Genomic DNA, 144,179 nt, shown 5'->3' with positions numbered 1-144,179 from the left:
TGGAATCAGTAGGAAAGAAAGTCCTTTTGAGCTTCACTCTAGTCTAACACACTGAAGCATCATCAGAAACCAACTTGAGAGTGCTGAGTTTAAGAGAGCTAAAGAGAATTAAGAGAGTTTAAGAGAGAACATCCATTTTGAGATACCTGAAACACAGCAGGAGATGTGAAACTGGAAGTCAGCACAGGAATTGGGGGCCTGATAGTTAGATTTAAGAATCATCATCATTAAAATATTAATTAATTAATTAAATCCCTGAGTATTGATGATCATCAACTGACATAATATGGAAGGGAGAAGAGAATACTCAAGAGGAAGAGATCAAATATGTAATCTAAATGATGATTCAGCAAAAGAGACTGAAAAAAAAATCTGATATGTAGAAAAAGAACCAGGAAGAGTAGTTTACTGAAAATCTAGAGGTAGAAAGAACATGTATCAATTCTTTATCCCTTGAATCTATACCTCTCTTAAAGAAGGTTAGGAATATATTAGCCTTTTTTGGCTGCCATATCATACTTCTGAGTCATATTGAACTTATGTTTAATGAGAGCTTACAAATATTTTTCATATAAATTTCTTAATCATATTGCCCAATTTTGAACTTACTAGGAACTTTAGTAGATATTTCCCTCCCCCAACCCTTGTAGGAAAAGATTTCATTGTCAGCAGTTCAGTCATCAGGCTGCTTGTGTTGGGCCAAAGGGATTAATTCAACCAGATTTGAGCTTTCCAGGGAAAAAATATATTTACTTTTATTCTCATTGCTCTTCATGTAGAATACGAGTGATTTTCAGCAGATTCAATTCCAAGAAATCTCAACATGAAATAAGTTTGTTTATTGAATTTTGCTTCTAACCCTAGTTACCTTGGTATGTGTTGTTTCTCCCCAGAGTGAACAAGAATCAAAGACTACTTGTTTTATTATAACCATATAAACAACACATGAATATGCATAACACCATTAAATCAAAGTATGTCTTTTTTTGCTAACCTCAATTATTAAAATTTTGGTCCACTTCCCAATCTCAGGGGCCCAGTTTAAGAATCTCCCCATTCCCAAGTTCCTTCAAATACCTTTAATATATTCTTGTGCATAGTTTTGTAATAAATAAGCAATCCTTCTAAAAGATGATTTAGAAATATTTTATAAATGGCCAGGGTCATACTTAAGAATGGGTGAAGCAAGGATGATGTCTATTTAGTATAGTTTGAACTCTTGTCCCCCTAACTGATCTGTCTAGTTATATTTTTTCCTGTCATTAGTCACTGGGTTTAGCCTCTAAAGATGCTGTTAAATGTAAATGTTATCATCCATTATCTCCTTACCTTAAATGAGTTTAACTGTCCTCTAGTAGATAATAGCACTCAGAAGAGCTGAGATACAGCATAGTAAATTTTATGGGGAAGGGGGAGGAATATGGCACAGTTCTTATTCCTGTTTGGGAACAGGAGACTGCATAAGGGCCCTGAGTGCCTGGGGGAAAGAAGAGCTAAAAAGAAAGACAAGGTTTGAAAGGCTAGAAAGAAATGATATATTTTACTTGGAGATGGTCCTCTTATTACATCCAATTCATTTAGAAAGGAACAGTAATATTGTAAGCCATGAATATCACACAGATTTAATTCAAACAAAAATGTTTCTGTGATACCCCCCCAACATATATTTTTTTTTTGCTAACAGATTAGTTCAAAACCAGTTAATAGAACATTCAAAGTTAGAGCATGTTCCTGTGTGGAAAGTTATATTTCTAAAATGGAGTGGTTATGAATACCAATTACCTCTGATGAGGAATGCTTTATAAATATTTAGATATGGAGATAGAATTTAAGTATACATTATTGGTACAATAGTTTTTTATGCTTGGATAAAAAAATAACTTGGGGAGAATTCATTAAGAATATTGGAGAAGAGATGATGAAGACGACTCACAATGATAAAAAGGAAACAAACTTTCTTCTTTCAAGAGATTAAAATGTTGATAGATTTTAAAGTATCAAATAGTCACATAATTTCAGATCAAGCATTCTCAATCTGAGGTCCACAGAATTTGTGGATAGATTTCAGAGGGGAAACTGTGAACTTAATTGAATAAAATGTTTCCACTAGCTTCTAACTAAAAATTTAGCATTTTTCATTGATTAGGATTAAAAGAAACATTCTGAGAAGAGGCATCATAGAGTTTACCAGGCTGCCAAGTCAATTAAATCCAGAAGCATTTATTAAGTGCTTATTGTGTGCCAGACACTATGGTAAACTGAACCCCCCAAAAGCTATGAATTCTTCTTTTTCTTTTTTTTTAAGTCCTTGCCTTCTGTCTTAGAATCAATACTGTATATTATTTCCAAAGCAGAAGAGTAGTAAGGGCTAGGCAATGGGAGTTAAGTGATTTGCCCAGGGTCACACAGCTAAGAAGTGTCTGACATCAGATTTGAACCCAGGACCTTCTGTCTCTAGGCTGGCTCCAGGTTCTAAGTCACCTAGATGCCCTCAGCTAAGAATTCTTAATTAGATAGTTTTATGAGTTTCCTCACCACTGAGATCCCTTTTAGCTCTAATAGTCTATATTCTTATGATCTCATTGGTGTGGGCACTTCCTGCATCAAAGTAAATTGTAACTTTACATCTTCTTATTTAGTATAATTATTATCCACATCTTTTCCAGTGCCAATGGGAGAGAGAAATTTCTTCTTGCAGCACATATTCTGGAAGAGGCAGGAGAAGAGTTATATTCTCTCAGGATATAGATTCTCTTTATATTACTCTCTGTCTTCTCAATTGCTAAATATAACTATCAGTGATTTTCTAAGGCCATAAGTGACATAGCTGATATTATAGTTAGCCAATTTCCCAGATCCATATAATTTTATCAGTTTTAGACTGAGGAATTTCTTCAGACCTTCTAACTTTCCTTTATACTGCTCCATCAAGTTCAAAAAGGAACAGACTATTTATAAGATAGGAATTGGAGGACATTGAGTTTGCAATATTCATATTCTATGAATGGGTCACTGGAGCCACTCAAGGTTTCATGTCATTTACAAGATGGGAATGCAACCACTCTGAGTTTAATAGATGCAAAACCTTAACACCTCATTGTTTTTTCTATCTATCCCTGTGGATTTCATCAAGTGAATTGGGGAGAATCAATTCATCAGTAAACTCCTCTGTTGAAGTAGTAACTACACTGACAAACTGATTGATTCAGTAAAGGAGGCCAAGTAGTGAAAAACCTTGAAGATATACCATATGAAACCTGGTGAAGGAACTAGGGATATTTATTTTGGAGGGAAAAGAATTTGATGGAGGGAGAACTTGATAGCTATTGTTAAATATCTGAAGGACTGTGATAAGGAAAAAGGCAAACAGAGACCACTTTTGACATAACAGTAATGCAAAGTTAAGAACCTGCTGTGGTTCTTTAAAAATGATCTGAGGGCCTTATTCAGGTCAGTCACAGAAAGCAAAATGAGGGAAAGTAGTTGGAGGTTGCAGAGACTACCCTCTGGATTTAGTAGTTATCATCTCCATATAGGTCCAGTCTTGGTTGCCCCTGATGTTCAACTCCACATACTCTCTCCATTTTGGACATTTTCACCTTCATGTACAGGAGGAAATTCACCATGTGGAAAACATAGCTCATTATCTTTCCTTTGAAAAACCCATCCTGGACATCTGGGTAAGCATGGCGGCAGTCTCCCAGTACTCACTGATATAGACTGCCTCAAAAGACCAAAATAAACCATTCTCATGAGTAAGGAGGGACTCTACAGTAGAGCACAGCTTGGAAGGTACATGGGATTTGGGCATTTCCATACTATAAGGGGGTGAAAAAGTTCCCACCCAAATGTGAGTTGATCTGCCCTCCCCCACCCCACCTATGGAGCCAGAGTCAGAGCCAGCATGCATCAGAATCAGCGAGTGAACGAGGGGCACCTCTAGGTCCTTGGGAGCTAACTAAGACCACCAAACAAAGACCTATGCCTGAGAGCAGAAACACCTGAAACCTTGGCAGGCAGGGGAGCGCAAACCTTGGGTACTCAGAGACAGCTTGTGCCAGAATCAGCGAGTGAGCAAGGGCCACCTCTAGAGCAAGCAAGAGACACTTCTATGTCCTTGGGACCTAACTAGGACCACCAAAGACCTACCTTTGAGAGCAGCTACACCTGAAATCTCAGCAGATGGGGGAGCACAGACCATGAGCACTCCTGAGCAGAGAAGAGCTACAGTAGTGGCTGTGGAGATTCGAGAGCTTGCCTCAGGCAAAATCCTTCCTCCTTAACTCCATACACAGAGAATCAGCCTAGCTCACTCAGATTTCTAACTAAAAAGGGAAGAAAAATCTTCCACAGTGATGGCAAATTCCGCCCAGGGGCAAACATCCTCCAAGAAACACACAAAAAAAGTCAGTGACCCTCGAAAATTTTTACAGAGGAAAAACCCAGGCTACAGAGGAAATACAGGAAGAAATTCAAATAAACCCAAAACCTTCCGCCCAAAATTGAAATTGTCCACAAGCTCTGGAAGAATTTAAATTGGAGCTTATCAAAAAGATGGAAGCCTTCTGGCAAGAGAAGCATGAAATGGTTCAAAGAGAAAACCAAAATATTATAGCAGAAAACCAAAAATTAAAGGAGAAAACCAAAAGATTATAATAGAAAACCAGGCCTTAAGGACAAAAATTGAGCAACTAAAAACCAATGAAAAACTGTGGGAGTAAAAACACCAAAGAAAAGCAACTGCTTGATTACATGGATCTAGGGGGATATGATTGGGGATGTAGATGCTAAATGAACATCCTAGTGCAAACATCAACAACATGGAAAAGGGTTCTGATCAAGGACACATGTAATACCCAGTGGAATTGCGCATTGATTATGGGAGGGGTAGAGAGAGGGCTGGAAAGAATAAAAATGATTTTTGTAACCAAGAATAATGTTTGAAATTCACCACATAAAAATGTCAAAAAAAAGTAAAAAAAGAAAAAAGAAAAACCCATCCCTAGAATAAATTTCTCTATTCTTTTTAAGATATCACAAGCCATTCAGTTACCAAGATTCACTACCTTTGTGTCTTTCTTAACTCCTTACTCTTTTCTCATGTCACATATATAATCTGTTGCCAAAGTTTTGTTGATTCTACCTCAAGAAAATGCCTTGCATCTGACCCCATCCTAACTCAAGCCCTAAATACCTTTTGCCTAGCCTACTGAAAAACCTAGTCTCCCTATCTTAAGCCTCTCTCTTTAAGCTATGATCTACATAGTTCCAAAGTGATATTCCTATAGCAAAGTTCTGACCTTTTCATTCTCCTGCTCAATAAACCCCAGTAGCTTCATATTACCTCTAAGTTAGGATAATAAACCCCTCTGTTTGCCATTTAAATGCTTTTACAACCTGACTCCAACATTTCTAGCATTACGATACAAGATATGCCAAAAATTTTAGTTGTCTTAAGCTTTAATTGCTTAAAATTGCACCAACTTTTGCATATTACTCATCTTAATACATGCTCTTTTCCTGCTAAAACTTCTCTTTAATTTTGCACAGGCTGTCCCCATTTCTGTAACAGGATCATTTCTTACTTTTACCTGTTAGAATCCCTAAATTCTTTCAGAGCTCAGTACATGTCAACTTCTACCTGTTTCCTGACTACTACCAGCTATTTCTCTCACTAAAGAAAAATTAAAACTATATATTTATTTTGCTTATACTTTATTCCTCCCCTCCCAAAGAATGTAAGCTATTGTTATGAGTAGTCTTACTTTTTCTTGAGCTCTTACTCATGGTGTAGAAAAAGGAAATGGTTATTGTTTTATCAGCTTTGCCCAAACAGATCAAGGAAAGAAAATAAAGAATGAAGACACCTCTCATCACTGCAGTTGGCAGCAGAGAGGAAAAGAATCCACTACTGATCAAGCCTTTTCTTCAATTGAGCTGTCATAGTCTTATCTGCCTGCTGAGAAAAATGATGGCCACCCCAGGAAGATTTTCATTGTTTTCCACTCGATTACAATTTGTCCCCAGCTTCTTGGCTATATTCTGCTTTTCAACTAAGCTTACTCTTCCCTCTCCATTCAAATGGCAAACATGCTTGATAACCAGATCCCTTTCCCCAAAGAACTATCTCAGTAGTCTATGGAAGCTTGTAGGAGGGGTTCACTAAAAAGCCATCACATACTAATTTTCTGATGCTGTTCTACCTTTCATGAGGGGAGTAAAGGATGGTTGTTTTATATTTTTGTCAGTTTCTTCTTCATTGTGTGGTACACACCTTCTGACATTGAACCCCTCTATGCCTAGCAAGACTGGTCCTTGTCCTTGTCCAGCAAGGTTCTACTTGGAACCTTCCCTATTTGATAAAAAGTAGCTGACATCATGAACTCAAAGGCTTCACCTTGAAGAACTAAAAGTCTTTGAGGACAATCTTTGAAAACCTATCCTGAGGAGGAGGATTGATATATTTCTGACATAAATCAAATTACAGTCTACAAAGTATTTTACTCACTCTGAAAATATTATTTCTGTTTAATTGATGAATAAATTGATGCTCAGAGAGATAAAATTACTTTACCCATAAATATAAGCTACTAAGTCATTCATCAATTGATCAAAACACTTAGAAAACATGTATTATATGTCAAGCATAAATGAAATACACAATGAGGAAACAAAGACTACTATGAGATAGGTTCTGACTTGGAGGAGCTTACATTCTATCATGAAAGTAGTGAGCAAGAGAAAAACCATATTCAGTGATCTATTCACTATGCTATACTGCTTCTCAGTAAAAGGCAAAATAACATAGTGAATAGAGAGCTGAACTTGCATTCAGGAAGATCTAGCATCCAAGCCCAGTTCAGATACTTACCAGATGTAGGCTTTTGTCACCTAATAGCTATGAGCCTCAGTTTCTCTATCTGTAAAGAGTTGATGATATGGCTATGAGTTTGTATTTCTTCTTCTGAAACTTTCCTATTCAAATCCTTTGCTTCTGAGGCAGTAAGGAGATGTGAACCTGGAATGAGGAAGACTCATTTTTTTTTATATTCTTCTTTTTTTTTTTAAAATATATTTTATTTGATCATTTCCAAGCATTATTCGTTAAAGACATAGATCATTTTCTTTTCCTGCCCCCCACCCCCCATAGCCGACGCGTGAGTCCACTGGGCATTAGATGTTTTCTTGATTTGAACCCATTGCTTTGTTGATAGTATTTGCATTAGAGTGTTCATTTAGAGTCTATCCTCTGTCATGTCCCCTCAACCTCTGTATTCAGGCAGTTGCTTTTCCTCGGTGTTTCCACTCCCATAGTTTATCCTTTGCTTATGAATGGTGTTTTTTTCTCCTGGATCCCTGCAAGTTGTTCAGGGACATTACACCGCCACTAATGGAGAAGTCCATTACGTTCGATTATACCACAGTGTATTAGTCTCTGTGTACAATGTTCTCCTGGTTCTGCTCCTCTCGCTCTGCATCACTTCCTGGAGGTTGTTCCAGTCTCCATGGAACTTCTCCACTTTATTATTCCTTTTAGCACAATAGTACTCCATCACCAACATATACCACAGTTTGTTCAGCCATTCCCCAATTGATGGGCATCCCCTCGTTTTCCAGTTTTTGGCCACCACAAAGAGCGCAGCTATGAATATTTTTGTACAAGTCTTTGTGTCCATTATCTCTTTGGGGTACAGACCCAGCAGTGCTATGGCTGGGTCAAAGGGTAGATATTCTTTTGTTTTTTTTTTTATATTCTTCTTCTTTTTTTTTTAAATATATTTTATTTGATCATTTCCAAGCATTATTCGTTAAAGACATAGATCATTTTCTGGAAGACTCATTTTTTAAAATTCTAATCTTATTTCAGCCACTAGCTATAGCCCTGTCTGTCTCAGTTTCCTCATCTGTAAAATAAACTAAAGAAGGAAATTACAAAGTACTCCTAAATGGTAACACAATGCATTGGAAATAATTTTTAAAATAACTGAACAACTACAAAAATCCTTTGCTTGACTATATTTGTTGTAATAAGTTGTGCTTTTTTTCTGCCTCAGAGGGGAAAGTAGAAAGAGAGAAAGAAGGGAAAGAATGTGAACCTGAATATAAAATAAAATTTAATTTAAAAATATAAAGAGTAGTTGTTATCATGAATTTGGCAGGTGTGTTAGAATCAAATGAGATAACATGTAAAAAAAACTTTGCAAATATGGTATTATATAAATGTGAACCACTGTTAAATATTATCTAAGCAGGACTTTAAGTGAGGTATTCAGTTGTTTTCAATCATGTCCAACTCGTCATGACTCCATTTGCAGTTTTCTTGGCAAAAATAGTAGAGTAGTCTTATCATTTCCTTCTTTAGGTCATTTTTTTAAAATGAGGAACCTTAAGGCAAACAGGATAAAGTGACTTTCCCAGGGTCACATATCTAATAAATGTCCGAGGACAGATTAGAACTCAAAAAGATGAGTCTTCCTGATCCCAGGATTAACACTCTGCCCACTATGTCACTTAGTTGTTTCTAAGAATAGGTGAAAATATTAAAAATCCCAATGAACAAAATTCAATAATGAAACAATTTATCCTACAAAAGTGAAACTAGATCAAAAGCAGTCTTCAAAGAAGCTCAGAATTACATGGTTTTGGCAATTTCTAATGATATAATGGCTGCTAACACAGTGAGTCTCATTTTATTATTAGTCTTGCTTCAGAGATTTGATAGAACATTAATGCCACTTGGATTTACTGCTGTTATGTAATGGAGTGTTTGAGCACACTTTGTGTCAACATGATACATATCTATGAATGGGAGCATCAACAAAGCAGATTTGTTAGAAACTGTGAAAGGACTAAACAATGACCTTTGGACATTTTTAAATATGTAAAATATACAGGTTCAAGAGCACACTAATATCTTGCTGATGCTCATGTTAAGTAAGATATACAAAAATAATCATTGACAAAGAAAGCTTAATCTTAATAGCAAAATAGTGAGCAAGGCCATAGTTATCATTCTTATGATTGAATATTAAATATGTGAAAATTAACATAATGTGATTAGCAGAAGTGTTAGAAATTAATAACAATTGTCATATGTAATTAACTGCAGTTTTAAATAGTTAGATTTATTTTTTTCAATTCTCCAAAATGCATTTTTCTAGACATTAATAATAGTGAGAAAAATGAAAAAGTTATGGCAATTTTGTTTTTTTAATACCAACTTAGAATCCTCAACTTTGTCTCCAGGTAGAGCGTCATTTCACAAACAAATGACACCATACTAAGTAATCAGATATTCCTCTTGGACTTGAAAAGAAGCTTGGCAGTCTTCTGGGTGCAGGGATTCACTGCTTCTCTATTCCATAGTCTTCTTTCTGTCTAAGACTGTGACTAGTTGGAGGGGAGACTAATTATCACTGCAAATGTATTTTTAAAAAAACTTAGCTAAAGATATCATTTAGAATGAAAATCAACTTATAGTATGGAAGAGCTTGCTGAATAGCCAGGTGCCTGAATCACCATCATGTCCTACAGGCTATGAGCTACTAATAGTTATAAGTCCTCCTAGGACTGGGGTTTCTTTCAGAATTATTTGACATGGAAAATTGGTGGATATAATACTTCTATAGATTGACATTTCATCCATGTAGAAAGAAAATCTTTTTTTTTCTTTCCATATATAAAGATGTAAAAGACCCTTATACAAGAACCCCAAAGGTATTGGACTAGATATCTATGATGTTGAAGTTAATGGAGGTGATCAGAGCTTTATTCAAAATAGAAGCATATTTTTTTTGTTTCCCCAGCTTCAAGTCATAAAAATTCCATTCGATTTTTGCTACTCATTGAGACAACAGTAAGTAGGGTTAATGTCACACTTAACATGGTGCTTTGCACATGATAAGTGCTCAATAAATTTTTGTTTAATGAATCAATGAAGCAAATATTCTTTGCCAGCATCTCCTGCTTTAAATTTCACATCTTATGATCACCTTAGTCAACATCTGGAAATGTGATAATGTTTCATGGATCTGATGTCATGAGAGAATGAAATATTCTGAATAATTAAATTTGTCATACAAGTAAAATTTTCTATTTTAGTCATAATTTTAAATATTCTTAATGAATTTTTTCTCAAAATGTGAACACAAACCCCAATATTTAAGGGATATTTGTTTTTTGTTTTTATTTTTCAAGACAGGTAGTCAGCCCATGAATCCAAATCACAGCCAATCCCATAGCTGTAGTATATAGTCTTCTTCAACTGCTATAGTTGAAAAATTAATGGTGGATAATCAAGTCATTTTGGTTTTCTCTGATTTGGATAGATGGTTTCTTAGTTGACTGCTATGTAGTCATTTGCCATTACTAAAAGACTTTTCATTTTCATGGGAACTTGAAGATGATACCAGAATGTTCTGAATTGGTATATTTAGCTTTCAATGACCCTGTATAAGAAGTTCGTCAAGATAAAGCACTGGAAGAAGATTTGAGAGAGTCCTTTAAACATAATATATTTGTAGCAGTTTTACCATTTCCTTTACTGACACCCACTGCTACTGCTATATAATTTTGGCAACAATTTTCAAAGAGAGTTGAAGTGGACAAAACAATCTTTCACCCCATGGCTAACCTGGTGATGTCTATTGAAAATTAGCCAAGTGAAGTGAGAGGAGGCAGAGCCAAGATGGTGGCATAGTAGCAGGAAGCTTCTGAATCTCCTTCCAACCTAACTTTACAAAGCTTTTCAAAAGGACAGAAATCAAAAGTAAAGGGGCAAGGAAAGGGGATCTCTTACTGGACACAGAGTAAAATGAAGGAAGTGAATGGTAATTCCCACACTATGGGGGTGGAGGGAATTACACTAATCAAAGCTCAAGCTGACCACCTCTGCCCCACACCACCTACAATGCCAGTTAAAGTAAGGTACAGTCCAATCTCCAAATTTTTGAGGGCTGGATGAAAGCACCACAGATTATGCCTGAGGGCAGTGCAAGGTCTTGGCAGTGAGACTCAAGGCTAAAAAACACAGAGCATAGGCAGAAATGTGGTTGGCCACAGTCTAAGCTGCAAAGGATTGGAACATAGCCTCAGGGAAAAACACACAGTGCAGCTATGTCCAAGAAGCAGAAGCTGAGAAATCTAGCTGCAGGGCAAAACAATTTAAAGCACACTACACAAAGAACATCACAGATCTACATGCCCCTCACTCAGATTTCTGACAGGGAAGGAAAGATAGTACCAAGGCAAAGCCCTTCAAGACAGAAGCTAAGAAAGCAATGACCACCAACATGCCAGAATCCCAATACACTAGTGGCCAAAGGAATAAACAATAGTACAAAAAGCTCTTGACCCTGTAAAATTTCTATGGAGGAAAAGAGAAAACTACAGAAGCAACAGCAGAAAGGGATAAACAACAAACACAACCAAATGTTCCCCCCAAAATAGAAATTGGTCACAAGCTCTCAAGAAACTCACAAAGGACTTCAAGGACCAAGTAAGAAAGAGAGATGAAAAATGGAAAGAAAAGTAGGAAAAAGAAATGAAAGTAATAAAAAGAAAATAACAGCTTAAAAGAGAAAATTGTCCAAATGGAAAAAGAGGCACAGAAATAAAGTAAAGTAATAAGTAAATTGGAAACCAGAATTGACCTGCTGGAAGCCATGAAAACTAGGATAGCCCAAACCTAAAAGGATAATCAAAAGATCATAGATGAATCAATTTTTAAAGATTAGAATTGTACAAGTAGAAGTGAATGGTCTCATGAGACAGCAAGAATTAATAAAGTAAAATCAAAAGAATGAAAAAATAGAAGGAAAGATGAAATATCTCATTGGAAAGACAATTGACATGGAAAACAGGTCTAAGGGAGACAATCTGAGAATTATTGGACTACCTGAAAACCTAGAACAACAAAAAAAGTCTTGAAATCATATTGTTTGTAAGAAATTATGCAAGAAAATTACCCTGATATTCTTGAACAAGAGGGAAAAATAGACATTGAAAGAATCCATAGATTCCCTTCTACATTAAATCCCCAAAATACAACCTCAAGGAATGTTATAGTCAAAGAGCTTCCAGGTCAAGGAGAAAATACTGAAAATGTCCAGAAAGAGACAATTCAGGTATCAAGGTGCCCCAGTCAGAATTACACAGGATCAGGCAATTTCCAGTTTAAAGGTACTCAAGGCTTGGAATGTGATATTCAAAAAGGCAAGAGAATTGGGTCTACAACCAAGGATCACCTACCCATCAAAACTGACTATATACTTCCATGAGAAATTAAAGGCATTTAATAAAATAGAAGATTTCCAAGTATTCCTAAAGAAAAGACCAGAATTAAATGGAAAATTTGATGTCCAAATACAAAATTCAAGAGAACCATGAAAAGGTAAATGAGAAAGAGGGGAAAAAATTAAGGGCTTCAATGAAGTCAAATTGGTTATATTCCTATATGGAAAAATGATATATGTAACTCTTAAAAATTGTTTTCATTATCATAGTAGTTAGAAGACATATCCACAGGCAGAGGTTGTAGTACTAAGCTGTTTTAAGATGATATGTAAAAAAAAAAAAACAACTGGGGGTTGGGACAAAAAAAAAGATGATCATACTAAGAGAAACTCAAAGGAAGAAATAAAATAAGATAAATTATACCAATAAATAGGCACATGGGCCTGGGCCAAGGAGGTGGGGTTTTAGTGGGAAGGGGAGAGTGAAGAATTCTATTGTAAGAAGGAAAGAGAATGTCAATCTGTAATACTTAAACCTTACTCTCAGTGGAATTAGTTCTGAGAGGGAAGAACAACTGGATCAATTGGGATAGATTCTATCTTTCCCTACAGAGAAGTTGAAAGGGAATAAGGAAGTGGGGGTGTGGGGTGAAAAGTATTAAAAGGGAGATAATGGTTGGGGGGGTGATTAATAGATCTTAAAGGGAAATAGGGGGGAATAAGAAGGGAGGGGTGAGAAGGAAACTAAAATATGCATGGAGAAAAGGGATGATTAAAAGGAAAACATTGGTGTAGAAGGAAATAGTAAAAGAAGAAAGGGCAGGACTAAAATAGGAAATAAAAATGATGGGGAATACACAGATGATAATCATAACTCTGAATATGAATGGGATGAACTTCCCCATAAAATGGAAACAGATAGCAGAGTGGATTAAAAACTAAAATCCTATCATATATTGTCTCCAAGAAACACACATGAGGTAGGGAGACACACATAGGGTATAGGTCAGAGGCTGGAGCAGATTTTATTGGGCATCAACTGAGAAAAAGAAGGCAGGAGTCACAATCATGATATCTGACAAAGCCAAAGTAAAAAATACATCCAATTAAAAGAGATAAGGAAGATAATTATACTCTGATAAAAGGCAGCATAGATAATAAGGAAATATCAGTACTCAACATGTATGCACCAAATGATATAGCATCCAGATTTTTAAATGAAAAACTATTGGAGCTTAAGGAGAAAATAGATAGTAAAACTATACTAGTGAGAGAGTTCAAATTCCTCTAACAGATTTAGATAAAGCCAACCAAAAAATAAACAAGAAAGAAGTGAGAGATGTGAATGAAATCTTGGAAAAATAAGAGTTAATATATATATGGAGAAAGGTAAATAGGGATAAAAGGGAATATACCTTCTTTTCAGCAGCATATGGTACTTTTACAAAGATTGACCATGTGCTAGGACATAAAAGCATTGCAAACAAATACAGAAGAGGAGAAATAACAAGTGCAAGTTTTTTACATCATAATGTAGTATGAATTATAATTAATAATGGAACATGGAAAGGCAAATTAAAATTAATTGAAACTTAAATAATTGTATTCTCCCAAAGTGGTGGGTTAAAGAACAAATCATAGAAACAATTACTGATTTCATTGAAGAGAATGAACATGAAGAAATATATCAAAATTCATAAGATTTAGCTAAATTTCCCAGGGGAAATTTTATATCCCTGATTATACATATTAACAAAAAAAGAGAAAGAGGACTTTAACAAATTGGGCATGCAACTAAAAAAGAAAAAACTAGAAAAAAGAACAAATTAAAAATCCTCACATAAAGGCCAAATTGGAAATCCAAAAATCAAAGAAGAAATTAGTAAAATTGAAAGTAAAAGAATTATTTAACTAATAAATAAGACTAGGGGTTGGTATTTTGAAAAAAAAAAGAAAATAAAATAGATAAAGTATTGTTTAGTCTAATTAACAAAAAGAAAGAAGAATAAAAAGGATGATCTCACCTCTAATGAAGAGGAAATTAAGGCAATTATTAAGATCTATTCCACCCAATTATATGACAATAAATATGACAATCTAGGTGAAATTGATGAATATTTACCAAATTAGCCAAGCTGATCTTAGACAAGCAACATACAAAATTGGGACATTCAGGATCATATCTGGCTTGGAGGAACCTGGCAGAGCTAAGGTTCTTCTGTCTCCTCTAACTACTGATTATCATCTTAATAACATAGTGAATGTCAGAGTAGGGCAGATAAATAATATAATATAAAAAATATCCAATTTAACTGAGTTTTTATTAATGATGCAGAGCCAGTGTTATGTTGCATGTAGGGAGCTAGCCACAGAGCCAAGAAGGCCTGGGTTCATGTCTTTGTACTGGTGCTCCTTGAACTCTATGCAGCCTTTGAAATTGTTGATCATTCCTGATTGTCAAACTTTCCTCTCTAGGTTTTTGGGATACCACTCTCTCCTGGTTTTATTCCTACCTATGACTGCTCCTTTGCTGTCTTTACTGAATTCTCTTCAAGAACAGATCCTTTAACCTTTCCTTCAGAGTTTTGTCATGGACAATTTTCTTTTTCTCCCTTTATACTTTTTCACTAGGTCATCTCATCCTCATCAGTATCCATAGATTTAATTGTCTCTTTGCTGATGATTCTCAAATCTATCTGAAAGCTCTCTATCCTACGTTAAATTCTCTAATAACCTCCAATTTTGCATCTCCAACTACTTTTTAGACATCTCAATTTAGGTATTCAATATATATCTTAAGTTAATATATAAAAACAGAAATAATAATATTTCCTATTAAATCCACCCTAAGCCCCATGCCTCCTATTTTATCTGTTTCTGAAAAAGGCAATACCATCCTCTTAGTCCCTCAGGTTCACAACCTAGTAATCATCCTGGATTTCTAACTGTTTCTCATCTCCCATATCTGAGCTATTGCCAAGGTTGTAAACTTCACCTTTGCAGCATCTCTCTAATAAACCTCCTTTTCCCATCTGATAAGTGTTACCTATTTAATGCATATTCTTATCACTTTATTCCTGAATTATTGCAACAGCTTGCTTTTGGTCTGCTTGCCTTAAGTCTCTCCCTTCTCTAATCCATTCTCCACAAAGACACTAAAGTAATTTTCCTAAAATGTAGGTTTAATCATGACACCCCTCTATTTAAAACAAAATAAACTAACAACAACAAACCCTCCAGTAACTCCCTATTGTTTGTAGGTACAAATACAAAATTCTCTGTTTGGTATTCTAAGTCCTTTTTTTTTTTTTCAGTTCTTATACCTTGTGTGAAGATTGGATTTGGCTCTCCCCTGATTGTAACAATGAAGGTACTTAGCTCTTCCTTGATTGTGAAGATTAAATTGTAATCTGTCTATTTGTAGATTTTAATTCCAAAAAATGTAAGCACAGTACTTAAAGTTGAGTTTGGCAATCTACCCATTTTGGATTTTAACCACAAAAAGGTATGAACATCCATTTTATACACTGAGTGGGAGGTCTGTGACGCATGTATGAAAGAGTGGGCAGTCCTGGAATGGAGCATCAGTTGTGATTGGTAGACATAAAATTTTAGGGGAAATGACACAAGAGAAAAAGGTCTTTAAAAGTGGAAACAATGACACACACAGACAGACTTGGAGTGAAGAGAGACACTCAGAGTGGAGAGGGAAACTTGGAGTGGAGAAAGATACTTGGAGTAGAGACTCACACTTGGAGTGGAATCTCCTGTAAGAAGCAGTTACACTGGTGTTAAGATTGATAAAGAATCTGCTGATTGAACTGACACATGGTGAGTGTAAAGCTTTATCAGCCTCCAGAAAGTCCCATCATCTTGAGACTTCTTTCCCCTGGCTGGGGCCTTCGAATTCCTACTTGGCTCAGAGGAAGTTAGAGCTCTCTTTTTCTCTCTCTCTCTCCTTTTCTTCTCTCTCTCTTCCTTAATATCTTCTCTATATTGTAAAATAAACTACCATAAATTCCATTTTTACTTTAGTAATTCATTTTGGGGGTCTAGTAACAAAAATATATTCAGTCCAACCATAAATTTAACATTTGTTTTTCAATATTACTTTTTGATCTAATAAGACTGCCCTCCTGACTGTTGAACAAATATGATATTCCATCTCTATTCTCTGGATATTCTCTTGCTTTTATTTTTTTTCCAGAATGAGCTCCTTTCATGCTACTGATATTCCTTGCTTTCTTTAAATCCTAACTAAAACTATACTAACTATAGGAAGCCTTCCCCAAGTTCTCTTAATTTTCTGTTATTTATTTCCTTGTTATCGATAGTAGATAGCTTCTTTTGTATAAATTTGTTTGCTTTTTGTTTCCTCCATTAGGATATAAGCTCTTTGAGGATAGGGCTGCTTTCCCTCTCTTATATATATATTTTTTTCATCTTCCATGCTTAGCACAATGCCCTGAACAAATGTTTATTAATTAATTTGTTGATTGACACATACTGTGTGATCCTGGGTTAATTATTTAGAACTCAGTGTCTTAGGCAAATCACTAATACAAGTTTCATGAAAGGTGCTGATCCCTATTGTTAAAGAAAGTTTTCTAATGAAGAGTCACTATGTTAATGAAGCAATAGTTTGAGGCTCTCTCCATTCATACCCACTCTAACCAGGCTCAGGATCTTCATTAGAAACAATTATTAAATTAGTCACCAATATAGAGTTGCCAGTATAAGCTATTGAATCATATCAATCTTTGAGCCCTATATTATGTGGTTTCAGAGTACTAGATTTTGACATTTTCTTCTTTCCTTCCTTCCTTCCTTCCTTCCTTCCTTCCTTCCTTCCTTCCTTCCTTCCTTCCTTCTTTCCTTCTTTCCTTCCTTCCTTCCTTCCTTCCTTCCTTCCTTCCTTCCTTCCTTCCTTCCTTCCTTCCTTCCTTCCTTCCTTCCTTCCTTCCTTCTTTCCTTCCTTCCTTCCTTCCTTCCTTCCTCCCTTCCTTCCTTCCTTCCTTCCTTCTTTTATTCCCTTTCTTTCTTTTAAATACTTTTAAAAATCATATTTCTTCTCTCTCCCACATTTTCCCATTTAAAAAATAAACAAAATACTTATAAAATGCACCCAGTGAATCTGGATTATTTTTTTATATTCCTTATTTTATGTCTATAAATACATACTACATACATGAGAATTAGAGCTTTCCATTTGGAAATAAAAAAATGAATTGCTTATTTTGTTATTCATCTGAATTTACAAATAATTCTAAAGCAAGAAACTTTGAATGAATGCCTGAAGGTAGCTCTACAGGTTTGTAACTGTAGAATAAAATGAATGGGTTTTGTGAGAGCTTTATTAAGTTCAAGTACTACCTCTGACACAAACTCCCTCTGTGGTTTGATCTTGGAAAAGTCAATGAGCCTCAGGTTGTTCTTTTCTGAGACTCCTTCCAACTTTCTTTCTTTGATCTTATGAAACCACCATTAACCAATAAGAGTGGCTACTATTTATAAAGTACTTTGAGAGTTACAAAGCTCTTTGAATGAAACAACTTTGGCAAATAGTCACTGTAAGTATATCATTCCCATCTTACAAATAAAAAAACTGAAATTTCATGGAGATATGATGACATGCTAAGACTGAATCTCAACTATAGGATTCAAAGTGAGATCTTCCTTTACTCCACTGCATTCTCAAATACCTCTATGGTTATTGAGATAAATGGAAAAATAGTCTTGGATGCTACCTTTATGTGTTAAGATTTAGATTGTATAAAATCATAAATGAAATATAAAAAATCCTATAGATACACCCATTATAAAATGTTCCTCATAATGTGTTATGTACTCCAAGAATTATAATACAGAAATTAAATATGTATTCTTTGACATCTTAATGCTTAGAAATATATCCAAACAGCTTAAAAAACAAAGTATGCTTAGATGTTTGTAAAGAAAGCCAAGAAAGCATTTTGACCATCTGGAATAAAAGGTGTTAGTTAAAAACTAAATACTCCAGAGTGATAGAATGAGCTATCATTATTATTTTCACAGTTTCTATTGCTAATATTCAAGCTTCCTCAAATTTCATTGGTTTGTATAAATGGAGAATGAACTGACATGGTCTCAGCAGTTTGTTTCAAAAAGAGGAAAAAAATGTGCCCAATTTGGTGTTCCCCAAGTGTGCATTAGTCAGGCAGAGTTAATGGAGCTATCTATCACTCCCTGCTCTCCTCTGTGAGCAGGGAGCAATAGATGACCCAGCTGACTCAGCCTAGCTAGTTTGTTATTCATGGGATGACTGCAGTGCTATTATGATGGTCTCCTCCTGGAGATCTAAGGCTCAGTTGGGCAAAAGGGTCTGAACTGCCATTTCAACTAGAGAGGTGATCCTTGCAGATTAGGACTAAGGACAGGGCAGAGTGGGAAATTGTTTGCTATTGTTCATTCAACACTTGCTGAGACAAAATGAAATTCTTGGAGCTGATGTTCAATACAGTTTACTATGCCTATTTCACTGTTGCTTTGGGTTTTAAAAAGAGAAATGCCCATAAGTCCCATTGCATCTCTTGTAGTGATAACTAAGTTAGTACAGCAGAAAGATAACCAGAAGAATATAATCAGGAATGACTGAAGATCTCTTGAGTATAGAATACAGAAAAAGAAACCACACAAATCAAGATGAATTCATATATTATTTAAGTTTAAAATTTAAACCTATATCCATGTTTGTCATTAAATAAGAAAATAATTTTCCTGTATCATAACTGAATGTTGCCTTTTCAGTCAAATGCTAAATATTTGTTGTTTTCTTTCCTGGACCCTATTATTTTCATTCATTATCCCTTCTTGAGTTTGAGAGATATAATGGATGCAATTTAAGGATTCAGAGCAAAATTGTGCCGCTTTAAGAAAATACTTGTCCCCTCCCTTTTATTTTTACCTTGAAGTATTTAATTTTTGAATGTAGGACTTTCTGTCATTTCTTTTCCTCTCCCTGGCTTCCTTTATTTTTGAATAATGTAGAGATCCAGGCATGTACCATCTTTGACAAGTCAGAATGATTATTTCTAGAGAACTGTCAGGTTAGATCAGCTCTCATTCCTATGTTAAAGCTTGAACTAGAGTATTTAATTCGAGCACTGCCTTTCTGAATTTGACAGTGTGACACTAAGGATCTACGGATATATATGAGAAGTACACCTAGAATTTGAATGATTCATTGAATGTTGGTAATGTGATTCCAAGTGGTGAGTAACGCCTTGATGCTCTGCATGTTTAGCAAAAACTTAATTATTTGTGGCTCAGACTTGGTGATCTTGAGGATCTCATCAAAGTGGCATATATTTAGTGTGTTTGAGACACTTGTCAGGGTGCCCAATTTCTCTTACAGCACACACAAATGCCTTGCTATTATTCTAATAAGCATCTTTGTAAAGAGTGTGAAACTTTTGTCATAGAACAGGTAAATTCAGATTCCTTTAATTGCCATTTTAACTTTTATTCAAATTAATTTTTAAAACCTTAGTGTTCCTTTTCCTTATTTTGTTCTATACCCCATAGAGCTAATGATCTAAAGCAGCAGTTAATGTTGACTGCAAAGAAAACTGAAAACAGAGCTAGAGAAAGAAAAATGGTTTGGTATAATAGCTAACGTTAATTTATTTTATTTTTTTAAACCCTTACCTTCCATCTTAGAATCAATACTGTGTATTGGTTCCAAGGCAGAAGAGTGGTAAGTGCTAGGCAATGGGGGTGAGGTGACTTGCTTGGGGTCCCACAGGTAAGAAGTATTTGAGACCAAATTTGAACCCAGGACCTCCTGTCTGTAAGCCCTCTCTCAGTCCACTGAGCCACCCAACTGCCTCCAATAGTTAACATTTATAAAGCTTATAAATCATTTTAGATATTTCAAGTAAAGTCAATAAGTACTTATTATAAGCACCTACTATGTGACAAGCACTGCAGTAAGTGCTGAGGATTCAAACAAAGTCAGAATAATCACTCACATTAAAGAGTTCACAGTTCAATATGGGAGACAAAATACCAAAAATTATGTGCAAAAAAATCAATATTCATAACAAATTGGAATTAATCCCAGAGAGATGGATTTTGAATTTACTCTTTCTATGACAAAATGTTCATACTTTTTAAAAGATTTTTATTAGAGTAATAGCAATGTATTTGTGTGTACTATAAGAGCATTAATGAGGCCTGGGAAAGTCTTCTTGCAGAGGTGATCTTTTAGCGAAGACTAGAAAGGAATCAGAAGGTGAGGCCAAGGAGGAAGAGAATTCCAGGCTCAGGAGACAGAGTTAGATGCCAAGAACATGAAGGAGGCCAGTATCACTTGATTGTAGCTCAGAGGGAAGGCCATAAGGTATAACAAGACTGGAAAAATGTATGAAGAGTATGTTATAAAGGGCTTTAAAAGCTGAATAGGATTTTATATTTGATCCTGAATGTAATAGAGATCCACTAGAGTTTTTTTCAGTAGGAGGATAACAAGGTCTGACCTGCTTTAAGAAAATCACATTGATTACAGAGTAAAGGAGGGACTGGAGTGGGGAGAAACTTAAGGCTGGTTTTTATTGCAATAGTTCAGGAATAAGATAATTAAGGTCCTCACCTGGGTGATAGCAGTGTCAGATAAAAGAAGGGAGTCAATGAAATGTGAACGTAAAATTGACAGGAGTTGGTAACAGATTGCATATGAGGGTGAGATAAAATGTGAAGTCAAGGATGACATCTAAGTAGTGAGTTGAACCTAGATGACTGAGAAGACGGTGGTACAAATAAGAGGGAGGCCAAGGCTAACTTAAGGAATTTTTAGGAAGGAAATTGTGAGCTCAGTTTTGGACATATTACTATAGTAATCCATTTCCAGATATCCAAGAGGGAGTTGGAAATGTGGGATTTGAAATCAGAAAAGACTTTACAAATAGATCTGAGAACACTATACTCAGAGCTGAAAATTAAATTTATGAGAATTGAAGAGTACAGAAAAAAATCAAAATAGTATAGAGGAAGAAGAGAGACGCAGTACAGAAACTTGGGGGACATACTGAATTAGAGGGCACAAACAGAATAACAATCCAGCAAGGGAGACTGAGAAGAAATGGTCAGACTGGGAGAACCAGAATGAAAATTTAGAGCCAAGGCTATCAAGAAGGTAGTTAAAGGTAGCAGCTTTTACAAATGAGGAAATGCAGGCTGAGGCCCCTAAAATGACTTACCTAGAATCACATAAAAATTAAGGGTTTTTGTCTGAGGCACCATTCAAATCCAAGTCTTCCTGATTTTTAAAATGTACTTTTAGAAATACTCTGCCTACCATGTCAGGTTGAGTTGCTCAATATTTTTCTTCAGTACAAATAATGAAAATTGGAAAAGATATAGTTATCTCTGTTCTAGTGAAGAATGTAAACATGAGTGATTTGGCAAGACTAAAAAACAAAGCATTAAAAACAAAACAACAACAACAAAAATATTCATACTCACCAGATGAAAGCAAAGCTAGAATTGCTAAGAGATATTTTGTTTGGTTGAAATCATGAAATGTAAGCTTCCAAAGATTTAATGATGACTATACAGTTGTAAAGATATCTAAGCAAGGTGAAAGTAAATCCTTCTGCAAGAGATTATGAAATTTAATTATATATTTTTTCCTGTCTATTGATTAGTCAAACTTTGCTTCCACTAAGGTCCTGCTCTGCTGAATCATCATGACATGGAGGTGATCTGCATTTTGGATAGCCATGTAAACAGAGCACAGGTTCCGGATAGCTTCGACTAAGTAGCAAATACTTTATGAATGAGGCGCAATGATTGACCCTGTAGTTTTTTCCTGTGACAACCACAGTTAAGTTGGAGAGGACTATTTTAACAACAGATAAAGAGAAATATTTTATATTTGTTGTTGTTTTTTGAACATTTAATTCTTTATACTATAGAATAAGTTAGAGAAGTTAATGAATTGAAGCAAGATTTCAGGATAAGATTATGATATTACCAGGAGTACATAATTTCAAATCTTAGTTATAACATTTTGGAGCACCTAAGGAAAAGTCACAGCCTCTTTAAGACTCGTTTGTTTATATGAGAGTTTGCACATTTTAAAGTATTCTATACATGCCAATTATCATAAGCAGAGGTAATGATTTTGTTAGTTTTTTAAAAATTTACTTTTAATATAGTCCAATTGTCCCCCTTTTTCACTCCCTCCTTCCTTCCTTCTTCCTTCTTCCTTTCTTTCTTTCTTTCTTTCTCTCTCTTTCCTTCCTCCTAACTTCCTTCCATTCTTCCTTCCTTCCTTCCCACCTTTCTTCCTTTCACCTCTTCTTTCCTTCCTTCCCTTCTTCTTTACATCTCTCCTAACTTCCCTCCTTCTATGCTTCCATACTTCCTTTATTCCTTCCTTCCCTCCTTTCTTCCTTACCCTCCTTCCATCCTTCCTTCCTTCCCTCATTTCTTCCTTACCCTACTTCCATCTTTCCTTCCCTCCTTCCTTTCATCTTTCTTTAATTCCTTCCTTCCCTCCATCCTTCTTTCCCTCCTTCCATCCTTTCTTTGTTCCTTTCTTCTTTCCCTCCAACTTTCCTTCTTTCCTTCCCTCCTTCCTTCCATCCTTCTTTAATTCCTTCCTTCCCTCCTTTCTTCCTTACCATCCTTCCATCTTTCTTATTTGTTTCTTCCCTTCTTCCTTCAATCTTCCCCTACTTCCTTCAATCCTTCCCTCCTTCTGTTCCTCTTTCTCTTTTCCCTTCCTTTCTTCCTTCCATCCTTCCCTTCTTCTTTCCATCCTTCCCTTCTTCCTTCCTTCTTTCCTTCCCTCATCCTTCCATCTTTCCCTTCTTCCATTCTTCCCTCCTTTCTTTCTTACCCTCCTTCCATTCTTCCTTCTTTCCTTCCCTTCTTCCTTCCTTCCTTTCTTCCTTCCCTCCTTCCTTCCATCCCTCCTTTCTTCCTTACCCTCTTCCTTCCTTTTTTCCATCTTTCCCTTCTTCCCTCCTTCCTTCCATCCTTCCTTTCTTCCTTCCTTCCATCCTTCCCTTCTTCCTTCCATATTTCCCTTCTTCCTTCCCTCCTTCCATCTTTCCCTTTTTCCCTCCTTCCTTCCATCCTTCCTTTCTTCCTTCCTTCCTTCCATCCTTCCCTTCTTCCTTCCATCTTTCCCTTCTTCCTTCCCACCTTCCTTTCATCCTTCTTTAATTCCTTCCTTCCCTCCTTTCTTCCTTACCCTCTTCCTTCCCTCCTTCTTCCATCCTTCTTTAATTCCTTCCTTCCCTCCTTTCTTCCTTACCCTCCTTCCTTCCTTCCATTCTTCCCTTCTTCCTTCCTTTTATCCTTCCATCCTTCCTTCCTTCCTCCTTGCCTTCTTTCTTCCTTCCCTTCATATTTTCCTTCTTCCTTCCTTCCTTCCTTTCATTCTTCCATCCTTCCATCCTTTCTTTGTTCCTTCCTTCTTTCCTTCTCTCCTTCCTTTCCTCCTTTCTTCCTTGCTATCCTTCCATCTGCCCTTCCTTCCCTTCTTCCTTCCTTCCTTCCTTCCTTCCTTCCTTCCTTCCTTCCTTCCTTCCTTCCTTCCTTCCTTCCTTCCTTTCTTTCTTTCTTAGCAGAGGAGGCCAAGAGTCTTGAATAGCCTGTGCCATTCTCTGAAGTGCACTTTATTTGTTATTCTAGAAGGCTCATGATGAAATATGTGTCCTACTTTCAGACAGAAAGATGAGGGACTAAATGTTTAGAAAGAAATGAATTTTTTTTCAAAAATTTTTTACCAATATGAGTTTGTTTTTCTTGAATATGCATATTTCTTATAAGTTTTTTCTTTTAAAAAAGAAAAATTTGAAAATGCTTTACTTATTAAATTAATACTGAAGTCCTATTTTTGTTAAGAAATTCTGTATTATATTATATAATACTGTATTATAGTCAAATATAGTGATGAATTTTCTCTATGCTAAATTACAAATTCCATAAGCGTAGTGATCATATTTTATATAAACTTATCTGCTCATTGCCAAGTATAGTATTCTGCACAAAGTAGGGACTTTATAAATATTTGATGATGTTATTAGGTTGGGGCTAACCATAGATTTGGGTATAATCTGATCAGAACCAGAATTTAATGAGAAGTTCTCTTTCTTTCTCCCTAATCCATTATACAATAAACTTTTCTAGTTACAATTTCTAAAAATTAAATCAATGGCAGAAAGACATTTTGAGCAAAATAAAGGCTATTTTGTTACTTCTATTATGGAGTATTTGTGAGTGTAAGTGGAGCTAATGAACATGCCCTCTAGTAACTACCTTATCTTTAATCTGTTCTCTAAGGAAGTTGTATTTACCTATTATGAAGCTATCTGCCACCTGATTTGGGGGAACTACACATTAATTTAAATGGCAAATGACCAATTAATTTTCAACATAAATAATAAATAAAGGTATTCAATGTATACTTTAAAGTGCTGAATTCATTTCAAGGTAATTGCATCTCTTCGGGGTGTTCCTAAGCACAGCTAATTACTATTTGTAGAGTGTGGAGTTTCTTATTCCACTGCATACAAAATGAGAGTTCAAAATCTCCTTTTGGATTTTTTTTCTCCTTTCAGCCATCATCAGGTATTTAAACATTTAGTAATGACATGCATCTTTTAAGAGGCTTACAAGTTGAGGCAAAAATCACTAAACCTTTAAATTGTCATTTTTACCCTTTCCAATCAGTGCTCTTCACCCTGCCCCCTTTAGGCCTGTCATTATCTTTTTCAGGACCTTCACACTTCTTGAAATAAGGCCACTGCCTTTCTAGTGGTTCCTTTGTCAAGCTATATTTATTTCTAATCAAGATTTCATTTTGAAAGAGATTAGAACAAGGAGAAAACTTCACTTCCCCTTAACATTTATTTTTCATTTAACAGCTATTCTATTTGGTTAATAATCAAGAATTTATTAAACAGTTACTATGTGCCAGGTACTGTGCTTATTTTGAGGGCTTTGTCTATAGGCATGAATGAAATCAGAATTCAAGTAAATATCTGTTTCAATTTAATCCACTTTTACCTCAGTGATATGCCTATTTTGGGAAATATTTCTATTCTTTCTCACTTATTCCTTCTTCTCTCTTCCTCTTTTCCTTTCTTCCTTAATTAATTTGTGTGAAAAAGATTTTATAATTAAGACCATATACATATAGTTCTTGGATTTGTCATTATGAGTGGATTCCCAAATATTTTATATTATGTGTAGTTATTTTAAATTAAATTTATCTTTCTGCTTCCTGCTTTTGACTTTATTGGCAGTATAGGGAAATGCTGATGATTTATATGAGTTTATTTTATATCCTACATTTTTCCTAAAGTTGTTAATTATTTCAATAATTTTGGGAGTTGATATTCTAGAATCCTCTAAGTATTTCATCATAGTATCTATGAAGAATGATAGTTTTAATTTCTGATTGCCTATTCTAATTCCTTAAATTTCCACTTTTATTGCTATAGCTAATGTTTCTATTACAATATTGACTAATAGTTGTGATAATAGCCATCCTTGTTTCACCCCTGATTACATTGGTGTAATATTTGCAGAGAAAGATGAGTGGGATTGAAGAACAGGGGATAGGGAAGGTTTGTAGCAGGGAATGAAGGAGTTGAAGGGAGGGAGGAAATATGGCTGGTGGTGAGGCAAAAGGAGAGAGATGCCCCCTGCCAAGAGCCTATTCTTGAACAAATTGGAGTGTCTAAGAAATGGGCCACTTATGAGAGCATGCAGGGATGTCTTCTCTATGGATTGATGCTGAAGATGCCCCATAGCAGGAATACACAGATCCTCCTGAGGGACAAGCCTTTCCCTACAAGGGTTATATAAGGAATGTCTGTCCTGAGATTCAGCTCCCTCTATACCCCAGAAAAGATAGTCCATTTATCTGACTGCAATATTAAAATAAGATAAATTTTAATAACCAGTTCGGATTGGAGAGGTATCAGAGAAAAGGGAGTAAATAAGGTTGGAGTCTTTCTCAGCTTTGGAGCTGAGGTCAGGCCCCACAGGCTGGTGGAGGGTTTCTCTTATTCCTGTCTATGCTATATCTGTGCTAATTTTCTTAATTTCAAAATCTTATCAGTAGACAGCAAGCGACAAGAAAATTTCTGACATTAAGAGCTGGTTGGGCCTGTCTCTTCGGGCTGAAGAAAATAGAGGCATTCTATCCAGAGACTGGGAAGCCAAAGCTCCTCCCACTTTCCATGCCAGGAAAGAAGTGCTAGTCACAAGTCTTGTAAATGTAATGGGGAAAATTTTAGCTTTTAGGATTGATTGTAATATTGAACAATGGCCGCCAAGGAATTTACTTATGAAATTCCTAAAATGAAACACTCAAGTCAGAATGGAGTTTATGGAGGTTTAATCACACTGGGAGTAGGGAAAGGAGAGGGAGAGAAGGAGAGAAGAGGAAAGGGAAAGGGGCTACTCAACCTCTGACCAAGGCAGAGTGAGTTCTAGGCCCAAAGGGCCAAGGTGGAAAGAATCAGTCCTTAACTCACGTGAGTGATCTGAAGGAAAGCTGTCTGCAGGCGTCCTCCCTGTCCAAGCTCCTAACACCCACTGGCGTCTAGCTCTCTCCACAGGAAGTGAGCGAATTCCAGAGGCTGTTCCCTACCTCACTTCCTGTGTCTCACAAATGCCAATGGTTGGCTCTAGCTTGGCTTAGGACAGCCCAGGTGGGCAGTTAGTTATTTCTGATTTGTCATTGACTAGCACATGCCCGTGTAGTGTGGGTGTGCACAATTTTTTGGGTGCTAGACCAAGATGGAGACTTTTAAAATTCACATCAATTTCTTCTCTCTCTAATATTCCCACTGTTGCTTGTTCCAACACAGTGGCAGAAAATCCAGAACTTGTTTTAGTTTCCTTTCCACACAGGGAATGCTTCTAGCTTATCCCTATTTCAGATATTTGTTAATAGTTTTAGATAGATTCTATTTTAGTATCTTTGGTATGGAGGGCTTGTTGTGCCCTCCTAGGGCAGCTCTCCAGCCTCTGACCCCCACCTGACACCCAGCTCTCACTTGTGGCTCCCAGTAGCTGCTAGCATGCGGCAGCAGCCACACCCCAGACAACGGCTTTGACAGGCCGGCTAAACCTTGTGAGGGTAGCCATTGGATCGTAGACCCCTGGTGAACCAGGGCCTTGCTCACCCAGCATGTGAAGACTGTTTTGGCGAAACAAGTGGAAGAAACCAACAAGAAGGTTCAACGGCTGAGATGGCGACACAGCAAAGCACTGTGGAGTGCTCAGGGTGTGTTGGAGCACAAAGGACAACCCGGCCATCCAATGCATCCAAAAGTAACGACTTTTCGTGCCAATGGACCCAGGCTTCCAATGCTGAGAGAGTGGGAGTGTTTCTGTGCATCGACTTTTCCACTTAAATCTCCTTTACGCACAAGTGTCTTTGTGCACACTCACCTATACACCATAGATGAAAACGCACAAAGACAATCGTCATCCTCAGTTACCGAGAGACTACTACTATTTATCATCTTAAGGAATGTTCCATTCATTCTAATGTTCTCTAGTGTTGTTTGTTTGTTTTTTGCTGTTGTTGGGAGTGTTGTTTAATATGAATGATTCTTGAATTTTGTCAAAAGATTTTACCTGCTTCTTTGAGATAATAATTTTGTTTCTATTGGTTTTGTTACTGATAATGGTCAATTATGCTTATCGTTTTCCTAAAATTGAATTATCTTTGCATTCCTGGTATGAAACCCATTTAGTAATAGTGTATGAACTTTTTGATATATTGTTTAGCTTCTTGCTTTATTTTAGTTTATTATTTATTATTTTATATTTATATATATATATGTATATATGTTTATATATAATTATAGTATTATATTATTCTAGTTTAGTTTATTTAAAACGTTTGCCACAATATTCTTTAAGGAGATTGATCTATAGCTTTCCTTCTCTGTTTTTTTTTCTCTCTCCCTGGTTTAGGTTTCAGTGGCATATTTGAGACATGAGATGAATCTGGTAGAGTTCTTTCCTCAGTTATTTTTCCAAATAGATTATATTATTTAGCAAAGTATAAACAGAGGGGAGAATAGACTGACTCATAGTGGATAAAAATGAAATCTGTTTGGGTATATAGAATAGGACTAAATAATAAATAATAAATCAAGTTACTGTAGTTAATACTACCTTTTATATCATCATAATTTATATAATTTTATTTGCTTTTTTGAATTCCATATTGAGTCAGATAGATTATAAGCTTATTAAACTGGGAATTAGGTGGTCTACCCTTGTGATACTTAGCAAGTCATTTAATGGTTTTGAACTTTAATTTTCTATTCTTTATACTAGTCTTGATCTAATAGTTATGAATTTTAAATATACCCTGTCTCTGTTCTTGAATCCAGAACCCCATTTTCTCCCCATCATTGCTCACTTTTTGAATGAGGAAAGGCTCTGTGCAGTTACTGTACAAAATTCTATGAAGCAAAATATGTATTTTATAGAGTGCCTAATGTTTTCTTCACCCTGTTTTAATTTGTACCTATTATTTGAATAACTTACTGACTTTTTTTCTACAAGTAGGATGCAGAGAAAGAATTTTTCTTTGAGGTAAAGGTGAGTTGAAGTGAGAACTCATTCTTTCCTTTCCAAACCTCCCTCTACCAGTTGAATTCTGGAAGAAAGTTAAGAGGAATTTCAAGTTCAAAAGGACAACCACCTTTGGCAAGACATTCTAAGACCCTGCCCTGGTATTTGGAATTCTGAATAATATGCATTTTACAAATTTATCTGAATACCACATCCCCTGCCTTTTCCATGCCATAGTGAGAGAGATATATTGCCTCCATCTCCTACACTTCCTTTCCAACTCTGGCTCAGAAAACAGTAATCAAATCAACATTATACTTTTACTGAGTTACTGTGCTTTTATAAGTGATGTCTTCCCTTATTGTAAAATGAGCTACCTGACGGCACAGACTGTCTTGGATTATTGTATTTGTATTTCCAGTGCTTATCTCAGTGACTAACATATTCTAAGTTTTTAATAAATATATATTATTTAAATTTACTCCTTCACTTCACTTCAATGATCTAGTCATTCAATAATTAGGAATCCCTCTCCTAGTCTCTAAAACTCAATTGGTAAAGCACATGAAATCATAATCATATTTAAAGATTTGCTCTTAGGTAGCTGAAAATTTTGGATCTGTAATCTCATCAGAAATATGGGAGTGGAGAGTGAGGATCATGAATTTAATTAGTTCTTTCCCTGATCAGCACCGTTGTCCATTCCCTCCATCTTTAGGTATAAGATTATTGGTTTAGATGACTGTTGAGTTCCTCTTCAACTTTAAATTTATCATCCCATAAGCTTCATGGTCAGGTGGAAGCCAACAATGTGAGAATCTAGAGATAAGAAATGCAGGAAAAAATAGGTAAATTGAGGGTTAAGTGATTCAAGGACCAGGATCTGGGAAGTCCCTGAAAATTTTGTAGAACCATCTAGAATAGGAACACAAAAATGAGCTATTTTATATTTAGCATTTTTTAGACTTAATTTGGGGATGTTGGAGGACCTAAGTTATTTAATATATGCAGAAGAGAACTGAATACAAGTAGCATCATGAAGGTAGAGAGGGTTTGCCTTGGAATCAGGAAAATCCAGATTCAAATATTGCCTCTGATACATATTATCTGTGTGATATGATCAAATCACTTATGCTCTAAGTAATGTGGACAATTCTCTAAGATATGGTTTCTTTCAGCATTCCTATGAAGCCCTCTCTGAACCTTTTCATGAATTGCTTCTCAGAATATTGTTTTAGAATTCATAAAGAAAATACCATTAAAAGGAAAACAAAGTATATTAAAAGGTAGCTATCAAAACATGTATTTTAAAAGTCATAAACTGCTAGTTAAGATCCCATGTTATGATATTAAGTTATAGCTGTGTTGTTGGTCTTCATCAATAAAGGGCATTTTCTACCCTGGAAAAACCTCACACAGATGACACCACAGCTTTGATCTTCACTGTCCCTTATCAACACCCATCCATCTCTCTCCACTCTCCCACCCTATACTGACCAAACATGTCTAGGAGGATAGCAGTTATAATTATCCTTTGGAACTATTTAAGGGGTAGTAAGGCTAAAGTGAAAAGGCATTTTTCCCCTACAAAAGTTGCCTGTTGCTTCTTTCTCTACAGGTTGAATTCATTTTAGTCTTACAACTTTTCTGCTGAGTTTTCACTTTCACTTTAAAAAATGATCCTTGAGGTTCTTCCCTGAAGCATTTCTATAACTGAAATATTTATATGTCAAAACCTTACTAGTTAGTCTCTTAGGTTTGGGGACCCAGTTTAATATAGTTGCTCTAGAAAGTTCCCACAAAAGGCTTGTATCACAAAATATGCTTACCATTATTTAGTTCAACATTTTGATTGCTTTTTAATCTACAGTACTATTTGGTGGCTCAAGACCAGGTTTTTAGTTCTTCATGTCTTTGAATATTTTTCTTGCATATTTGCACTAAACCAGTTCTTTTTCAAATTGTTTTTCTATACTTATTTTTCTCCCCTTCCCTAGTTGTATCACCCTGATATTTTCTTACAGAATTTTATTCTGCTTAATTTATTTAGGATATATATTTAATTATGATTTTTTTCTGTTCTGATAATCATTTATCCTGTTTTTCTCTGTCTTTAATATTTCTACCAGGTTACTAAAAATAATAAGCTCTAGTCTTAAGATTAACTTCTTTGAAATAATACTTTTATGGTCTTTTATATGAATATTGACTCATCAATAACTAGATACCTCTTCAGCGACTCATTTGGCAATATAGTATAATGAACTGGCATACCCACATTAACCATGCCTCCACCACCTTTGAAGATGAGCGACATTGATGTCTTGTCGCTGCACATGAACACTGACACCAGGCCACAACCGCACCTCCCATAACAACGGGTGTCCCATGCCCCATGTGCCACAAACTTTGCGCCTCAGTCTTTGGACTTCAAAGCCATATGTGGGTACATCAATAGATGATAATTCACAAAGACAATCATCATTCTCCGTCACCAAGAGACTGCCACTACTCTCTATCTATCCAGTCCTAGCTTTCATCTATCTGGTTACTGTGGGCGAATATTTGACAAAAGAGTTAATGGAGTTGTCTGGTAATGTTGCCCAGAGGAACAAGAAAGCCTGGATCACCCCCTCAACATATCCAGTTAGCCCTTCAAGAAGACAAAGAACTTCATGAATTCTTAGCTACCGCAATGATCCTAATGGTGGGGCGATGCCCTACATTCATTTAAAATTGCTTTCCTGGAAGTCTCCTTAAGATCTACCAGATGTGAGATCCTCTTCCATCTGAGAGACTTAGCTCCCTTCCAGAGAAAAAGGAAAAAAGTTTTGGAATTTTTATCTGTAAACATGTATTGCTTGCTCAAAGCAGATTCCGTTTGCTTGCAATTACTGTGTAGCTGATAATTTTGGTTTTAATTATTTAATGAGTCATATTTTAGCAATGCACACTACAATAAAGATTTTGCTGCTTTAAATTGATCTATAGAATTCCTATTGAAGCTAAGACATCCTGGAGATTTTGAATAAACATCAACCTAGGATTCTGGTTACTCTGTGTATATTTAAAGGGTAGGAAAAAAAAAAAGAAATAGTTCCACCTACCAATGCTTTACTAATAATCTATTCATTTTCATTCCATATGATTCTTGCCCACAACCTTTCAAAGATCTTCCAGAGAAGCACTTTCTCAATGTTCTGGAAACTCTTTACTAGTGCTTTTAGCCTTACATGGTTCCTAGTACAGAGCAGGATGGTTATTTTTTTCTGACTGATCCACCTTCCTGTCTACTCATAAATAACCTTGTTGATGAAGTTTTTTTTTTATAACTCTTCTCTCATGAAATCAGCACTGACCATATGCTGCATCCTATTTATACCCACCATATATATTTCCATTGCCCTCTGAGTCACCTGTAATTATGATTTTTTTCAACTATAAGTACTTTATGTAAAGCAGTTTAATTGAGAGAATACAGGTGAAAGAACTGCAAGGTATATAAAATGAAATACAGGTCTCCTCCTTTTATTCATCTCTATATTCTACTCAAACTGGCTAAAAAGCTGTTACTTAGTACTGAAATTATATTTTTATTTTTTTATGTTTTGGAAAATTTAATTTAATTAACTTAATATATTTTTCCATGGTTACAATATTCTTGTTCTTTCCCTCCTGTAAAAATGGAGATTTGAACCCCAGACTTCAATCCCCAGAATTCCCTATAATCTCACCTGAGATCCCCACCTGGGTAAGATCACAATTTGTATTTAAACTGGCTATAACACCTACTTCCTACTCTTCCTCTACTCAGAGATTGCAACAAGATGTAAGTGAATTGTGAATGGGCTAATCAGTCCTAGGCACGCGCTTTTCTTATTTTGTATTTTCTTAGTTCCTTGATTTCTAATAATCTTACTAAACCTCATAAAATATAATATTTTTATCAGTAGAGACTAAATTTAACTTTTGCAGTCTGGCAACCATTAGATTGGATGAGAACTTCTCAAATTAAAAAAAAAAAAAGATAGCCTAGATAGATTTTTTTAAAGCCACATTTCTTAGAAGCTTTTCAGAAAAGCCTCTTGATCGGCTGATGCCTGCCTGCTTCTGCAATCCTGCAATCCAGACCCAGATTGTTCTCCCATTCCTGACCCTCCCAGCTCCAGACCCAGCCCCAGCAAATCTGGCCTCCAAGCCAGATCGAAGATCTCCCCAGGCTGCTGGTAGCAGATGCAATTTTTTCAGGATCAAAAACCAGCTGGTAAAAACAGGGGTGTTCTTTCTTTAGGCTACAATTAGCCTCCATATGGACTGTGGGCAGGGATCACAGAGGGGGAGAAAGAGGAGAAGGAAGAGACTTTTCCAAACAGGAAGTTGATTACAAGCATGGGGTATTTCAAAGGATATCTTTTGAATGCACTGATTCTGTTATTTCAGGCATCCCCTCATTTTCCAATTTTTGGCCACCACAAAGAGCGCAGCTATGAATATTCTTGTACAAGTCTTTTTTCTTATTATCTCTATGGGGTACAAACCCAGCAGTGCTATGGATGGATCAAAGGGCAGACAGTCTTTTATCGCCCTTTGGACATAGTTCCAAATTGCCCTCCAGAATGGTTGGATCAATTCACAACTCCACCAGCAATGCATTAATGTCCCTACTTTGCCACACCCCCTCCAGCATTCATTACTTTCCTTTGCTGTTATGTTGAACAATGTGCTAGGTGTGAGGTGATAACTCAGAGTTGTTTTGATTTGCATCTATGATTATAAGAGATCTAGAACACTTTTTCACGTGCTTATTAATAGTCTTGATTTCTTTAGCTGAAAATTGCCTATTCATGTCCCTTCCCCATTTTTCAATTGGAGAATGGCTTGATTTTTTGTACAACTGGTTTAGCTTTTTATAGATTTGAGTAATTAGACCTTTGTCAGAGGTTTTTGTTATGAAGATCATTTCCCAATTTGTTGTTTTCCTTCTAATTTTAGTTACATTGGTTTTGTTTGTACAAAAATTTTTTATTTGATGTAGTCAAAATTATTTATTTTGCATTTTGTGACTCTATCTAAGTCTTGCTTGGTTTTAAAATCTTTCCTTTCCCAAAGGTCTGACATGTATACTATTCTGTGTTCACCTAATTTACTTATAGTTTCCTTCTTTACATTCAAGTCATTCGCCCATTCTGAGTTTATCTTGGTGTAGGGTGTGAGGTGTTGATCCAAACCTAATCTCTCCCACACTATCTTCCAATTCTCTCAGCAGTTTTTACCAAATACTGGATTTTTCTCCCAAAAGCTGGGGTCTTTGGGTTTGTCAAAAACTGTCTTACTGAGGTAATTTACCCCAAGTCCATTCCACTGATCCTCCTTTCTGTCTCTTAGCCAGTACCAAATTGTTGTGATGACCGCTGCTTTGTAATATAGTTTGAGATCTGGGACTGCAAGGCCACCTTCCTTTGTATTTTTTTTTCATAATTTCCCTGGATATCCTTGATCCTGTATTCTTCCAAATGAACTTTGTTATCATTTTCTCTAATTCAGTAAAATACTTTTTTTGATATTTCAATGGGTATGGCACTAAATAGATATATAATTTTGGGAAGGATGGTCATTTTTATTATGTTAGCTCGTCCCACCCATGAGCAATCAATGTTTTTCCAATTGTTTAGATCTAGTTTTAATTGTGTGGAGAGTGTTTTGTAGTTGTGTTCATATAGTTCCTGTGTTTGTCTTGGCAGATAGATTCCTAAGCATTTTATATTGTCTTGGGAGACTTTAAATGGAATTTCTCTTTCTAATTCTTGCTGCTGAACTGGGTTGGAGATATATAGAAATGCTGATGACTTATGTGGTTTTATTTTGTATCCTGCAACTTTGCTAAACTTGTTGATTATTTTGATTACCTTTTTGGTTGATTCCCTAGGATTCTTTAAGTAAATCATCATATCATCAGCAAAGAGTGACAGCTTGGTCTCCTCATTGCCAATTTTAATACCTTCAATTTCTTTTTCTTCTCTAATTGCTACTGCTAGTGTTTCTAGTAAAATATTAAATAATAAAGGTGATAATGGGCATCCTTGTTTCACTTCTGATCTTAATGGGAATGGATTTAGTTTATCCCCATTGCAGATGATATTAGTTGATGGTTTTAGATATATACTGTTTATTATTTTTAGGAACGACCCTTCTATTCCTATGCTTTCTAGTGTTTTTAGTAGGAATGGGTGTTGTATTTTATCAAAGGATTTTTCTGCATCTATTGAGATAATCATGTGGTTCTTGTTGGTTTGCTTATTGATGTGGTCAATTATGTGGATGGTTTTCCTAATATTGAACCATCCTTGCATTCCTGGTATGAATCCCACCTGATCGTAGTGGATAACACTTGTGATGACTTGCTGGAGTCTTTTTGCTAGTATCCTATTTAAGATTTTTGTATCTATATTCATTAGAGAGATTGGTCTATAGTTTTCTTTCTCTGTTTTTAACCTGCCTGGCTTTGGGATCAGTACCATGTTTGTGTCATAAAAAGAATTTGGTAGAACCCCTTCTTGGCTTATTCTGTCAAATAGTTTGTATAGTACTGGTGTTAGCTGTTCTTTGAATGTTTCATAGAATTCATTTGTGAATCCGTCTAGACCTATGGATTTTTTCTTAGGAAGTTCTTTGATGACTTGTTCAATTTCTTTTTCTGATATGGGATTATTTAAGAAATCTATTTCTTCTTCTTTTAGTCTAGGCAATTTATATTTTTTTAAGTATTCATCCATATCACTTAGATTGCCATATTTTGCCATATAATTGGGCATAGTAGTTTTTAATGATTGCCTTGATTTCCTCTTCATTAGAGGTGAGGTCTCCCTTTTCATCTTGGATACTGTCAATTTGGTTTTTTTTCTTTCCTTTTTTAAATTAGACTGACTAGTACTTTGTCTATTTTATTTGTTTTTTCAAAGTATCAGCTTCTAGTCTTATTTATTAAATCAATAGTTCTTTGACTTTCAATTTTATTAATTTCTCCTTTGATTTTTAGGATCTCTAATTTAGTCTTCATCTGAGGGCTTTTAATTTGTTCACTTTCTAGTTTTTTAATTTGCATGCCCAATTCATTGACCCCTGCCCTTCTTCATTTGTTTATATATGAATTCAAGGATATAAATTTCCTCCTGAGTACTGCTTTGCTGCATCCCATAGGTTTTGAAAGGATGTCTCACCTTTGTCATTTTCTTCAATGAAGTTATTAATTGTTTCTATGATTTTTCTTTAACTAGATGGTTTTGGAGAATTATATTGTTTAATTTCCAATTAATTTTTGATTTATTTATCCATGTACCATTACTAATTATTATTTTTATTGTACTGTGGTCTGAGAAGGTTGCATTTATTATTTCTGCCCTTTTGCACTTGTTTGCAATGATTTTGTGCCCTAGTACATGGTCAATTTTTGTGAATGCACCATGGACTGCTGAAAGGAAGGTGTATTCCTTTTTGTCCCTATTTATTTTTCTCCATATGTCTACTAACTCTAATTTTTCCAAGATTTCATTTGCTTCTCTCACCTCTTTCTTATTTATTTTTTGGTTTGGTTTATCTAGTTCAAATAGGGGAAGGTTCAGATCTCCCACTCGTATAGTTTTTCTATCAATTTCATCCTTGAGCTCCTCTAGTTTCTCCTTTAAAAATTTGGATGCTCTGCCATTTGGTGCATACATATTGAGTACAGATATTTCCTCTTTGTCTATACTGCCTTTTATCAGGATGTAATTACCTTCCCTATCTCTTTTAACTAGATTTATTTTTACTTTGGCTTTGTCTGATATCATGATTGCTACTCCTGCCTTCTTTTTATCATTTGATGCCCAATAGATTTGGCTCCATCCTCTTACTTTCACCCTATTCGTATCTACCTTCCTCATGTGTGTTTCTTGCAGACAGTATATGGTAGGGTTTTGGGTTCTAATCCACTCTGCTATTCGCTTGCGTTTTATGGGTGGGTTCATTCCATTCACATTCAGAGTTATGATTACTAGCTGTGTATTTCCCAGCCTTTTGATTTCTACTCCTGATCCTGCCTTTTCTTCTTTCACTATTTCCTTCTATACCAATGTTTGTTTATAGTCAGTCCCCCCCAGTTCTCCCCCTTATTTTACTTCCCTTTCTACTCTCCTCCCTTCTTATTCCCTCCCTTATTTTCCCCTGTAGTGTTTTTACAATTTCCCCCCACTCTCTCCCTCCCTTGTACTGCTTCCCTTCCCACTAGTCTGTTTTTTAACCTTCTGCTCCCCTATAGGGCGCAAATCTATTCTTTACCTCAATGGCTTGGATTGTTCTTCCCTCTTTGGGTCAGTTTCAAAGTACGTAAGAGTTGAGTATTTCCTATCTCCAACCTCTTTACCCTTCCAATGTATCGATGTTCTTCCCCCTCCCGCCATGAGCTTCTTTGTGACATATAAATTTACCCCCATTTGTTTCTTTTCCCATTTATTTTAGTCATAACCTCTTTTTTAGCTTTAGTCATGTATATATATATATATATATATATATATATGTATGCACATGTATATGTATTTATGCATGCATATATCTATATACCTATTGATGTCTTGTCCTTTCATCCTATACAGTTTGTCACTGTTCCTTCCAAGTGTAATTCTTCTAGCTGCTCAGGTGATAGCTACAGTTTTAAGAGTTACCAATGACCTCTTTTCTTATAGGGATACATATCATTTTAACTTATTGAGTCTCTTAAAATTTTTGTTGTTGTTGTTGTTTTCCCCTCTTTTTTAATTACCTTTTGATGATTCTCTTGAGTTCTGTGGTTGGACTTCAAATTTTCTGTTCAGGTCTAGTCTTTTATTTATGAATGCTTGGAACTCTTCTGTTGTGTTAAATGACCATACTTTCCCCTGTAAGAAAATAGTCAGTTTTGATGGGCATTTTATTATTGGCTAGAGACCTAGTTCCCTTGCTTTCCAGAATATCATATTCCATTCCTTTCGGTCCTTCAGTGTGGATGCAGACAGATCCTGTGTTATCCTCACCATGTATCCATGGAATCTGAATGGCTTCTTCTTGGCAGCTTGTAATATCTGTTCTTTCATCTGATTGTTTTTGAATTTGACTATAACATTTCTTGGTGTTGTCAGTTGGGGGTTAAATACAGGGGGTGATCTGTGGATTCTTTCAATCTCCACTTTCCCCTCTTGTTCTAGGATCTCAGGACAGTTTTCCTGGATAATTTCCTCTAGTATTATGTCCAGGCTTTTTCTTTTGTCATGGTCTTCTGGTCGTCCAATTATTCTTAAATTGTCTCTTCTTGAACAATTTTCTAAATCGCCTGTTTTGTGAATGAGATGCTTCACATTTTCCTCAATTTTTTCATTCTTTTTGTTTTGTTTTATAGTGTCCTGCTGCCTTGTGAGGTCACTTGATTCTAGTTGTTTTATTCTGGTTCTTAAAGATTGGATTTTTCTCTGGCTTTTTGGTCGTCTTTTTCCTTCGAGTCTGATTTTCTTTGAAGATCGTCTTACATCCTCTTTACCTCATCTTTCATCTCCTTTGCCTCATCTTTCATCTCCTTTGCCTCATTTTCCAGCTGGATGATTTTAGCTTTCAGGACACTATTTTCTTGTTTTAGTTCAAGTGCCTCTGTTTCCAGAATACTTATTGTAATTTTTAAGTTCTTTTCCCAATTGTCTTCAGCCTCTCTTAGTTGTGTTTTGAGTTCTTCCACAGCCTGTATCCAATTCTCTGGGATTTCTGGTTTATCGTTTGCTGATCTCTCCCCCTCTGTTCTATTTGCTGAGTAGTAGCTGTCTATTGTAGTTTCTTTCTTCTTTTTCCTTTGTTCATTCAAATTCACCCCTTCTTTACTCCCTGTATTTGTCTGTGCTCTTGTTCCTCTCATTTTTTTTTTGTGGACTTCTATTGGTCTTCCCTCTTGGAGCTTTAACAGAAGATCTCTTGGTGTAATCTCTGGGGGAAGGTTGTTGGGGGTTTGAGCTTTCCTGTCCTTTGGAGGATTTTGATTGGCTTAAATTCCAGCAGTCAATGAGGATGGGTGGGGAGCCTGGGCTTCCCCATGTTCTGGAGACTTTTGATGGGATTGAGTTCAGCTTATTTGGGCTGGGTTTACTCTGAGTTTTAAACTTCCTGGACGGCTGGAGCAAATATGGAGGATCTCCAAATCTCTGGCCAGGCTGCCATGTCTATGCTCCTTCTAGGCTGCCATCTTGACTCTGCCTCTAGGTTTCTGTTTTTTCAGAAGACAGTGCTCTCTAAGGGGGAAGGTGTGTGGCCTCCCTGGGCTCTGAGGGCTCGTGATGGGATTAGGTTCACCTGGTTTGGGCCAAATAAGCCCTGAAGCAAAAAACCTCCTCCTCCACAATCTGTGTTGACTGCCTGGAGACTGGCCCAGGTTGTTTTCAAGGTAAGCCCTTCCCAGGCCCTGAGGTTTTTGTTCTTTCAGAAGCTCTGAGGGCTCCTGATGGGATTAGGTTCAGGTGGTGTGGGCCTAATGATCCCCGAGCCAAAAAAAAAAAAGAAAAAAAAAACAACCTCCTCCTCCACAGTCTGTGTTGAATGCCCGGAGACTGGCCCAGGTTACTTTCAAGGTAAGGTCTTCGGAGCAACCCCTTTGCCGGCCCTGAGTTTTCTGTCCTTTCAGTAGCTCTGAGGGCTTCTGATGGGATTGGGTTCAGCTGGTGCCCTAAAGCTGGGACCTCCCTTGAGACTCAGTTGGGAGGACCCAGCCAGGGGGCTACAGGCTTCCCCCTTCTCTCTATGTTTCCCTGCCGTCTGTGTTTGGCGCCTCTGAGACTGGCTCAGGTTGCTTTCAAGGTGAGTCCTCAGAGCCCTGAGGTTCCCTCTGCTGCCTTGGGCTCAGCACTTTGGGTTGGGGGGGATGGGTCCTGGGACCTTCTTTCTGCCTACACCTTAGATCCGAGTGATCTAGGGTTCAGGCTTTTGGGGTGCGGTACCTTTTGATTCAGGTCCAGGAGGTGGGTTCCCCAAGTCTATCCTGTTGTTCAGCTTGAATTTCAGTGTCCTAGGAGCACTCCGTTTGAAATCGGTAAGGAAGGGTTTCCGAGGTCTGAACTTTCGCTGCTTCTATGCCGCCATCTTGACCGGAAGTCCTCACTACTGTTCTTTATTTAAAAAAAACAAAACTATTACTTTGTAAAGTTCATTTACTTGTACTCACAGTGGATCATGGCCAGATATGAAGATGAAATGGATCTCATTTTTGGTGAGAAAATGTTGTATTCTATATTTTCTTAGCTGACATAGGGTGTCAATGATTTTTCTTGCATGTGCAATATATTATTTCAGTCTTTTATTTTTTTCTCTCCTTTTTTATATTTGAAGCACATGTCACCAGTATTGAGATTTTCTTTAACTTTTTGATTTATTAGTAATATAAGTTTAAAGTACATTTGCTATAATGTCAATGCATGTCCCAAAAACTTGACACTATAAAAATGATGACACTAATTGTTTAAAAAAATATATGGGACTTTGCTTAATGATTCCATCTGATTCCAGGACAATATAATACAAAAAGAACCATTGCCCATGGCCAAAGAAGCACAAAGCTAAACCTGAATTGTGCCAAGAGAGCACAGGCTAAAAAAAAAAAGAAGAAGAAGAAACCAATCCAGGAAGGATTGATGAAAATTCTAAGCCAATACAAAGGACTTGTACCTAGTGTGAAGACTCAAGGTTGAGAAATTTAACATATGTTAAGACGTAGGCCTTCCGTGTATCTACATTCTTTGTGAAAATACTTACAAATATCCCTAATTTGGCTCCTACCTGGGTCCTATAATCTAATCCCTTTACTGTCTTTCATAATGTGTCAACTTTCTGTATTCCTGGCTACTGACTGGGTAAATGATTACTTGATGATATCATTTTAATTAGACCCTGATTCAAGGACCTGTTATAGATTTATTTTTCCTTTATGTGAATTGTTGCACACAAGACTTTGATAGCCTATATTTCATCCAGAAATTATCTTTTTTTATTTTTTATTTGGATTTTTCTGATGTCTTTAATTTCTCTTGCCAATTGATTCATATACCTCATAACTCAGCCATGTATCCCTAAATGACCCCTGTGTTTTTCAATCACCCTCTTCAAGGGGGGGAATGTAAAAATATTATTTTAAATTGCAAAGTTTAAATCCCTTTTGAGAAGAATTTTAGGTTAAGAAACATGCTGCCTCTCTGAATCCAGAAACTGAAATATTTGGAGAAGACATCATGAAGATGCCTCCAGACCACAAGTTACACGAGTAGATCAAGAATGAACTTTGGGTGTTGTTGATTGAACATTTATTTTTATGTATACTTTTATGCCAAAGGGGACTGCCCCCAAGCTGTTTTTTTTTTGTCAATGCATCTAGCAATTATTGGTTTTATTCTTTTTTTTCCCTTTTATCCTCAAATTATTGTCATCTTTAAGTTGATTATGTTTTCATGATCCTTTTGGGGAAACTGGTTTCCCAATATTGATCAAAGGGAGGGATGTAAAAATGGAGATTTGAACCCCAGACTTCAATCCCCAGAAGTCCTTGGTACTTCCCAGAATTCCCTATAATCTCACCTGAGATCCACACCTGGGCAAGATCACAATTTGTATTTAAACTTGTTGTAATGCCTACTTCTTCCTCTTCCTCTACTCAGAGATTGCAACAAGATGTAAGTGAATTGTGAATGGGCTAAACAGCCCTAGGCACGTGCTTTTCTTATTTTGTATTTTCTTAGTTCCTTGATTTCTAATAATCTTACTAAACCTCATAAAATATGATATTTTTTATCAGTAGAGACTAAATTTAACTTTTACAGTCCCCTATCCCCACCTCTCTTCCATAGCTGACTCACAATTCCACTGGGTTTTACATGTGTCATTGATCAAAAACGATTTCCATATTATTGATATATGCACTAGTGTGATCATTTAGAATTGACATCCCCAATCATATCCCCATCAACCCATGTGATCAAGGAGTGGTTTTTCTTCTGTGTTTCTATTCCCACAATTCTTCCTCTGAATGTGGATGGTGTTCTTTCTCATAGGTCTCTCATAATTGCTGTAATAGATACCTCTCTTAGGAGATTTATGGTAATAGAAGAGGGACACCAGGAAGCAAGCTAGAGGAAAGACTGGATCTTAAACTCCTCCCACACACACACCACTTCCTGTTCTCCTCTCAACTGATTTGAGTGCTCTTCTCAGGAATGGTTGAAGTTTTCTTTTAATAACTAACTCTCACCCTCAAATCTTTAACTAAGAGGTTTTATTCTTTTAAATAGAGGAGATAAGGAGAGGGAGTAGGGGGGGAGGGAGAGAGGAAAATAGGTTTCCCTAATTTCCTATATTTTCCTATTGATTAGAGATCTCAAATCAGGAATAAAGTTATTTTTCCCTAAGGGAAGATGTTGATAGCAAATGATTGGCAGAGTTTCCTCTGAGCTAAGCTTCAAAAGTCTCCTCAGTACTCAGTAAGATAAATAATAATTGACCAAGAGAGAGTCTGGCTTCCTCCCCACAGTCAGAGAAGAAGTAAGTCTCAAAAAAGCTCAAGCTGCCCAACTACTTCCTTCAAAATTCCATGGAACTGTAACTCCATCTCAGTTGATTGGCACTTGCCAAAGTTTCAAGCCTCTTGCTTTTCTGCAGATTCATTTTGTTTTTCCATTTCCTCTGTTAAATTGTCCTGGATCATTGCACTGCTGTTAGTGAAGAAGTCCATTACATTCAATTGTACCACAAAGTATCAGTCTCTGGGTAGAATGTTCTCCTGGTTCTGCTCCTTTCACTCTGCATCAATTCCTGGAGTTCTTTCCAGTTCACATAGAATTCCTCCACTTTACTATTCCTTTTAGCACAATCATATTCCATCACCAACATGTACAACAATTTGTTCAGCCATTCCTCAATTGAAGAACATTCGCTCATTTTTCATTTTTAGCTACCACAAAGAGCACAGCTATGAATATTCTTGTACAAATCTTCTTTATTATCTCTTTGGGGAACAAACTCCGCAGTGCTATGGCTAGATCAAAGGGTAGATAGTCTCTTAGCACCCTTTGGGCATAGTTCCAAATTGCCATCTATAATGGTTGGATCAATTCACAACACCAACAGCAATGTATTAATGTCCCTATTTTGCCACATCCCTTACAGCATTCATTACTTTCCTTTGCTGCCATGTTATCCAATCTGCTAGGTGTGAGGTGACACCTCAGAGTTTGTTTGTGTTAATTCCTTTACTTCTCTATCTCTCTCACCTGGGACCTGGCCTTGGGCCAGGTACTTTCTTTTCCAGTGCTAATACCTAGCTCTTTCTAATTCATTCCATTGCCTGCACCCTATTCTCTCAGCTGTAAGGTTCGGGCTTGGCAAATAGTCTGAAGAACCTAGGCTGATCTCTCAGCTAGCTATATCATTTCTCCTGACCTGTTTGGTATTAATTTTGGATGACTGGATGGATTATGCCTTTGTGTTGTCCAGAGAGATGGGAGTTCTGCTGTGGCTCCATTGTAATTAACACGGCCTGGTTTCTGACTCATTTCTACCATCTCATACCTAGCCCCTTCACACCCCCCGCGGAATCCAATATACTATCTTCTCTCTTTCTCTCCTTGAGGCATTCGCAGAGACTACCTCAGAGGACTTTGCAGCGCAGCCGCCCAAGTGCCTGGCTGGCCTTTTGGATCCTGGCATTAATCTCATGGTCTAGGGACCCATCATTGGCGATGGTGCTGCCCAGGTACTTGAAAGTGTTGACGTTAGAAGCTGCGTGCCATCAATTATAATGCACAGCTGTTTAGTTGGCCTCCCTGGTGCAGGTTGGAATAGCACCTCTGTTTTGCTGAGGCTAATAGTCAGGCCAAACAGTTTTGTTGTGGTGAAGAAACTGTCCACAATGGTTTGAAGATGATTTTCTTGGTGGGACATAAGAGCACAGTCATCTGCAAAGAGAGTTTCCAGGATGAGTCTCTCTGTTGTCTTTGTTTTTGCAGTCCGGAGGTGAATGTTGAATAGTGAGCCATCCAGTTGGTATTTGATGTAGACGCCCAGGTCTAGATCCATCACAGCATGTTGCAATACTTGGGTGAAGTATAGGTTGAATAGCACCGGAGCAAGGACACAGCCTTGTTTCACGCCATTGGAGATGTTGAAGTGGTCGAAAGTCTCTCCACCAGATAGGACTTCCCCTGTCATGTCAACATGAAAGAGCTAGATCAGTTTGATGAATTTTGCTGGGCAACCGAGCTTGCTGAGGATCACCCACAATGCATCCCTGTTCACTGTGTCAAACACCTTTGTCAGGTCTATGAAGACAATGTAGAGATTTAGGTTCAGCTCAAGGCATTTTTCCTGCATTTGCCTCACCATGAAGACCATGTCGATGGTGCTGCAATCTGGTCGGAAGCCACATTGTGTTTCAGGCAGGTTCTGCTCTGAAACAAATGACAGGAGTCTGTTGAGTATAACACGGGCGAGGATCTTTCTGGCAGTGGAGAGTAGTGAGATGCCTCTGTAGTTGTCACAGGCTGTTCATGAGCCTTTGTTCTTGTATAGGGCTAAGATGGAGGCATCTCTGAGTTCATGCATTTTACAATGTGAGTCGTCTTAGAGATCCATCTTATTTGCAAACATTCCAGTCCTGCCTGGATGATAAGCTATCTGCCAAGGGACCACTCACTGGAAGCTCAACCGAGAAATGGAACCAGTTCAGAGATGCAGTGAAGGAAACATCAAAGGCAGTCCTAGGCCCCAAACAACACAATCACCAGGACTGGTTGGACGAGAACAACAATGCCACAATCATCAGCACATATGCCCCTAAACTGACCAGCACAGAGGAGACCATCAAGCAATTCTACTCTGACCTGAGTGCCATCCTGCACTCAGTGCCCACAAATGACACAGCTGATACTACTGGGAGACTTCAATGCCCGCGTTGGACAGGACCATGAAAGATGGAAAGGAGTACTCGGCAAACACGGCGTGGGCAAAATGAACAACAACAGCCTACTGCTACTCAGCAAATGCTCAGAGTTCGAACTCACCATCACGAACACTGTGTTCAGAATGGCGAACAAATAAAAACCAACATGAATGCACCCAAGATCAAAACAGTGGCATCTCATTGACTACATCATTGTACACCGGCGAGACATCTAGGATGTAAAGATCACCAGAGCCATGAGAGGAGCTGAATGCTGGACAGACCACCGATTGGTTAGAGTGACTCTTCAAATGCGCATTGCGCCTCGCCATCCAAAACAGTCCCAGACAGTTCACGCATTTTACAACGAGTCGTCTTAGAGATCCATCTTATTTGCAAACATTCCAGTCCTGCCTGGACGACAAGCTGTCTGCCAAGGGACCACTCACTGGAAGCTCAACTGAGAAATGGAACCAGTTCAGAGACTCAGTGAAGGAAACATCAAAGGCAGTCCTAGGCCCCAAACAACGCAACCACCAGGACTGGTTCGACGAGAACAACACTGCTATTGAAGACCTATTGAGAAAGAAGAACAAAGCCTTTATGGAGTGGCAAAATAACCCAAACTCTGCTCCTAAAAAGGACAGATTCAAGTCTCTTCAAGCCATGGCACAGTGTGAGATCAGGAAGATGCAAGACCAATGGTGGGAAAAAAAGGCAGAAGAAATCCAGTGGTTTGCTGATGTGAAAAACTACAAACAATTTTTCAGTGCCCTCAAGACTGTCTATGGGCCATTAAAACCCACCACCACTCCCTTGCTATCCTCTGACAGTGACACTCTCATAAAAGATAAAAAAAAAGGCATCAGCAACAGGTGGAAAGAACACTTCAGTCAGCTTCTCAACCAACCCTCTTCAGTTGACCAAAGCGCCCTTGACTAGATCCCCCAAAAGTGCACCATTGAACAACTTGGCATCCCTCCTTCAATAGAGGAAGTCCAAAAAGCCATTAAACAAATGAGTACAGGCAAGGCACCCGGTAAAGACGGGATCCCAACCGAGGTGTACAAGGCCTTAAATGGAAAGGTGCTCCAGGCATTCCACATAGTGCTGACCAGCATATGGGTAGAGGAAAACATGCCCCCTGAACTCAAAGGTCTTACTATGAAGATTTGCTATACTATAGAGAATTTTCTATAATGGACTGTGTTAAATTTTATTGGTTGGACTTAATATATTATTGGTGGTTGCCAGGGATTTAATTTCTAAATCCCAAAATGAATTACTTAAGTAAATGGAACTATGGTACTTTATTTTACAATAGAGGAAAATATTAAAGAAGTGAGAAAAGGGGAGAGAGAGAGAGAGAGAAAGCTCCAGCTTCCTCTGAACCAGTTAGAAATTCTAAGGCACCAGTCAGGGAAAAGGAGTCTCAAGACAATGGGCCTTTCTCGGAGGTTCACACCTCCAGAAAGGGCAAGGAAACTAAGTCATCTATTACACTCATGAAGGTGACCTTCTAAAAAGAAAGCAGTCTGAAGTCTACTGCACATGCTCCTCCAAGGGTCCAGTTCCACAGCGAAGTGTGTACACTCCAAATCTGAATGTATGTCTTCCAGTCTTTCTTCAAGTGTCTGTCTTCACTCAAGTCCCAAGTGACTGTGTTTCACTCCAACTCTGAGTGACTGAATCATCTTCACTAGAAGCCCAAGTGACTGATTTATTTCTGTGTGTCTCTGTTTCCACTAGTTAAACACCTTTTCCTCTTGTGTTAACATCCCTAAAATTTACATCTACCAATCACAGCTGACACTCCACACCAGGACTGCCCACTCTTTCACACATAGTTCACAGACCTCCCACTCAATGTAAGAAATGGGTATTCATACTTTTTTGTGCTTAGTTCACACCTTTTGTAATTAGTTCATACCTTTTTGTGGTTAAAATGGGTAGACCTAATTTAAATACTGGGCTTACACCTTGAGGATTAGAATCTAAAAATAGACAGGTAATTACAATTTAATCTTCACAATAAAGGAAGAGCTAAGTACCTTCCTTATTACAATCAATCTTCATACATCTCTAAATATTTGTATAAGAATAGTACATTTGATGAAAACCTGAGAATCATATAGACAGTTGTGAAGATTGGATTTAGCTATCTCCTAATTGTAACAAGGAAGGTACTTAGCTCTTCCTTTATTGTGAAGATTAAACTGTAATCCCCAGTCTATTTTTAGATTTTAATCCCCAAAATGTTTACTCAGTATTGAAAGTAGATCTACCCATTTTAAGTACAAAAAAGTGCTAACTAACCAAAAAAGGTGTTAACTAAATACAAAGGTGTTAACTAACCACAAAAAGTGTTAACTAACTACAAAAGATGTAACACCCATTTCATACATTGAGTGGACAGTCCTGGAGAGGAGCATCTGCTGTGATTGATAGAGGTAAAAATTTAGGGGAGGTGACACAAGAGAAAAAGCTCTTTAAATAGAGGAAACAGAAGCACACAAGGAAGGAATCAAGAATGAAGAAGAGTCACTTGGAGGAGGAGAGACTGGAAGACAGACACTCAGACTTCGAATGAAGACACTTGGCTATGGAACTAGACACCTGGAGGAGCATGTGCAGGAGACCTCAAATTGCTTTCTTTTTAGAAGGTCGCCATGGTGAGTATAATGGCTGACTTAGTTTCCTTGCCCTTTCTGTAGGTATGAACCTCTGAGAAAGACCCATTGTCTTGAGACTCCTTTCCCCTGGGTGGGGCCTGAGAATTTCTGCCTGACTCAGAGGAAGCCAGAGCTCTCTCTCCCTCTCTCTCTCTCTCTCTCTCTCTCTACTCTTCTCTCTTCCTTAATATCTTCCCTCTATTGTAAATGAACTACCATAAATTCCATTAACTTGAGTAATTCATTTTGGGATTTATAAATTAAATCCCTGGTGACCACCAATTAATATATTAAGTCCAACCAACCATAAATTTAAGAGATGATAAAAAATACACGAGTTTAAAGTGTCTATTTTATTATTAGTGAAGTTTAAAAAATCAATAAGATAATTTTCATTCTTTTAGAATCTTCAGTTTTTTGAAAGATATGGAAACTCTATCTCCAGATGCCTTTCATATTGTGTCTATTATCTTAAGCATTAAATTCTGTATCCTCACTGTAACATATATTAATTCCTAATTACAAATTTTTTAAGTGCCACATAGGAGACGGGGTACTGAGAAGATGAAGCCTAACTACGGTAGTTCCTTTATCCTACATTGCTACAGAACTATCTATAACCATAAATTGCTATCAAGATTCTGGAAGACTACTGGTTTTTACTTCTACTTGTTCTTATAGTTCAAGCTGTAAATGATCCCAATATGATTCACTTTGTTAGAAATAATACTAGGTTTCCAATTGGGCTGTTTTTCTCTCCACTGCTGTTCAGTATTTTGTGAAGCTCTTACCACTTGCAATCTTTAATACTACTTTAACTCTAATTCTGTCACATCTTTTTATGTAAAAATTTGCCAAAGACTTTATCAATTAAACATGTTTTATCCATGGAAACCATGCTACTTTGCTTAGCAAGAAAACCAAGTATTTAATGACTTCATTGCTTTCTGGGCTATTTAGCATCTTTGTTGAGGCAATATTTTGAATTAATTAACTTTTTCCAGGAAAGGATATAGAGAATATATATTTTTTTACCTTTTTATAAAGCTAAGAGGTTGTCCAAATAGGCTAGATTTGATATATTAAGTATTATATATGATGTATTTTTTGCTGCGAGGTTGTCTGATCTTTCATAATAGCAGGTAGGGGTCTTCAGAAGAGAGAAAAAGCAAAACCAATGGGAAATGCCCTATCAGAAGAGAGATTTGCTCTAGATCTACAGCTACTTCTCTGGGATAAGAGTATGAACTTAAGGCTATGGATCTGCACAAGAGTTAGTTTATAAGATGACTTGTGAGGTAGAAAGAATTTTGGCATATCTGGGAAGAGAAAAAATAAATGACTATAAGAGGAAGTGTCTTAAACAAGATAACCATTAGTTACCCTTAAAGAGTAGCCAGAGATCAAATGATTTGTCTAGGTTATGGAGTTCCCAAGCATATTCTTGTAACCCTCTTAGATGCTATGAATGAAGACACTAAGGAAATAAATAGAAAAGGTTTTGTGGATATTTGCTAAATCCTTTAGACCCATGACTCACTCCTTTCTGACAGTCTCTTAGATTTATCTACTCCTTCAGGGAGTTACTATTGTTTTTGCTGTGTTTCTGCCTTGATTTTTCTTTTCTTTCATTACTGCTGCCTCTATCAGGCTTCTTATAATTTGGAGTTTGACCAATAATAGTCCCAAAATCATTTAACTGGTGAAAGGTCCTTTGTAAATGACCTTACTATTGAGAGGTAGAGTGTGGTAGGGACACTATTCTATGATATGTACCTATTGTAAAAATTAAATGATATCTAGTAATAAAAATATTATGTTTTATGAGGTTTATTAAGGATTATTAGGAATCAAGGAATAAAGAAGATACAAAATAATAATCATGTGCCCATGGCTGATTAGCCAATTCAGAATCCCCACACTTAGCTTACTTACTACATCATTGCAATGGAATGGAAGAGAGAGAGGGAGACATTACTGTCAGTTAAATACTAATTGTGATCTCACCCAGGTGGAGACTCAGGTGATATTATAGGGAATTCTGGGAAATACCAAGGACTTCTGGGGATTAAATTCTAAGGTTCAAAATCTCCATTTTTACATCCCCCCAAATGGTTTTGCTGTCTCTCTTTCTTCTATTTCCCCCTTGTCTCTAACTATTGTATTTTTCCTCTTACAAGGCAAAATTTTGTATACACCTGCAGTTAGAAATTTTTGGGGTGCAGGACGCTTATGTTTAGTGATCAATTGAGGTGATTAGTACCCCAATCATCATCAGGGGGGATTGTAATTTTTAGATTTTACCCATCTTGCTTAGTCTAGCACCCAGGGATGTGCACACCCACACTACAATGGCATGTACTAGGAAATGACAAATCAGAAATGACTGACTGTCCCCTGGGCTGTCCTAAGCAAAGCTTGAGCCACCATTGGTACATGTGAGACACAGGAAGTGATGTAGAGAATTGCCTTTGAAGTTCTTGTCACTTCCTGTGGAGAGGGCTAGGCATTAGTTCAATCCTGGAACTCGAGATTGAAGGAGCTCCCACAGACACCTTCCTTCAATTGGTCACATGAGTGAAAAGGACTGACTCCCCTTTCCCTTGGCTCTCAAGGGAAGGCCGCCCTCCACCAAGGCCTTGAACTCCTGCCTGGCTCAGCCTGAGCCAGAGCAGTTTGAGTTAACTCTCTTTCTCTCTCTCTCTTTCTCTCTCTCTCTTTCTTAATTTCTTCCTCCTATTGTAACTAAATCACCATAAAATTCCATTCTGACTTGAGTGTTTCATTTAGGATTGAAGAAATTAAATCCTTGGTGACCAATAATTATTATATTCAGGTGCAACCATAAATTTACCCTTTTCACTATTTAAGTTAGACTTGTTTTTTCCATAAGCCTTAGTTGGTTCAGGAGTCTAAAGATTAAAAATGTTGATAAAACTTTCTGATTTCCCAATTATAAAGAAACTATAAAAAGCTATAGAAATTCTCTGATGAATAACTGGTTGAAATCAGTGGCCACCTCATTGAAAGGAGCTTTGCTCAACTTAACTTGAGAGGTCTTCCGTGTTTATTCTTCATGAATAATTTACTGCCATGGTTAAGTAAATCTTTTTATTAAATGTTGAATTATCTACAATTGTCTTAGTCCCAGTATCATTTTTAAGCTACCACAGGATTGACCTGAGTCAGGACTGATCCAGAACAAGAATGTATATCTTTGATCAAGATCAAAATTTAGTAGAAGGATAAGAATAGTCTAGATTGCATTTCAGAAATTGTATGATACTCTCAATGGCAAAAATCATAAAGGTTAAGAAAGAGAAAAACTAATTTTATTAGCCTCTCCTTAGTCTTTATGTGAATAACATATTGGGCCTATTGAGCATGAAAGGAAATGTTCTCATTTTTACAGTTTCCTCAAATTTCACAATGACTTTGGTCTTTGTTCCAGCTTTTTCAAGCTTTATAATGATTTGATTACACCTAGACAAATGGTTGAAATCATTTTCCATAATGGTAAATAGTCTTTTCTTAATTCTTTGTATATAATCTGTAGGATTTAAATTAATATCCAATACTCCAAGAATCATATTTTATAGAGATTATTAATAATCACTTGAAGTAAAGGAATAAAAAAGAAATAGAAGTAAATAAACCTAATTATATAACAAAATTAAATCCATGTGAGTAAGTTCTGCTGCCTCTCACTTCACCTCACCTCCACAGCCCACTATCACTAAAAGAGAGAGAGCAAGAGGTTGGGCTTCACCAAACTTATATACTCCCTACATCAGCACGTAATGTGAGAAGTAACATAGGATCCTGGGAACTGGAGTTCTAGGGCACAGAAATTAATTACACAAATTCATTCATCTATTTTTTGCTATGACATTTGCCAAATTCAATGCTTTCTATGCTTCTTCTTGAAGAAAGTTTTGAAGATCTCTAACCATAAAATTTACAAGTTATCTGCCATTTTCTCAATCAATTAGCATTTATTAAACATCTATAGTGTAGCAGGCACTGAGTTCAGTGCTAGGGATACTAGTTCAACAAATCACAACTTTCAATGAACTTATATTCTAATGGAGCTATGCATGAAGCAATACATGTAAAATATATAACAAATGTAAAGTTAACAAATATATGCACATACAAAGTATTGAAACAAAGGTTTTTTGGGAGGGAGGACTCTAAAGGTTGGAGAATCAGAAAAGTTTTCATATAGTTTTCATTCATATTTCATACAAATATATCTTATAAGAAGAGAAGGACTTGATAAGGCAGAGGTGAGAAGGACCTGCATTCCAAGCACAGGGAACAAATGTATTAGTTAAGCAGTTGTGTATATACTGAGAATTCAATTGCTAGAAGAACTGTGGTGTCTTCAATAGAAATATGAAAACTGAGAAGCAGGAAGAATTTTTCAGTTCCAAATCTCGAAAAAAAATTTTTCTTAAAACCTTTTTTGATATTCTCCTCAATCTCCACATTTTCAATGAAAATATGGGCATATTTGAATTATTGCTTAAGTTGAACCCAAGGAGCACCTCAGGAAAATTTACTTCATTGATCCCAATTCCCATTAAAAGAATGATGCAGCAAGATCCTTTTATCTAGGACAGATCTAAGAAACCAAAACAAAATGTAACTAGAAACTTTAAAGTTTCAGTGTTGAGTATTATACAGTAAAAACTTATTGAGTTAAATTTTATTCTACATATAAGATATTATGATAAAAAAATCAAACTTGTAAGGTTTGAATTATTCATAAAGTTGCATTGGTTATCCTTATGAACTTATCTGGTATTATTTTTTGAAAGGTAAAAACTCAAGTTAACAGAGCTACAGTTTTCAGCTCATGAAGATTTTGCTTTCTTTTCATTTTCATTTTTTACTAATATCAGGAGCATTTGACAGAACTGTATCTCAATTTGCAGAAAAGGGATTACCTCGCAATTATTTTTCTTTTTTTGAGAATACATAAATGGATTTCGATTGTATTGAAGCTTGTCCATGCTAACATTTAATTATAAATGAACAAGAGCATAGGAATTTTTTTACCTACTTACTAACATAGAAGTTAGTCTGAAACTATCTTCTTTAGTAGCTCACTGTTAAAAAAAAATCTATTGCTCATTATTTCTTTCTGAATCCAACTTATACTACCTAAGATTTGTTGCTGGGCTTCTGGTATATTCAAGAACTATGAATCTGTTTAATTTAATAATAAAACTCAAAACAAAAAAAATGGGAAAATTGAGGCTAGACAGTGTGGGAAGCTTCCCCCACCCCATCATCCACATGTACATTTTCATATAATAAAAAATATCTCATATGTTTTTTTTCAAATCCCAGATAGTTACCATGTGATATCAAACAAAATAAGCAGAAGATAAATTATCCCCACATATAAATGCCTCCTTCAAATCATCCTTTGTTCTTCTATAAGACTACTGATTAATGAAACTACTTATTCTGAGCATCTGGTTCAGTACTTTGATAAGATGAAAGGATAATTTGACCTTGCACCTAAAACAGTTTTCCAAAGCACTAATGGGAATACAATTGGTACCTGAATCTCCTGTCTCAAAAGTCAGGCTTTCAAAGACAAAGATCATTCTGTAGTCATATAATAATCTTGACAACCCAGTTAAAAAGTGACTAGGTCCTGGTTGTGTCATTTCAAATGAAATTGTTTCCCAATATGCTTGTTAAAATTCCCACAGTTTGGAAACACACACATATCTTGTATTTGTATGATATAGACAAAAGCAATCATTCATTTCATCATTCATCCAATAATAATCAAGTAAGTTACTATTACATGAAATTTAGTAAACATCAGAGAAGAGGTAAAAATAAGTAAGTGACAAAGCATTCTGAAGGTTCTGAAGACAGTATCTAATTATTTTTTCACTTCCCTCGATATTGTATATGTCAACTACCAAGTCATTGATCTTGTCAATCATAGTAAATCATTAGGTAACTCCAGGAAATGAGTGGCGGAGTTCTGAATGAGAGGATGTGCACTGAGTAAGAATATACTCTAAGTGCTCTAAAAGCAATATGCATACTTACAAATATTATCAATCTGAGAAGTCATTGTTTAAATGTTTCTGAAAGTTCCAGTTAGTAAGGGAATGTAGACTGATTTTGCTAAAACTGGTAGATCTGAAAATAAAGAACTTGTGGCTTCTTTTCTTTTCTAATGAATGTAAAGAAACATCCTCTGTCTAAAGGTTAACAATTTTTCTGCCCTTGATCTCTGCCAAAATGCCTTCATAAGGGCATTTCTTTCTCATTCCAGAGTTCTTTCTTTCTCATTCCAGAGTTCAATTATCTTTCTCTTTCCAGAGTTCAATTATCACTTGTTCCTTGTCTTTCCTAGCTAGAGGGAGATAAGCAATATTTCCCTTGATTCACTGAAGAGATGGTTACTATTAAAATATGTGCTCATTTACATACACACAAACATATACATGCACAAACAACAAAAACTAAAAGTAACATTTAAAAAAGAGTTTTCTAAAAATTGAGCTTTTTGTTTGCGATAGAGATGTTTTTCAGTTTGACATCATGTTAGCCTTGCCCTAGTTTTCAAGAACCAGTTCTGTGGTCAAGACACCTAACTTTTCTAAAAATCTCTCATTCTTTTGGATGAATCTTGATTTCTTCATATCTGTTTTTTCTTAGCAGGTGCAGTTGTTCTATGATCAGCTGTGACCTTTTTTTTAAGGAAATAGTTTTTTCTTATTGTAGCAACAACATTCTACAATCGATCCAATACTAACCTATGAGTAGGAACATTCTTACTAACTATTAACTAGCTGTACAACCCTAGACGTGTCTCTAAATCTCTATAAGTCTAAGTTTGCCCATCCGTAAAATGGCGATGACAATGCATTTATCTCAGAGGGGCTGTTCTGAGGATCAAATGAGATAATATATGTAGAATACTTTGTAAACTTTAAAATGGCTATAGAAATGTGAGCTATTCCTATTTCTTGTAGGAATATATGCCCAAGACCTTGAGGATATGTAAAATATGATGTCCATACACAAAAAACTGAGCCTCTTCTGCAAGACTATTTCAAACATACCATAAGTTATAACAAGAATTTTGGGTTCCTTTTTTTTTTTTGCTTATTTACTGAGAAAGCCAAATGCATTGCAAGCATATTGGTATAAAGGAAGTATCTAAATGAAGGAGGATAATGAGTTCATGAATCTGACCTAGAGAAATTAGGCCCTGAGCTGAAATTTTTAGGTACATCTAACCATTTCAACAGTAAAAAAGAAAGAAAATGGATGATTAGAATCTAAATCCTAAAAACTTTCTTGAGAATCTGGAAAAATGAACAAAGCAAAGGTCACGGAAGTGTCTGTATAGGTTTTAGTTACTTTTATTTGCCCTTTCTTATGATGTGACATTTACAAACTTACATGGAACTAATCATTTCTAAAAACAAAACCAATCATAGCCTTAGGAAGAAAAAGAGGAGTCCAAACATTTCATAGTTCTTTCCATAAGTCCTTAATGAAATCCTTCCAAAAAAGTATTTTAAAATATGATAAAATATTTGTGTCACAAATATAAAATATGAAATTTTCCATAGAACTATTAGATTAGCTTTTCTCTTGGAAGTGGTTCATATAATTCTCCATGATCTCATTATATTGAATATTCCATTAGCTTTGCAAATGTGCATTTTTAGTAAATTTGATTTAATATTTGTATTCCCAATGAAGTATCAAGTCGCTATAGAAGTTTCAGTGAATCAAAACTATATTTTTTCAGTAATATTTCCATAGACTCTTAGTTTTTGTCTGGACTATTGCAAATCCGTGTTTCTGTAGATAAGCTAATATATTCTTTAAGAATGGAATTTTAAAATGAGATTGGAAGGATTCTCTGGGATTATATACATCCCAAAAATAATTTGGCAGAAAGTGATCTTTGAGTGGATTTAAATGAATAACCACAGAAAGACAGGATTTTAATGTTTCTACATATCTAGTTATAACTGAATTCTTACTTGAATGCAACATTAGCAGAATACTTATGTAGTTAGGTGGCACAGGGCAGAAAGCAGTAGGCTTAGAATTGGGAACATTCATTTTTATGAGTTCAAATCTTGCCTCAGATACATAGTAGATATATAACCATGGGCACATCACTTAAACTTGCTTCAGTTCCTCATCTATAAAATGATCTGGAAAAAGAAGGAAATGGCAAACTACTACAAGAAAAACCCAAATGAAGTCAAAGAGAGTAAGACACAACTAAAATGACTTGGTAAAATGCTTCTAAGCTGCCTTACTAAGTTTGATTGTGTAACATAGACTTTTCTTCTGATGAACTAGAGATCTTATTATCAAACATAAATAACCTTAATAGAGCATATGATCATTACTGGGCATTGGAAAGGACCTCAGTAATTACATGCACATGGAGTTATTTTCTCATATTTATAAAATATTTATAATAACAATATGTAAATTTACACAAGGCAACCATCACCAAAATATGAGAAAAAGGAAGAATTTTATTAATATAATTCTATAGCACACCACTTTTTTCAAAATCACAAAAACATAATTGAAAGGTATAGAGAATATAAGGCCTTATTCTTTTTATTTTATTTTTTGTAAAGAATTTAAACACACATATCCACACACTTGATTTTAAAAAGCAGTCACACACAGAGTCACACAGGATTCATTCAGTAGGATGTTTCTTGTGAATATGTTAAGATCATACATTAATCTTGAAAGATGCAACTTTCATTAATGATATAGTATTCTGATTATTAATTAAATGACATCTAAAATAAGGAGACATATGTTTTCCAAAAGAATTTCTGCCACTGTCAAGGAAGATACCTAGTGCAAATGCACATGGCAAAGAGATGTAACAAATCACATAGCATCTTCCAGATGCTCCTGTTTATCAATAACATTGTGGTAATTGTTTCAAGACTGGTAATGTTATAGAGAATACTTAAGTGAGATTCATAATCATTCAAAAGAATTTGGCTTAACTACTATATCTGTACAAGATAAATGAGGTGGATAAAGAATGCCTAATGTCCAAAGTATAATAAAATATCGTATTAATTGCCCATTAAACTGGACCATCAATACATATAACTTGGACAGACCCTGCATATGGACAATGAGCTGATCCCAGAATTGAACAGTAGGAAGAAAATGAGCAGGATTAGGCATGGAAAAAATGTGCAATGCTTTAAATGTTTTCTTTCTGAAACAACCTCAATTGTTTAAACTTTTTATAGCATTTAATTTTTTAATAAATATATAAATATTTATTGATTGATTGGAAATCATATAACAGTCAAAGATCAACATGGGTGGATCATTTTTTACTTGGAAGACTCTATACCAAGGAAATCACAGATTAGGGCAAGAAAACAAAAGTACTAATTATATAACACTTTAAGGTTTGCAAAGTAATTTATATCAGTTGTCTCCTTTTATCCTAAAAGAACCCTGTGACAGTGGCACAATTATTATCCCCATTTTACAGATGAGCAAATTAAGTCTCTAATATGAATTCTGTTTTTAAAAAATTTATTGCATTAGTCAATTTAGAACATTATTCCTTGGTTACAAGAATCACATTCTTTCCCTCCCCTTCTCCCTTTCCTTCCCATAGCCAACACGCAATTCCACTGGGTTTTACATGTGTACTTGATCAGAAACTATTTCCATGTTGTTGATGTTTGCACTAGGATGATCATTTAGAGTCTACATCCCCAATCATATTCCCATCAACCCATGTAATCAAGCAATTGTTTTTCTTCTGTTTCACAGTTTTTCTTCTGAATGAGGATAGTGTTCTTTCTCATGAATCCCTCTGATTATTCAGGATCACTTCATTGTCACTAATGGAGAAGTACATTACATTCAATTGTACCACAGTGTATCAATCTCTGTATACAAAGTTCTCCTGGTTCTGCTCCTCTCACTCCGCATCAATTCCTGAAGGTCATTCCCATTCACATGGAATTCCTCCAGTTCATTATTTCTTTGAGCACAATAGTATCCCATCACCAACATATACCACAATTTGTTCAAACATTCCCCAATTGAAGGACATCCCCTCATTTTCCAATTTTTTGCCACCACAAAGAGCGCAGCTATGAATATTCTTGTACAAGTCTTTTTCCTTATTATCTCTTTGGGGTATGGCTGGATCAAAGGGCAGGTTTTTAGTGCCCTTTGGGCATAGTTCCAAATAGCCCTCCACAATGATTGGATCAATTCACAACTCCACCAGCAATGCATTAATGTCCCAACTTTACCACATCCCCTCCAGCATTTATTACTTTCCATTGCTGTTATGTTAGCCAATTTTCTAGGTGTGAGGTGATACCTCAGAGATGTTTTGATTTGCATTTCTCTGATTATAAGAGATTTAGAACACTTTTTCATGTGCTTATTAATAGTTTTGATTTCTTTATCTGAGAACTGCCTATTCACGTCCCTTGCCCATTTGTCAATTGGAGAATGGCTTGATTTTTTTGTACAATTGATTTAGCTCTTTATAAATTTGAGTAATTAGACCTTTGTCAAAGGCTTTTGATATGAAGATTGTTTCCCAATTTATTGTGTGTTTTATTTGTACAAAAATATTTTAATTTAATGTAATAAAAATTATTTATTTTACATTTTGTGATTTTTTTCTAACTCTTGATTGGTCTTAAAATCTTCCCTTTCCCAAAGTTCTGACATGTGTACTATTCTGTGTTCACTTAATTTACTTATAGTTTCCTTCTTTATATTCAAGTTATTGACCCATTCGAAGTTTATCTTGGTGTATGGTGTGAGATGTTGATCCAAACCGAATCTTTCCCATACTGTTTTCCAATTTTTCCCAGCAGTTTTTGTCAAATAGTAGGGTTTTGTTCCAAAAGCTGGGATCTTTCAGCTTATCAGAGACTGTCTTGCTAAGGCCACATACCTCAAGTCTATTCCATTGATCCTCCTTTCTGTCACTTAGCCAGTACCATATTGTTTTGATAATCACTACTTTATCATATAGTTTGAGATCTGGTCCTGCAAAGCCACCTTCCTTCCCATTTTTTTTTCCTTTGGATATTTATTTCCCTGGATATCCTTGATCTTTTGTTCTTCCAAATGAACTTTGTTATGTTTTTTTCTAACAAAGTAAAAAAGTTTTTTGGTAGTTCAATGCGTATAGCACTAAATAAGTAAATTAGTTTGGGTGGGATTGCCTTTTATATTATGTTAGCTCATACTACCCATGAGCAGTTAGTGTTTTTCCAGTTGTTTAGATCTAGTTTTAATTGTGAGGAACGTGTTTTCTAATTAAGATCATATAGTTCTTATGTTTATCTCAGCAGATAGATTTCTAAGTATTTTATATTTCTAGGGTGATTTAAAATGGAATTTCTCTTTCTAGTTCTTGCTGCTGAGATGTGTTGGAGATATATAGAAATTCTGATGACTTATGTGGGTTTATTTTGTATCCTCTAACTTTGCTAAGGTTGTTGATTATTTCTACTAGTTTTTAGTTGATTCTCTAGGAATCTCCTTTTCATCTTTGATACTATAGATTTGGTTTGTTTCTTTCTTTCCTTTTTTAAATTAGATTGACCAGTACTTTGTCTATTGTATTTGTTTTTTCAAAGAACCAGCTTCTAGTCTAATTTATTAAGTCAATAGTTCTTTGACTTTCAATTTTATTAATTTCTCCTTTGATTTTTAGGATCTCTAATTTAGTCTTCATCTGAGGATTTTTAATTTGTTCATTTTCTAGTTTTTAAATTTTCATGCCCAATTCATTGACCTCTGCCCTCTCTAATTTCTTAATATATGAACTCAAGGATATGAATTTCCCCCTGAGTACTGCTTTGGTGACATCCCATAGATTTTGAAAAGATGTCTCATCATTGTCATTTTCTTCAATGAAGTTATTAATTACTTCTATGATTTGTTCTTTAATTGATTTTGGATAATCGTATTGTTTAATTTCCAATTAATTTTTTGTTTACCTCTCCATGTACACTTACTAATTATTATTTTCATTGCATTGTGGTCTGAAAAGGTACATTTATTATTTCTGCACTTTTGCACTTGTTTGCAATGTTTTTATGTCCTAGTGCATGGTTAGTCTTTGTGAATGTACCATGTGCTGCTGAAAAGAAGATATATTCCTTTTTGTCTCTATTTATTTTTCTCCACATATCTACAAACTCTAATTTTTCTAAGATTTCATTCACTTCTCTTACCTCTTTCTTATTTATTTTTTTGTTCAATTTATCTAGTTCTGATAGAGGAAGGTTCAGGTCTCCCACTAGTATGGTTTTTCTATCTATTTCATCCTTTAGTTCCACTAGTTTCTCCTTTAGAAATTTGGATGCTATGCCATTTGGTGCATACATGTTGAGTACTGATATTCCCTCATTGTCTATACTGCATTTTATCAGGATGTAATTACCTTCCCTGTCCCCTTTGACTAGATCTATTTTTACTTTGGCTTTGTCAGATATCATGATTGAGACTCCTGCCTTCTTTTTCTCAGTTGATGCCCAATATATTTGACTCCATCCTCTTACTTTTGCCCTATATGTGTATACCTTCATGTGTGTTTCTTGTAGACAACATATGATAGAATTATGGTTTCTAATCCACTCTGCTATTTGCTTGAGTTTAATGGGTGAGTTCATTCCATTTACATTCAGAGTTACAATTACCAGCTGTGTATTTCCCAACATTATGATTCCCACTACTAGTCCTGCCCTTTCTTCTTTCACTGTTGCCTTCTATACCAGTGTTTACATTTTAATCAGCCGCCCTTATTTTACTTCCCTTTCTATCCTCCTCCCTTCTTATTGTGAATTTCGAAACTACTCTACCCTATTCAGACCATTCTTTAGAAGATGGGATTTAGCTATTTCCTGATCAATAACAATAGAGATACTTGGAATAACAGAATCAGGTCTTGGAAACTACATTCTGCACCCTACTCAGTGTAACAAGATTAGGAAGTGCTACAGCAAACTCAAGATTTAATTATTTGAGAATTCAAAAGAAATGTGCAAAAAATGATAGACCTCTGCGTGGTCCTAAGTCAAGCTAGAGCCACCATTGGTACATATGAGATGCAGGAAGTGAGGTAGAGAACAGCCTCTAGAGTTCTCGGGACTTCCTCTGAGAAGGGCTAGAGTTCAGTTCAAGTCTGGTGTTGAGGTTGGAGGAGTCTCACAGACTGCTTTCATTCAGATTGATCACGTGAGTGATAAGGACTGATCCCTTTCTCTGCCTTGGCTATCCAAGGCCTTAATGCCCACTTTGGCTCAACCTGGGCCGGAGTGGTTCTGAGTTAAACATCTTTCCTTCTCTCCCTCTTTCCTTCTCTCCCTTTTTCCTTCTCTCCCTCTTTCCTTCTCTCCCTTTTTCCTTCTCTCTGTCTCTCTGTCTCTGTCTCTCTCTCTCTCATATTTTCTTCCTCCTCTTTTAATTAAAACACCATAAAATTTTGGCAGCTGACTTGAGTGTTTCATTTAGGAATTACATAAGTGAATTCCTTGGCGACCTTAAATTAATATATATCAGTCTTTTAAAGTGATTTCAAAATCACAATATTCCCCTCTTATTTTATTTATGGTCTTTTAAAACTACCCCCCCACCCTGTCCCTCCCTTGTACTGCTTCCCTCCCCACCAGTCTGTATGTTACCCTTCTAATCTCTATAGGGCAAAAATCACTTCTCTGCTCCAGTGGATTTGATTGTTCTTCCCTCTCTGAGTCAATTTGAATGCATGTTAGAATTGAGTATTTCCTATCTCCAACCTCTTTACCCTTCCAGTGTATTGGTATTCTCCCCCACTCCTGCCATGTGCTTCTTTATGACATATAAATATACCCCATTTTGTTTCTTTTCCCATTTCACTTAGTATTACCCTGTTTTTAACCTCTAGTTATATATATATATATATATATATATATATATATATATATATATACACACACATATATATTTGCATATATATTTATGCATACATATATCTATATGCATATTTATGTCTTTGCATTTCATCCTATGGAGTTTGTCACTGTTCCCTCTAAGTATAATTCTTCTAGCAATCCAAGTGATAATAACAATTTTTAGGAGTTACTATTATCCTCTTTTCTTATAGAGATGCATATCATTTTAACTTATTAGGTCCCTTAAAAAAAGTTTTTATTTGTTTAGTTAGTTTTTTCCCCTTTCTTAGTTATCTTTTAATGATTCTCTTAAGTTCTGTGTTTGGGCATCAAGTTTTCTGTTCAAGTCTGGTCTTTTCTTTATGAATGGTTGGAAGTCTTTTATTTTATTAAATGACCATACTTTCCCCTGTAAGAATATAATCAGTTTTGCTGGGTAGTTGTTTCTAGGTTGTAGACCTAGTTCTCTTGCTTTCTAGAATATCATATTCCATGCCTTTTGGTCCTTCAGAGTAGATTCAGCCAGATCCTGTGTTATCCTCACTGTAGTTACATGGTATCTGAATAACTTCTTTTTAGCAGCTTGTAATACTTTTTCCTTGGTCTGGTAGTTCTTGAATTTGATTATAACATTCCTGGGTGTTGTCAGTTGGAGGTTAAGTATAGGAGGTGATCAGTGGATTCTTTCAATCTTCACTTTTCCCTCTTGCTCTAGAATTCCGGGACAGTTTTCTTGGATAATTTCCTGTAGTATGATGTCCAGGCTTTTTGTTTTGCCATGATCTTCTGCTTAAATTGTCTCTCCTAGACTTGTTTTCTAAATCTTCTGTTTTGTGGTTGAGGTCTTTCATATTTTCCTCAATTTTTTCATTCTTTTGGTTTTGTTTTATAGTTTCCTGCTGTCTTATTAAGTTGTTTGCTTCTAATTATTATATTCTAGTTTTTAAAGACTGAATTTCATCCCTGGCTTTTTGATCATCATTCTCCTTATGGTCAGATTTTCTTTGGAGGTCATCTTTCATCTCCTTTGCCTCATTTTCAATCTGGTTAATTTTGGCTTTCAAGACACTATTTTCTCATTTTAATTCAAGTTCCTCTGTTTCCAGATGACTAATCTTGCTTTTTAAATTCTTTATCCAGTTGTCTTCAGGCTTCCTTAATTGTTTTTTGAATTGTATTTTGAGTTCTTCCAAAGCCTATGTTCAATTCACTGGAGTTTCTGTGTTTTGCTTGGTGTTCCTTAATCTTCCTCTGTTGCATTTGCTCTTTGTTCATTGCTTGGATAGAAACTGTCAATTGTAATTTCTTTTTTCTTTTTCTGTTGTTTGCTCATATTTCCCCCTTCTTCCTCCCTATAGTTGCCTGAAATCTTGTTCCTCTCATTATGTGCTGGATCTGTGGTTTGGGGTATTCTGTCCTGAAGGGGCTTCTTCTCTTCTCTGCTGATTGGTCAGGGTGATCCCTGATGCCAGATCTTCCCCAGCTGTCAGCAGAAGCTAAAAAGGAGCTGGGCTTCCCATCTTATTATTAAGGTGTTCTATAGTAGTTGGAGCCTTCACTCTTGGAGTTTAGTCAGCAGGTTCTCAGTGGAGTTAGTGGGGGAGGGATGTTGGAGCTTGCTTCCCTGTCCTCTGAAGTTTTCTTATCTGCCCTATTGATAAGATTAAGTCAGAGTGAAGTTGATCTTGCAGGGCTGGATGTGCCCTGAGGCCAAAACCTGGGGGGGGGCAATATGAAGTGTCTGCAATTGGGCTGCCTTCTATGAGCTTCTCTCCAGCTGCCTCTCAGCAGCCTGTGTTCAAAGCCCTGAGACAGGCACAGCTGTGCCCAGAAGGTACTCCCTCTGGAATAGCACCTTTGCAGGCCCGGAGATTTCAGCCACTGCTGGAGGCTCAGTACTGTATTTGGGGGAGGAGTCCTGGGATCTTCCTTCTTCCATCCCCTTAAACCCAAGTGTTCTAGAATTCAGGCTTTTGGGGTGTGTACCTTTTTAGTTGAGTCCAGTAGGAGGATTCCCTAGCTCTGTTCTGTTAGTTTTGGTTTTCAGTTCCCTAGAAGCATTTTGTTTTTAATCAGTGAGGAAGGGTTTTAAGAGGTCTGAACTTTCTCTGCCTCTACATCACCATCTTTACTCTGCCTCTCTCACATTTAATTTATTTAATTAATAAACATTTATTTATTTTCCTTCCACTTCTACTGAAAATAGAGAGAGGGAGGAAAGAATAAGGGAGAGAGGGAAAGAAGGAAGAGAATCTAGAAAAGAAGGAAGGAGGGAAAGAAAAAAGAAATAAAATAAAATTGCTTGTATGAAATATGTAGTTAGGCAAAAGAAATTCCCAAATTGTACATGTCCAAAGATATGTCTCATTTGGCATATTTAGTCCATCATCTTTCATTTCACCTCATTTCATCCCATCTCATCTCATCTCATTTCATCACTTCTCTCATCTCAGGTAATGGGCAGCAATCTTCATCATGGATCCTTTGGGATCATGCAAGCTTATATTTTTAACAACATTTTTCCTTGGATGCTGTGATAGGAGCCTGGAAGCCTATGGGAAGGGGCAGTTGACCCTGCCCTATGGGACTGCCTATGGGGCCTTCCTTTGATGAGGATGAGCTACTTTGCCCCTTTGTTCTGCTCCTCCTCCTCACCCCAATTTACACACTCAGCTGCTTTAAGTACAAAGGGCTTAGCCTGGAGGGAAAAAAGCTGAATGAAGATTACTGCTGAGCTTTCACTGCCTACTGAATGCTAAACTGGTTGGTTGCCTTAGGACTGCTGAGGTCTGATTGCCCTCAAGACATTCTCCTAGGCTCTGATAGGCTACTGATTATAGAGTCAGAGGAGTAAAGAGTTTATATACTCTTTTCTTACTAATTATTGAAGTGTTTCAAATTGCATTTTATTGTCCATAATGTCCTACTGCATTTTAAAACCTTGAACCAGAGTATTTAGTCCAAACCGAATTCAGGCTTTAAATTATAATGGTTGCTATATGACTAAGAACTTCCAAGAGACCAAATTTGCAAAGGGCAATGGAAAGATGCATGGTGCAAATAAAAAGTCTTCAATATATTTCCAATGAGTATTTGTATACTGTTACAAAAATATTATAAAAAATCATGAGAATGAAAAGACAGACTAAACAAGAGAATTTAATAATACTATCATTTATATAGTGCTTATGTGCTAAGCATTCTGCTAAGTGCTTTACAATTATTATCTCCTCTGATCCTCATAACAAACATAGAAAGTAGATGCTCTTATGATCCCCATTTTGTAGATGAGGAAACTGAGGCAAACTGATATTAAGTAACTTGCTCAGCATTGCACAGCTACTATGAATTTTCCTGAGTCCAAGCATAGTGTTCTATCCGCTGTTCCACCCATCTGTGTGACAATCAATTATTATGCACCTAATATGTGCCAATCACTGTGCTAGGTTGGTTATGTAATGACAGTTTAGTATAAGGGAGGAACATTTTTTGTTTCATATTACAGTGTGTGCGGTTTTAAGACAGTATCCATGAATAAGTCATACAAGATGAGAAGCTTGGATGGATTACAATGTGTACCAGGGTAGAGGATACATATATCAATGAAACCACAGATGCGTTGAAATATTGAAATACCCACATGGTCTAACTGTACGTTCAGGAGGATTATTCCCTCAGTCCTTACCAATTCATTCTAAAATATACCAGGAATGTTTTAGGACTAGCTGTGGTTTTGTTCTATATTTTGTTTTGTTGTTTATGACTCTCTCATTTTACAGATGAGCAAACAAAACCTCCAAACTTAAACTTAAAGCAAGAATCATGTCTATTGACACTGGATTCATCATCTTTTCCTCTATACTAGAGTAACCTTCTAGAAGCTCTCCATTCTCTTCTATCATTAAATTCTATTATCCTGCTCAAACACCTCTACCATGGTACCCCTACAAGGAATGGATAATACCCTACAACTTTTCCTCTATACCATTCCACCTCTATCAAATATACATGTTCCTTGTTCTTTTTCTTTAATATAATACCCAGGGGGAGGGGGGGACATGAGTGGTTTGGGGTTATTAATTCATGTGAAATAATCAAAAAGGATAAGATAAATTTAACTTATGTTTTATCTCCTACCCTACTCCAGTAATAGTACTTTTTTACTCAGTCAAATGTGTGCATATGCATATGTATAAATATATATAATATTTATTTTACTATATTTACTATATGTTTATATAACATATAAACAGATGTGTATATAGATATATATGCATGCATATGTTTGTGTTGAGAGGGCTGAAAAGAAAAACTATCTGACTTTCTGATCTTTTTTTAAAACTTTATTCAAAGGGGAAAAAAAAAAACCCTGGAGTTCCCTAGCTGAAATTAACTAAAGCCCCATCTACTCTGAATTTTCTCACATTCAAAGGTCCCTCCCAGGTGTGGGATTGGTCCTTAAATAGACCAATTCCATGACTGGAAGTAGGTGAGGGGGCTGGCCCTTCTCTAGCATGGGATTGATCCATTTCAGGACCAATCTCACACCAGGAAGTAGAGGGGAATGGCCCCTGGGGCATGCTGAGAGAGGTAGTTCCCAGATGTGCACAATCTTTTAAAACCCACATTGATCTTCACATCCACAGGGGGTTGGGTGGTCCAAGAATGTGTGAGAGAAATTTTGGGGGCATGTTTACATTGTTGTATCCAAATGAAATTAACTCATGTAGAAGGGCCATATCTTTTTATACTTCTAACTCTTCTGATCAATACTCTAAATACTTAGGTGACTTTTCAGTTGGTTACCAGTGCACATATTTTGAATTATTCATGTTTCTGTAGGCATTTTATAATGAGTGTTATTTAAATATTTAAATAAAACCTTAAAAAGGGAAGAGAAAACAAATAATTAGAAACTATATTTGTAAGGATTGAATGTAGAATATAATTTTATTTTCAGGTATCACATTAGTCTACTAAGCTAATCATGTGTTTTCCTTGTCACTTTACTTTTGATATCACTATTTTCTTTGCATATTGCATATTTGTGCTTCATATTACAGGATTGTGTACTTTTTATATTATTTGGATATATCTCAGTGAATCCTTTCCCTTCTGAGGTTCCTTTAAAATTGTCCTTCTGGAGGAAAAATGTGATAAAATGAACTTTTTTGTTTTGAAGCTTAAAGAAATCTAGATATAAAGAGGAGCCTGAAAGGAAAAGAACCAAATGCAAATTCCTTAATTCCTAGTCAAAAAGGTTATTTGAATGATTTTCTTGATTATTCCTTTTAAAAAGGTACAAGTTATCTGGTAATTGCTCTTTTATCTACTGACACAATTAAAACCTAATGCATAAGAAATATAATTTATGGTTTTATTTGGCATGTACTTACCCATCTGCATAGCAATTATAGATGTGACATTTTTGTCTTTGCTATAAAATATTACCAGTCCTCCTTTTTTATCCTTTTAAAATGGGAGAGGGAAGGTTCTCACCTTTGGGAACATCTGCCCTAATCTCAGGTGACACAATGAAAACATGATTGCCTTCTTGACACCAAATGATATATCTCCATTCTAGCTTTCCAAATCATTGATGTAACTATCATTTCTCTATAGGAAATTGTTTTACTATTTCTAACATACAAAAGTTTCCTTTCCTTCTCTCACCTCAATTTATATGGCTATTGAGCATTATATGAGGATATTTCCTGTGAAATATGGAGAATAACATTTCCTTCTATAATAATGGTTAGTGTATTTATTTGGTTCAAAGGGTGAGTGACTATCCAAACTCTAAAAGGAAATGAAGCCATTTCAGTTTTTTTTTTCTTCTTTCTTTTGGAACAAGTAGTTAAAACCTCTCCTGGGTGAATTCTTTCTTTAACTTTTTCTATTTACAATGAATAGGAAACACAAATAGCCAATAACTGTCACTGCCTTGAAAGTTAAAATGAAATTCTAGTTTGTATGGTCCCTCTAGATTTGTCATGCCAAAGGTTGAGATTTCTCTAAGGTTCTTGTTATACCCAATAACCTCAGCTGCTTTTGGATGAAACTCAGAGCTGTTATCTGATTGTCCTTCTTATAGCAGAGAATTCAGCTTATTGGAATTTTGTGACATTCCCTTGCCCTCAGTCGACAATCAATAAATTCAATGACACTTCAGTATCTTTGCTTCCTTTTGCATTTTGTATTTTTTAATTTGCGTGGCTAAAGAGGAAAAACATTCACAGAAATGTTTTCATCATGTTCTTAAAGGATCTTCCTTTTCCCCTTTTTATAGCATAGTTTCAGAACGAACCATAGTTAATACCTTATTTACGCAAACTGAAGACTTTTATATCTGCGTTTGGCGACCTTGAAAACTGTATTGTGCTCAGTGCCCTTTTTATAACCTTAATTACTGGGGAATACAGAGCTTTAAAGAAAGACTAACATTTCACTTTAACATCCACAATAATCTATTATAAAGCCAGCTAAGCCAGTCCCCAAATACAGAGAAATGTTATTACATGCTCAGCTAGCTGTCAAGGGGCCATGAGTCAGTGGCTTACAGTTATCAAAAGTAACAAGGTTGTTGAGAATTTCTTCCAACAAAGCCCGCCAGCTTATGGAAGGATTAAGCTCTCTTTGATTAGAACAACTGGAACATGTCCTACCCCTTTAATTAGCATTCCTTTTTGCTTGGTGGAGGCTGGTAATTTGATACTCATATTAGCCATTTCAAGGAAAAGATTTGGTATTTTGTGCCACTCATGAGTATTAGAACCATGGCATATAATTCGGCATCAACTAAAATTGGAGCTGTCTAAGGATTCATGCTCAAAATCCTGTAAAATCCTAAAGGTACTATGTGTCTAATAGACAAAATGTAATAATACTCCAATATAATATGTGGCAGGAGACTCGGATAGCCTTTGGGCATAGTATATTGCCCTAAGGCCATATTCTTTTTGCTTTCTATCTTAGGGAACAAAAAAAAAATTATGTCAGCTTTATTGATATTTTACAGGTTTATATTTTAATTCATATCTTAAGGCAATTCAGCTAGAGAAGACCTCTATTTATGCTGCTGAATAACATGGTGAGTCAACATCTTTTACTTAGAGTCCACTGTAGGCAGAGTTTTGCAAAGATCTTAGAAAACAAAGGAAGTATATAGAATTGTCCCTGTCCTTATGAAGATTATAATGTAATGCAAAAGAATAGGAAGGAGAGAATTCAGAAAAAAACATATACATTGCATTTTTTTCACCTAATTATCTTAGTTTTTGTTTCTAAAACCAAACCAGTATATTTCCTTTCTTTCTCCTTTCTTTTTCACTCTTAACTTTACTTCCTTCTTAAAAACAAGGAAAAAATGTTCCTGGGGATGTTTTTCCTCTTTTCCTTTTCTTAGACTAGGGATAAACTTCTCAGGGTTTTGGCTTCCTCATTTGTTAAAAAAGAGGGTTGAATTAAATGACTCATACAGTGCATTCTAGCTCAAACAATTTGACAACAAATTTGACTTCTTTTTACAGCGGCGATAGTACAGATGAAGAGACTTCTATATATATTCTTAGACGTAAGAAGAATTATCAGTTTAGTTACCTTAGGAGTGAATTCTCAAAAAAACTCACAAAAATGTGGGGAAAAATAAAGAAATCATCCCAGCTGTGCCAAGTGATGAAGATTTGTATTGAATCATTGAACTTTAGGAAAACTCAAGATTTTTCCAATTTCAGATGGTTATTTTCATGAAGTACCCTGACTGAACTATCTAATACATATTGTTTTTGTCTTATTCTTCCTTCTTTAAGTATGCTGTTCCATTAGTTTAAAAAAGCTTAAACTGCGAGGAAGTCCTAATCTTGTCTGCCCTAAATCACTCTAAGCCTAATTTTCATGTTCTTTTCCAACTAATTCAGTTTCCTCTATGTATGTGTGTGTGTGTGTTTAGAATTCATGGCCCTTTATAGTAATGGATGACATGAAAATGGAAACTTGAATTCTCTCTTAGCTTTCTGTTCTTATACCTAGAAAGAATGAATCTCTAGACTTAGCTAGTTTCTATATTCATGGGATAGCTAACTGAATTTTTTTTTACCCAAAGTTTGGTAGACTTGACAAGATAGATAGATTTAGAATTGAGGGCCTAATTTGATACCTAAATAGCTTATACCATATCCTATACCACTTTGTTAAGCAGCCTGTATGACTTTAAGGAAGTTATTTGCTCTCTGGATACCCATTTCTTATTGAAAAATTACTAAATGATCTATAAGCTCTCATCAAGCTCTAACTTCTTTGACTTATATTTTGAGGACAGATTTCCATCATCCATGTAATTAATTTCTTTTAAAAATGAAATGCTTAGCCAGAGTAGACCAGAGCATATCATAGAATCAAGAAGAAAAAGAAGATATTAAAATAACTTGATTGTGTGAATCATTCAATGGAAAATTAAATATGATATTTTCATGTAACATTATTCCATAGAAACCAGGAAACAGAATCATGGTGAATAATCCTTGCCATCTGAAGTAAAGGTCTTGTACTTGAATTTGAGTTTTAAGGAAAGAACAAATAATGTCTTGATTACGATGGTATAAAAGTGTGTCTTCATTCTAATTTTAAGAAGAGATGAATTATTTACTAAATAGTGGAAGGGCATTAAGAGATACCAAGAGATGGTGGTTTTGAAATACATATACCTGTGTGTTTTATTTTATTTGGTAAATACTTATCTAGAGGAAGATAACTAATTACATATACTTTATATTCACTCAAAAATAGTTCCATTTAGATCTTCAAGAAAAGTTCAAGTAGTTGTTAAAAAATCAGATTATACAAATATACAAGAGAAGGGTAAATAAAATAATCTAATTTGTAAAGTTACTGAAATTTATTAATTATTGCTATTAGAAATTTTCTATTATCATAAATTTTCAATGATTCAGGTTGCTTTTAACTGAACACTTGATTCTAAAAACCATGAGCCCTATTATCTATGAGGATCAATTCATTGACTTCATAATAAAGAAAATTTTAGCTTCATTTTCAACTAGGTTGTTTTCCCGTCCCCATCTCCTCTCCTTCTTTAATATTTTAAAGGATCCATTTCATTAGAAATGTTACTTATGCCACTGATGTAATTCATAAACCCTTAAAGATTTCATGAGTTATTGTGACCAAAATATGTATTACTTACTAACTATCCTTGGGTTGGTTTGTCTCTGTGTGTTTGCTGTGTTGGGTAATCTATTTCTAAGGAAAAGGGAAATAGACACACATATGTATTAGTTTATGCATATATTATCTAATGTATAATATATGTAATACAATCCTGTGTGTATGAACATAGATATGTGTGCATGTGTGTATGTATGTATATTCTATGCAATATCCTATTTCTTTGGTTATTTTTGTCTTTTCTTCATTTTTACCCTGGGAGAAAGAGAGTAAAGGAATTTAACTCATTAATGATTATGTACAAATATGGACCAAACTCCTACAAGCTTAACATGTGATCAGAAAGTTTCCTGAGTTGATAAGAATGACAATGTCCAAAACTGGACCAAAGTATATTCCAGATTGTGTTGGTGTTCTTCAGCAGGGGAAAATCAGCAGGGGTATTCTGTGGTAGAACAGTACATTTTCTATTGGGGTCATGAACCAAAATAGGCAGGAACAATTTTAATGAAAATTAGAAGGTTTATGAACCATGTAGTCCAAAATTAGTAGGTTTTAAAAAATGTACATATTTATTTCTAAATTTAATTATCTTCTGTGCTCATTTAACCCCCCCACTCAGAAAAACTTATCATTGTGATCTGGAATTTGTGTGAAATGGTTACAAAATTGAGAGATACATCTGGACCAAGGACTAAGGAATCTCATGGCATTGGCAGTGACAGACTATTTATATACTGACATTTATGTACTAAATTCTTTAAAGTTTGTAAAACACTTTGCATACATTATCTCTTTTGCTGGAGAAGAAGCAATTAAGGATCAGGTCAGCAGAGTTCTGAACTTAAGGAACCTGGCAGGCTCAAGGACCAAGGAAGGTTAGGAGATATAGTGCCTGTACTTGGATGTGAGTTAGAAAGTTGAGGTTTTTTTAAAGTTTTTTTATTTTTTCAAGATTATATGACAATGCAATTTTCAATTAGCATTTTCTGACATTTTGTAATCCATGTTCTCTTTCTTCTTCCCAGCATTCCTCTTTCTCCAAGACAGTAGGTAATATTATATAAGTTGTACATCTTTTTAAAAATATATAATATATATTTCTATGTTCCTCATGTTGTGAAAGTAGACACATATTGCTTTCACTAAAAAAAAAATCCATGAAGAAAATAAAGTGAAGAATGGCATACTTCAATCCAAATTCAGACCTTATCATTTCCTCAAATTAAGGAATAAAAGCTGAAGGTCCTGAGGCCAAAACCAAAAAAAAAATGTGTTTTCTGATTTTTTTTTATGTTCAATAAGGAGATACAGATGAGTTTATTTTCCTGGTTGATACTGATTAGGATAATGCTTTTTTTAAATGTCCAATTTCTTTAGATAATATGGAGAAGTCATCTTTTAGTCTATTTTGCAAAATTGGAAGCAATGGAGTTAGAGACAAAGGACACAGGTTCAATTTCTACCTTTGTTCCTTACTGTCTTTATGACCTGTGCAATTCACTTAAACTCTCTGGACCTCAGTTTCTTAATTTGTAAAATTAGTGGGTTGGACTAGATGGTCTCTATGGTCCTTAACCCTTTTAAATCTGTAATCCTATGATTTTTCCTTCATAATATTGCTCTTTCAATATCCTGTTTTGTAGCAATTGCATGTAATTTTGTCAATGTTTGGTTAGAACAGTGGCCTCAGATAAGCATTCCAAATTGAAATAGGGCACATTAGAAGAAAAATGCTTTGCCTAATAATCAAGACATATGGGAATAGTACAAGGCATCCCTCATGCATGACATTCATGATAAGTTGAGTCAAAGATTATTGTTTAGTTCTTCTACTTTGTTGTAAGGATTAGATACAAACCAGGAGCAGGAGATCCTATAGGACTGAAGCAGGGCAAAGATTCCTGAGCTGTGAAGAAGACAGTTTCTGGAAGACAGTTGCTTCTCTGGAGGAGACAGAGGAGTTGGTGAAGTTGCTCTCTGGTAAAGGAGACTGTTAAGCTGCCAGGAGACTGGGACTTTCCTTCATCTTCTGAAAGTCATAGAGAGAGTGGTTAACACTCCACACGGGTAGACTGTGTGAGTGAAACTATTTCTCCCCTTCCTGGATCCTGTGTGCTACTGCTGATTTTCTACTGGGACTTCTGCCAGACCCAAGAGGACATCAGTCTGTGAGACTTCCTTTAGCTCTTATTCCTGTACCTACAACTCCTTCCCTAATTTTAATATAGTAATTAAGGATTAATTAGTATAGTTTAGAAAGTAGACTTACATGTAGAGAAATTATTGGTTAGTGGGGTTTAGTACTCTAACTTTGGGGTTAAGATCAGATCTTCCCAATTCCCTTCCTTCCCTTAGCTTAAATAAATAGTTATATTTATTATTTATCTTTGTGCTTATTATTCTATATATTATTTCAACATGCAGCCTCTAAAACTCTTCTTCCTACTAACCTGTGTCAATATCATCTTGACAAAGAATCCTAATAAAATTGAGGTCTTTTAAACAATCATTTATAGTGGAAAATTGCCATGTTCACTGGGTACCACCTGGTTGGGAGTCCCCAGGGGTAAGAATACAGGTGGACTCAGGAAGGCTTGTGGGGATCAAGTGGCCAATGACAATTTTATTGAGAGAGGGGAAATGATATTTACATGGAAAAATGACATATGTAAGAGAATTAGGTAATCTTTATACAGGACAATGATAGGTAATGATTCACAGGGTAAGGAAAATGAACAAAAGTTATTTCAGTGATTAAAGACAAAAGTTTTCTATGTATGATCAATCAATATGTCAATATAGGATTACATAGCTGGATTTGGTAGTTTAGTGCCTAGCAAGGCTCCTGTTGAAGTTCTTGCCCTTGTGGTTTTTTGACAGGACATCTGATAACTTAAAGAGAAGAATAGGTTGGGTTCAAGCTAAGGGGAAAGACTACACGGCTTACTATCTCTAAGTTAATGGCTTCCCCAGAAGCCTTGCATTCTGGGGTACAATCTCACTAGCGGGGGCTAGAGAAAATTCTATCTTGTTTTTAAATACTTTTTAAAAAATACTCCTAGTCCTCTTTAATATTGTGATTGACTGAATGATTTCAGAAAGAAGTTAAAAGACCTAAATGAATTTCCGTCAAATGAAATAAACAGAACCAGCAAAACATTACTCACAGTAACAGCAATATTGTGGAATGATCAACTGTGATAGACTTAGCTATTATTGGCAAACCAATGATCCAGGACAATTCTGAAGGACTTATGACAAAGAATGCTATCAACTTCCAGAGAAAGAACTACTGGAGACAGAATGCAGATGAAAACATATGATTTTTCAATTGTTTATTAGGGTTATAACATGCAATTGGTAATAAATAAATATATAAACAAAAATAAATAAATTATGACTAGCCATCCTGACATACTGAAGATGATTGGGATGGTGAAGACCCCTATTCTTGGATGAATGAGTAGCTGAAAACAGTCCTTTTCTCCTTCTTGGATTGGTAGCTTTAATTCCTATTTGCAGAACATTTTGTTTATAGTTTTGCTCTTAAACTTCTGGTCTTCCTGAGGATTCAGTTTAGAAATCTCTACTCTGTTCCTGAGTGCTTCATGCTGGTCTACTCTGTTGCTGATGTTGTTTCCTGGCAGTTCACATTATGTTGCATTGTTTGGAGCTGTTTTTTTTTTCATCATTATGACATTTTTTTTCCCTTCAAGTCTCTGCACTCACATTTGCTCCCCTTCCAACTTGAACATTTTTTTTTCTATTCTCCCCTTCACTCAGGCTTCAGACCCCCTGCCCAGCAGTATTCCTTGTAATGACAACTTCACAAGGTTCAAAGATATTCCTCTGGGAGAAGAGCAGAAGTGTCTGCTATGACAGAATTATTCATGTAACACATGGTAGTTGAGGAAGGCTTCTTTATTAAACAGAGACCATGCTAGGAGTGGGTATTCTGCTTTGTGAGGGTAATACTGAAGCCTTGCTCCTGAGAGAGTCACAACAAGACCTCAATGGGGTACTAAGAGGCAGTACATACAGAAAAGGAGCAGAATGATTGTGAAGTATTATAGTGACAAAAGATGAGAGAGAAGAATTGAGGAGAAGGGATGGGGTCAAGTATGTGGGCTCAGGCTTTGATGAGCAGAGAGTATTAAGTACAACAACTTTGAGAGGGCAAAGCTATTGATGTTGAGGTCCTGACTCTGAAAGGCTTACTATAAGGACCATTTAAATTTGAGGTCACTGGAATGTATTCATTAGTCTTCTTTTTTTATGTTGTCCATTTAAAAATATTAAATATCTCTTTTTCAGGTAGTTAATTGGTATTAGTCATCTTGGCTATCTAGAGACTATATCTGGAGAAGGTTAAGATTCTTGCATGGGAGCTTGGGCCTAGTAAGTAGAAAATATCACTTAATGGATAACCTGGAACCTTCATGTTATTAGAAGTGTGATTGTAGGGCTACAATACATTTACACATTTGTTACTTCTATTCTACTTTCTGGCTTTGGTCAGACCTTGGTCCATCATTCAATTGATAAACTAGCATTTATTAAGTGCCAGCCATGTAATAGTGTAAAAGTTAAAATTAATCTCAACAATAAAAATATTATATTTTAAGAGGCTTATTAAAGATCATTAGAAATAAAGGAATAAAAAGGATACAAAATAAAAACCACATGTCCATGGATAATCAGCCTGTTCAAAACCCCGACACTTATCATCCTTGCCAGGAAACCAAAGAGAGAGGCAAAGGCAGGACCTCCCACTGAATTTATCCCCTGTCTATAGGAAGTATGTAATGACAGGAAGTCAGTGGGCTCCTGGGAAATGTAGTTCTTTTTTTAGAGTAACAGATTTTTAATTATACAATAGGCATTTTGATAAGTGCTGGGATACAAAGAAAAGTATAGAAGACAGCTTCTGCTCTCATAGTCTAATGGGGGGAACAATATTCAAACAATAGTGTACAGATACAGACAGGATGAATTGCAGGTAATTAAAGAAGGAAGGCATCAAAAGCAAAAGGCTTCTTGAATAAGGTGAAAATAGGTGAGACTTTAAAGAAGCTAGAAGAATTAGAAGGTAGAGAAGAGGAGGGAGAATATTCCAGGCATGAAGGCACAAAGTCACTGAAAACTGGAAGATGATGTGTCATGTGCAGGGAAGGACAAGGAGGTTCATGTCCCTGGAGCACAGACCAAATAAAAGTGAGTGAAATATAAGAAAACTGAATAGTTGGAAGGGTCTGGGTTATAAAAGTTTTTTATTTTTTAATTTGGAAATTTTTATTTAATTAATTAATTTAGAATGTTTTTCCATGGTAACAAGATTCAGGTCCTTTCCCTCCCCTTCCCCCATCCCCTCCTGTAGCCAACATGCAATTCCATTGGGTTTTTTACATGTGTCATTTTTAATTTTTTTAATTTGGAAACTTTTATTTAATTAATTAATTATAAAGGGTTTTGAAAATCCAACAGATTTTTATATTTGATACTTGAGGTAATATGGAGTCACTACATTTTAATAAATATATTTTAATAAAATATAGGATCAGACCTATATTTTAAAATCAGTTTGGCAACTGAATGGAGAATGGATTGAAGTAGTAAGAGACTCAAGGTCAGAACTCCAACTAACAATCAAGGTAGAGTAAAAATCAAGGCACAAGGTAATGAGCACCTGTATTGAAGGAGTTATAGTTACAAAGAAGAAAGGTAGTTTATATTATAGATGTTATAAAGAGACAACATGACAAATAGAGAAATATGTATAACATGATGATATATGCACAACCTACTACCTGCCTTCTTGAAGAGGGAGGTGGTAGGAAGGGAGGGAATACAGATTGCAAAATATCAGAAAATACATATTAAAATTTTTATCAATATTTTATCTAGAAAAAAATTTTTAAAAATCTTAAGTTTACTGGCCTTCAAGTGTAAGTTATTTCTCAAAGTTCCACTGAATTTTAATCCCTCAGATATTTTATACCTGAAAACTAATGAAACTGGTTAACTGAAGGAAAAAAAGAAACAACAGGACGTGACCACTGATTAGATATAAGAGACAGCGAAGGGTCAAAGATGAACCCAAGTTGCAAACCTGTGTAAGGTATGCTCAACAATGACAGGAAGTTAGGAAGAAGGATAATTTGGGTGGAGGGGAAGACAAAGAATTAAGTTTTATTCATGTGGAGTTTAAGACATTTATGGGACATCCAGTTTGAGAGGTCCAAAAGGGAAGTAGAGGTATAAGACTGAAGTTCAGCAGAGAGCCTTCTCTAGGACTTTAGTATAAAAGGAAACAGAGATATATGTTAATAATCAGTAGGATGAATAAACACATCAGGTAAGGTATGCTTTATTGTTTTTGTTTTGCTTTTTTAGGATCAGGGACACATGTAAGTTTGTAGACAGGAAGCTACTGAAGATCAGTGAGGGAAGAGGAATGCTAAAGACAACACCTGCTGGAGCAGATAGGATACAGTGGGGTCATTTGTATATGGATAGGGGTCATCCTTGGCAAGGAGAAAGGCCACTTCTTCATGGGAAACACAGGCAAAGAAAGAAATAGTGACAGTGAGGGATAGGAGCTCATGAATAGGGGGAAAGGGGGCTTTCTTATTGAATATATTCTCATTTTTTTTCAGGGAATTATGAGGTTAATTTCTCAGCTCAGAAGGTGGAGAAGTATGGAGCTGTGGTTGACATTATGACTTATTTTCATATAGTTTGAGAGGATTTTCACATTCACGAGATTCTAGAAGTCAATTCAGAGATGATTTCCCCTCTCAGCCCCATCACTTGTGCTGGTATAGTCTATTACTATTTTAAGAAAAAAAAATAAAGTCATCAAAATAATTTAGGAGTCTTAAAAAATAATTTCTTCTATTATCAAATCTAAATTTTGTCTTCAGGAACAAAACATGGACTGTTTTTGTTTGTTTTATAATTACTCCTTGGCAAAGCAATAATACTGTTACTATTCCATGTTGAATAAATTTTACAGTTCTAAATGAAAGCAAAAATAAATAAATATCAATCTTTAATAATAAAAAATACCCAGTATAATACATTTGATTCTATATGTATACCTATATTTTATGTAAGCTTCTTGAGAGGAAATATTTTCATTTTTGTCTTTATATCTCCAGAGATTTTACACAGTACCTGGAATATAGTAAACATTTTAATAAATGTTTGGTAATTAATTGATTGATGGATGGATGAGCTAAGAACCTTGAACTATAGTTCAATGGTTCTTGATATGGCTGACTTGTTTTTTGTTATCAAGTTGGAGATTGTGTTTTTTTTTTTTCCCTGAGCTTTCTTTTACTAATGTCTCTCTGCTTTGAGTTCCATTAGGTTTTTCTTATGGAAACTAATCTGCTTCATGGTTTACCTCACAGATTGCTTGAAAATGAAAACATGAAAAGCTTGTGCTTCATCAATATTCATGTCTAATTTCCTCAATCATGTACCAGACTGAGAAGACTTGAATACACACATGTGAGTGTATATATATATATGTATATATATATATATAAAACATCATGTAAAAGGCTGAGATTATATATCTAGATGATTTCACACAGCTAAACATCCATAATCAAGAACATATCTAAACTAATTAATTACTGAATAAAATCTTATGTGTAGTCCTTTTGTGAAAGATAATCATTGGCTAAGTCAAGCTTTATGTCATCATGAGAAAATGCCCAGTGAAGGGAGGCCCTTGGGAGAAAATGCAACACTACCATTTACATATACACTTCTGAAATCTAAACTCTTATTGACAGGCAGTTATAGCTGTAATAAACTAGAGGCATTAATTAGTGCAATCAGATATTATAACTAACAGAAAGGGGGGTGATAGAAGAGTAAAGGCATTGGACTTGGAGTCAAAAGCCTTGGATATAAGGAGAGAATCCATGATGTGTTATTTGTAAAACCTTAGACAGATTGCCCAATGTTCTTTATCTGTGAAATGGGGATAATGATCACTTTAATAATAACTTCATATTACTGCGGTGATAAGGAGCAGTCAGTCATGTGCTGAAAGGAAAAGAACACTGGACGTGGCATCTAAGTTTTAACTTTTGACTCAAAGAATCACAAATTAGCCATTAGTAAGTACAGTGAATAGAGAACTAGCCTTCAAAACAGTAAGATGAGTTCCAACCCTCCCTAAAACACTAGTTACAAATCCCTGGGCAAGTCAAGTAATCCCTCTCCAATTCCCTCCTCTATAAAATCTGTGTAATAAAAACCATTTGTTGTTGTGATAATTAAATGAGAATAACATATGCAAAATGCTCTAAAAATCATAAAGTATTACATAAATGCTATTTAATATAATGCTGAAAAAAAGCTATCTAGCTTAATCTCTTCATTTTACAGATAAGATAATTGAGGTACAGAAAGGTTATATCACTTTCCTAAGTACACAAAGCCAGTAAGTGTCAGAGGTAGGACTTTAATTTAAGTTCTCTAGAGCCAACCATGCAACCTTGTCCATCTCTAGCTGTGTGATCTTGAGTGAGTCACTTAATCTTCAGAACCTCAGTTAGCTCATCTCTAATGCAAGGATAATTGCTCATGACTACACCTGATATATAAAAAATCAAAGAAAAGATTGGCATATCATAGTCTAAAAAGTAAAGGCGAAAATGCACCCTGAATATGTAATCTTTAATGAATATTTCTTATTAAAAATGGACTTTTAGGGTTTTTATTTGTCCCTGTCAGGATGTGAGGGGAGATGATGGTGAAGATGGTGGTGTTGGTTTGCCTTTCCTGGCACATACTGTACCTTGTCTCTCAGGGTCCTCTGCTACTTCAGCTAGGCTGGTTAACTGCTCTGTGTTCAGAAGTCAGCTGGCAGTTAGGGATGGCCTAACCCCTTCTTTCTCAGGTGATAGCTAGACTAGAAGCTAGAAGCAAGTCTGATATCTAGGAAGTACTCCCACTCCCAGGGCTCTATGTCTAATTAATTGCTCCCCTGGTTGAAGGCTAAAGAGAGTTCATCTATTTTTAAAAGGGGCTAAAGAAATTAGGGGGTTAAAAGAAGAGAGGAAAAGGAGAAATCTTGAATTCACACTCTTTGGTCACACTCCTGCTTCAACTGAATCAGGGAACTCAAAGGGCAGTCATTCAGATGAGGAGACTAGAGGCAAGTGACAAGAGGAAGCTCTAGATATCCTACCCAATCCCCAACCCCTAGCCCCCAGCCTCAGTCTGAGACAGAGAGAAAAAAAAGGCAAGTAGAAACTTTGGTATCTTGATCTGGACAATAGTAGGAACAAAGAAGAGTAGTAAAGGCATCAGAGGAGTGAAATGGTAGATGGTTTCTATATTGATGGAAGAATGAAAGGAGCACATCAAAACATATTAATAGAAAATTGAGGAGGAGGAGGGGAAAGAGACCAGATAAGATGAGACCTTTTAACTAATTTTTATTTGGGGGGCAGTTAACAATCTTTACCAAATAAAGCTATACTTTTTAAGATCATAAGATGAAAAGATGATGAATTTAGATGTCTAAGGATTTTAGAAGTTTTACCTAGTTCAATCCTTTCATTTTAAAACACTCTAAGAGGGTGCATGGCTCCCGTGGGCATCCAAAATTCAAGACTCAACTGGGGACAAAAGTCCAGAGATTTAATGCAGTGGTTTTTAATATGGGTTAGTAATTAATGGCAGAGCTATCTGCAGCCTGCTTCAGAAAACACAGGAACCTCTGATATATAATTTCTTCTGGGTAGATTCAGATTCTAGTGAAACTCTTACAAAACAAGCAAAATTAAATGAACCAAGAAGCAAAAAAGAACAGAAAGTGAGTAGTGGGGATGATTTACAATCACGGTAAAAGATAAATAAGGCAGTAGTACTAAAATGTTTGTACCCAGAAGTTTTTTCTTGGCAGCAGAGATTGTGAAAAAGAACTCCTCTTCAGGCTGGGACAAAGGATAAAAAGCAAAATAAATAAGACAGGTAGGTTAGATTAGCTTAGATAGAGGCGCAAATGTGTCAGGGCAAAGATCAGAATTATCAAAGGGCCAAGAGTCTATTAAAAAGAAAGAATAATGAGAAAAATATATGGCATACGATTAAAATAACTCAATTCTGAACTATTAAAACAGATAATCAGAAATCAGAAATGGTCCCAAAGGGCCATAAAGCTGTGTCTACCCTTTGACCTAGGAATACTACTTTGGGTCTATATTCCAGAGAAATTAAAGATAGGGATAAAGAACCTACCTATAAAAAATATTTATAGCAGCTCTTTTTGTGGTAACAAAGAACTGGAAACAAGGGATATTCATCAATTGGGGAATGGCTGAACAAGTTGTAGTATATACTTGTAATAGGAAAACTATTATGCTATAAGAAATGAAAAACTAGATGATCACAAAAAAAAAAAAACTTTGAAAGACTTCGATAAAGTGGTGAAAAGTCAAGTGAGCAGAACTAGGAGAGTGTCATACACAGTAACAATAATGTATGATAATCAGCTGCCAATAATTTAACTATTGTCAACAGGGCAAGGATCCAAGGCAAGGATTCCAAGAGAATCATGACAAAAAAAAGGACATCCACTGCTATATAAGAAACAATTGGAGTTCAAATTGAAATTGAAACATACCATTCTTTTCTTTATTTCTTCTATGAACAAAATTTTCTCTAGTGAAGGGAATGGGTGTCTTCTTTCACAACATGATGAACACTGAAATATGTATTATATGATAATATATGTACAAGCTATATCATATTACCTGACTTGTTGGGGAGGGGGAAAAGAGGAAGGGAGAATGAAAGCATGTTTTGCAAAATGTCATAAATATTTTAAAAATTGTATTGACTTGGAATCTGGAAAAATAAAAATATTTTTAAAAAAGAATGGGAAATGGAAATGAAATGAAAACAACTGACCAAAATAACTTTTACATTTAAACTTTTAAGTTTAAACATTATATGATTATTGCACAAGAAGATCAAAGAATCCAGAAAGTTCTTTTGGCAACATTTGATTTACTTTCCAAACAGAGAAGGATGGTAGCCAAAAGCAAGAACTTTTGTTATACAATTTGCACATGTATAGACAGACTTGGCTAACTAAGATGGTATCTCTCATGGAAGATGCTAAGGAGCTTAATTGAGGAGAATTGCTAAATATTTTTAGCCCATGGAACAAAAACACTCATAGGATTTTAGTGTAAAACACATACTAGCTCCACTCCCTTAGGATCAAGGAGTTGAATCTGCTCCTCAGGGTTCTAGGCATTCTGAGCAATTTGCAAGTATCTCTCTTCTTTGTCATCTTGGCTTCCACCAAGTTTTTTGTCCCAATTTTTAGGGGCTCAGAAAATAGCACTCTAGTTCTATTTATCCACTTTATATCAGGTAGATTTTGCCAAGGAATCTTTACTTTAAGCATACAGAAATAACCAAATTACAAATATTTTTCCCAATACCTCAGGAATATAATCCCTTCATAATACCTCGGTTTGGGAGAAGAAATTAAGTTTGTAGTTTAGCTTAAACTTAAGATGTATATGTTTACAAATTAAAAAGACCTATTGAAAAAGTACAGATAATTGGAGAGTGATTCATTGAGTTAGACTGTGCCAGTACAATAAAATTATTATAGTACTTAAATTAATATATAGATTTAGTGTTCTATTAATCAAACTGTAAAAATTTACTTTACAGAACTAATCAAATGATAGACAAATATATTTAGAGAAACATACTGTCTAAAAACTCAAGAGAATATTGAAAAAAAACTTAAGAATGAAGGGGTCACAACATTATCAGATTTCAAACTAAATTATAGAACATAAATCCATCAAAATGATGTGATTAGTTAAAAAGTTGAATTTATGATCCAACCAATGTCTTCCTGTGACTGGAGAGAAAATGATTTTGGAATATGCTATTCATTGGTAGACATAGTCACTATGTCAATTAGATTGATTTAATTTCTCTTTGTTAAAAGGGAAGGTTAATTGCATATATGTATAAAGAAAGCTGTTAGTGGGAAATATCTATGAAATAAAAACAAAAGATTTAGACTTAACTTATGCAAGCAGGTTCTCTTTAAGGAACTTTTTTCATCTCCTTCATCCTAAAACACAATTGAACAAAGGAACATCCTCTGACTTTACTGTCTGAACCCAATTAAAAAAAAAAATCGGTGGGGAATACTTAGTCATTTTTCCCCTCCAGAAACAATTGAGTAACCTTACTCCTTGAAATCCAAAGTGTCAAGAACTAACCTTTAATCAAGGATTTTGATCAGTCCTGGTCACCCCTCTTTCCACACTTGGGAAAGCCTTGGCCCACACGGGGCCCATTGCCCCCATTCTTTCAGTCATAAGAAAAAAGACTATCTCCCACACCTCCTGTTCCTATGAAGGCAGCATGGAGAAATCTTGTCATCTCAGATCTTTTACTTCCAAACCCAGCCCAGCCTTAAGTTGACCTCTTTCCCAATCATCCCTAGATTTGTCCCACAAACATGTATTTAAAATGAGGACTCTGATGTGCTAATACTTAGCTCTAAAGTTTTCCCCATCACCCATCTCCTGCTTAGACCCTCTACCACCCTTTCAAGGACTAGCCATCTAGCAAAGCCAACTGGAAATGGGATAGCCCAATTCCTCCTCTATCTTAATAGGAAATGATTTCCTTCTCCTCTCCTTTCCAATCAATGTCAGTTCACATAGAAGGCTGGACATCATTTGTTTCCATGAACCTGCCAAAAGCCCCCTGATTGGTTCACCACACTGAATTAACAGCACCACCTTTCACTCAATTTGCTCCTTAATTGTTATTGAAATATTCAACTTCTAGGCAAAAACACAAAGGAGCAGATCAATGGAAGAAAATAAATATTCCAGACATCCAAACGAATTGAAACAAAAGATTAATTTTATAAAAACCTTTAGAAAGTAATGAAAGCATACATTGTTTAGTGAAAAATAATTGAGACAAATGTCTATTTGGCAGAAAATAATTTTAATTCTTATTTTACACCTGATATATCTATCAATTACATATAGATGAGAGACAAACTTAAGAAAACAAAATATGGAAGAAAATGGAATAAAATGTAAAATTATTTTTAAAGGAAATAAGTATAAAAATTTTAAATGTAAGGAATTACTCTGGATATATAATAAACTTAAAAAAATTATTTCTTTGCAACTACAAGCAGTATAATTAAAAGACATAAAATTAGGAAAGTACTTTTGGTAAATAATTTTGAAAAGTCAATGCCTAATATATGAGGAAGTAATTAAATACATGAGGAACTAATTAAAATATGACATAATAGCAACTCTCAGTCAACAATGGAAGAGTGGGTAAATGGTCATAGGATGTGAACAGAACATTTTCAAAAAGAATATGAATTTTTAACAACCACATGAAAATATGCTTGATCAAGAATTAAATATATACAAATTAAAACAACTTTGAGATACTACTTCACAAAATGGCAAACTGGAAAAATAATTAAAAGCAATAAAACTTAGTTTGGTGGCTGATATGTAAGTTAGTTTTGTTGAACTATTCTTTCCTCTTTTTTTTTAATCTTTGTTACAAGAAAAAGCTTGGTTAGGAAGGGTGCCAGGAAAGGGTATCATGTACATATAAAAGCACATAAAAATAAGAAAAATAAACAATATTGGTGATATTGTGATGAAGCAGGTACACTTGTTCATTGCTGTTGAAATAGGAAATTTATAGACTATTTCTGGAATAACTTGGCATGTTTGGTAAAGTTTACAAATTCATTTGATAGGAATATACTTTGAGGTATTTGCTATGGAAAATAAGTAAAAATGTTATCTGTTCAAAAGACTTTCAGAGCAGCATTATTTGTGATTGGAAAAAAAAACAACAACTTGAAAGTGACCTGCATTTATCTAACACAGAAGAGGCTGTTATATAACTTTGATACATTAAAGAAATGGAATATTTTAAAGCAATGGTGTCAAAATCAAATGAAAATGGGGCCACTGAATCATATATAAGGATCTTTGAAGGTGGTTTATAAAACCACATATTAACATTTTCTATATTTTATTGTTTTTTTTTAATTTGTTAAATATTTCCCAAAGGTATTTTAATCTGGCCACCTTTGGATAGTGTATTTAATATTACTACTCTATAAATTAATTAAGATTAATGTGTATCAATTACAAAGAAATTCGAAAAGGTCTTTTTGAAATAATGGAAAGTGAAACAGGCTGATCCAGTATAATAGAATATATACTATCAATTTAGAAATGAAAAGTAAATAAGAATTTGATGTGGATTTGAAGTAGGAAATGGCCCAAATATAGTGTTATGACACTTTGTGCCTAAGGTTTAATGAATTTAAATGTAGTTATTATGTAAGCATGTTGTTTGTACTTGTGTTCCTTAGATTTCTGATAAAACCCTTTATTAAAAAGTATGTCTATTGTCCATATCTTGACTATATAAGGATATGGATTATCTATAGGGCGTGTTTATTAATAACTGTGCTTTGATCAGAAATTTCAGATGGATAATGAACTGGGCCTAGAATTTAATAGGAATAAGAGTAGACTGGATTACTTCTGGGAAATTTCTTCTTCTTTTAATAGCACCAGTCTTTTCCCTGAAGCTTTTTAACATTGATATCCATCTAGTGCTGCTGTGTGACTATGGATCATGGAATGCCATATCCTCTGAAGAATCAAATTTGTGGGCCACTCAAAGGGCAATGTAGTGATACATAATGAGTATGAATAGGTTGTACCAAATTACCAATGAATATTTATATCAAAAGTGGCGTAAAGAATGTTTCAGAGTAGATTTATGATGGAGAGAAAAGGTTTTCTTGTCATGGAGTGAGATAACCTACATTCTCCACTGTTACTCATGTAATATAAAGATATCCAGATAAAAGTTCTGAGCATATTGAGTGGACTTTCAGTGGACTCTTTGGAGAAGCACCTGAACAGGAATGACCCCAAAGTAAAAGACAGGGGCCAGCTTAAACCACTTTACAATAGCCAATTGTTTAACTTTCATTCTGATCATTTACACCTTGGAAATCTGTAAATGCTATAAGTCAGGACTTGATTTATTATTTTGTTCACTGCCTAAACTTTGAAAAATGATAGAGAAAATGTTAATTGTGTAGATTAGGCTTGAAAGTGTCTTGGCCATACCTTTCCCCCACTGGAAATCTACTTGTCCAACATTTGCTCGTCCACCCTACATGAACAAGTGGCAATGCCCAGCATTGGAGGAAGTACCCACACCAGGAGGATAGAGAATTGATTAGGCAGTCACAATAGTGACTTCACTTTCTACACCTGGTTCAATGCTGATAGAAGTAATCTGTTTAATAATTTCAGAAGGATTGTGCAAATCAGTGAAGCCTTCGTAGGGTCCCTTCTGGAACTGATCCCAGGTCTTTGAACCTTGGCCCAAGATGTTTTTCTACTTGGAATCCACAATGCCTGGGTCGACATTTCAACAGGTCCCATCCCTTTCAACTTCTCTTTTTTTCTGGCTCCTCTAATGAAATCAGTACTCATCTTCTGGTAGAATTTAATTTGCAGCTGTGGAAGATGATTAGAATCCACTGAATGGTCACAGCTGGCTCCACAGGTGCCTTTCCAGGGTCTTTGAATGTCCCAGCAGCCATGTGGCTTCCTGACCGATGCATTTGTCTGTGAGAGCAAACAGTGGTGAGTCAGGAGGAGGAGGAGAGGCAGAGACTGCTTCCTCCAGGTGCCTGCAGCCTGGGTACCTTCTTGGGAGAGGAAGAGATGCCCAGCATTGGAGAGGTTGCCCACATAAAAGGATAGCATGCAAGTATCATACTATTAGGCACATCAATATTATTCTAAGCACTTAAATGAAGAAAAGGGTTGCTTTCCAAAGGAAGAGAGAATGACTGATGTAAAGTCCAGTAAGGCACCGGTTTATGTCAGCTCATCCAAGCAGTACAATTTAAGCTTCTTTTTCCCTTTGCAATATGTAATAGGAAAGTGTATGCGGTGATGTTAAGGGGAGTCAATATCTATCTAGAAACCACATTCTTCTCCACTGCATGCTGGCCATGGTCCCACCAATACCTGCTGCCATGGTTCTAGTGTGATTTAATGGTGCTAGTTTGTTAGTGCTTATTTAAGCTTTTCATGGTGGAGGAAAATAGGAGAGAAGCAGGAAGGAAGAGGTCTATTCTTCCCTATAGACCTCAGGGGATATATTGCTAGCACCCTCCTGGATGCAGAGAAAAGAACTGAAACTCCATTTCAGGAAGTCTCATTTAAGATGTAATTAATAGAGGAGAAAATCTGAAATCATAGATTTAACATTTTCTTTCTGAACCACTGTGCAGCAGTAATGAAAGGCAATTAGGATGCTTACTTGTCTGAGACATTGTATATGATATTAATCTAAAGAAATAATTGCATTACATAATAAGCCACATTGGGAGTATATTTCTAAAGTTTGTTACCTCATTAGAATTCATATTGTCAAAAAAGCAAGTATATTTAGGGAGTATTCATATAGAACAGACTATCTAAAATAGTATATTTCTACAAAAGGAGGGACAGTAAGAATATCACATGTCTTATGTGACACAGAAATCTTATACAAAAGCAGTAGTAGCCTCTTGTGGCTTCCCAGTCTCTGACACATGGAACTCTCACATTCTTGAGAGCCAATCCTGAGACAAAGACATGGCTAATAATACACGAGGTTAAAGAGATCCAGGTTGAGGGAGCAGAGTTGGGGAGAGGAAACAAAAATGATATTTCCTTGATCTGAAACATCCACTGGTATGTTGAAAGGTTCCCTGTATCCTCTTTCATTCCAAATGAGCTTAATTCATCAAGTAGTAAGACATCCTTGGTCTTTAGGCTTTCAAAACTTGAATATAGCTAATGGCATTTTCAGATTTGAGTATTTTCTTGAAATTCACACTTGATAATGGATATGGCCCTCATTCATTTTTTTTTGTCTTTGTCAGTAGACATCTTGGTTGAGGATTGAATAATGGCTGAGATGTGCATGGAAATAGGCTGGGTGTACTGGGTGTGCCAGCATATTCCAAAGCAAGCATTACCACTATCCCTTGCCTTGTATCCCTCAGCATCACGTGTTCTGAGGTATGCTGACATTCCAGGAATGCTCTTTCTGTATAGGTCTGAATAGGAGCAAGAAAGTGCTGTGTTTTGTTTATTTTTTGAAAGATAAGACTAATTAAAGACTCTGTGATAACATCTATGTTCCCTATGAAACTAAAGATCTTTGAAAAATTTTATTTTAAAGCCTACTCAAAGAGCTTTTCTTTATAAAGTTTGTTCTTTGTAAAGGACTTTCCAAAAGAGACCATGGTCACTTTCCTTCATGTATTGGTTTACAGACTTTCATATGATCATTTATTCTTTATATTCTTCTATATATTGCTAAGTTGTTTTAGGCAAAAGAACTCATGTTCTACTTTTTCACCAATAAAGAATATATTTTTCATGTTTCTTAAAGATTGTTGGATGTTTTTAAAACTGAAGAGAATCAAAGATAATATCTGAACATTATTCTGAACATTATGGAAACCATTTTGAAGTTCACCAACTCTGACATTTTTCTGTTATGGTTCCTTATTTGTAGAACCAGTTGTCACCATTCCAATATTCATTCTTAGCAGTTGAACAGGCTTGTTTGCAACAGAAGCTACATTTTTATTGTTTAAGATTACTGGCATTGAATTTCTTTGTTAACTTTCCAAATCTAATTATATTGTTTTTGATTTTTGCATTTAAATTTTCCTTCGCATTCTCTCAATTTCTCTTATATATAAATAACTTGTTCTAAATTTACATAAGACTTTTCTTTTTTAAAGATTAATTTTTTTTTTACCTCATAGCTTTTTTTCAGGAAAAAAAGCAGCAACTCTTTGGGGCACATCAAAAATATTCCCTCAGTCCTTTGTGCCAAGCAATGCATCATTCCTGGGCATGGAGCAGAGAGAAGTCTCTTCCCCAATCCTCCTCTTCTCTTTTTTCTACTCACCAATGTTTCAGGGGAGAACTGACTGGTTACCTTTTAGAGTTCTGGTCTCAGTGTCTGGCTTAAGACCTTCCTGCTGCATAGATATGTATTAAATGCACTCTGTGGAAAGCCCATATTTAGATGGATGGAACCCAAAGAATACTGGAGTCGGTTCATCTCTAGTTCCAGTACTTTTCCTGAACCTTACCTTTCTTAGATTACACCTGCCTTGAAACTGTGTACTTTTGTTACATGAGAGTCCATTGTCTAAAGAATAGAAAATCTTTTCTTCCTGTATTTTTTGATGATAGTATCAAGTCCTTTCTCATATGGGAGTTAAAGAGAAAATTGGGTACATTGTATTCTTTTTGGAAAGGATGAAAACTGGGAAGAATAAATAGAGAGACATATGTATATTATACATTAAACATATGTGTGTGTGTTTTATTATGACTGAGTAAGGTGACCCACAGCAGTAACCTCTGTGACTTAGGAGGTAGAGTGAAGATCACTTAGATTTGGTAATTCTGGACTACAGTGGAACTAAAGCTGATTGAATATTTGTATTAAATGTGGCATTAATATGACAAGTTCCTGGAGGCAGGGAGTCACTAGTCTGCCTATGGAGAAGCAAACTGGTCCAGGTCAGAAATACAGTTCAAAGTTTCAGGGCTGATCAGTAATGGGGTCAATCCATGACTGGCCCCTGCATTTCCTAATCTAGTAAACCAGAGAATGTCTTATCTATTGCTGGTGGCTTCTTTAAAACTACATAACTTCTAGGAACTTTGTAAAAGCACAATTTTAGAGGGAATCAGTCAATTTTCTAAGAAACATGACACCTATTCTCAGTGTCATCTCACCTCCCACTTATTGTATCTTACCATCATAAATTTAGAGCTTGATGAAACCTCAGAAGTCATTAGTGCAACCCCTAGTTCATGGATTAGAAAACTAAATCTCAGATAGGCTGATTGATTTGTCCCAGGTCACAAAGGTAAGGCAGCAGGGTGGGGAAGGTAGAATTTTGGTCTTGAAATCACAAAAACCTGATTTTAATCATCTTAGACACAGTAGCTATGTGACTCTGAGCTAAGTCTCTGGAATTTAGGGTCCTCATTTCAGAGGAAGAGGCTATTAACCTATTTACATAATTGTTAACAACAAAAAATTAAACATATATAGATATGGTTATATACATACACACACACACACTTGCACACACACATATAAACCCAAACTCCTTATTTAAATTAAAATACAATCTGACTTATAAAAGTGTCAAGTGAGTGTTACTGGTCATTGAATTTTTAAGAAGTGACAATTGTCAGCAATTATACTGAGGGATTAAGGTGGTTCTCAAAAAATTCTTAAATTAATTTTTAAATATTTTATATTTAGAAGATAGTGAAAAATCTACAGCAAGCAATATCTCTAGTTTCATTAAACATAATTCAGTTTGCTTATCAGACTTGGTCTAGTAAGGATCCTCGGACCAGTAGAGATTCTAGTAGTTGTTGAAGGAAGAAGAAAGGGAAATGATTTAAGTCCTCAGTTTTAAATTAGTCATAAAACCAAAATCGTAAAGTCCTATCAAAATGTTTCCCTAAAAGTCAATGGCAGAGGGGCCAGCTGGGTAGCTCAGTGGATTGAGAGCCAGGCCTAGAGATGGGAGGTCCTAGGTTCAAATCTGGCCTCAGACACTTCCCAGCTGTGTGACCCTGGGCAAGTCACTTAACCCCCATTGCCTAGCCCTTACCACTCTTCTGCCTAAGAACCAATACACAGTATTGATTCCAAGACAGAAGGTAAGGGTTTTAAAAAAAAAAAGTCAATGGCAGAGACTTCCAGGTAAGCATGGCAGCAGATAAGACATGGCTCACTTCCCCTCCTCAGACCCAATGATACGGACGACTTCAAAAGACCCCCAAAAAAATCCTCATAAGGACGGAGAGCCCCTACAGTAGGACACAGCACTGAAGGTACATGTGACATGGGCACTTCCACACTATAAAGGAACAAAAAAGCTCCCACCCAAACCCAAGCTGACCTACCTTCCCCCACCACACCTATGGAGCCAGAGTTACTGGCACGCACCAGAACCAACGAGTGAGGGAGAGGTACACCAGGAGTGAGCAATAGGCAGCTCCAGGTCTTGGGAGCTACTAAGACCACCAAGGACTTACCCCTGAGAGCAGTAACACCCAAAACCCCGGCAGGCAAGCAAGGGGAACTCAGATCTCAGGTGCTCAGAACCAGTGCACCATAATCAATGAGTGTGTGAAGGGGACCCCTGAAGTGAGCAAGGGGCACCAATAGGTCTGGGGAGTTGACTAAAACCACCAAGGACTCACCCCTGAGAGCAGTAACACCTGAATCCCCGGCAGGTGGGGAGGGCAGACCTTGGGCTCCCCCGGGAAGATAGTGAAGCTGCTGAGAATTGAGAGCTGGCCTGAGGTAAAAAGCCTTGAGCATTAGATCCATACACAGAGAGCCAACCCTCCTCACTCAGATTTCTGACTGGAAAGGGAAGGGAAAACCATAGAGATGGCAAACAATGCCCTGGAACACCTTCCCAACACCAAGAAAAGCAAGAGGAAGGGATTGACATTGGATAATTTTTACGGAAGAAAAATACAGACTACAGAGGAAATAGCAGAAGAAGAAATCCAAATAAATGCTCCAAAACCTTCCAAAAGAAATGGAAATTGTCCACAAGCTCTTGAAGATTTCAATTGGAGGTTATCAAAAAGATGGAAGCCTTCTGGCAGGAAAAATGGGATATAATAAAAAGAGAATTTAACTATCTGAGGGACAAGAACTCCCAATTGGAGAAACAGCCAGAAGCCTCAAAAAGCAGGACAGATCAAACTGAAAAGGAAAACTAATCCTGAAAGACCAGAATTAGCCAACTAGAAGATAATGTTCTTGCAAAACAGCAAGAATTAATAAAGGAAAGTCATAAAATATCTCACTGACAAGGTGACAGATCAGGAAAACAGAGGAAGGAGAAAAAAAATCTGACAATCATTGGTCTACCTGAAAAGCCAGAAATAAACAGGAATCTAGACATCATAATACAAGATATCATCCAAGAAAACTGCCCTGAGATTCTAGAACAAGGGGACAAAATAGACATTGAAAGAATTCATAGAACACCCTCTACACAAAATCCCCAAAAGACAACTCCCAGGAATGTAATTGCCAAATTCCAAAGCTTTCAAGCTAAGGAGAGAATCCTACAAGAAATCAGAAAGAAATAATTCAGATGCCAAAGGGCTCCAATCAGGATCACACAAGACCTGGCAGCTTCCACACTGAACGACCCCAAGGCCGGAGCATGATATTCAGAAGGGCTAGAGTACTGGGTCTTCAACCAAGAATCAGCTATCCATCAAAACTGACTATGTACTTCCAGGGGAAAGTATGAGCATTCAACAAAATAAAAGATTTCCAATATTTGTAAAGAAAAGACCAGAACCAAGTGCAAAGTTTGATATCCAAACACAAAGAGTAAGAGAAAGATGAAAAGGTAAATATGAAAGGGAAAAAGGAGAAAAATGTTTTTTTTTTGTCTTTTATTCAAACTCTCTTCTGTAAGGTCTACATATAAATCAAACTATACATATTAACATGTGGGGGAAATCTTATGTGTAATTCTCAAAAATTGTATGCATTATTAGAGTAATTAGAAGAATCATTCACAGGGAAAGATTGGGGCATTAAGATGATATGGAGAAAGGGGGGTGAAAGAAAGAAAAAGGGAGGGAGGGAATCAATGATGGTATCAAGATATACCTGAAGAAATAGAAATTAATTTAAATAGAATAATCCTTGTCACACAAAGATACACATGGGAAGGGGAGGGGAAGAAGTCTCTAATAAGAAGGAGAGGAAGAGAGTGCTAATTGGTACTACTTAAACCTTACTCTCAGTGAAATCAAATCTGAGAAGGAAGAGCATCTAGATCCATTGGGATCTTGAATTCTATCTTATCCAACAGGGTAAGGGAGAAGGGAAAATTAAGGGGGTTATGGGGGAGGGAGTACAAAAAGTGAGGGAATGAGAGGGGGGAGGGAAATTAACACACCCTAAAAAAAGAAGAGAACAAAAAGGGAGGGGCTAGAAAGGGAAACATATCAAGGGAGGGGACTAGGGGGACTGATATAAAGTAAACCACCGGTTTAAAAGTTTATAGCAAAAGAAGAAAGGTCAGAATTAGGGTAGGAGATCAAAATGCCAGGGAAGTCACAAGTGACAATCATAACTTTGAATGTGAATGGGATGAACTCACCCATAAAATGTAGACGAATAGCAGAGTGGATTAGAAGAAAAAACCCTACCATATGTTGTCTCCAAGAAACACACATGAGGTGAATAGATACTCACAATGTCAGAATTAAAGGTTGGAGTAAGACCTATTGGGCCTCAACTGATAGAAAGATTGCAGGAGTTGCAATCATGATATCTGACAAAGCCAAAGCAAAAATAGACCAGATCAAAAGGGATAGGGAAGGTAAATACATTCTGATAAAAAGGAGTATAGACAATGAGGAAATATCACTAATCAACATGTATGCACCAAATGGTATAGCACCCAAATTTCTAAAGGAGAAACTAGGAGAACTGAAGGAGGAAATAGATAGTAAAACTATATTGATGGGAAACCTAAACCAACCACTATCAAATTTAGATAAATCAAATAAAAAAATAAATAAGAAAGAGGTAAAAGATTTGAATGAAATATTAGAAAAATTAGAGTTAACAGATATATGGAGAAAAATAAATAGGAACAAAAAGGAATAAACCTTCTTTTCAGCAGCACATGGCACATTCACAAAGATTGACCATGTACTAGGTCATAAAAACATGGCAAACAAATGCAGAAAAGCAGAAATAATCAATGAAAACTTCTCAGATCATAAGGTAATAAAAATAATGATCAGTAAGGGTACATGGAGAGCCAAATTAAAAATCAATTGGAAATTAAATAATATGATACTACAAAATCAGTTAATTAGAGAACAAATGATCAAAACAATAATTTCATTGAAGAAAATGACAATGGTGAGATATCTTTCAAACCTTATGGGATGCAGCCAAAGCAGTAATCAGAGGAAAATTCACATCCCTGAGTGCATATATTAACAAATTAAGGAGGGCAGAGATCATTGAATTGGACATGCAAATCAAAAATCTTGAAAGCAAACAAATTAAAAACCCCTAGAAGAAAACCAATTTAGAGAATCTAAAAATTAAGGGAGAAATTAATAAAATAGAAAGTGATACAACTATTGATTTAATAAATAAGATTAGAAGTTGGTACTTTGAAAAAAAACAAACAAAATAGACAAAGTACTGGTCAATCTAATTTAAAAAAGGAAAGAAGAAAAGCAAATTAACAGTATCATAGATGAAAAGGGGGACCTCACCTCCAATGAAGCAGAAATTAAGGCAATCATCAAAAAATTCTTTGCCCAATTATATGGCAATACATATGGCAATCTAGGTGATATGGACGAATATTTACAAAAATATAAATTGCCTAGACTAACAGAAGAAGAAATAGAATTCTTAAATAATCCCATATTAAAAAAAGAAATTGAAAAGGCCATCAAAGAACTCCCTAAGAAAAAATCCCCAGGTCCAGATGGATTCACAAATGAATTCTGTCAAACATTCAAAGAACAGCTAACCCCAGTACTATACAAACTACTTGACAGAATAAGCCAAGAAGGGATTCTACCAAATTCTTTTTACCACACAAACATGGTACTGTTCCAAAGCCAGGCAGGTTAAAAACAGAGAAAGAAAACTATAGGCCAATTTCCCTAATGAATATAGATGCAAAAATCTTAAAAAGGATACTAGCAAAAAGACTCCAGCATGTCATCACAAGGGTTATCCACTATGATCAGGTAGGATTCATACCAGGAATGCAAAGATGGTTCAATATTAGGAAAACCATCCACATAATTAACCATATAAACAAGCAAACCAACAAAAAGCACATGATTATCTCAATAGATGCAGAAAAAGCTTTTGACAAAATACAACACCCATTCCTATTGAAAACACTAGAAAGTATAGGAATAGAAGGGCCTGTCCTAAAAATAACAAGCAGTATATATCTAAAACCATCAGCAAACATCATATCCAATGGGGAAAAACTCAAAGCCTTCCCAATAAGATCAGGAGTCAAACAAGGATGCCCATTATCACCTTTATTATTTAATATTGTACTAGAAACACTAGCAGTAGCAATTAGAGAAGAAAAAGAAATTGAAGGTATTAAAATTGGCAATGAGGTGACCAAGCTGTCACTCTTTGTGGATGATATGATGATTTACTTAAGGAATCCTAGGGAATCAACCAAAAAGCTAATCAAAATAATCAACAACTTTAGCAAAGTGGCAGGATACAAAATAAACCGACATAAGCCATCAGCATTTCTTTTTATCTCTAACCCTGTTCAGCAGCAAGAATTAGTAAGAGAAATTAATTTAAAGTTACCCGAGACAATATAAAATACTTAGGAATCTATCTGCCGTGACAAATACAGGAACTATATGAACACAACTACAAAACACTCTCCACACAATTAAAACTAGATCTAAACAATTGGAAAAAACATTGATTGCTCATGGGTGGGATGAGCTAACCTAATAAAAATGACCATTCTACCCAAACTTATATATCTATTTAGTGCCATACCCATTGAACTACCAAAAAACTATTTTACTGAATTAGAGAAAACCATAACAAAGTTCATTTGGAAGAATAAAGGATCAAGGATATCCAGGGAAATAATGAAAAAAAAAATACAAAGGAAGGTGGCCTTGCAGTCCCAGATCTCAAACTATATTACAAAGAGTAGTCATCAAAACAATTTGGTACTTGCTAAGAGACAGAAAAGAGGATCAGTGTAATACTCTTGGGGTAAATGACCTCAGTAAGACAGTCTTTGACAAACCCAAAAACCCCAGCTTTTGGGAGAAAAATCCAGTATTTGATAAAAACTGCTGGGAAAATTGGAAGACAGGGTGGGAGAGATTAAGTTTGGATCAACACCTCACACCCTACACCAAGATAAACTCAGAATGGGCGAATGACTTGAATGTAAAGAAGGAAACTATAAGTAAATTAGGTGAACACAGAATAGTATACATGTCAGACCTTTGGGAAGGGAAAGATTTTAAAACCAAGCAAGACTTAGAAAGAGTCACAAAATGCAAAATAAATAATTTTGACTACATCAAATTAAAAAGGTTTTGTACAAACAAAACCAATATAACCAAAATGAGAATGGGAGCAACAAATTGGGAAATGATCTTCATAACAAAAACCTCTGACAAAGGTCTAATTACTCAAATCTATAAAGAGCTAAACCAGTTGTACAAAAAATCAAGCCATTCTCCAATTGAAAAATGGGCAAGGGACATGAATAGGCAATTTTCAGTTAAAGAAATCAAGACTATTAATAAGCACATGAAAAAGTGTTCTAGATCTCTTATAATCAGAGAGATGCAAATCAAAACAACTTTGAGGTATCACCTCACACCTAGCACATTGTTCAACATGACAGCAAAGGAAAGTAATGAATGCTGGAGGGGGTGTGGCAAAGTAGGGAAATTAATGCATTGCTGGTGGAGTTGTGAATTGATCCAACCATTCTGGAGGACAATTTGGAACTATGCCCAAAGGGCGATAAAAGACTGTCTGCCCTTTGATCCATCCATAACACTGCTGGGTTTGTACCCCAAAGAGATAATAAGGAAAAAGACTTGTACAAGAATATTCATAGCTGTGCTCTTTGTGGTGGCCAAAAATTGGAAAATGAGGGGATGCCCTTCATTTGGAGAATGGCTGAACAAATTGTGGTATATGTTGGTGATGGAATACTATTATGCTCAAGGGAATAATAAAGTGGAGGAATTCCATGGAGACTGGAACAACCTCCAGGAAGTGATGCAGAGTGAGAGGAGCAGAACCAGGAGAATATTGTACACAGAGACTGACACATTGTGGTACAAGAGAACGTAATGGACTTCTCTAGTAATGGCTTTACAATGTCCCTGAACAATCTGCAGAGATCTACGAGAAAAAATACAAAACAAAAACAAAACTATCCTCAAGCAGAGGACAAACTGAGGGAGTAAAAACACCGAGAAAAAGCAACTACTTGACTACAGAGGTTGAGGGGACATGATCCAGGAGAGATGCTAAATGAGCACCCTAATGCAAATACCAACAACAAGGAAATGGGTTCAGAGCAAGGACACATGTGATACCCAGACGAATTGCCTATTGGCTAGGGAATGGATTGGGGGGGGGGGGGGCTGGAGGGGGGAGGTTAAGAAAATGATCTGTTTCCAATGAACAATGTATGAAAATGACCAAATAAAATGTTTTAAAAACTAAAAAACTAATAAAAAATAAATAAATGAAAAATAAAAAAAAACTAAATCTAGTCCACCTCCTTCTATTCCTCAGTAACCTCCCTCAAAGGAGGCAATTGAAGGCATTATCCCTGTAAGTAACTCACTAATTGATCAAGGCATCATAATTCCCTGTAAATCTGAATACAATACGCCCATCCTGTCTGTTAACAAGCCAAAATTGGGGCCCAATGGCAAGCATTTCTACTGATTTGTACAGGATCTGAGAGCCATGAATGATCATATTATGAAGAGACACATTGTAGTTTCCAACATAAATACTAGTATTTCTTACATTCCTAGCACAGCTACATACTTTACACTAGACTTGTGCTCAGCCTTCTTTTCTATACCTATACATGAAGATTCCAGACATTTCTTTGCTTTCCACCTTGAAGGATGGACATGGCTTCATCTGCCTCAATGTTACGTGGAAAATTCCAAATTTTTTGCACAAAATTTTAGCCAAGACACAGATAATATAAAATTTAAAAACAGTAAATTAATTAAATATGTAGATGATCTACTCTTGGTTTCAAAACATGCTGAAGTGTGCCAAGAAGATAGTAAGCACCACCTTCTAGAACTACATAAAAGAGGGCACAAGATCTCAAAGGAAAAGATTCAGTGGTGTCTCCCAAAAGTAGAATACTTGGGATTCATTTTAACTGCTAGTACCCACACTATTTCTCTGAAGTGAATTGAAAATATTCAAAAATTAAGCCCTCCTTCCACTAAAAAGCAAATGAGGGTGATTCCTGGACCAACAGGATTTTGTCAGCAGTGGATCCCTTGCTAATTACTAAGCAAGCCCCTTGTAGCACTTACAAAAACTTGGCCCCTAAACCACTTAAATTAGAAATAGAACACCTAACAGCTCTTTCAAATATAAAACAGGATAGCCTGTCTGCCCCTGCTCTAGACATCCCAAATTATGATAAATCATTTGCCCTATATGTACATGAACAGAAAGTTCTAACTCAACTTTTGGGACCTGCTCAATACCCACTAGCCTATTATACAGTCAAGCTGGACCCAGTAGCTGCTGGAGCACCCCCATGCCTCAGAGGAGTAGTTACCATGGCTTTATTAGTAACCAAATCAGCTGATCTGGTATTGGGATGCCCTCTGACCATAATGTGCCTATACATGGTTGAGGCATTGTTATTAAGACATAGGACACAGGCATTTATTGACCAAAGGATTACTAGGTATGAGATAACCCTACTAAACAATGAACATATCACACGAAAGCACTGTGGAGTACTTAATCCTGCAACCTCACTCCCCAATTTGCCAACTCCCGGAGAAACTTTACACGATTGTACATCTTTAGTGTATATTGCTGATAAGCAATAAACCTCGTAATGATTTACTAGACATCCCATTGTATAATTCAGATTTAATATATTTAAAGAAGATTTTTCATTTATGAGATATGGTTTATGCTATGCAGGAGCTGCAGTAGTTACTGAATTTGATACTTTTTGGTCAAATTCTTTACCCTCAAATGTAAGCGCACAAGGTACAGAACTTACAGCATTGAGACATACCTGTATCATTGCAAAAGATTAAAGAGTCTCAATTTAAACAGACTCCCACTATGCCTTTGGCATATGTCATGCTATGGTTCCAAAAGGGATTCTTAACATAAGCTGGAAAATGTATTGCTAACGCAAACTTTATTACTGACCTTCTTTCTACCATCTAGCTCCCCAAAGCCATAGCTGTCATTCACTGCTCTTCACACAGAGGTGGCAATGACCCTGTCTCCATGGGAAGTAACCAAGCAGATATCACAGCCAAACTAACAGCCTTTGAAGGACCTGAATTATTTTTGACACTTAACAGTTACTGATGATTTGGATCTATCCCTTCCCTATGATGACAAAGAAGTGGGAAAATGGAAGCAAAATTTTAAAGCAAAATAGATTAATGGAGTAAGGATGTCATCTGAAGGGAATCCCCTGCCCCTTAGAAGTTTTTTATCAACAAATTTGCCAATCTATTCATAAAAATGGTCACTTTGGCACCCAGGGCATCATGGACTCTGTTAAAAGAGTATGGATAGCCCCTGGTATAACTACTATAGCCTCTAAAGTATGAATAGCCTGCTCTACCTGCCAGACCTTTAATCAACATACCTTTCATGGAAAAACCTTTGGTGGACATCCTCTTGCTTACACACCATTTGAACTTTTACAAATCAATTTTATCTCTATGCCAAAATCTGGACAGTATAAATTTTGTCTGGTCATAGTCGATCAGTTGACCAGGTGGACTGAAGAATTTCCTATGACTCGGGCCACATCTGCTTTTGTTGCCAAAGTCCTTTTAAAAGAAATTATTCCCCGTTTTGGACTGCCAGCATGTATTGACTCGGATAGAAGAAGTCATTTTACTGGTTCAGTCTTATCACAAATTTATTCATGTTTGTGTATAACTCCTAAATTTCACACACCATATCATCTCCAGAGCTCCAGCCAAGTTGAATGAATAAATAAAGAACTTAAAACTATGATTGGAAAATTGTGCATGGAGATTCATTTAAAAATGGCCTCAAATTCTACTTCTGGTCCTATTTTATCTCAGAAGCAGACCCAGATGCTATTTGGACATCTACCTATTCAGGCACAACCATTTACCCCCTGCCTATACCTCATTGTTTGGAAGGGATACAACCTTTGCTACGTGTATCAGAAAATTACAAACAAAATTGTGAGAACTCCATGACTCTGGAACTGCTGTTCAAGCAGGCCCCAAAGACTTCTTGCTTCATGATTTGAATCCAGGTGATAGTATACATATAAAGAATTTTAAATGTACCAGGTCAACTTGACCTGTTTATGATGGACCATTCCAGGTCCTATTAACTATACCAACAGCTATTAAAATTGGGGAGAGGGACTCATGGATTCATTGTAGTCATGTAAAATGAGTACCCTCTGTTGATAATGAATAATTACTTGTACTGATTGTATTTGATCATTGATTATAAGACTTCCCTATGAATGAATCTGTACTATTTTGTTGCACTTTATTTGTGCCATACAGTATTTGATTTTTTTCTCTCATTTTCTGCATTTGAAGCACATGTTACCAGTATTGAGAAGATTTTCTTTTAACTATTTTTTGCTTTTGCAATAGAATAAGCTAGATGTCAAGTTACCTAGCATATAAATGCATACCCCAAAGCTTTAGACTATGGAAACCTGCCATATATTGATAAATGTTTTGAGACTGTGATTAATGTTTGTGTCTAAATCTAGGAAATGGTATAAAAAAGGAGCACAGACTTTATCTCTAAAGTGCAATATATGCATATATTTAACTTGAATACTGCCCAAAAAAGAAGCCAATCCAGGTGGGATTGATGAACTTCTTCATCTATATGAAAGGATTTGAATCTAGTATTGTGAATTTTAAAACTACTCCACCCTACTCAGACCATACTTTAGAAAATCTGATTTGGCTATCTCCTAATTAGTAACAATGGAGATATTTGCTTTTTACAGAATCAAGTCTTGGGAACTCTGCACTTCTGTACCCTACTTAGTTTAACAAGGTCAGGAATTTCTGCACCATACTCAAGGATTAAGTATTTGAGAAAATGGCCTTCAACAGACATGTTCAGAAACAGGGAACAGCCCCCTGGGCTGTCCTATGTCAAGCTAAGCTATGATTGGTACAGATGAGATGCAGGAAAATGGCGTAAAACCACCTATATAGGGCAAATCACTTGCTCTCTTTGGCCTCTTCCTGTGTAATGGATGATATATGTAAATCTGCTCTTGGTCTTGTACTCAGGTAAAACAAAGCTATGGGAACAATCTCTGGCCATTTGAGATGAGTTTCTGCACAGATCTTCCTCACCATAGTCTTTAGTTCCCTATTTACACCCTCCACTTTCCCTGAACTTTGTGGGTGATAAGGAACATGATATTTTGGTGTTATTCCTAGATTGTCATAGACTCTTTTTCAGGATGTCTTGAGTAAAATGCAATCCCTTATCAGAGTCTATGGTTAGTGGTACTCCAAATCTAGATATAATTTCCTTAATCTACACTTTCACCACAAAACTAGCTGTATTTGTATTTGATGGAAAAGCTTCAGGCCATTTGGTTAATCTGTCAGCAATTACCAAACAAAACTTGTATCTTATAGATTTTGTCATGCTGATATAATCAATCTGCAGATCCTCAAATGGACAATATGCTTAAGTTCTACCACCTAAACCTTTCTGTCTGAATGTCTCTTGATTGAATTTTTGGCAAACAGAACAGCTTGAACAGATCTTATTTGCTACAGTACTTATTCCAGGAGCTGCTCATTGTCTCTTTAGGGTGTCAATTACAGCTTGAGTACCAAAATGACCTTCTCTGTGAATGGCTTGACACAAATAGGTATACAGGTCTTTTGGTGACAGCAACTTTCCAGTATCTGCTAACCATATATCATGTTCTTTTCTTGCTCCAAACTTCTTCCATTTTTATATTTCAGAGTTTGGATCTACTACTTCTACACATCCATGTAATGGTTCACCATTCTTTGGCAAATTAGGAGGAAGTGTAGCTGGGTTTAATACACTATACCTTTTCAAACTGATGTTTTCACTACCTAGAAGTATAATCTCATACTGAGATATTCATTGGTCTCAATATACTTGAGTACGAAATTTCCTCGTTAGTGCTTCTATTTGATGTGAACAAAATACCATCAATGGACATCCCAAAACTAAGTCTGATGACTTCTGAACTAACACAGTTGCATAAACTACACCCCTTAAACAAGGAATTGTACCTGCAACAACTGGATCTAGCTGACAACTATAGTATCCAATTTGATACGCTGAGCATAAATCTAGCACGGTGAAATATCTTGCTTGACTTGGGGTGGATGAAATTATAGCAGCTGGGCTTGGTACTATAGGATGTGTCTTTATTACATGATCTTTTACAGCTCTCAAATCCTGGATGAATCTGTAGATGATTCTGCCATCTTGATCTAGCTTTTGCTTTTTTATTGGAAGTAATGGGTATATTGTATTCTGAGAAGCATGGTATTATGATCCCTTGTTGAATTAGGGACTCAATGATAGTCTTATCTGATCTATAACCTCTTTACTCAAAGGGTATTGAGGAACACAAGGAACTGGTCCTTCCTTGGTTCTCACTGTTATTGGAGTAGCTGATTTCAATAGACCTACATCTGTGGAAGACTTTGAGCATAAGTCTTCTGGTATATCCTCAGGAATAGGACAGATGGAATCCAACTCATTCTCTGCATTGACTGAATCTAAAAACAGCAATGGAGAAGCTTTTAGAGATTCTTCTGGGAGTTGTAATGATATATCTCCAGTGTCAGTACATTGAATCATTGCTAGTAATTTACAAAGCAAGTCCATCCAGAGAAGGTTCATTGGACATTCTGGCATACAAAGAAATGCATGTTCCACAGATAAAGGACCTAAAGTTATCATTTTAGGTTGTAATTTTGCTACTCTCTCTGGTTTTCCAGTAGCTCCAATTACTTCCATAGTACCAACAGCTTTACAATCTTTAGGAAGACTTTGAAAAACTGATTTACTGGCTCCAGTATCCACCAAAAGATCATATATCCGATCCCCTATAGTTACAGAAACATAGGGTTCAATGCTATTTGGAGGTTGGAAGGTTTCAAGAATTGGTGCAAGCACAGTAACATTGGTACTCAGCTCAGTCATTTCCTGTCCATGCAAGTCGATATCTGCTTGAATTACATGACTTTCCCAGGATTTTGTATCATCAGTTTTTATCTTACTCTCATTGGTTCTTATATTCTCCATCTTAGTGTCATTGTTCTCATTTACAATTTCATTATTCTTATTTAGTTTATGTTCTTCATTAATTTCTCTTATTCTACATTCATTAGTATTTTCTATTAAATTTACATTACAATGTTCTTTCTCTGTACAATCATTTACATTAATTATATCCTCCTTTTATTCAATTAATTCACTTGTATCACCATCTACCTTAATTTTATTACTCTCAATTTAATTTATCCACAATTCATTTTCATTTATAACACACTCATTTCTTGATTCATTTTCATATGTGCCTAGGGGAAATCTTCATAAGGCACTTGCACCCTTGTTCTGATCACCTTTTACTACCCAGCTGTACTTTGGTCTAGCTCCAGAATTTACCTATGATTGCATAGTATCTGGATTTGGTGCTTATTAGTCCTGGCAGCATGAATTTTGGCTTTGATTAACATATCTATTTTGATTATTATTATTGTTATTCCATCTGTTGTTATTATAATAATTATTATTATTCCAATTATTGTATTGTCTATTAAAACCATTATTCCTATTTATTTGCTTTCTGACTTGATTTCTGAACCTGCAGTCTCTGTACAGATGTCTGATCCAATCACAAAGGAAACAGCACCTAGGAGCTGATCTCCTTTCACTAGGCCTATAGGTATTATTATATTTTGGCTGCACAGATCTCAAAGCCTTCACTGCCTTTATTTTCTTAATTTCACTTTCCTTTGCTTTCAGTTTAGCTTCCCTTAATTTTCTTTTCAATTCTTCAACAATAGAATCTTTATCATCAGCTTTTTCTTTTGGATCATTTGCTAAATAAGTAGCCTTTCTCCTCAATTCCTCCAGATCAAGTTCTTCCCAATCTGGGTAATTTGACTTAAAGAATTGTCTGAACCTTGGAACTGAATTTCTCACAAATATACACTTGATGTGGACAATGAGATAACATTGAATAAACAAATATTTATATATATGCACACACACATATATAATGAAAAAATAATTAACCAAAGATATGTTTTCAAAATAAAACCAGATCCTTGTTTTATTTATTAATTCAATAGGCTTTTTGCTTTCAATTTTATTATTCTCTCCTTTGATTTTTAGGATTTTTGTGTTTAACTGGAAGGATAAAATTTAAGGGTTTTTTTTCTTTTTTTTCTTTTTTTAGATGTACACTCAATTGTTTTCTTTGCTCTTTTCCTCTTATGTTGATGTACACATTTGAAGATATAAATTTTCCACTAAATATACTTTGATTGCATCCTACACATTTTTGAATTTCTCACTCCTATCATTCTCTTTAATTTAATTATCCATTCTTTTGAAGATTTGCTCTTCAATCCACACATACTTTAGGATTGAATAATCTAGTTTCCAATAATTTTTTAAGTTTTTCACTTTCAGTTTTCTCCAGAGGGCTATCTTATCTAATTTTTTCTAAGATTCAATTTATTTCTTTGAGATTTATTTAGCTCTCTTTTTTCCTGGTTGGAATCAAGGTGGATGCTGAAGCAATAGAGCTACCATCTATTTCAGAATCCCTTCTGAAAAAGCAAAAGGACTTTGTAATACTGAAGGTCAAATTCTTGAAGTAGAAGAGGGCTATAAGAAACCAAGAAAGATTACTGAGAAACATTATCTATGCAAAAGCTAAGCCTACAATATTGAGTACAGACAGATATAGAGAAGCAAAATCTGGCTGACTAGAATGACTCACACACCTGGCAACTACTATGTACCCACTGAACCCAAGATAACTTTTCTGATTAGAATCAGATGTATCAATGGTTTCTGCCCAAAGATATTCTTTTCTTCACCAAATCTTTGAAGGCACTTTTGTTAAGCTTAATAAGGCTTTAATTAACATGCTGAGGATTGTAGAAACATACATTGCATTGGGATACCCCAAACCCAAAGTTTGTGAATGACTTGATTTACAACCATAGTTTTGGCAAGATTAAGAAGCAGAGAATTGTCCTGACTGATAATGTCCTTTTTGCAAAATCTCTTGAAGAATGTGGTATTATCTTCATGGAAGATGTTCCCTAAGATCTACACTGTTGGTAAGAACTTCAAAGATGCCAACAACTTCTGTGGCCTTTACAATATTGAAAATTAATATTATGTCAAATTTAATATTTAGAAATTGGTTTGAAAATATAATATTAGAGAAAAAAGATTGCTGTGGTTGCTGTTTATAAAACAATTAACCCTTAAATCACAAGAATGATAGCTTTTAACAATTTAATGTTAATATAAATATAGTCTAAGAAAGAAATAAGGAGGGAAGAAAACTTAAAAAATATATATATTTCCTAGCCTACCCCCAATCTAACCAATGTGAAGAATGAATCAAGCTTTCTTCGTCTATCAATCAGCAACTTTTTTTCAATCAATCAAAAACATAAGCCCCCCTACTTAACACTAAGTATGAGTGTTCACAAGTCACTTGGTAAAGTGGGTGACAACTCTGGAGGCCACTACCCTGCCTCTGGGTGGTGCTAAGCAAATTGAAAGACTGTCACTGGTTCCTGTAAAGTAGAGGAAGGGACAGGAAGTGATGTGGAAAAAGGACTATAAAAAGTCCTGAACTTCCTGTCCAAAGGACACCGGTTTCATTTTTGGATCTTGGCTTTGGACTGCTTCTTTGGAGGACTTCTCCTGGGGACTTTGCATTCAAAGACTCTGCATCGGGGAGCTGGGTAAACAGTGGGCCTTCCTTTCCTGGAGGAGACTGCATTGGTGGGACCCTTGCTGAAGACACCACCTAGTCCTCTGACTGAAGATTATGGAACCCTGCCAGGGCTGAGCCCCACACCCAGGAAGCCCTTAGGGTGATAGGCTAGATAATTCTCTTCTTCCTTATATTTTCCCACTTTCACTCTTTCTACCTCTTTGTAAATAAAGCTACTAAAAGTCATTTTGACTTAAGTTATATCTTTAAATCAGTGACCACAATATTACTATAGGATTCTCATATTTAGCATAAACCTAAATTTTAAAATTCTTATGCCAGCCCACAAGAGTGTCTTCCACCCAAGCCACCAATGCTGAATTGTAGAAAGATCCCCAGCCAAAGGTCTACAGAGAAGAACCCAATTTCCTCTATGGTCTCATTTTTTAAAGTCTTCTTTCTCCACATCACTTCCTTTCCCCATATGTTGATTTATCACATCTCAGGAACCAAAGAGTCTTTGATCCAGACTTAGATCCCATTCATGTTCCTAGGGGCTCTTAACTTGTGACCTCTATTTAGAGTGTTCCAGCCACACTAATGGGCTGTCTCAGACAAGCAGGAACTTTCTGACCCTGGAAGGAAGGGCTTCCCTTTACAAAATCCCTTCTGTGATTCTTTTGCGAGACAAGCATATCAAAATATCCCAGATTTACATTCCTAGTCTCCCCAGTGAATCATTTCACATAACCAGCTTACATCTGTAAAGATCTATTACTAGAGGTGCATACAATATTGTACTTTCTAAGAAGAAATTACAATAATTTGGGGATGAGAGGGAAATAAAAGAGAAAAAGAGCAAAACCAATTGGTAGGTGCATTGACAAAAAGCCAGTTAGGGGGCAATCCCCTTTTGCATAAGAGTTTACATTCAGAGTAAATGTATTCAATCCCCTTTAGTTTGATTCACTACATCCCAAAGCTCATTCTGGATTTTTTGATGCAGTGTGTAGTTTCTGTAGGCTTCTTTATGGTGCCTTCTCCAAAAAGTTCACTTTCTTGATTTGGGGAGTTAGAGAGTTTCTTTTCCTGAAATTTCTCTAAATTTTTTTTTTATCTTAAATTTTATGAAATTATATACCTTCTAAATTATCTTCTCTGTAGGGTGAAATAATGTAAAAACTACATATTTTGTAGAAGGTATAGATGCTGGAAAGAGGGAAGACCAGATCAGCAGGCTTATTAAAAGAACAAACAAAAAAGTCTCTACCATGATTATTTTTCCAATGGTTTGTTAATAAAAAATACCTGTGATAAAATTAAAAAAAAGGTTTATCTAATTCTGAGAAGGAAAACTGACATTCTCCAATATTATGCTTTTAATTTCCATTTCCTCCTGTTATTAATTTTATTTATTATTATCTTTATTATTTTGCATTAATTTTTTTTTGCATTTGCATTTGCACTTGTTTTGACCTCATTATCTTCTTTTGAGTTTGTATATTGATCTTCCTTGTCACCATAGTAGATTTTAATGGTTAAGTTCTTTTTTATGGTTTGCTCATTTCCCCATCCTATTTATTGATTTTAATGTTTATGTTAAAGTTGGCCTCTTTTTTCAACAGAGGGAGTAATGATTGCCAAGCATGTCTGGTCTTGCATCAGTTACTAGTACTCAGGTTCCCTGTCATCCCTTTCTGACCAATTGCCAAGTCTCCTTCTAGTCTCTAGCTTTTAAGATACTGAAGTTTCTGATGTTTCTGTACATCTAAAAAAACTTGATGCACGTGTGTTCTGGGCTAGGCTCCACTTCCATGGCACAAATTTACCTTTGCAAAATTAAATTATCTTGAGCTGGAAGCATATCTCACTCTGATCTTTTGCTAGCTCTATCATTCTAAAATTCTATTTGAAGTATCATTTTAAAATTGTCTGGAGGGGAATATTGGGAAAGCTCAGCTGAATGTTTTCTATACTTCATGATCTTAGCTCCAAACCCAGAAGATTCCGGTTCTATTTAGTAACTCACAATCAGATTAATTTATGCACAAAATTATTTACTTCCAAAGATATACTAAAAAAAAAACGACTTCCCCAAAATGTGGGAGGAATAAACCTCCTCCCATACTCCTATTCACCTAAATATCTGGGGAAAAGAGAATTGATTAGGTTCAATTGCTTATCTGTGTTTCTATGGAGCACAGACCAGTTTCAAGTCCAAAACCCATCTTGGGCTCTAATCCCAGTCACTCTAGTTTCTCAGAGTTTCTATAGTGTACTGTACCATCCCACCTACAATCCTGGCATAATGGTCATCATGTCTTAAATATTAATGCCCTTGTTTTATGGGGATCTCTAGCACCTGAAACTGACAAATAATATATAATAGAAGCAAACATCCCACACCCATTTCTTAAGACTTAGTTAAAAATAAAGCAAGTGAAATAAGTCCTTCTACTCTTACCAGTAAAGTTCATGGCATCCATGCTATTGATGTATGGTGATCCTCAATATCTAGACACATCAAATGAGAGTGGCCAAAAGAGGGGCAGTAAAAAAAGTGATCAACTCAGTATCTAGTTTTAAAGACCCAGTCAACACAACATCCCACTAGTTGGGGACACAGGTCTCCTCCCGTGCTTTTCAATCTGAACATTCCCCAAGGTGCCAAAAGGGCACCTTCAAATTAGGTGAATAAAGTATCCTTAGACAAGCTTCAGTTACATCAGAAAAGGATAGTTAGTATACCTCCTACCTGTGGAAGAGAACAATAGGGAGGCTGAAAGGGGAGGAAGGGAGGAAGAGGGAGGAACGAAGAAAGAAAATAGGTAACAGCCTGATCTGTTAGTTATCAATTACCAATCAATATAGTCCCTTATTATTTATTACATACCTCAGCTTCTCACTAGTGAAGCATATTTACATTGTTACATTCTGGAATATCCTATCAGATCAGCTCTAATGGCCTCCCCCATTGAAAGCTCTATCTCCTCATTACTTATATTCTGTTTTAGTAACAAGAAGCTACAATTAAGACATAATGGATTCAAACAGAAAGATAAACATACCGCTATATACAGTTTTTGTTATATGCCTAGAATCATGCAAAATAAATAAAATTACAATTTATTTCAAGATGATCTCACAGTTGGGTTTGTGTTATCTTCTAGGCTTAAGGTGCTCATAAGTAATTTGATAATTTCACTCTAAGCCCATGAGTTTTAGGATAGACACAATTATTATCAAGCCTAGTAGTCATTTTCCTAAAAGAAATGATTAAAGGGACATCATGCAACAAAATGCAGTTCCCAAATGCCTTTGGGAGGTAAAAGATCACAAGGTTTGGTTCAACTCAAATCTTCCTTACATTATAGGTCAAGTACTCAGTGGGAACTTCAAGAAATTCCCCCCAATCCCAAATTGCATGATGAACTGGCTCTAGCTAAAAGGCATCATGGTCTGGTGAGAGATGACTACTATTAGGGCAAAAGCAGACCCTCCTAATCCCACTCAGTATCTTGGTTTCTTTATCTTCTTTATTCCCTATGTTGTGGACAACAGAGGAGTAACAACATAACAACACAGCTATAATAACACAATGAAACCAAAACCAAGCCATTCCTTCTTTTCTGTAGCTCATATCATTTATTTCTCACTCTTTGGTTCTTTTCTGTTTCTCAGATTCCTGGTCTTGCCATAGTCAGGAATTCTAGGAATTGTAGGCATTTGAGACATAAAACCTAGTTCTCAAATGTGCAGGATGTGACTGAAATTTGGTTTCACTAGTATGGAGGACTTCCAGGTTGTATGACCAACAAGATGGAGGATTAGAGATTTTATTCCTTTCTCATGATCTCGGAAACCTCTCTAAAATAGGAAATATGCACAAGAGATAATATAATTTTAGCCACTTTTTGTGGACTAGGACACCAAGAACTTTAATAAAATAATCTAATGAACTAACATTAAAGAAGACTAATTCGTAATCGTTACCATGCTCACTCAACACCCTTTCTTCTCCTACCCACAATACTCCAGCAGGACTTCACAAGCTAATCCACAAGTTTGCAAAAGAAGAGAACTATATAACACACACCAACTATTCACATCAGTGTAGAAAACCAAAAGACAGACACTTGCTCTGACTGGGGCAGCAATGTGGAAGTGCTTTGAACTTCAATATCTCAGTCAAACTGAGGACCAGTCAGAAAGAAATGGGTCAGGACAACTATGTGTCCTCTACTATTAATGTTCAGTCATTTCAGTCATATCTTTAGAACCTCATTTGGGGGTTCCTTGGCAAAGTTATTAGAGTGGTTTGACATTTTCTCCTCTAGCTTATTTTACATATGAGAGAACTGAGACAAACAGGATAAAGAGGCTTGTCCATCATCAAATAACTAGTGTCTAAGCTTAGATTTAATTTCAGGAAGATGAATCTTCCTGACTCTAGGTCCAGTGTTCTATGCACTGTACCACCTAGTTGTCCCTCTACTAAGATGGTGGGAAAGAGTCCAAGAACCATTATGGACAAATTCTACCAACCCACATGTAACCAAAAGTAACTTGACTAAAATGTGAATTACATTATTCAGCGAGGGAGGAGCTTGAGAGCATTGAGGTCTAGTCCCCTAGGCAAGTACCTTCAAAGAAGAAAGAATCAGAAAGTGAACAATAGGAGAATATAAATTAAAAAAAAAAAGACTTAAATGAACAAAAACTCAGGAGAAAGAAAAGTCAATCAAAGAAAACATAAGTAGATAAAGAAAGATAGATGATATGGTCTCCAGATGAGCTAAATGTCTGGACATTTAAAAATAAATATTTCAAGACAAAGGAAACTAGATCAACACCTAGTTAAAGCAAGAACCTGTGGATTCTCCAGAGATCATCAAATCAGAAGGATTCTGAATGATTTAAAAGACATGTAAGAATTTGTAAAAGCACAATTTATACCCTGCAATGCTTTAAAAAAATGGGCAGAATGAAAAAAAAAAAAACTTGAATCCACAATGATGTCTTACCAAAGAAATAAAAGAAAGAATAACTTATTGAAAATGTAGATATGCATAGATGGAGGACATTCTGCAACATGAGAAGCAAAAAAATAAGCAACATAAAAAAAAAACAACAACATGATTTCCATATGAGTAAAACATTTCTGTTGAAGATAGGGTGACGCAAGGCAATTTAAGCATAATAGTTCTTCCAGACAAACTCAAATTTAAAAAATGAACATTATAACTCAATAAATAATGCAAAAAAAATCGCCCTGAAGTTCAGACCACAGAAAACAAAGTGCCAATTGACATAATCCATAGATTGCCTCCAGGAAAACAAACAAAAACCCTATGCTATAAATGCCAAAACAAATAGTGGTTAAATTGAATAATTCCATCGACAAATAACAAATTGTACAAGCAATCAGAAAAAAAAAAGACTTTCATATATAAGGGAAAGGAAATTCAAATAACTCAGACTATTGAGTACCTGCCATAAAATGCAGGAGGGAATTGAAAAATATTTCCTGAGGAGAAAGAAGCTCAAGATGAAACTCAAAATGAAATATTTTGCAAATCTTAGCATTATGATTATTAATGAAAGATGGATGTTCAAGAAAAAAAAGAGAAACTTTTGAAGAATTCCTAGAAAGAAAACAAAACCTGGACAAATTGATTTGCAAATGATCTGGACTAGCAGATTCAGGAAAAGTAAACAGATACTGCAACTAAGGATAAAAACAAAGTACCAGACCATTAAGAGTTTTCTTTCTAAAAGTGATTAAAAGTAGAAGTCAAATTTAGTGATAGAACGGAAATGAATCTAAAACCATGGGGAAAATCTCAATTCTTCTTATAACATGAATCAGGGTTTTGTGGGACTAAGCTTTAGTATGGGAAAGTACAGAAATTGGAATAGGGGAGAAAGAAAAGAGAATGTATGATGCACTTTGTCATAGGTTGACAATTAAGGATGAACAAGTGTTGTCTATTAGCAAGAAGAGATTATAAGATACCTCCAAAATATGCCTTCCCATCACTTCTAACTACTGGTCTTTATCCTGCCCTACTGACATATATTTTAAAGAGATTGTATAGACTTTGAAGGTAGGAATCATTTTATTTTTTCCCTTTCACCACTTCTTTGTGCCTAGAATAGTGCCTAAAGCACGGATTCACAGTGGATGTCCAGAAAGAGTTGAATTGCTTGGGAAAGGGAGAAAGCTACATGTAATACCACCGAAGAGTATGCCTTTCCATATAAAGTTAAGGAATATATTGACTAATTTGTCTTCTAAAAATATATTATATGTCAATGTCAAATCAAAAAAAAAAAAAACACAAAAAACCTTTGGAAAGAAAAGAGCTATATTAATGAGAACTAATATATTCTAAGTTTTCTAATGTCCTCCCTCAACAGTCAAGGGAATAATTGCTTTTACCTTGTGACTGTTCTAAGGCACACCTTTCCCAGAGACAGGCAGCAGCAGCTGATTGTCTGCAGGTATGTGCCTGGGGGAAGCTATTGAATGTCAATGCAAATCAGGGCAGATTCCTCAGCAATAGAAAGTTACCAGCAGGAACCTTGCAGGCATAGGTATATTTTAGGACAGCAGTACTGCACCTTGTGTCACTGAGTTGACGTTCCCATGCTACTCATTTTTGACCTTGGTGTTGGTTATTCTATAGTACCTTAAAAATAGGATTTTATGACGAAGCATAGAAATACCGGAACCAGTATTTTTAAGCTATCAGGGGGGAAATGAGGTCATTATCTTGCTTTATCAGTGCTGAGGCCAGGAACCTTTATATTGCCTTTCTCTTAGGGTTCTTTGCTAGTCCTTGACAAAAGGAAGTGTTGAAGCTTTACAATAAGAACTGTAAAAATAATGAAAGTAGAATGTTGTGTTAAGTGTGTCCTGAATGCCAAATGGAGCAAACTCCATTGTAAGATCATTCTTTTATAAGTGAATTTTTGATCAAAAAAAAAAAAAGAGAAACAGAATTGTGAAATGGCAGTAGCACTTTCATTTTTTATCTGTTACTTTTTGTTCTTCAAAAGAAATGGTATAAATTTCAAATGTGCTGGGACCAAGCCACCTGCTAAAGACTTTTTTTTTCTTTCACAAATAACCTGATGTGCTAATTAACTGCTAAAGGTTGGGGGAAGGGTTTGAGCATTCACAATGATAATGGCCCACAGTGGGGAAATCACACACACACACACACACACACACACACACACACACACACATACACACATACACACTCTGAGAGTCTTTTTCTATTCAATTAAAAATCATTTCTGGTCATGATGTGGCCAAAAGATTATTCCAGAAGGAAAGGGCATGAAGTTCTACCTATGACTCTATTAAATTTTCTTTCAACTTTTTTCTGCATGTAGGTGGGCTCAGCTCCATGTAGACCCATCCAGGTGGTTCAAACTTATGGAGAATGGCTCTGTTTCTACTTATGTGGCATAAAGCAAGTAATTTAAACTTTTTTGGCCTTACTTAACTCATCTTCAAAAAGAGAGGATGGGAGTAGATGGCTTCTAAATTCCTTTGTAGTTCTAAAATCTCTGATACTATGATATGTGATTCTATGAATGCAAAAGATATATTATGAATAAAGACATCAAAACATACCTTTGTAGCAGTATTCCATTGATCTTTCTGGATTAAGTAACTTCTAAATTAAGCATTATCTAATATCAAATAAGCTTCTAGATGACTCCAGAGATTTTTTTGCAAAAAAAGTATCTGAAATCTTCCAATTAAAGTCTTTGATGGAACAAGATTTGCTTACTACAAAACAAACAATTCATTTACTTCATAAAAATGCATTTATTGATATCTTTTGATTTTACAACACTTATTACCAGAGATATTCCTTTTGACCTAGTGAATGAGTCATCAAAATAGCCCTACCAAACTTGTCAATTATAAGCAATGGTCCACATTCATAATTCCCAGATTTCTTCTCCTTCTTCTCCTTCTTCTCCTTCTTCTCCTTCTTCTTCTCCTTCTTCTCCTTCTTCTCCTTCTTCTCCTTCTTCTTCTTCTCCTTCTTCTCCTTCTTCTTCTTCTTCTTCTTCTCCTTCTTCTTCTTCTTCTTCTTCTTCTTCTTCTTCTTCTTCTTCTTCTTCTTCTTCTTCTTCTTCTTCTTCTTCTTCTTCTTCTTCTTCTTCTTCTTCTTCTTCTTCTTCTTCTTCTTCTTCTTCTTCTTCTTCTTCTTCTTCTTCTTCTTCTTCTTCTTCTCCTTCTTCTCCTTCTCCTTCTTCTCCTTCTCCTTCTCCTTCTTCTTCTTCTTCTTCTTCTTCTTCTTCTTCTTCTTCTTCTTCTTCTTCTTCTCCTTCTTCTTCTCCTTCTCCTTCTCCTTCTCCTTCTCCTTCTCCTTCTCCTTCTCCTTCTCCTTCTCCTTCTCCTTCTCCTTCTCCTTCTCCTTCTCCTTCTCCTTCTTCTTCTTGTCCTTTCTGCTTTTTATTCTACAGAATTCAATTTGTAATGGGTGTGTTTTCATTTAGAATGTTGTAGTCCTTGGGTAAGTAAATGAGCATTTTTTAAATGCCTAATATGTGAGAAGTTCTGTGCTAAAGCAGGCAGGTAGTGCAGTGAATAGAGCACCAAGGAAGTTTCAAGTTGAAATCTGGCCTCAAATTCTTACTTAGCTGTGTGACTCTGGGCTAATCACTTAATCCTGTTCACCCTAGTTCCTCATCTATAAAATGAGCTAGAAAAGGAAATTTCAAACCACTCCAGTATCTTTGCCAAGATAATCCCAAATAGGTTTGCGAAGAACCACACAAAACTCAGCAATAACAGTGAACTCTGTGTTAAACCCTAGGGAAGGTGGGCACAAACAAATAAAAGCCCCAGTTCCAGTTCTCAAGGAACTCACAGTCTTAATTGTTTTTTTTTCCCCTGGTTCTTGGGCAGTTTGTTTTCAACACTTCATAGCACTTACCAAAAGGCTAATTGGAAAAATTTTCATTGAGTTTCAAGTTAAACTGTATGCATTAAAGTGGTAGAATCCAAAAGAAAGTCAGGCTTATTCAGAGGAACATCAAAGTATAAATATTTATAATGATAATAACTCACATTTACATAGTGCTTTATAATTTATGAGGTTCTTTCTTCCCAACAGCTTTGTAAGGAAGGTAATAATAGCTAATGTATATAGTGCTTACCATGTGCCAGACACTTTATAATTACTTATCTGATTTGATCCTTACAACAGCCCTGTGAGGCGGATGCTATTATTATTGTCCTGACTTTACAGATAAGGAAGCTGAGGTTAAATGACTTGCCCAGATTCATACACATAACAAGGCTGAGGCTGATTTTGAATTCAGGTCTTCCTGCTACTTCATGGCTCTATCCACTGCCCCACTTAAGGCACAACTTATTCTATTTTACATCCAAAGCAGCTGAGACAAAAAGAGGTTAAAATACTCACCAATAGATGTATTACTAGTAAATGGGGTGGATTCCTGATTGAACAAAAGATTTCAAGCCTAGATTTTCTACCACACTGAACTCAAATTAGTCTGAGTCCAAATACTATTACTGAGGAGCAGCTAAGGAGAGAAAGTGTTGAATTGAATCCTTTTGGAGAGAGCAGCAAGAAGCAGTCAGTGGCTTTCTTAAACTCTCTTCTAAATCCAAATAAGGACCTAGGAAGCCTTCTCTAGTAGATCACAAAGATGGTAAATAGTAAGTTGTAGTCATCACTTGAACCCAGGTCGTCTGACCCCAAAACAAATACCCCCCTTATTATACCACTCTGCTTCTCACAGTTGAGATTTCCCCCAATAGAATGCCTCAATTATACAGGGTTGTGTCAGTGCTTTCCTTCCACTGCTGCAAAGACCTTTTTTGGCAGCTCAGTGGTTGTGAATGACAGTTTGAAAACTGCAGCCTGGTCTATGAAGGGGAGGGGGCAGATTCCTTGAAAGTTTTCAGCCCGGGAAGGAATGTTTCAGAGATTTTTGTTTGTTTTTGAGTCCAGAGGTAGCCTCTTTGGAAGGGTTAGAGCAGCATTTGTCAGTCATTCTAAGTCAAGGCACAAGAAATGCATATGGGGATGTAACAGTTTGACAGTGCCAAGTGCCCGTTACAAAGCTCAGTTTTTAGAAGCAGATTGCAAGGCTAAGAGAAAGGAATGGAGCTCGAAACGTTCCAGAACAAAAACGAGAGGGCAAGCGAGGGTGAGGGGGATGGATGGCAGGCAGTGGGCTGTTGCCTTAGGAATCAGAGTAGGTCTTGATGCAAACTGAATTTGTGAGGCAGACCAAGTTTACGGGGTAGAAATCTCTCCCAGTTCCCATTTCTGGACATTTGATTCTTTGGTGAGCTTTCTCGAATTCCTCCAATTCCTCTATGCTGTCACTCCTCTCCCCTTCCCTCCCTCCCTCCCTCCACACAGACATACACACATGCATGCTTCATCCCAGGGTCCCTGTGTGGGAATCAGTACAGTACCTGCCCATAATAGGCACTTATTACACGTTTCTTGACTTGATTTGGTCTGCTGAGTTTACAGAACATGGCTCTCTGGCTCACTTCAACAGCATTTAAAATTAAAATTTTAAAATAAAATTATAAAAAAGCATGTAAAATGTGTACATTCACACACACACACAGAAACAAGATCACAGATAAATGAATTTTCCTTGCTTTAGTGCTTTGATTTTAGCTTCCTATCTTGAAAGAAATTATCCTGATTAAAGAATTCACAGGAAGTCATTAGTGACTGAGAGTCCTTTTCTAAGTCACTTTTCCCAGGTGCATTCGTATTTTTAAAAGGGAGCTACATGTGACCTGAAGGCATGACTAGAACTTTCCAGAGACTCAAGTGCTGCATTTGAGTGAGCTGGGCCTTGTCCCAGGCCTGAAGTTCCCCTTTACACCACCTAAATTTAAGAGCAGCCCCTTTGGTACTTTTCAGCTTCTTTGGAAATTTATTCTCCTTCCTCTGAATATCTTTCTTTTCTCCTTAGAGAGTCATATGTAAATAGTAGGTAACAAAGTAAAGTTGAAGCCTCTAAACTATAGCAATCTTTTTTACTTAAAATCTGCCTTAAGGCACTAAAACCTACTCCTTCTGGGCTGGCCTTGGGCAAAATTGTGAATTAGGCACAGTTTTTCTAAGATTCCTCCTCCTCCTTCACTCTTTCAAAAGCAACCTGCTGACCCCCTTTGCCTTTTAACCAGGCTCCAGCTATCCAAGATGCCAGTCTTGGTTTTTCCTCTTCTCTCCTTTACTGATATGAGCCCACCTGGCTTCTCTGAATTGCTTCCTTCCACCTACTCCTATAAAACCATGGGCCCTGTTCTTTGCTAGGTAATAAGGAGCAGAAATGGTTGTTGTCGTCATTCAGTCATGTCTAATTCTTCATGACCCCCAGTCCAAAGCACATGAGGCCCTTCTATCCCCTGCTACCTCCAGAAGATTGTCCAAGCTCATTTGTATTGCTTCCTGACATTGTCTATCCATCTCATCCTCTGTCATCCTCTTCTCCTTTTGGCTTCAATCTTTCCCTGCATCAGGGTCTTTTCCAGTGAGTCCTGCCTTTCATTATGTGGCCAAACTACTTAAACTCCAGCATCAGAAGTTGACCTTCCAGGTTATCACCTAAATTAATTTCTTTAAGTATTGACTGATTTATTCTCTCCTTGCTGTCTAAAAGACTCACAGAAGTTTTCTTCTGCACTGCAAATCAGAAGCATAGATTCTGCGGCACTCCATTTTCCTTGTAATCTAACTCACAGCCATACATCGCTACTGGGAAAACCATAACTTTGACTATACAGATCTTTGTCAGCAAGATGATATCTCTGCTTTTTAGTATGCGGTCCAGATTTACCATTGCTTTCCTTCCAAGGAGCAAGCATCTTTTAATTTCATGGCTGCAGTCGCCATCTGCAGTGAACTTTGAGCCCAAGACTATAAAATCGGAAACTGTTTCTATTTCTTCTCCCTCTATTTGCCAGGAAGTAATAGGACTGCTTGCCAAGATCTTAGGTTGTTTTGTTTTATTTTGTTTTGTGATGTTGTTTCAAGCCAATTTTTACATTCTTTTCTTTCACCCTCATCAAGAGGCTTTTTGATTTTTCCTCACCTTTTTGCATTGAGCAGAATTGTCTGCATATCTGAGATTCTTGATATTCCTCTGGAAAACCCTAATTCCTGTTTTTGTTTCATCCAGCTTGCAATTTGGCATGATGTACTTTGCCTGTTAGTTAAATAAATAGGATGACAATATGCAATGTCATGCGCCTTTTCCATTCTTAAACAAAACAGTTGTTCAATGTTGGGTTCTAACTGTTGTTTCTTGGCCAGCATACAGATTCCTCAGGAGATGAGTAAAATGATCTGATAGAAATGAATTAATTCATAAATTTGGCCCTTCTTTGTTGCTTACACCTAATTAAAATAAAATAAGTAGGGCATAGACTATAAGGGCTTATGATCTGAAGACATGGGCAAGGGGTCCGGAAAATTGATTCAAATTCTTCTTGATGTCCAATAGATGGATGATGCTGGAAAAATGATTGTTCCACTTGTCCTCCTTTACAAAATTAGGCATTTATATAAAAATGATGGCTTTTCTACATCTAAATCTATGAGACTCTGATTCTATGCCTATAGAAGGTTCTTAGGGAATGGAATTCCAGGGTATAGATAATGAGCAGGTATGGAATATTTATAATAGGGTATTTGTTTAAGTTGAAACCCAAAACAAATAATCCTTGTTGGGTGGACCCATCATTGGAATCTGGAATCCACAAACCATTTCAGCTACTTCCTCCTTCTTCCCACTAAGTAAGACCTATGGAGGTACTCTTCTCAGATCTACCTCCAGTAGAACTGGGGCTGGAAACCAGGTTAAGGAGCCACATGGGATATGCACATTCCTTTATTAAGATTGTTTCCTTTATTATATGTATCTGGCACATAATTGCCACCTAACAAATGCTTATTGACTAATTTTTGTCTAAAGAGGGAGAAGCAAAGGATATCTCTCAACCTTCTACCCTGTTACCCTGTAACAGTCCAGATTCCTGAAAACTGAAAAACAAACTCCTGCAAGCTGTCAAGTAGGGATTTTATTCAAAATATCAAGTGCTTGCTTACTTTTTCCTTTTCCTTTTGAGGTTTTTCCTCCACCTTTCTTTCAGGAAGAGAGAAGATTAGGTTATCTTTTCTAATACCAGACTTCCATGTTTCCTGAGATTATTATAATCTAGTATGAAAGACCTTACACCTGTCTATAGAAATGGTCTCCAATTGCCTTATTTCATATTATTGATCAGAGGACCCTTTTATCAAATTCCTAAAATTATGTTATTCACTGGGTCAGTCTCCTATTCTTTCTATAGAATCAAGAAATCAATTATTTTACTTGGGTGATTAAACAAACTTCTAAGAAACCTTAGGCCATATGGGGAAATGGTTCAGATTTAACATGTAATTAAAATGTTTTATTTTACCTATTTTTCTGCCTTTATTCTTTTTGATTGCCCATCACATATATCTGAATTTGAGTGTGTTGATTTTATGTAAATTGAGGTCCTACTGTATATGATTAAATTATTCACATCATGAAAAGAAAGTTACCAGTAATTGTGGGAATGTGATAATTTCAAACAGGAGAAAGATCTAATGTAAGATTGTTTAACATATGAAATAAGCAATGAATAATAATTCCAAATTAAAATAGATGTAGGAGTTTTCATGGAATGTAATATATATTATCATAGAAATAATTCTACCAAAAGACTGTTCAAACAGATTTCATTTGATTGCTTAAAATATCTTTTTTTGGTCTAGATTAGCTTATGAATTCTAAACCATGACAGTTAAGATAAAAGAGTGAACCAGAAAAAAAAAATCCCACCTCGAAGAGAGATGTTAAATTTAGTAGAATATATAGATTTTAATGTTATTTAGGTAAAAAACAAACAGAAAAAAATTTCATTCCATTCTCTACAAGGGTGACTCACAAAGGTTTATCTGAAGAGCCTGTTGGTTAAAAAGAGAATGGATTGTATAATGTTTTTAAATTTTCAGGATCATACATAAAAACAGATTTAAATTATATTTATTTAAACTTTTCTAGAATCACTCATGTTTCTCCACTCTCTAAGAGTAACTAACAAAGTATTTATTAATTACTTTTGTGACCATAGTTAATGGGATTGGGTTGAAGTGTTTGTCCATATTATAATAATGGTTAATAGGATATTCCTCAGGCTCACATTTAAGGCTCTCCATTATATAAAAGAAGTAGCTGTGGAGTAGCCCTTAGAGACTTCCATGCATAAGGCATCTTTTGTGCCTTCACCCTGCCTCTGGGCACATTCCCAAGGGGTTGAACAAGGTGAGAACAAAATAGTAGCTACATATGTACAAAGCCACAGACCTTTGTTTGGGAAAGAACAGAATGCTCCCTCTCTTTTAAATGAACTATTATTTGAACCACTACCTCTCTAGGGCATGGGTAAAGGATAAAAGCACTCCTCATTCCCATCAATATAGAGATACGCATTTATGTGTGTGGTAATAAGACCAATCAATGTTAATAACAATTTATATTTACATAGAGATTTAGGGCTTCCAAAGCACTTTATATACTTTATCTCATTCAATCTGGATAGCAATCACTTGAGTTAGGTCATGTCATCATTTTGATCACTAATTTTTGGATATAGAATCTGAGGTTCTATGTTACTGTTTTTGCTTAGTCATTTCAATTGGATCTAACTCTTCAAGACCCTATTTGGGTTTTCTTAGCAAAGATTTGTCATTTCCTTCTTCAGCTCATTTTATGGATGAAGAAACTGAGGCAAACGGGATTATGTGACTTACTCAGGGTCACATAACTAATAAGTGTCAGAGGCCAGATTTGAACTCAAGATGAGTCTTCCAAATTCCATGCTGACCACTCTATCTTTTGAACCACCTAGTTACAAAATGTTATTATTACAGTGTGGTAAAGTGGAAAGAGAACTGGATTTTGAGTCCAAGACTTTTGATTTGAATTCTGAATCATCTCTTCCTAGTACCTGGAGCACTTTGATCAACTTGTGTAACCACTCTGAGCCAAAGTTTGCAATTCTCTAAGGAAGTTAGACCTCTAAAGTTGTTTCTGAAAAAAAAAAAAGTTGTTTCTGGCTCTAATTCTTATTTTTGGTGCTTTGCTAATATGCACATACCTGGTAAATGTCAGAACTAGGACTTGAACTCAAGTTTTTTGACTCCAGTGTGGTTCCACTGTACTCTGTGCCTCTAATGTATTTAAGTACCTAAACTGTGCTAGGATTTGTGCAATGTATAAAGGAAGAGAGCCTTTGCCTTAAAAGGAGTTTCATTTTAGTTGAGGAAATAAAACACATATGAATAATTTAAGGAACAAATTTTCAGACAATAATGCATCATGAGTTGAATTGCTCAAGAACAGAATGACAAAAAAAAAAAGTATCATTTGTCCTGCCCTACTTCTTCAGATGGACAGACAGTGGGGCAGGTGAAAAGATTTTATGTGGAAGTTTAGGTGTATGCAGATGCAAAAAGGCAGGACTTTCCAAGGATCATTCCAATGACTATGAGTAAAAGAACTTCACCTTGTGATAGTTGCACGGAGGGGGGTGGGTGAGAGACTAGTGGTGAAGAAAAGGCTGGGACGTGTATGTTGGGACCAAATTGTTGAGGGACTTCAAAGACCTAGATGTTGGGATTTATCCTATAAGGTAGGGACAGAAAACAATTTGACATTTTAAGAAGACTAACCTGAAGGTTTAAAAAATTATAAACATAACAATAAAAATAATAACTCAAACTTATATAAAACTTTAAGATTTGTGAAATGATTGACAAATGCAATATCATTTAATCCTCACAAAAATAAAATAAGGTAGATACTATTTCTATCCCCATTTTTCATATGAGGAAACTGAGTTAGGAAACTAAAAGGATTCACTTTAGTGTCACACACATAGTAAATGCTGCAGTATTTAATCGAGACTCTTTCTGACTCCCAGGATTTTTGGACTGTACTATATCCTTTGCTTTAGATAAGAGATAACATGTTAGCAAATACTTGAGCTTGCAGTATGGAAGAAGACTGATTCCACTACTTATTAGTTCTATTACCATGGACCAGTCAGGCAACCTCTCTGAGTTTCATTTTCCTTATTTATAAAATTCCTTATTTATTCCTTATTTATAAAATGGAAATAATGATACCTCTTGTGTGCACTTCACAGATTTATCAAAGTGACTAAGCTGAGATAATTTGAATCATAAATTTAGATATAGAAAGGATGTGAAATATTAACTATCCTAGAAATCTTGTTTTAGAAAAGTAAAGCCCCAAAAGGTTAAATTAATTATATAAATTAATCTTGTAGTAAATTACAGAGCTGGGATTTGAACCTATGTCCTCTGACTCCAAATCTTTTTTTCTTTAAATCTATATATAAATATTAGTTGTTACAATTATTATGCCTATAACTAAAATGACACTGAAAAACTGAAAAGGAAAATGTCATCATTATGTGAATAACCCAAACCACCAAACAATTTTCTCTCAAATATTCTGATAATTGAGGAGAAAGTCATTGTTACTTGAATTATCTCAGTTCTCTCTTTGGCTGTAGCTATCTACACATATAATAAGTGGACAGTTATGGAAACCATTGAGTTCAGAAATAAATTGTCTTTAGTTTATCAGTTCAAATCTATGAGCTATTGTTAGAGAACCGCAAATATGAGTTATGCTAATGACAGTATCATGTAGATTGATTAGGTTAATTACTTTTGACGAAAGTTCCATTTGTGATGGTTTGAGTTTTAATCTGCTGCATTGCCTGTAATAGCATTAGTGTGTGAAGACTCAAGAAATGTGATTCATTGTCTGTAAAGATCTGCGTATATAAGCTACCTCAATTTCCCCTTCTATTTGATGAATATGGATTTAGCTTTTGGTTCTATGAATACAGAAACATTTTAATGTTGACAAAACTGTGATTGGAAGAAACACTATATGTGGTAATGACAAACAGCTGGAAAAAATAATTGTAAGCAATATACATTTTGCAAAACAGTGGAATGTTTTAGAAATAATATCTCATTTCTTACATTTTTTTTCTTGGCTTCCTGGTCACTCCCACATTGGCTGAACAAGATTTTGTTTTCCTACAGCCAGCATCATATGAAAATGTTCTGTTAGTAGCCAAGAAGTCAGTGTTTAAGTAAGAGGGATACAAGATAGCTTATTTGCTGGAGACAATAATTTCGTGAGCAATATCACCCAGATTTCTTAAGAGGTCAGTTACTGTTCTACAAGCCTATCTCAGAAAAAATAAAATTGAATATTATGGCACTAAAGGAAACTGGGTTCATTCTTCCTATTTCGTGTTTTTTCTTAAAGATACTGCTAATCTCTGAGATAATTTGCCAATTTTCCAAGCATAAGGAATAAAAGATAATGTCCTAATACATATGAGAAAATTCAAGGAAAAAAGGAAGAATATGTTAAAAATAATAGAGAGCATGAACTACACAAGGAAATGATTTGAAACATGGGGCATTAGTTTTCATGCTGATAGCAATGTCAGTGACATCACAAATGACAGTTATCTATGGAGAAATATAATTTGAAAGAGAAAATCCTATAATGGGGCTATTTGTGCTGCTGATAAGAACATACTTAAGTTCAAAATTGGAAAGTGTAGGAGTGCACTGTATTTTAAAGACTAACATTCTTAGACATTATTCCTTTAACCTCCATCCTTCTCTCCTACCTAACTTTCACTCTGTGTCTCCCCACCTCCTCCCATAACCTTCTGGCTAACTCAATAACTATGTGATCTATCTAAAATTTTATATTACCTACTACTGCAGAAATACTATAATTGGGGGAAAAAATCATTTCAGTGCCAGTTCTAGAGTCAGGAAAATCTGAGTTCAAATGCTGACTCAGGCACTAACTTTGTAACTCTGGGCAAATCATTTAACCTCTATTTTTTCTACTTCCTAATCTGTAAAATGGAAACAGTAATAGTACCTATATTCCAGATTGGTTGTGAGGATCAAATGAGATAAGTGCTTGGCAAATAGTAGATACTATAACAATGTTGGGTATTATTAAGAATAAGATATCTATCTTGACAAGAAAGTGGAAAAATGGATAGTGTTAGACATAGAGTCAGAGACCTGAGTTTGAATTCTGCCTCTAATACCCATATGTGCCATTTTGGGTAAGTCACTCCACCTTTTTCAGTCTCAATTTCTGCATTTATAAAATGAAATTAATAATAGCGCAATCTCAAAAAGTTGTTGTAAGGAATAAATGATAGTAATACAGAGTCCCAAAAGTCTTAGTGAATTTTCAAACTTTAATAACTTCAGAAACACAAATACTACCTTGTAAAGCGTGGAAAGGAAACTAGACTGACAGTTTGTGGGGGAAGGGGCCAACTGGGAGTGGCAGTGGGGTCTTGTGACTAGCACTTCCTTCCTTCTGGGTGTGGCAGTTGGGTCTTGTGACTAGCACTTCCTGCCTGCCTGTGGGACTTGCTGGCTGGTGTTGGAGGAGAGAGGAGCTTGGTCAGCCCAGTCTGGAGTGGCACGCTCTTCTTGGTTCAGCTGGAAGACACAGGTTTCTGAAGGTCAGATCTATTCTTGTTTGCTTTTTGTCTACTGCTAAGATTCTAAAAAAGGCAAAACTGGATTGATATAGAGTAAACAGAAGTGGGACAAACACTCCGCCAGCCTCTGGGGCCTGGTCTCAGGTCTGAAGCTGAGAAAAACTCCAATCCCAACTGGTTATTAAACTTTATATTATTTGAATTCGCAGTCAGATAAGTGGACTATCTTTTCTGGTCATAGAGGGAGCTGAACTTCAGTTCAATCATTCCAGGACAAATAGTCCTTATCAGACCCCTGCTGCTTCCTCTCAGCAGGGGGCATCTCCCTTCCTTGCTTCACCAAGCAATATACCCTCTCTCCCCTCAACTTCCTCCATACCTCCCTCATACACACCTCTTATTATCCCCTTTTTTTCCCCAATAAATATTACAAAGATAATCAGTTGATAGTTTACTACATTTGTTTTATACTTAGCTTGTTGAAAATTGAATAATTAAAAAAATTATTTTAAGTGACTGAGAACTCTTATTATGCACTGCATATGCAAAACACTTTGTCAACTATAAATCACTATGTGAATGTTAGCTGTTATTTTTTAAAATTTATTTTTTGCTACATTAAAAATACCCAGTTAACTCCCTTCCTTCCCTCCCAGATTAAGAGAATCATTTGACAAAAAGACATATATGTATATGTATTTATGTATATATATTTTTTTTTCTTTTTTCCTTTGGAGTTGGACATACACAAATCAATCTTTAAGCAAAATTTCTCTTCCTGTATATAATGCTCTCTTCTTTCTGCTCATTTAACTTTCATAATTTCAGCTATGTCTTTCTATGTTTTTCAAAAATTAACCTTCTCATCTTTCCTTATGGTACAGTAATATTCTGTCCCAATTATTAGCCACAGCTTGTTTAGTCATTCTCAAACCACTGGCATCCCTTCTATTTCTAATTCTTTGCCCCCACAAAGAGAACTGATATGCCTATTTTAGAACATCTAGACTCTAGAGAAATTAGTATACTTGACCTTTGAAGAATTTGTATGATAGTTTGGAGACAGAAGTGGGAAGGGATAGGTGTGGTAAAATTTTTCTTTAACTATTAATAAGCAATAAACAAATAAATATTAAATAAAGTTAAATGAAGTTAAATTTCTCCAAGCCAGGTAGTTAGATAGGTTTTATTGGAAGAGGGATAAGTCCTCCAACAAAAACCAGACTCCTGTGCAAATAGTAGCAACATGAGACACAACCAACTGGAAGAACTGTCTCTTATAACCTTAGAAAAAGATTCTAATTTTTCCATAAGAGTACACAAGATTATCATATGATTGAATAACCAATGAAAGGATATAGTCACCCAGTACCAAGTCTCATCGGTCAGTTCATCTAGGAAACAACCCATATTTGTGGAAAGATTAGGGCATATAGCAAGTATCCTTTATTTGGTAAGATACATCTTCTGACCATCTTTTAACCATTACATAACAATTCCTTGATGCTGATTGGAGGGAGAAGGATGTTACTTGCAGCTCACTCCAGACAAGGATGCCTGATGGTGTTAATTCCATATCTAGTTATGAAATTCAAAGGTCAACACAATGATACATATCCTCATCACAAGACAAGTATGTGCACGGACTAAAACCCAAAAGGATGGAGACTGAATCCAAGGTCAAAGTTAAAGCAGTTTTAAAACTTAACAAAGATATATATGAAAAGCCTTATAAAATCATGATATACTAATTACAATTAGAATTATGATGGCTTGTACTAGTCATCTTAGAATTACACTATTAATTATCTCAAAACTATCACTAACAATAAAATCTAATCATGTATAAGGGGGTAAAAGTCTATTCTCAATCACATAGGATAGGATGAGAAAAGCAAATGCTGAGGCCACTCTCACAAATCAAAGAACTCTGAAAAATTAGATAACAAAACTTAAATGAAAGATTTTATATCCTTTAGGCACATGTCTAAAGTTACAGCTCACACTCTCCAACATTTCAGAGGTGGTTGTTGTCCATTAAAAAGAATGTTATTAAGGTATTTTCCATTAAACACCATGCCCTTCCTGAATGTCATTCCATTTTTGGCCCTTTTATTCTGCTTGATGCCACATAATTTCTTCTCTGCTACCATCTTCTAGGATGCTGCTGTCAGTGAATCTCTCCCTTGGAAGAAAAGTCAAGTCAGTATGCTATGGCAGCCAGGCTGCCATCATGAAATAGCAGATGTCTTTGAGTTAAGATTCAGGTCCCCCCAACATATTTCAAAGACTCTACCCAACAAGACTCTAGTGGAACTTTGTGGAACTAGTGGAAAGTTCTCTTCAGTTTTCATGATGCTCCTTGTCTGATCAGAAAATAAACCTGAGTAGAGAATAAAGGGCTTAGTGAATCCAGCAAGTCTTTTAGTTTCTCCTTGGAGACCACAGTCAACATGGTTGCCTTTATTATGCATGTTTTCCAACAAAATGACAGAGTAATAAATCTGTATTAAAATCCATGATATAATGACGTGTGGCCCCCGTGTCATCCTTTTAATTTTGGGGAAAACCAATAGAAAAAATAACAGTTCCAAATATACTAAATCCATAGCATTTATATTTGTAACTTCATGTTTATGAGTTAAAATACAAGAGCAAACTTAAAACTATAATAAAAATCTTATACCCTCATTCTTTTAGTAATGTGAGATTCCATGCACTTCAAAAAACCCAGCCTAGTATTGTCTCTGTCAACACAAATGAACAAATAAATAAAAATCAGAGTTTCAAATAACCACATATTTTGCTTTGTATGAGTATTGAACACCTCATATGAGGTTCTTTTCCATACTGTGGGACCAGTCGCAAGTTATTTCCTCAATATTTTCAGTACACTATCATAAATTATACTAGAACTTAGCATAATTGTTATATAGAGATATGGATCTAGAATTATATCAGTATCTCTATCTAATATTATAACATCTAATATTTATTAGGGACATCTCTCATTCTTCCCTTGGTACAGGTTGACCCACACCTCATATGTGAACCTGAAAAGCCCTGAGAGAAATGGCATCAAGCTGATCACCCATTGTCTTGTCTTCTCTTTATAGGGTGCAGACCCTATTTCCAACCTCCTTGTTAATGTTTTTTCCTCTCCTTGCTAGAAAGTGATGCTACTATCCCCAGCATTGCCAGAGGGAACCCAGAATCCAGTTCTACTCCTATAGCTAGGCACAACTCCCAACCCTTCCCTCCCTCCCAACTTCTCAACTGTAGTGAGCTGTTGCCTTCCAGGCTTCCTGCTCTATCATGGCAAGCATGTTATGCATTCTAAAGACTCCTGGGCCTCCATCTACATCATGGAGAGACCCTTAGGACTGCTGTACTTTCCCATTAGCCTTATAGCTGAGTACTCCTATATGGGTTGTCTTCCCCAATTAAACTGTGGACTCTCTGAGAGCAGGGACAATTTTCTTTTTGCATTTCCCCATTTTTTTCTTATTTTCTCTATTTCTATTTTTATTTCAATCATATATCATAGTGGTTGGTACATAGTAAGTTTTAATATATTTTTTATTCCTTCCACCCTCCCTCCTTCCCTCCCTCCCTCCTTCCCTCCCTCCCTCCCTCCTTCCCTCCCTCCCTCTCTCCCTCCCTCCCTCTCTCCCTCTCTTCCTTCCTTCCTTCCTTCCTTCCTTCCTTCCTTCCTTCCTTCCTTCCTTCCTTCCTTCCTTCCTTCCTTCCTTCCTTCTTCTTTCCTTCCTTCCTTCCTTCCTTCCTTCCTTCCTTCCTTCCTTCCTTCCTTCCTTCCTTCCTTCCTTCCTTCCTTCCTTCCTTCCTTCCTTCCTTCCTTCCTTCCTTCCCTCCTTCCTTCCTTCCTTCCTTCCTTCCTTCCTTCCTTCCTTCCTTCCTTCCTTCCTTCCTTCCTTCCTTCCTTCCTTCCTTCCTTCTTCTTTCCTTCCTTCCTTCCTTCCTTCCTTCCTTCCTTCCTTCCTTCCTTCCTTCCTTCCTTCCTTCCTTCCTTCCTTCCTTCCTTCCTTCCTTCCTTCCTTCCTTCCTTCCTTCCTTCCTTCCTTCCTTCATTTTTGAAAGTGTGTTAACTGTGAAAATAATTACCCATACTTCTCCCTGTCCATTCTTCAATATTAGGAGTATAATTACAAAATATGTCTGCTTTCATAGTCAAACTAAAGCACCTGGGGAGTGAATAGGCTTGGTATATTAGGTATGCAGGAACAACAAGGTTTGGGAGAAAGGAAACACTAAAAACAAAACAAAACAAAGCAAAAACAAAGAAACAAACAAAAACCATTGTCAGCACCAGTCAGTCATTTTAAGTAGCCTTTCTTGTAAATAAATTGCTTTCTATTTTTTGTCCATACTTCTCCATCTCCCCAACCTTTTACCTATATGGTGGAAAGGAAGGGATTGTGAAAATACTTAGTTGCTCATGTCTCAGTTTCATCATCTGTAAAAAAATGATAATGAATTTGATTTATCAAGGCTGCTCTAAGGTTGATAGGCTCATAGGATTGTAGACTTAGATTATAAAGAGCCTTAAAGAGCAAGATTTAAAACAATACAAAAGAAAACTCTCTTCTCTTAAGGAATTTATGTTCTGATAGACAAAAATGGTCTCTAAAGTTCTTTTTAGTCTGAAAATGAGAGACAATTTTATTCCATATAAACAGTATTAAAGTATAGTTTTAGATAAAATTATGTGCAGAAACACTTTTAGTATTTGTGTTTGTTCTATCACTTGTTATTTTCTATAGCATGTGTGTCATTGGAGTCAAAAAAACATTGCATGTCATGGGCACAGCCCACTGTAGACTCCACTGTATATTTGATTTATGGCTCTTGCTGCTTAGGGCTCTGCTGTAGAGAGCTTGATGGTGTCTGACCTTTTATCCTGTAAAGCATTGTGAAGTTTTAACCATATTAAAGATGTGTTCTTGAAAATAAGAGTTGTTGAAAAAATGTTCAGCACCCTTCAACATCATTAAAATTGGTCTGGAGAGGAACACTCCTTTTGTCTTTACAAATTTGTCTTCATCACCATTTATCTGCAGGTGAAGAAAGGAAGTCAAGTTGTAGTTTTTCTTTAGAACTCAGTTCTTTTCCAACATCTTTTTCCAAATTGATCCAGTGGATCAAAGACCCAATCTGAAGCGCAGGGTATGAGTTTAAGATGTGAAGATCAATAGCACAAATTCCATTCATACTTCAAAGCAGTCATTTTACCTTATTATGTTGTTAAGCAATAATTTATATGTGGCTAGAATGTAAATATAAAAAGAAGATAGTCTAGTGCAGGTCACCATTTCAGTTGTCTTAGTTGGTACTTTGCCATTTGTAATGAAGAATTCTTTTTATATAATAGCTATTAAGACGGAATAACAGTCAAATGGAAGTAGCTCCTTCATTAACATGCCAACCCTCCCAGTTCCCATCTACTTCCACAGATTACATTTTTATTCATGAGTGTTTTTCTACACAAATATATACTTGTACACAAATTATATTACATAGGAACTGTATAGGCAAAACCTGTCTTTGACCATTTTTTAAAAACCTTCTACGGGTTTGACAAATATGTTTGTAATTAATTACTAAGGGCTAAATTCTATATTATTTCCTTGGTTCCCCTCAGTATAAAATCATAAAAATTAGTACTTTTTAGATCAATGCATATTACTTTAGAAGGAAAATTTAAGTTCAGATAAAAGTCTGAAACCTCAATTGTTTATATCAGCCAATAGAACTGGAAAGGATACCTGGTCCAAATTCTTGATTTTATAGGTCAATCAATTGTCAAGAATTAAGTGCCTACTATATGAAAAAGTAAATCGAGGCCCATATAAGTTAGGTTATATGAATGTAACATACGTAGCAAGAATCAAACCCAGGATTTGTACGACTTCAGTACCAAATTTTTTTTTTTCGCTGAACCATAGAAAAGTGTTTTTCTGAAGTTATACAAAGAATGGGTGATTCAGAACTGGGTGCCTGGTGACTTACATTTCCAGTTTTTTTTCAGTACTTTATGCTGCTGCTGCCTTGTGTTGATACACAAGAGAGCCAAATGTATAACTTTTAGAAAAGGAAGAGTCTGGTGATTTTTGTGCTGATTCTAAATTTTTAAGAAGTAATTTAGAAAGAACTGCTCTGAGTTTTAGTTTCTAAAAATAATATTTTTAATTGCATGATCTGTCTAGGTACTGGTTGCAGGAGCAGAGCCTGAAGGCCTATTGTTTCAATAACTAATTGCAAGGCTTAATTGGGTCCAATGGTGATTTGTCATCTGTTTATAAATTTGAAAAAAAAAAACCTGAAGTTATGATTGCATATTCTTTTGATTTTATAATGTGCCAACAAAGTACAACTTATTTTAGTTCTGTCCCCTGACTTGATGCCTGAAAGTTTAGTTCTAAAACTAAAAACATTTTAGGCCAGAATATCATTAGCAGAACTAATCAGTGACCATGTATATCCTATGTAAATTCCATTTAGGCAGTTAATTGGTGTAGGGGAAAGAGTGCTAAACTTTGAGTAAAAAAAAACTTAGAATTCATATCCAGCCTCAGGTACTTCCTAGCTAGGTGATGCCGGCAAGGTCACTTAATTGCTATCTGCCTCAGTTTCTTCATTTGTAAAATGAGAATAATCACAGTACCTATTTCACAGGGTTGTTGGTAGGATTAAATAAATTAGTATTTGTAAAGCACTTTGCAAATTATAAGATAAATGTTAGTTTTTGCTGCACCTAGTGCTATTGCTACTACTATTATTATTCATGCCTGGAGGATACTTATTGAAAAGTTTACCAAAAAAAAGCAAAAGAAGGAAGTAATATAGAATAATAATTACATTAAAGAATATTATTAATGTCAAGAAAGGTATAAAATGAAGACATTTGCTAAATTTCTTTATCATTGTAATAATGGTTGTCCTTCATAAGTCCCCAAAGAAAGAGGATTTATTGTTTCCTAGAAATAATCCTATAAATCATAGAATCACAGATTTAGAAGGGACCCCAGAGGTTTGGTCCAATATTCACTCACTTGAGCAAAAATGCTTTCTACAATATATTTAAAAAGTTCTCCTGCCTTTGCTTGAAGACCTTCAAGGAGATGGAAGATCCTTTCTGCCAGATGTAGACCAATTCCCCTTTTCATGGCTTTTTTTTTTTTTGTTATAACCTCTCCTTACTTCAAGTCTACATCTACTTTTCTGTAACTTCTACATATCTTTGCTAGTTCTGCTCTCTTGGGTTAGTAGAAAAAAAAAATGTCTACCCCCCCCCCAACCACATGACAAACTTTCAAATATTTGAAGAAAACACTGCCATGTTGCTGTCTGAGTCTTTACTTCTTCAAACTAAACATCCTCAGTCCATTAAATTGATTTTCACGGGCATGATATTCACTATTTTGATTGTACTTTCCTGGTCTGGACTAAAACAATACTGCATTTAAGGTCTCACCAATGATACTATCACTGCCTTGATTTTGGACACTTTGCTCTTCCTGATGAAGTCCAAGTTTTATGTCAAACTCCATGACTGCCATATCACACTGCTAATTCAGATTGAACTTGCAATCCATCCTAAACCCCAGATATACTTGTAAAATTTTCTAATCATTTCTCTAACAATTCTCTTTCACATTATACTTGTGCATCTGGCTTTGTAAATCTAAATATTAAACTATTTAAGGGAGTAGGAAAGTGAAGCAGACAGAAATATACCTGTGATTTCATTGGTAGAAGCAATTTCTTCCCAAGAAAATTCCTTCTACCAAATGAATATCAGTGATTGGTCTTTGACAGATAGTTTCAGAGTATTTTGCAATTTTATAGGGAGAAAGAACCTTCTTGATATGTTTTGATTTTAAGAGATTAACTATTATGTTGATTTGCTTCTCCTAATCTGAGGTTCACTCAAAAAATCTGACCTTGATCAAATGAAATGGGATTGGGCTGATCTCCCTAACTTTAATTAGTTCTTTTTCAGTTAAGTGTTGAATTTGTTTTGTGCCATTCACATATTTCATTGTTCTCTTTCTAGAAAGATCCTTTAGCTGAAAAAATTCAACTGTGTGATGAAAGATTTCTGCTTTACAAGATATTTCACAGGACTCCTAATAGTCATACTTTAGGGAATGCCAACTGTGATAGATATGATATGCTCGCATATGGAAAGGAGTGGTCTAAAAATAATTGAGAATGAATGTCACATGCAACAGTATGAAATTTAATAGGGACAGTGCCACTCTTGTGCCCTCAGGAAGCTAAAACATACAAGTCCCTTAATTAGGAAAAGAAGAAAAGCATGAAAAGATTGTTGATAAGTTGCATATGAATCATGCACATAATGCTCTGGCTAAGGATTCTACTTAGAATGATCACAACTCCTCTCTCTCTCTCTCTCTCTCTCTCTCTCTCTCTCTCTCTCTCTCTCTCTCTCTCTCTCTCTCTCTCTCTCTTTCTCTCTCTTTCTCTCTCTCTCATATATATATGTATGTATGGATATGCATCATGGATCTCTTGTTTTCACTTTTCTGTAGGGCACTTTAATCTATGATGGTCACTATTCATTTCCTAGTCTCTTGTTTTTTTTTAATTTTTTTAATTTTTATTTTCATGACCCTCCTTATTATGTGCAAAAGGATTTATTTCTTAGAATTTTCAAGCAGCAAATGCTCCTTCCTCTGCGTAATGAAAATGAAATGATATTCCTTGCTAGAAAATATCTGTCTATACATACCCATTATATATAGCAGTATTAATAATTGAGGCCTTTCTTTCCTTGCCAGGATATTTGTGTATTGCATGTTCATTCTCTTTCAGAATCCAGGTTAACATTCATGGAGTATAAAGAATCTTAAAGGGAAAAGCCATTATATTTCTATATGACCTTTGATCTTCATTTGAGAGATGAATCCAAGGTCCTCCTGGAAATAATTAGGCAATTTAAAAGGCAGAACTCTCTGGGAGGACACATTTTCCATGGCAATTGTGTATTATCCTATATATTTATATTATTACATTATATATTAAATATTTATATATTATATTAATTGTTCATTGCTTTCTTTTGCTCTTATTCTGGGAAACCAATTGAAGTGTCTCTTATTTCCCCAACTATAACTACATAGATATGGCTTCAGTAGTTCCATAGTGCCTGGGATCTTGGATAAGTTCTTTTAAAACCCCCTTTTTAGACAACCTGGAATAAATGAGGTAACTCTTATTTGAGAAAATTAGTTCCATACTCACATTCCCATAAACAAATTACTGGACACAAAATTTTAAATCTTAGATCTAGAAGCAGAGGGAGTAGATGACATCTTGTACCCAAACAATCATCATCGTGGATCCCCTGAATAGGAGGGATCATTTGAAAATCATGTCATTGATGGAATTTTTTCTATACAAAAAAAAATGGAAAGAAGACAGGGAGGTATATTATCACACAATCACATCAATTACATTACAAATAGAATTGAAGGACAACAGCACTCCCATTCCTGATCTCCAGCCAATTGTAAAGAATAAAATACAGTAAGCCTCTTTTGGACACAAATCTGTATTGTTTTCTCTCCCTAGTCATTAAACAATCACACAGAGATATTTTCTATCACATGCAGAAACTTAAATGAGTGGGAGAAACAAAGCAAGTCAATTCCTCTTGTTTAAAACTCCTCAAACATGAGAGATGTACATTCTGATTCTTTTCAATTAGTGGCCCAAATGAGCACATTTACATCACCTATATAAGTACCAATACTTATAATCATTAAATTACCCCAGAGTGTCTCCCTAATATAAGAGGAATGGTAAGAAATTAGAACTGGTTTGGAGAAAGCATTTTTTTAAAGTGTAAAAAATAAAGTTTCCTTCCTTTGTATTCACTTTGAGTTCTTCTTTTCCATTTCTTCTGCTACCAGAACACTACGGGAATTCACCACCTGCCATTTGGACTGCTATTATGAATTCTTATTGGTATTTCATTCTCTTGTCTCTTCCTTTCCAATCTCTCCTGCATTTCCCATGTAAAGATTTAAATTCCTAAAAAACTTGTTTGGTCATATATTTGGATCATCTAATTACAAGAAATATTTGAAAATGGAAATATTTCATTTTCTTAAGAAATTTTCATCTTATATGTTGCCATAATTGATGAAACACCTATTTTCTTTAATCATTTTTTCTTTTTCCCTATCTCTCTTCCCTCATTTCTATTTTTCTTCTCTCTATATCCTTCCTTCCTTCCTTCCTTCCTTCCTTCCTTCCTTCCTTCCTTCCTTCCTTCCTTCCTTCCTTCCTTCCTTCATTCCTTTCTTCCTTCATTCCTTTCTTCCTTTCTTCCTTTCTTTCTTTTTCTTTCTTTCTTTCTTTCTTTCTTTCTTTCTTTCTTTCTTTCTTTCTTTCTTTCTTTCTTTCTTTCTTTCTTTCTTTCTTTCTTTCTTTCTTTCTTTCTTTCTTTCTTTCTTTCTTTCTTTCTTTCTTTCTTTCTCTATTCCCCTCATTCTTTCCCTCTCTTTTTTCTTTCTCTCTCTCTTTCTCTCTCTCTTCCTCTCTTTCTTTTTCTCTCTTTCATTATCTTTCTTTCTTTCTTCCTTCCTTTCTTTCTTTCTCTCTTTCTCTCTTCCCCTCTTTCTTTCCCTCTCTTTTTTCTTTTTTTTTTCTCTCTCTGTCTCTCTCTCTCTCTTTCTTTCTTTCTTTCTTTCTTTCTTTCTTTCTTTCTTTCTTTCTTTCTTTCTTTCTTTCTTTCTTTCTTTCTTTCTTTCTTTCTTTCTTTCTCTCTCTCTCTTTCTCTCTCTCTTTTCTCTCTCTCTTTTCTCTCTCTTTCTTTCTCTCTCTCTTTTCTCTCTTTCTCTCTCCCTTTCTTCCCCTCTCCCTTTTGTTCTCTCTTTCTCCCTCTCCCTCTCCCTCTCTCTCTTTCTTTTCTATTCTTCCTTCTAGGAAACTTCCAAAGCCTGCCTGGTGGTTGTAGGAAAAAAACCAAATTCCTTATTCAAATATTGTGAGTCTTTACAATCCTTCTTTAACCTACTTTTTTTTTTTCCAGGCTTATCTTCTTCTGACCTCCCACAACTATGCTTTTGCTCATGCAGTATTAGTTGACTCATTTCTCAGAGACTGATGTGTATGTACTCATCTCCACTCTTTTACTGAAATCATTTCACTGTATTAAAATTTCCCCCTTTACTCTCTAGCTATTGTAATAGAGAGATACTTGTAATAAAATCTTTGACCCTGATTTCGAGGATGTAGAGTTTCTCCTTTCAGAATTGTTCAGCCCCCATGAGCAAAGGCAATTCCTTGAAAAGACCAGGACTGATAGAAACTTAACTATAACTTTATGGAAGATATTGGGGAAACGGCAGTTCTGTCACAACTATGACACAAAGTTAGTCAGGGAGGTACGAGGACAACTATATGTTTTCTTTACTTCTAACCAGCCAGGTAACCTCAGTCAGTCAGCAAAAGCTTCAGGGTCTTCACCATCAGCCACAAGCAGCCAAACTTAGTTAACCAGCCCCTTCCCCAGCTCCAGAAGCCAAAAAGGGGTCCAGTTCAGAAGCTTCTCAGCCTAGTTCAGCCTGGCTTGGCTCCAATTGTCTTTTCAGGGAATATTCCAATGGAATTGTCACTTGACTGACAGCTCTTCTGTCCTCAGCTTACTGTCTTGCATGCATGCAAATTCTCTCTTGCATACATGCCTCCTCCACACTATCTACCCTTACTTTCTATAAAATTCATTTGGGTAAATTAACCACTTTTATTGCTGTATTGAATAGTCATTTACCAATTGCTGTATTTAGATTAAGACATTGAGGGCAGACTAAATTCTTCTTCAGGCCTTAACATGATACTTTTCCCATGATAAGTGCTCAGTGAATTTTGTTGATTTGACTTACGTGTCATGTAATTCTTAAAACAGAATCTTTGGTTAAAGAGTGGAATACTAATAAAAAAAATTCTTAAATGTCTTAAAGTACATGAAGGTTAGTAGCATAATTAATCTTTTTTCAAGTGATGGAAAATGACAATAGATTTTAAATAGACTTAAGTAGCCACTGGAACAGTTATAGATAGAGTGAAAATTGTCTCATATTAGTAATATACTTCAGAAAAGATTAATTATATGCTATAAACACATTCTTTTGGATGGCTCTCAGAAAGAACATTTTATTTCCATAATTCTTTGTTGTGCTTCCTTCTGGATAGATGGCTAAACACATTGATGGATTGAACTAAAAAATAAGAAGCCAAATACAAAGCAGAAAAATATAATTATAAAAAGTATAGAATAGTAATTATCTTTATCATCCCTTGGCAAACTTCCAGGTGGGTTAGAATGGAGATATTGCATATCAGAGTTGTCATATGGAGCTGAAAATTTCAAGAAAACTGAATAGGAACTAGGCCTCTCTTTAAGTTGAATATTTTCAATTTTAAAAAGGAAAATTATTTTACCTCTAAATGCCTTTGTCACTGAATTAAACAATTAAAACCCTGAATCCCTTAAAAAACTCAAAATAATATAAATAAAATATGTATCAATTAATTGATAACATCAATTTGTTAAATCAAAAATTTGGTGGAATTTTAGATAATTTCCATTTTATAATATTCCTGAGTGGATGAGTCCTTAGGAGTTAAACAATCCAATTCCTTAAAAATTATAAATGTAGGCAGCTGATGTTTTCTGAGTTGGTTTTTTTTTTTGAGATAAATGGAGGCTTTTGCAATATGATGAACATGGAAATTTATGTTGTATCATAACACATGTATTATTTGCCTTCTGGGGAGGAGGAGTGGAATGAAGGGAGAGCACCTGGATCTTACAATATCAGAAAATGATTATTAAAAGTTGTATCAAAATGTAATCTGGAAAAAATAACAGAGGCCCTATTTATGGGAGGGGGAAGGAATCATAATATCCTATAAAGTAGAAGGAGGCTTACAGATTATCTAATCCAATAATGTCAAATTAAAATAGAAATAGATATCTTCTAACTGCATATTGATTCATAAATCCACAAACTAACAGTACCTATATTATACTGAATTTTTGTTCATTTAAAAAAAATCTGTTTGACCTCAGGAGACTTGTTGGCAATGAGTTTGACACCTCTGAATTCTAATCAATATTTGATTAAAAATGAAGAAACCGAGGCACTTACAAGTTAAATGACTTGGCAAAAAGCAAAAAATTGACCCTTGGTAGATAACTTAATAAGAATTTCCTTTTTTGTTGTCATGCAAAACACATTTCCATATTTGTCATTTTGTTGTAAGAGCACACTTATACATGATCAAAATCCCAAAATAAAACCAATAATATACTGATATGAAAGATGACTCCAACAGTTCTTTCTCTGGAAGTGGATAGCATTTCCCATCATGGCTTTCAGGATTGTCCCAGATAATTGCATTGTTGGGAGTAGCCAAGTTTTCATAGATAATCATTATCCAATCTTGCAGTTATTATGTACAATAGAACATATAGTTTTTGAATGATTGAACCATTTAGGGAATAAAATATCTTAATCTTAAATAAATCTTAATCGCTACATTTGATATATGCAGTGATACAGATGTGTTTAAAATGGATAACCTCAAAAGATGAAAAATATTCATATCATGAGGATACATGCTATTTTTTTCCAATTACATGGAACAAGTATTGAAGATATAACTTCATACTCAGTATTTCATAATCTATTAACTTCCACATCAAGGTGATTTTTGTTCAGAAGGTAGATGCAGCCTAACATGCAATATGTAAATTTAACAAATCACAAGGAAAATAAATTATGTACTTAGGCAATAGACAAAAGTGTATTTCTAGCCTGCAGATACATTGAAATAGAAACTTAATAACTTGAGGAAAAAAATAGAACAGTTCATCAGAATACAAGTAAAACTGATGTATAATTGAGTTGTGTCCCACAGGGAGCTATTCACTTCAAAATTAGCACTTGAACAGATGAAATACTTACTATGTAATTATTATGGTGATGTTTACGACACTATATTTAAGGTTGTGACAGCACTAGGTTGACACATCCATATATTTTTTAATATCTGGAAAAGTTAATGAAATGTATCTTTGGGAAAGTTTCCCAACCCTATTGGAGCTGAAACAAGCACCCATCCCACTTCATTCTTTACATCATGGATCAACATTAGAACGATATGGAAAGATAACCTACAATTTTTGCTATACCACTATTTGTGGCTGAGTCCATCATCTAGGGTTGGAGCTAGAGACCCCTGTCCTAAAATACTAGTCATTTTCTAAGCCCTTCCTGCAGTCTTGAGGCCACTTAGAGCTCCATCATAAGATACTGCAGATCTGAGACACAAGTAGGGATAAAAATTTTGAACCCTCAAGGCAAAATGGCTTTAAAAGTCCCCTTAATCTTTGGTAATTACCAAAACTAAAACACTGATAATTTTGCTCCTACTCAGATGCTACTAAATGGCATAGAGTGAGCTAGACACAGTATTTAGAGTTAGGAATACATGAATTCAAATGATGCCTTGGATATTTAATAGTTCTTTGACCTTGGGAGAGTCAATTAACCTCTCTTCCTTAGTGTTGTCTTCTGTAAAATGGGGAAAATAATAGTATCTCCTTTCCAGACTGTGAGAATGTAATGAGATTATTATAAAGCATTTTGCAATTTTTAAATGACCATAAAAATGCTAGTGATGATGATGATGATGATAAAAAAGAACAGAATGTTTTTGTACTTCTTCCATATAGACTTAAACCAAATTAAAATTTTTTTCTCAATAAGTTAAATATATGATCTTCAGCAAGTTGACATCTTCTGAATCCTATCAGATTTTGCTGAAGTGGGTACTTTGTGTTAATCAATGTTTTAAGGAGTCTTAGAATCTGAGACAACAAACTCTATACATACATACATACATACATACATATATGCATATATATATATGTCATATATATAAATTTAGCAAAACTAAATTCTTCCTTATCTCCCAAATCAAAAGTTCTGAGTTTTTTTCCTTTGGACATTATTAAATTGTTGAAATTTCTCACCTTCCCTAGTAAAAGATGCCTTCCATCCTCTTTATCTCCTTAAAGGTGGTGTTCCACATCATTTATCCTGCCTGATTGCCTTCCCAGGATAAGATCTCCATTACCTGACTCCCATGTGCCTTCCTTAGGATACAAGGACATCTCTGGTGTTGGGCAAGACTGCTCATCAACCTCCTTGTTTCTATAACCTCTTGACATACAACAAGACCCTTTCTACCTCCCTTTGCCAGGACATGGAAAATACCTTTGTCTTTTGACTAGGGTCTCATAGGTCTTCCTGCTAAAAGGCTGATCTCCTGAGGACTTAAAAGATAAAACACTCACCATCTTGCTGTTTGGTGCACCTTGAGGTAGAATCCTGAAGAGTAGAATTCATCTTTCAATGAATGTCTCTCCAACTATTGATATTCCACTTAGAATTATTACTCATTAGTCCGACATACTTATGATCTTCATTTCCACATAATTTTGAACCCAAGGCTACCAATGTGCAAATTCAATGATGACTTACTTCTTTCTACCACCTATTTCAATCTCCTTCTCCACATCCAATTCTAATGCAACATTCCAGACTTGCTCACCTCTCTTATAGTGCCCTCTGGGTTACCTGAATCATAACTGACAAACTCTCTTTCAGTTTAAACCACAGGCTTTCTCCTTATCTATCCATCTATTTGCACTCACTAAGGACCGAGACCTAGATCAAGGCTAAGGACATTGCTTCCTTTTACCACTCTTTACAGGATTAGTTATATTTTAACTCTTACCCCACTTTTTCCTATCCCAGTTATGGTGGAGTCAGAATATTTCTTGCTCTCTCGTGCTACTTCTGAACTCTCTATCTAACTACCACTCCAGGAACTTCCCTTTTTGAGGTACACACTATTAATTTATTGTTGAATCAAGATCATGATTTTTAAAATGGTAATTTATTTTTTGGTTGATTGAATTAAAATTCCCAGATATTTCCCTCCCTCCATGCACTAGAGAAGGCATTACTTGACAAAAAAAAATACGTATATCAACCAAATCTTTCATATTTCACTCATCCATTTTTTTTCTTGAGGTGGAAATTCACACATTATTCTTCAAACATTTATTCTGTAGCTGTGCATAATGTTCTCTTGTTTCTTTTTGTTTCACTTCTCTTAATTTGATGTCTTTCCATATTTTAAAAATTAACCTGCTCATCATTTCTTATGGAACAATAGTATTCCATCACAATCATATGCTATAATTTGTTCAGCCATTCCTCAATTGATGGACATCCCCTCAATTTTTAATTCTTTTTTACCACAAAAAGAGCTGTTTAAAATATTTTTGGACATAAAGGCCATGGTTTTTCTAATAAATTCAATGAGTGCTACATAATTTGAAAGTTCCCTCTCCTCCTTAAAATGATCTTTCATACCTGTTAACAAATAGAAATACATAAATCCATTTAAAATAACTGAAATGGTCTCAATGAAAGCAGTGATTAAGATTATGATTTGGGTAAAATGTGGGATCTATGATAAACCCAGCAGGTTCTATTTTTGTCCCTCAGGCACCACCTAATTAGTAGGAGACAGTATGGGTTTCTCATTATAACCTCATAGTGGACCTAACACTTCATATTCTTACATTATTTCTGGTATTCTATGAAGGTCTAAAGTTGATAACATCAACTGAAAATGGATAATACAATGTACAAAAGTCAATATCATTTTAATTTTTAATAATTCCAGAGGTACAAATACTATAGACTTACAAAATAATTGGAAAGTTTATTTAAATTTCTTTTCCACTTAGTGAATTTTAAATAAAACTTTTTAAATTTAATAGACACTGTGTCATTGTGTTCATAAGAATTATGCTGGCTTATTTTTTCAAACAAGTGAGAAATATTTATCTCCCTCAGACTTTTCATGACAAGGTCATGTAAAATTAACAGGTATATATCAAAACCTCATTTGGTGGATCATGTTAAGGCTAGAATTTCATGTATAATCCTTTCAATCACTGAGAAAAAGGTAATAGTTTTTACAAAGTTTGAAATAAATTCATGTGACAAAAATAGTTATGGTGAATTTTAATAAGAAATATAGCTATATTTTAAAATATAAATAATTAAGCTATTCCATTTTATAAGTTTTTAACTTATATATTGATGAAGTTATTAAAGCTCAAAACTGCACTGAGACTTTTGGGACATGCTATATACAGCTGAAAATTTGAACCATCAGTTAAGGTAGGTTGTGTTAAAAAATTAAGGGAAGCAAGCATTTTGAATTGAAATCTTCATTTAGTATAGAGTAAAAAATGGTAGCCTGAAGGGAAAGAGGATGAAGAAATAAACACTTTAAGAATTTTATAAATATACCAGTGAAATATGTTATGCAATGACCCTACAATAATAATTAACCATAGTAACATGGTGTTTGACAAACCCAAATATCAACCTTTTGGAATAAGAACTCACTATTTGACAAAACTGCTGGAAAAATTGGAAAAACAGTATATGGCAGAAATTAGGCATAGAACAACACCTCACACCAGATACTAAGGTAAAGTCAAAATGGACACATGATTTAGAAATAAAAGGTGATACCATAAACAAATAGTTTAACTGTTAGATCTTTGCATAAGGGAAGAATTTAAGTCAAAATAAGACATAGATAACAATATGAGATGTAATATCAATGATTTTGACTATATTAAATCCAAAAGTTCTTACACACACAAAATTCATCTTAGTCTCCTGGTATATTTTAGTAAGAATTCTCTTGAGTGTGTGACTCATTTTCTCTACTTTCTCTGATGACTGGGCATGCCAAGTAGAGTCCTGGTGGCATTTAATCCCATGGCTTAAATACCACCTGTACTCTACTTGGATTACTTGTAAGGTAACCCTTTGGCCCATTGTCCCTCTGGAGTAAAATGTAGGAGGTCAAATCAAGATAATCAAGATAAAAAGCTAGACAACAGGGGAAAATAAGAACTGAGTTAACTTTATAAAAAATACAAAGCATTCCTCAATTAACAAATGGTTAAAGAATAAGAACAGCTGACTCTCAAATGAAGAAATTAAAACATTTTAGACATATGAAAAAATTCTCCAAGACACTATTAATTAGAGAAATGCAAATTAAAACAACTCTGAAGAGACACCCCATACCCACCAAACTGGCTAACATGACAAAAAACAAAAATGATAAATGTTGGAGGAGATGTGGAAAAATCGGGACACTAATACACTGTTGGTAGAGCTATGAACTGTTCCAACCATTCTGGAGAACAATTTGTAACCATGTAATAACAACAATATTTGATAATCAATTGTGAATGACTTAACTATTACCAACAAAGCAAGGATTCAGGATAACTACAAGGACTCATGATGAAAAAGGCTACCCATCACTAGAGAAGGATTAGATTAAGTCCAAATGCAGATCGAAACATGCCATTATTTCTTTCCTACATGAATTTTTCTCTGGTATGAGCAATATGTGTCTTGTTCTACAACATGCTGAAAATGGAAATTTGTATTATGTGATGATATATATATATATATAGAACCTAAAAAATAAAGGAAAAAATCCTTAAGACTTTATCTCTATTATCTATCTTTTTTCTTATTTTTCTGTAATTCCATCTTGTGTTTTCTTTTTAATGTGTGTGTGAATTAATCAAGGATTTCCCAGTTATATATCAGTGAAAGCATTTATATATATATATATATATGTATATATATATATATGCTATGCAAGCCATTGCATATACACTCTCCATAATATATCCATAGATATAGATATATACACACATACCTGTGTGCATGCATGTGTGTGTATAAATGGCACGAGTGTGTTCAGTTACCATTTTATGAAAACAAAGTTTCATGAAATGAATTATTCAGAAAAGTTTTAGTTCATTAGTTGTTTTTTTTTTTTGGGGGTAACTCCACTGCTTTTCAATACACACTGACAAGTTTACTGAATGGAATCAAATTGGAAAAGGTATTAAAGGACTATTACTTCTTGGTAGTAGTCACTTCAGCCAGAAAATGTGTATTCCCTTTGCAAAGTTGAGAATTATGGCAGCCAAGAGCAATACAAGTTTAGAATTTTGAAAAAAATTGCAAAATCTTACAGAGGAGGAGGAAGATTATGAATATCATCATCACAAAAAAAAATTTAAGAAGCAGTAAGGGGAAAAATTAGCTTATTGAAATCTTGGAATGAAACCCAGCTAAGCCATAGCACGCAAAGAATATTTAAAAATTAAATTAAAAGAATAAAAAATTGGGGAAATGGAAAGATTTCTAAAAAATAAACCCTTTATTTTGTCAATGACATGGAACCATCACTTGGATACAGTCCTACATGTCCTACATGAGAAAGTCGAAGTGGCATTAAAGAAAACTTAAACAGGAAGAAAGTATCTGTATCTATATCTCTAGACTATACTAAAAGCAACACAAATTTGAGGGAATTGAAGAATTGCTTCTTAAGATATTAAAGAGAGAAACATAGCAAATAATTTGAAAGATCAAGACCATTGTTACCACTATAAAAAGTAATGAAGATCATGGGGAATGGACTAAGCATTTATTATGCAACTACTATGTGCCAACACTGTGCTAAGTACATTATTAAATATATCAATAACTACCACTATATATGCTTACTTTTTTGTCCTATAAAATACCTGAGATTGATTAATTTCATACAAATCAACTTCATTGAAAGTATCAGAAAAACATACATGAGTCTTAACAATGGATATTCCATAGAGGGCTGTAGCTTTGCAATCAGACCATTCTCAGATAACATAAGATCCCATTATACTT

General features: G+C 35.6%; 1 pseudogene; it reads left to right on the top strand.

The window, feature by feature from the left end:
- The first annotated feature begins 32,928 nt into the window (after positions 1-32,928).
- On the top strand, positions 32,929-106,844 carry LOC130455958 (60S ribosomal protein L7-like; annotated as a pseudogene).
- The last annotated feature ends 37,335 nt before the right edge of the window (positions 106,845-144,179 follow it).

The sequence above is a fragment of the Monodelphis domestica genome, chromosome 8 (assembly GCF_027887165.1).
Source record: "Monodelphis domestica isolate mMonDom1 chromosome 8, mMonDom1.pri, whole genome shotgun sequence".
Taxonomy (NCBI): Eukaryota; Metazoa; Chordata; class Mammalia; order Didelphimorphia; family Didelphidae; genus Monodelphis; species Monodelphis domestica.
Note: the sequence above shows the minus strand (reverse complement) of the source record. Positions and strands in the feature narration are given on the sequence as shown.